Below are 144,179 nucleotides of genomic sequence, written 5' to 3'. Positions count from 1 at the left end.
AAAATTAAGATTAAAGTTAAAGTTTGCCAACATCACCGGCTAATATAGCGTTCTTCAGGGAGTAGCTTTTAAATTACAATCCAAACTTTTCCTGAACCTAGTAGTAGTATAGATTTTTTTATACATAAAGTCTTTAGTAGTGTTTGAGACTGCACGGCACGATGCGGGTGTATGTCCTAGCAAAATCCCGACATGGTGAAACCAAAAATTTTGCGGTTCTCCGCAAAGCGTGCAGTATTTAGGAATTATATCATAGACCGATATATAAGGTCGGAATACTAGGCCAGTCCCGGTTACTTTTGACAGTAATGCATCCAGGGGGAGGGTTCCGGGTTCCCCCCTTTTTTGGACGATCAATGCCTTTGAATGGGGAAATAAAGTTGGAACACCCCCTTTTGTCCTGGGTTGGGAACCCCCTTTTAAAATGGCTGGATCCGCCCGATAGATCGTTACTGGATCCATTAGTCTATTTTAATAACATTCAGTGCTCTGATTCAATTATTTTAGTTTTAATGCTGATATTTCTTTTTTTTTTAATATGAACTCGGTTGACATATTGATAGATACAACAGAAAATTGCAAATCAACAAAATAACAATTCACAAAATAAGTAATAGAAAAGTATCATAAAAATAGAAAACATTGGTCCCGATGTCTTAGATTATAGGACTAAGTCTAGTGTTCCGGAAATCATGGAATTGTGATACGAGAAAAATTATCAGATGATTTTCGTGCAGGTAAACATATCTTTAAATGAAAATGTTAAGTATTAAGTCTGTTAGAAAATTGACATGTTCAAATTTGTTTTGGTATAACTATAATTATCAAAATTTTGCAGTGGAAAAATATATCGCATACTCGGGAATAAACTCCTAAAAATACTTGGAAATAAAGATATTTCAAGTTTTAAATATATTTATGACAGAAACAAACTGTTATAAAACGCCAAACGGATTATATCATGATAACAAACCCGCCCCGATGTTTTAAACCATACTATACGGGCAGAAACATATATACACATATATGTCTCTGATACGGGTCACACGTTTACCTGTTGTTGAAAGCTGTACGATGACATGAAGTTGTTTACATCGCTATCATTTGTTTACAGTTAATCATTGTGTCATTGGCAAAACATTTTCAAAAATAAATATCCACGACATCATTTAATTCAACTGGTATTTAAGTGAATTCAAAATATGGTACGAACGGACCCAAGAGGCGACCGTGTAAGATGAGAATGCGTTTTGGGAGCGAAGCGGCACCAAATACCGTCGACGTCATACATGTTACTTTGTCAGTATTTATATATTCTTTTTTTTAATGTTATGCTTAAATCATGTATATTTTTCTCCTTTTAAACTTTTATGCGAAAAATGAAGAAAGCACTGTGAATTTCTGACCGTTCGTATTTCCTGTTTTGAAGAACGTTTAGCGTCACTTGTTTACATCGTCAAGGGTGCTTTCATACACGCCCGCGTTCCAAGGTCGTCAAAGCTATTTTTGAGAAGACCCCTTAAAGCGACCGTTTCCAAGGCACTCGTCGTAAGAAACATGCGTTAAAATATGCGCATTGGTAAAGGGCCGAGCCACCTTAAATAAGAGCAAAATCTATTCAAAAAGTACATAATGGCCATATTTTTGTTCGTCTTTTTAACTAGGCCTTAGCTATTTGGCATATGGATGTATCATCACAGGGTTAAGTGTCTTGCATCATGATGACCTTTGTATGACCTTCAAAGGTGACCTCAAGGTCAACTTTATGGGTTTTTTCCCCGTGAAAAACACAATTATGTAGGCCATAACTTCTTTGCCTTTTGACCTAGGCCGTACATCTTTGGCATGTGGATGTATCATCATGAGGTGGTGTGCCTTCTTAAATTTTGACCTTCATGTGACCTTGAACTTTGACATCAAGGACAATAATTGTGGTTTTGGGTAAGAAACACTTGTACGGGCCATGACTTTTATGTAGTTATGAATTCATATTTATTTTAAAAAATCATATTACACAAGCTTTAATCGACCATACAACAATATAGACACATTTATGACATGTCAACCCATTCAATGCACACGGAATACATAATGGACATGTAGTCACGTAAAATTGTTTGAAAAGGGAATCGTTTCTATTGAAGCGCAGTGTATGTACTTAACTACTTAACAGACAGCAAAATGAAAACTTCCTAGGAATCAAAGGATAGGAGGAGTTATGCCAAATAACTATATACCAATAATGTAAAGGACGAAAGGACAGACGGACAGGGGTAAAACAATACCCGCCCGACTTTCAGTTGCAGGGGCAAAAAAAGGATGTAACTGATTTTTGATTTTAGAAACGAGCTATTGAAATTAAAAGCATGACACGCCAAAAATACACATGATACATAGGGAAAAGCTTTAAAGTTGGCAGATGCTTTACATGACCAAGATTTTCAATTTATTGGTCTTTTGGCCAGATTCAAAAATATACAATTCAAAACTTAACGACAAAACCATTGGTGCAAAGAACCACGGCTCATGAGAGATGAAATAGAGCTGACTGTGCAAAATCCTTATACTGTTAAATCAAGTTCGTTAAACATAGAATTTTTTTAGTATTTCTGCAGAGGTTATGAAAATTAGATACAACTGGTTTTTAGTTAAAAGCACGGCAGTTACAAGTTTCACATTATTTTTGGGGCCCCTTATTATTATAGAGAATGATTACTCTATTCAGTAATAATCTTGAATTGAGACTTGAGAAGAAACATTTTCCCTTGTCACTTGCAATGACACCACACTTCCTTTTTTATATTTATTTCAAAATTGCATTTGATAAATTCGGAAAGATACACAAGTTAACATAACAAAAGCACAACAAAAGACAATAACAAATTTTGCTATCCCTTCGAAATTTAAATTTGATAAGGCGAAAATGGCATGTTCTATTTATATCATACATGTGTAGTTTCAGTTTCAACTATGATTCTAAATATAGACTTTACTTTCCCTAAAATTGCGGACGGAATAGAAGACACCCGTTAATCTTCTACACCTGTCAGGATAGGTTGGAAAAACATACTAGAAAGATATATTTTTTTTTATTCAGATGAATTAAGAAAGCAAAAATATGTGTAGTGTTTTTTGGACTGAATCGGATGTTTTTTTTTCTTATTTTTGCCTTGTTCCGTGACATGTAAGTGATGCACTGGTGGTTGATTATCCCTATGGGTATCTTCTAACTTTTTACATGAAATATAAATCATGCAATTAAATATTCAATTGCACTTTAAAAAATATGACAGCAATTATAAAATTATGAATTATTCGTAATCTTTTTTACATTACTAACTTACATGTATTTCTAAAGCCATGGCGTATTTCTTTAAAAACTACATGTTTCGTTTAAAAAAAGTATTGTGGAGTCAATTCAGTTTTGATTTAATCAATTTGATAAGAAGATCTACGAACATAAACATTGTGTAATTGTCCAGGGATTCTTATTTATTTGGTTAAAATTTTATTGTCGGATGGAGCTACCATTTGAGAGGGGGTAGGAGGGGTCCTGATCCCGAAAACCCGGCTTAAAAACACGAAATCCCGAGGTCCCGAATTTAAATAAATTTAAATCCCGACATCCCGAGATTCGAAAAAAGAATTTTCGGATCTCGAAAGTGTCAATCCCTAAATCCCTACCTTAAAAACACTATATCCTGGAGTCCCGATTAAGGTTCTATCCACCATCATTTGAGCCTGAGGAAGGGGGCTTGGATGATATTTGAAAAAAAGGCAAGAAAGGCTTTTGAACAAACAAAGGCAGGATCAGTAATTTGGCATAACAAGCAGGATGACAATTTACGAAAACAATTTCAGTAAACTAATGAAAATTGCAGGTCCGTAAAGAATGAAAAATAAAAAATGCAGGACAATAATGATGATATTACAACTATAAAAACAAAATGCAGGACAAAATTTTAAATCTAGACCCCCCCCCCTAAAATCAAATGGAAGCATCCTTAGACTTTTGAATTTTTGTTCTTTATTTCATTTTATTTAAGACCTAGGCATTGCCAAGTAAAAAATGAAAACAGTTATGGTCCTTTCTCTTTCTGTTTCCCTCCCATTCTAACGTCCTGGTTTTCTTTTGGTAAATTTATTTCGCTTTGAAATTTCCCTATTATGTCTCATTGAAGATTCATTTATGGAAAATGAATAACTTTAAATGAATTAAAAGATTAAATGAATAACAAAGGGTGTACAGCTGGTCTTAGCAATAATGTAAACATTCTGATCATGATCTTTTAAAAGCTTGCATATTGCACATAATTTTAAAACGTAGCAATGAATCAGACTATGAGTAAGAGTTATCTTTTCTTAGGTGTTCTGTACCCCCTTAAATAGGGTTGTTGGTGTTAGCGTTTTAATTGCGTCATATTTTGTCTTGTTGCCAACTTGATGGTTTTTAATGCTGACTATATGAGATATTTTGTGATCAAAGTTGAAGGCCGAAGGTTGACATAAATTGAATAAATCTGTATTATTTGAACTGTATGATGTTTGTCTCACAGGCCATCATATCACAGCTTCGGAAATTATCTTAAAAGAAGAGCAATATTCAGTAACGATGGTTGATTGTATCAAACATTTGTTATTGACACATGAATGCTTAATTTAGTATTAAATTACTATTCCAAATTTGGGTTGCCAGCGGGATCTACCTTTCATTAGAAACGCACAAATCAAACATTTGAATGCAAAACAATTATTTATAATTGAATACTTGAATAGGTATACAACAAACATAATTGTGATTGATGCCCAAAAATGACATTTTTGATGAATGCCATCGTTACAAAAAAAACTTATCGATCCTTTGAAGTAACTTGTTCTAAAAGGTTACCAATTCAACACTGTAATTAGATCTTTGAATATTGTTTTTATTGGTATTAATATTGATTTTGTTATCAGTAAATTAAAAACAAACTAAATATTACTATTATATAACATACATCTGAACTTTCATGGCTATCCAATCTGTCGAAAACTGTATCTTGGCATTGCACAAGGTAATGTTTTTCTCTGACTGTTAATGACGTCTTAAGGGCATACGATACAGTTACAGGGGAGGTAATGACGTTGCTAACGTAAAATGTTATTTTCGCGACGTCAAACTGTGACATATCGGGAAAAGATGCATTTTTCGACTGATTTTTATCATTCAAACTGATTTAATTTGAAAACGAGTTCATGGACCCCTATTTTTCAAAACAGCAATTTGTTTCATTTTACAGGGAGATTATGTGACCCAAATTTTATAAAACTGTAAATAGAGGATTTTTTTTAATTTTGATAAACATGCAGCAAAAAATGACGTATTTTCCTCAATTCATGAACATTTGATAAATTTGAGTTATTTCTGAACAAAAAATGCATAATTTTTTAGAATACTCATAAAATACAGAAATTACCGATTATTTAACAAAAAACAATTTGTGTTTATCTTTTATAACAAAAAAGTTATGTCTTTCTTTCGAAAAAGAAATTACGGCCACAAATCTGAATTTTGAGCAAATATACAAAATTTCGACCTCATTTTACCTAAAAAGTAGCACATGAAGGTATATTTTTTTATTACATATTTGATTTAATCAGGTAAAAAATAGCCTATATGCAAATCTCCACGAACTTGTAAATACAGGATCAAAACTGTATCGTATGCCCTTAAGGGCATACGATACAGTTACAGAGAAGGTAATGACGTTGCTAACGTAAAATGTCATTTTCGCGACGTCAAACTATGACATATCGGGAAAAGATGCATTTATCGAATATTTTTTTATCATTCAAACTGATTTAATTTGAAAACGAGTGCATGGACCCCTATTTTGTAAAACGACATTTTGTTTCATTTTGCAGGGAGATTATGTGGACCAAATTTTATAAAACTGTAAATAGAGGATTTTTTTTAATTTTGGTAATATACAGCAAAAAAATGCGATTTTTCATGACCATTTGATAAATATGAGTTATTTCTGAATGAAAAATGCATAATTTTTTAGGATACTTATAAAATACAAAAAATACAAATTATCTAACAAAAAACAATTTGTGTTTATCTTTTAAAACAAAAAAGTTATGACTTTCTTTCGAAAGAGTAAATACGGCCACAAATTCGAATTTTGAGCAAATATACAAAATTTCAACCTCATTTAACTCGAAAAGTAGCATATGAAGGTATATTTTTTATAACATATTTGATTGAAGCAGGCAAAAACTAGCCTATATTGAAATTTTCATCAAACTGTAAATACAGGATCAAAACTGTATCGTATGCCCTTAACACTTAATGCATTGAATGTTGGATATGTACTGATTGATAATTAAGTCTAAGATGCATGATTTATTTTAAATAGTTGTTATTGGTTTGAACTCTCAGATCTGAACTTGGTGTCTTTTTCTTGTAAGGATATACAAGTAACCGTCCACTCTGTAATTTTGTTAGATTTAATTCTGTTTGATGAGTTAAGCCTTTTTTCAACTGATTTTCATAGTTCGTTCTTATGTTGTACTGTAACACCACTGTCACTGGTTAGGTGGAGGTTTTGGGATCCCATAAACATGTTTAACCCCGGTACATTCTGTACGAATGAGACATAAGAAGATCCGGTATGAGAAAACTCTCCACCAAGTCACAATTTATAAAAGTAAACCATTATAGGTCTAAGTAAGGTATTCAACACGGAGACTTGGCTCACACCGAACAGCGAGCTTTAAAGGGTCCCTAAAATTACTAGTGTAAAACCATTCAATGAGCCTGTGTTACATATTTGTTTTTCGTTCATTGTTTTGTACATTAATTAGGACGTTAGTTTTGGACTTTGCTCATTGTTGTAGATTGTACGGTGACCTTTATTATTTTGTTTCATTTTGTCTCTCCTGAAGAGTTGCCTCAAATGATGACGGATGACTTTCAACTCTCAAAACTAGGTGCCACCGTTAAAATGAATTGAAAAATAAGAAAAAGAACCCAAGTATTCTATATTAAAAAATGTGGTCTGACTAAAGTATCTATTAAATGCTGTATCACCAGAAGGTAGGACAAGTGCTTGTATACATACGTTCAAGACTTTGATCATGAAATCATCTTAGGGACCGGTCACTATTTATTGGGGGGTTGGGACCGGTGCAATTCATATTTCTCCCTTAAAAATATCTATGTCCTACCATCTGAATATACAAAAAAAGTTGCTGTCCTATATAAAATATATACTAAATAAGTATATGTCCTATCTAATCTATGAATAAATCAAACACACTTTATCTTCATTTCCATCAGATTAACATAGATCACACAGCCTTTGAATTTGTCTGGAATTTTAACCTATCTTCTCATTGAAGAAGACAAATAAGATTCCTTTTCAATTCCACTTTCACTTTCACTGCCACTACTACTACTTATACTACAAGTATTCATTATTATTATGATCATTGTATTATACACATGTCCAGTTAATCTAGCATTAATTTGACCCTAACCTTTTAGGAATTGCAACAGGAGATTTTAAAGTTTTAATCTTTAGCAGTATACCCTAAATATACACAGAAAAAAGTCCCATAAAATCACACTTAAGGAAGACTAAAAAAATCACAATTTAAAATTCCTATGGAGATTTGCATTGAAAAGGGAGATAACTCTGCAAAAAAGGCAGACATATCAATAAAAATTGATACATAGAGATTAATACATGGCCTTTTCCATATCAGCCTGGGTATCATCCCGAGACACCCATATCAGCCCGAGACGGAGTCGAGGTACTGATATGGGACGAGGGATGATACCCAGGCTGATATGGAAAAGGCCATGTATTAATCGCTTTATCATATACTTCCGACAATAGTGTTATGTAAATAAACTCGTCAAAGATACCAGGACTAAATAAGGCAAATAAACGAATACAATAACTAAAACAGTCAAAAACTTTATAAAGAAGTTAAATTATGAATCAAATATACTATAATTGTCCAACAACAGTATCACTACCTCCATATATATGTATGGTAACATTTCCTATAGAGGCATTTTGAAACATTGAAAATTTGGAAGAGTTTTATGATCATTATTACTCCATGTTTGTTGTACTATAAAATGATTCTTAATTGTCAATGGCATTTGTTAGCAAGTACTAAACTGGGGACAAAAGTTCCCGTAAATTTTGACGTCGTCATAAAAAAAATATGACGTCACAATGGAAAAGTAAACAATCGATACCAGAAACACCGGAAGTAACTTGCACGAGAAGCACTGTTATGGGTTTTTGCACGAGACGCCTCTGATATGGGTTATCAGCCCGGGCTGATATGGGTTATCAGGCCTGGTGGGAAATTATGGCTTGTGTACTTCCGCTCATTACACATATGCAAAAGCTATCATATCAATGCTAAGTATATGATAAAAAACTATAATATAATACTATTATTCAACAGAATGTATTGATTCTTGATATTTTACCCGTCTTTAGAGTATAACAAACAACTCTTAAGGTGTTTTAATATCTTTTAACACTTCAATCTAGATTTTGTAATTTTTTAGTTGACCATTTATTGTATTTTTAAAAATGTCAAGGTAAAGAATCTCAAATTAAAAAAAAATTAATTAAGCATATATTCTTCTTTTTTGGGTTTAAAGTTTCTTTAAATAAGGTCGATGCTGAACAAGTATAATATACAGATATAAAAAATACCAAATATTCACATTATTTTTTTTCAAAAAATGCACACCAAAAATTAAAATACCCATAACACCTCGGTTTTTGTTCATTTCAGGCGCAGAAGATTATAAAATATAGTCGGCTTTGAACTTATAACTCCATCAAAGTATCATACTTTACATAAATTTTAAGAAAATCAACCAAAAACCGACAAAAAAAAGACCCAATTTTGTGGAGTTATCTCCCCTTCCTATGTTAATTTCCAAAGAAAATAAAAAATGCTGATTTTGAGTTTTCCTCAAGTTAGATTTTATGGGACTTTTTTCTCTGTATATGTAGGGCTAAATGCTACATAGATTAGAACTTAAACTTTTTCTGTTGCAATTAGTTTAAGGTTAAAACTTAATTATACTGGACTAGAACTGTCATAGGCTTTTATTACAAGGTCATCTTAATTATCTAGTAAGAATGTTTTATTGTTTAAAGGTTTTCTTATTTTTAAAAGATGCATATTTTATTTAATCCTACCTTTATTAAATGATTTGCATTTGTTTAATTTGTACCACACTGATGGCAGTATAACATACCACTTATTAAAAGCTCCATCAATGTTCTCTTTTTACATTTGTTTATTGTTGTTTTGCTTTGTTTTTTTAATTTTATGTTATTACTTATTTTTTATACATGTATATTTTTTCAACCTTTATAAAATCATTACATGATTTTTCTATCAACATAATATTAATGTCTGAACTTGAAATTGTATTTATATTGTTGTTACTTGTTAGTTCCTTAATTAATCTTGTGTATTTTGGTGTTATTAGATTTGTTTACCCTATTTTCTACATTCATACATATGCCATAAATATATTGCTGTCCTATCAGTGCTGAAAACTAAAAAAGTAGAAGTCCTATAAAAAAATAAGTAAAAAAGATGTGTGTCCTACTGCGTTTTGCACCGTTCCGAACCCCTCAATAAATATTGACCGGTCCCTTAAACATAACATGTACAATATATTTGATTATATCACAATTTTTTTATTTTTTTTTTATTTCTAGTAAACCGTGAAGCACAATCGACTGAAATATATAAATGCATACTTGGGCCACACCAATTTTATTCCTTGTTCGACGGACCCGCCCGCACCAATTTTTAAATATTTTTAAAAATTCTAAATATTTTTTTTTTATTTCCGCATCCCGCATCGGTAATGTAATCATATCCTTTTCCCGAACCGTTTTTTTTCTTTCTTTTAAATAATATGAAAAGATATTGATACTTGTTTTTAAGGTGGCACGGTAGTATTTGCATTCCAGAATTTAGGTTGCTCTTTTGTGTACTCTACCTAAGTCAATGTATCTGAACAGTGTGATTGGACAAAAAATACAGTATCATCTGAAATACTTTCCCAAATTGAGGGATGAATTTGGTGTAGAAAAATATGAAATAATTTTACATACAGATGAAAAGAATTTGTAGGATTTTTAAAAAATCATGTATTCACTGCACGATAAATGACCTAAAACCACTAGTGGCCTTAGGTTTTTAAAAATAGCAAAAAAAAGTAAACGGTCATGATACACATTCAAATTCATTTCTGAATAGTAAAATGAAAGTACTTCAGTTAACTGTGAATGTAGAATTTTTCGCAGTTTGAGAAATGGGTGAAAATTTTAAAAAGGTTATCATTATCCCGGGGACCACTATGGGCCAGGAAATACTACCGTGCCACCTTAAAATTCAGTCTTGACTGTATATAATGTTTTATAACTGATAAGCAGTCCACCATACCGTGTAAATATCTGTGTAAATATTTGATTAAGTATAAATATAAACCATATATCCCAAGTGGGAGTGCTCCGATTTATATATCCTAGAACACACCCGTGATATCGCGGGTCCGTGACCGAATTAAAGTATATAACTATGCGCAAGCCTTATTTTGATATTAGTATTGTCATCTGATAAAGTCATGCCGATTATAAGATACGCAATTTTCTCTGCTTTCAAATCTTTCTGTTTGAATCCGTCGAACTGGAACTTATCAATTATTGGTAGTATTAATTAGTTGGGAAACAAAAGGAATATTTTTTAATCAACAGCATTGTCCTATATTAGTTATAAAGTTGAATTCTTTGATTCGCTGTTTTACGTCATGTCCGCTAACAAATTGAAAACTGTACCTATACGCCTTATTTTAGTCCAGATTTTTAGTATTCGTATTGTTATCTTAGAAAGTTTGAATGAATAAAATGATACAATAGGTAACAATTTCACAATCTAGTAGTGTCAACCCTGTGAATATGACCCGTGTATATAGCATATTAATCCTGAATACATCGTTTGTAGGTGCGCCTGTCAGACGCGGAACGTACAAATAAGGTAATAGGTAACAGGTGAATATACTATTTGTATCGGTATCGGACTCAACCCGGAACTTCTTAATTATTGGCAATATTAATTACGTGGAAAACAAAAGAGCCTGGAGTGGTGTAATTTTTAATCTACACCTTTGTACTATATTAGTTGAATTCTTTGATTCGTCGTTTTTACGTGATGACGGTTGACAAATGGGACCTCGTAATTTTAGTATTATATAGATAACAGAGGAAAATACCTGTACAGAACAGAGCATTGGTTTTCTTCCCCCTTACTTACATTCCCCATCAAAATCATGTTTTTCGTGTTAGAATAAAGTACGCAGATCTTCTGAAGGAGAATAGATTCCTTCAACGGCAATTATATTGTACGTCGGCGGGACAAAACTATCCAAACCCGCTGCATCTTTATCCACCTGTCCCGATTCAGGAGCCTGTTACAGTTTTTCAGTAATTATCGTTTGTGGTTCATAGGTATTTCTCATATAAATAGATTAGATCGTTGTTTTTTCTTTTTGAATTGTTTACGCTAGCACCCTTACATAAATGATGTTATAAATGATCCATTAAACCATCATAGCATAAATGCCATACATTGAACAAAATCACTTGACAACAGATACAAAATTTAAATTTCAAAAGGTGACATCTGAAAAAGTGGAAAAAATCATCAATAAAGTTAACGTGAAAAAAGCAACAGAAGCAGATGGAATACCAGCAAAAATAGTTACAGCAAGTAAATCTGTACTTGCACCTCAGCTGATCAGTCTTCTAAATTTGACGGTAGCATAGGCATATGTCCAGATCGACTCAAAGAAGCCCAAGTTACACCCTTAAAAACATAAAAAGAACGACCCACTACTGAAATCTAACTACAGACCAGTCAGTGTGTTACCTATTTTTTCAAAATTTTATGAAAAGATATTTGAAATACAGTTATACGATTTCTTTGATTCCATTTTTGATCCTTATCTATGTGCTTTCCGTAGGAGACATGGACGTCAAAGTACGCAGCTCAGATTACTGGAAGACTGGTGTAAAGCCTTAGATAAATGTTTTTATATAGCTGCAGTTCTTGGGGGGGGGGGGGTAAATTTACTAGATAAATTTTAAGCATATTGTGTTTATCCACATTCGGTATCTTTATTAAAAATATATCTTTCTAACAGAAAACAGCAAATTAAAATAAATGATGTTCTGAGTAGATGGGCTGACATCCAAAAGGGGCATCACAAGGTTCTATAATGAGGCCAATTTTATTTAATGTCTTCATAAATGATATTTTTTATTTGGTTAACCATAGTACATTTTACAATTATGCTGTCTTTTAGTAGTCCGGATTATGACCATCTCATATCCATATTAGAATCTGAGTCTCAAGTGCTGATTGATTGGTTTAAAGAAAATAAGATGCAGGCAAATCCTGACAAACTTCAAGTTATTGCTGTAGGGAAAAGAACCTTAAGTTTGCAAAAAATCCATCTATACAAATTCAGCAAAATATTTTATCATGTCAAGAAACCGTGAAGTTATCTCTGGAATTGACATTGATTACCAACTAAAATTTAATGCACATATAAGTAACTTGTGTAGAAAGGCATCACAACAGCTAAATGTTCTCAAGAGAATTGGATCCTTTTGAAACAGTTTAAATAAACTTACATTTTTTCATACTTTCATTTTGAGTAATTTTAATTTTTCAATTGGTTTGGCTTGGCATTTTTGTACAGAGAAAAATTCTAAAAAAAACTCGAAAAAATACCAGAGAGAGCGTTAAGATTTGTATATACTACTTATCATCCTCTGAAACTCTTCTTGAGAACGTTAAGGTTCCAACCCTACAAGTAAGACGCATCAGGACAATGACACTTGAGACCTATAAAATTTTTAATAATTTGGCTCCCTTATGTTTACAAAATTAACTCCAAATTAAACACACTAAATATACTTTAGATACAGTAATATTTTGGCAGTACCACAGGTAAGTAAACTACCTCATATGGAAAAAAATCTTTTAGTTTTGCTGCTGCTTCTTTATGGAATAGCTTACCAGACCATTTCAGGACTGTTAACAGCTTCGTACATTTCAGAAGTCTTGTTCAGTCCTGGAGTTGAACAGACTGTTTTTGCTCTGCCTATAGGTAATTTGTGTTACATTATTATTTGTGCTTATTATGCTGCATTAACATCTTGCATTGCAACTGAAGTTTTGTTTCTACATTTTATTAATTACAAGATTTGAAATGTTTACTTTATGAATTATTTAAAAAAATATAAACTGCAATTTTTTTCAAAATTAGTGCTTCATATATATGTTTGGTATTTAGCTAGATACATGTATATGCTAGAGTTAAATTTGGTGCTGCTTTTTTTTTTGCATGCAGCCTTTTTTTTTTATATTAGTGCTTCATATATATGTTTGGTATTTAGCAAGATACATGTATATGCTAGAGTTAAATTTGGTGCTGCTTTTTATTATTTATTAGCATGCCTTGTTTTATTTGTTATTGCATATCTTTTTTATATTCTGTTAAAAGCTCATTAGAGCTTATGTTTGTAGTGTTTGTCAAAATGCCGAAACAAAATAAAGTTTTACTTTATACTTACTAACTTAATTTTGAGGTCCCTTAATTATAGCTTGCTGTTTGGTCTAGGTTAAAGTCGTGCGTAAAATGCCGTACTATGTCTATGACCTGTATTTGTTATTATCAGGTTGGAAACAACCCTCCCTCATGCAAGGGGTCAGTTTACTGTTGTAGAAAAGAAAACCGAAAAACTTAGAATATCTATACTACTAAATCTAAAGGCCGTTTGTTTGTCAACCTAATAAACATATAACAGAAGAAAGCTTATATAAGGGTATATATACTTGATAGGATATACTGAAAATTTTACCCTTTTTCATCGATTTTTGTTTAAACAATAAGCAATTAGACAAATTAATGAGTTCCGGCACTATCCGATGCGATTTTCTTTTAGTCATGTCATTATATGTCACATGTTACCTATAACCTTTTTTTTTAACATCTGTACGTTCCGCATCTGTCAGGCGCACCACCAAAACGGTGTATTTAGGATTTGCTATATAAACAGGTTATAATCACAGGGTTGACACTTCTTAATTCAATCATTTTCACATTGTTTCATATTGTAGTCTTTTAATCAGCATGACTTTGTAAAATGACAATACGAATACTAAAAGTCTAGACTTAAAATAAGGTACAGTTTCCTATTTGTTAGCCAACATGACGTCGAAACGGCAAATCAACTTTATTTATAACTAAAATAGGATAATGCTGTTGATTTAAAATTACTCCATTCCAGGCCCTTTTGTTTTTCAAAAACTTTTTTTTTTCTAACTTTTGACTTTTTTATTTCCAACAATTACAACATATACATGACATACATACAATATAATACATATAAGATAAATGCAATGTCATTTTTATAAATAAATCTTAATTGGAAATATTTTACATTTTCTATTGAAAAGATAAAGAAATAAAAAATTAAAAAAATTAAAAATTAAAAATAAATAAATAAATAAATAACGAAGGAAAACAAAACACAAAAAACAAAAACAAAACACAAAAGGATTATCCAGTTACATCCCTATCTATATTTTAAATATCAAATAATTATGTTGAACAAAAATTGAAAATTTACGAGACATATTTCTTTCGTAACAGCCATCAACACTGATCAAGTACATAACACGACAATAATATTTTCTTTAAAAAAGATTATAATTAAGTAGTCATAATTTATTGTAACAACAACAAAAAAGACATTAGCTGGTATTCAATAACACAAAAACATTCCATACATTGTCAAATTCAGTTATCTTTTTAATTTTTACAGCTATCATACTCTCTAATTTATACATATCTTTCAGTTTTATTATAATTGCTTGCAATGAGAGATTCCTTTTAAAGCATCTAGAATTATACACATATTGTTTAATATAAAGAAAAATCATGTTATATGGGTTGTTGGGAAATATCTTGGATAAGTCTCCAAAAAGAAAGTTTAATTTATTTATTGGAAGACTTATTCCACCGGAAAGGAACCAGTTATCAACATCCTTTAGAAAATCTTGTACAGTATTGCAATTCCAAAATAGGTGTTCTATAGACTCATTATCTGATTTACAAAATGTACATAAAGGATCATCAGTCAATTTTATTTTAACTAAATACTGATTTGTGGCAATAATGCAATGGTTAATCCTATATTGCAACCACTGTAATTTACTATTTTTAGTAACAGCAAAAGGCAGTCTGAAAATCTTTTTCCAGTTCAGATTCTGTTCACCTAAAATTTTAACCCACTTAAGCTGTCCAGTAGGAATAACATTATTTCTTGTCAGTACAGAATACATATCTTTTGATCCTTTACAATGTTTTAAAAATATTTGTAAACATGATGGTATAAAAGGACAAACTAATTTGTAAGATCCTTTAGGGAAAGATTTTGATGCCTCTTTCACTGCCGAAATAACACTGTAAAATTTAAGAAAATCTGTGTTAATGTTATATTTTTGCTTAAATTGGTCAAAAGAAATATACGATCCATTTTCGTCAACTATATCATTTAAAAATCTAATACCACTATTGAACCATTCTTGATAAATTACTGATTTATGACCAATCTTAATATTATTATTCAGCCATAGTGGATTTGATAAAAATAAATCATAAGTAAAATGTCTTTCTTTTTGAATAATCATTTCCCAGGATCTTAGTACATCTTTCCAAAAATGGTTGTTAACTGTCATATACAGTTGTCTAATATAATCAACACCACAACTAAACAACTTTCTTTTATCTATATTTGACATGAAAATATTTTGCCATTTACTATCTCTCTGCAAAAGCCTCCTAATCCATGTTGATTTAAGTGCTGTAATGAACATATTCAAATCAAGCATTTTCAAACCTCCCTCCAAATAATCTTTGATTAGAATATCCTTCTTAACTCTATGTATAGGTGAGTTCCATATGTATGAATAAATAAGTTCATTTATTCTCTTAATAATATCATCTGAAGGATTTGGCAGAGAGATAATGAGATGGTTTCCAATAGGCAAGACTAGAGTTTTAATCACAGTTATTGTACCTATAACAGTTAGATTCCTTTTAGACCATTGATTTAAAGTATTTTTAATCTGTACAATTCTTTCAGAATAATTTATCTTAACAAGTTTTCAAGATCGACATCAAAATTGATTCCTAGTAATTTAAACGAAGTTTCACCCCAGGACAGATTTCTGTTAGGGCATAAAGTATCTGTACTATATTTTTTGCTCCCAAACCAAATAACTTGTGTTTTTGTGAAGTTAATATTCAGTCCAGATATTTTTGCAAACCAGTCTAATTCTAATAATGATTCTTGTAAAGATTTTTCACTCCCATCCAAAATCAAAGAGGTGTCATCAGCAAACTGTGACAATTTATGCTCAACCCGTGTGACCTCTATACCACTAATGTCACTATTTCCCCTTATTTTCAATGCCAGAATCTCAACACATAAAATAAAAAGATATGGAGACAGGGGTCCCCTTGTCTACAACCTCTTCCAATAGTAAAAAAATCTGAAAGGTTCCCCCCCCTGGATGACAGCAGAGTTGATATTATTGTAAAAAACTTTAACCCAATTGATAGAATCGCCAAAATTGAAAAATTTCAAAACATTTATCAAAAAGTCCAATGATATTGAATCGAAAGCTTTTTCGAAATCAATCAAAAGTAATAACCCTGGTATTTCATGTTCCTCTGTGTACTGTAATATATCATAAATGAGTCTTATATTTTCCCCAATATACCTTCCACTAATAAAACCAGTCTGATCAAAATTTATCAATTTATCAAGGACACTCTTAAATCTGTTTGCAATAGCTGCTGATCCAATTTTATACACAGTATTCAGTAAAGATATAGGGCGCCAGTTTTTTAAAAAGTGGCGGGGTTTATTCCCTTTTGGTAAACAAGTAATAATCCCTTGTTTTTGTGTAACAGATAGTTCCCCTGTTTTTGCAACATAATTTAAAGAATTTACAATAAAAATTTGAAGATCCTTCCAAAATTTTTTATAGAACTCTGCTGAAAAACCATCCGTTCCAGGAGTTTTGTTGTTTTTCATTTTTTTCAATGCTTCTCCGGCTTCTTTAACAGTAATTATACCTTCCAAGCTTTCTTTTTCCTGAGACGAAAGTATAGGAACACTTAAATTTTTCAAGTCTTTTTTAAAATCACTTAAAGAATTTTTAGTATCCCTTTTTTTATAAAGATTGTCATAAAAATATTTAACTTCATTCAAAATATCTTTTTGTTTTGTTATAATTTCCCCATTTTCTTTCTCTACTTTGGGAATAATTTTTCTCATAAAATTTCGTGATTCTAAGCCACAGAAATAATTAGTAAGTTTTTCCCCTTCCTGTATCCATTGAACACGGGATCTTACTAATTTCCCTTTTAATTTTTGTGTTCGTAAACTTTCGAGCTCATGCTTTTTTGCTTCTAATGCGTTAATGGAATGTTCGTCAACTCTTTCTTCTAATTGAGTTATTTCATTTCGAAGATTTATTTCCCTTTTTTCGTCTTGCTTTTTTTTTATAGCTTGAATATGAAATTGTCTTCCCCCTAATTTCCATAAGAAGAGTCTCAAGCAAAAGCTGACAGTTTATTCTAAAATGAATGTCTGTATTATCTATTTTGTCAATATTTTCCATATTATAAACTAAAGCACAATATTGTTTTTTCACTTCCTGAATTTTTTGCTTAATAGTATTTATGTAGTCTATATCATATAATAAAGAGTTGTTAAACTTCCACAAACCTTTTCCCCTAATGAAAGGGTTAAATTCTAAATCTAGCAAAATCATAGAGTGATCTGACCGATAGCTTGGAAGCACATTACAATTTTTTAGACTGTTTAAAAAGTTTTCAGTGAGAAGGAAAAAGTCTAATCTAGCCTGTTTAAAAGGATTTCTCTTCCTCCAAGTGTATCGCTGTACATCTGGAAAAAGTTCTCTATACGGGTCTATCAAATTTCTTTCTTCAATAAATTCCAATACTTTTTCCCTAGCTTTCTGATTGTTAATATTCACATAGTTGCTATAATCTATACATGGGTTTTGGACAAGATTGAAATCACCACAAATAACAAAGTATTCATTTTCAAAATCATCAATAACAGACATAATATTAGAAAAAAAATCAGGATTGTCTGTATTTGGTCCGTATAGACATACAAGAGTTATCTTTCTATTTTCTACAAGAATATCTAAAATTAAATAGTTTCCATTTATATCTTTTTTTTTCTTTCAACACTTTGCATTCAAAATTATTATTGAACAAAATAGCTACACCTCTAGAGTTTGAGCTAACAGATGAAAAATAACACTCATAACCCCACATAGATCTCACTATGTTTTCTATATCATTTGCAAAATGAGTATCCTGAATACAATATATATTACAGTTCTTTGACTTCAGCATATCAAATACGTCTCTTCTTTTTAATGTGTTACCAAGGCCTTGACAATTAACAGACAAAATCTTTAATGAACTCATTGATAGTAAAATGTTTGCATCCAAATTACATCAAGTAGTTGAATGAAAGAAATAAAAATAATTTTCCAATAATGATGTAAACAAGGAAAAGTAATTAGAATGGGGATGTCAAACAGGATAATTTCCAAAGGAGTGTTTAAAAATAAATGAAAAAAAATAGAAAAATAAATGAGAAATAGTTTAAAAAAATATTCAATGGATTGAATATGACAATTGGGATAAAGCATTTTCATAATTATGAACAATGTTTCACAATTTTTTAGTTTCTACAGAATAATATCTTTACATTAACATTTGCCATAAGTGTCATTTATAATTGTAATTGTGAGTAGTTTATATTTACATGTTCAATTATAAGAATAATAGAAATTAGTGACTCAAGGGAGATAACAAAAAATACAATTAAGTCACCTTATAAATGTCATGATTGTATATGCTTATAGGTTCTAAGTATACTAATTTTACCATAAAGTTTCTATATAATATAAATTATCATCAATGTTTCTTATTATTATAAAATAGTAATGTATAAACATATTCTACAGCAGAAAAACTTGGACATAATTGATTCAAGGGAGATAATACAAAATTAAAAAACAAAACAAAAAAGCACATTCACATTCAATATAAGTAGTTAAATTATTTCTTATTTCTAGATATAAATTTGTATAATTTTACAGTTACTAATTAAGGTGTCAAAATGAGTACTTGTAAAAACATTTTCTATTAATTTCAGTTAAAACCAAGAATTTTAATACATCTTGTCTATTTTCTTTGTTGTAACCTTGTCCTTATATTATCAAATAAGTTTAACTTCAGTTGTAAACCATCTTCCATTCTACCATATACTCCAGAGTTGTAAAACCATACAGATTCAAAACAGCTCATGTCTCTCAGTTTACTAATAAGCTGCATGTTTCTCCAGGTAACGTCGTCACTAATGCGTACTTTGTTATTCAAGTTTTTTCTCTCTACCATCACTTTTCTTTTAACATCACTATTGAAAAGTTTTACAATCATTGGTTTTGGTCCAGGTTTGTCTGATGGCAAGCGGTGGATTGCAACAACATCCCGTTCTTCAAGGTGAACATTAAGATCCCTCCTCACAGTTTCTATAAAGTCTGATCGCAAATTCTGATCCTCACGTCTGGGAAAGTTCATGACTTTGATGTTGTTTTTCCTAGAGTATTGTTCATTATAGTTGGCACTAGTTAATGCCTCTTGATACATTCTGGTTGAATCCTCTAAGCCTTTTTTGTTTTTAATAACTACATCTCTGGTTTGGTCAATTTGTTTTCTAAGTTCTTCATTTTCTATTGATAAGGCTTCAAACTTGTTTTGCATCTCTTGCATTTCTTTCTGTACTGTTGCTAATTTAGTGTTTAGTTTCTTATCCATAGTTGATTCAAATCTTTGAAATAGTTTGGTCACAATAGAGGTCACAATTATTTCTAAATCATGAGTTCTTACAAGATCTTTTGTTAGTATGTCAAGATCATCTTTTTTGGTTATCCCCTGAAGGTTTGTTTTGATTTCATCAAGGTCCTTTTGTAGACTATTTAATCCTCTAGTGTCCATGCTATTGTCTGACTCACTAGACAACTCTGAATGAGTTATTTTAGGTAATTTAGGTTGTGTTCTAGCTTTGGTTTTATCTAAAGCCTTTCTGGCTGACAATAGTGTTTGAACAGTATTAGTGTTAGTAGATTTCTTTTCCTTAGGATTTTGTCCAGTTTTATTACTTGGTAAAGAATTGCCCCCAGGCATATTGTTGTTAGTCACTATAACTACTCACAACAGAAAAACAATAATTTAACTCTAAAGATCCAAATGGAAATTCTTTAGAAGCTCATAGGTAAGTAATTCCACTTCAAATTTCTTCAAAACATATATATTAAGAATCCAAATTCACTTCTTCATCCTTTGGTATTGGTTTTAATTACTGGCACTTTGAAAAAATAACTAAATTCTGCAAAAACTGAGGAGCTGATTTTTATGGTGTTGACAGCTCGGCGGCCATATTCCAAAAACTTAATATTACCAATATTTGATAAGTTCCAGGTCGACGGGTTCAATTACACAGAACATTTTTGAAAGCAGAGAAAACTGTGCATCTTATGATTAGCATGACTATATCAGATGACAATACCAGTACTAAAAATCTTATTTATAACTAAAATAGGGCAATGCTGTTGATTACAAATTACTCCATTTCAGGCCCATTTGTTTTCCAAATAATTAAAATTACCAATAATTGATAAGTTCCAGGTCGACGGGTTCAAACGGGTGTTGCTAAACGGCGAAAACGGAACGGAAACAGAAACGGAAAGATTGTTTATATATAGACGGAATTTAAGGGAAGGAATAAAGAACTATGAAAATCAAAAGATCTTGTCTTGCTGGTAAGTTTTGCTATTAAAAGTTTCTATATATTTATTATATATATCAATATAACAGGCGAACATGCAAGTGAGAAAATTCGTCATATAAGGTCGAAATAAACGCCTATAAGAAGTCATTTGACCGTTTTGATGTGAATGGACATTAGGTAGAGATCAACATTCTAATAAAATTGAGAATGACAACGAGGAATATGTCAAAGAGGCAACAACCAGACCAAAGAGCAGACTACGTCCGAAGGCCACCAATGGGTCTTCAACGCAGCGAGAAAATACTGCGCCCGAGGTGGTATCAGCTGGCCCCTAAAAAGCTCAGTGAAAATGTCACACTAAACTCCAAAACATATAAATGAGATTAAATTAAAAATATATACAAGACTAACAAAGGCCAGTGGTTCTGACCTGGGACAGGCGCAAAAATGCGGCGGGTTAAACTTGTTTTGTGAGATCCTAACCCTCCCCTATACCTCTAGCCACACATATGAAGCAATACACGCAGTAAAACTCATTTTGAAAGAATGATATCAGATTAGACATGTTTTTCATCATGTTTTCGTTATTCATAGCGTTTTTAATAGACAATACCTGCACTTTATCCCTATGTTTTAATTTTCACCATGTCGGCTAACTTGGCTGACATGCAGGGTTATCCAACACAGTTTTTAAACTAGATACGCTAACATATATATCACATTAAGGTATATAGGAGGAAAACATTCTGAGACAAGTGCCTGTGACATCAACTAAATATGTACCACTAAATAAACCTTTACATCCAAAATCTTCAGTATGGGCGAGAACAAAATTAGAATATGGATTCAATACATTAAATGTACGAGGGCCAGAAGAAATAGACCATAGAATGTAAAACAAAAATAGATCTAAAAAATATATAATGAACGAGCAGCTATCATATTATTATTCACCTATTTTTCAACAGTCATCAATACCAGCTTGATACCTGATGAATGGACAAAAGGAGACTTTGTGCATTCAAAGTCCGCTAATTAAGTATCTCAAACATGCATTCTCTGCAAGATGCTGCAACATATAGGGTGCTCAAACATAATGCGTTACCGTCTATATTATAATAATATCATCAATGCTTCAAATGTACGTCTTAGATGCATGATTTTTTATTAGTTGTTAGTGGCTTTGAACTATCTGTCAGTTAACTGCGAGTCGGAGTGCTCTCAGATCTGTACCAAGTGTCTTTTTGTCGCTTTGATGTACAAGTACCCGGCCACATCTACTTGTATGTGTGTCCATCTGACGAGTTAATCATTTTCAACTGATTTTTATAGTTCGTTCTTATGTTGAAATGTTATACCACTGTCCCAGGTTATGGGGGACCCCGCTAATATGTTTAACCCCGCCTGTATGTATGTGTCTGTCCCAAGCCAGGAGCCTGTAATTCAGTGGTTGTCGTTTGTTTATGTGTTACATATAATTATTTGATTTTGGTTCGTTTTTTGGAACATAAATAAGGCCGTTAGTTTTCTCGTTTGAAATGTTTTACATTGTCATTTCGGGACCTTTCATAGCTGACGATGCGGTATGGGCTTTTGGTCTCTTGTGGAGAGTTGTCTCATTGGCAATCATACCACATCTTCTTTTTATATATTTACGTAAATGTCGCAGTTGCAACTATGTGCTGTCATCAAGGATTGCGCCAAAAAATCTTTAAGGACACCTTACAGATATATTTATTTCATATTTTGAAAAAGCCCCATATAAACTAGGCACTGGCTACGGTTACATGAAAATGTAACAATAATGAAAAATATTATTGTTACATTGGAGACTAATTGCCGGAATGCAAAGTTGGGTAAGGAACCGATTAATTACGAATGTAACAATAAATATTGAGGCTACGGTTACATTGCGTTATTGTTACACGAAAAACAGCAATGTACGCTAGATTTATTAAACTTAAATCTACATAGTTTTGTTGCTTACTTCTTTTCATATGTACTTAATAATACTTGTAATAATGACGTATTAATGGTTTTGATGTTATTAAAGATACTACAATGTACTTCAGATTAGTAGTGCCATTGACCAAAGGCGAAAAATATAGTTCGGAAAAGAGTATCGTCGTCTAAGATGTACAATATACACCAAGACAATAGTCTTGCAGTTAACGATCTTCAGTTATTATAATGTGCATGTTAATGCACGGTATGCGATACGGACGATCACAATGCGGCATCACTGGTGTGTCTGCTTGGAGTGGTTTCATCAAAAATGTGTCGGACTTGAACATGCTCCAAAAACCACTGACTGGATATGTAGAAAATGTCATTGTAAATAAAAAAAAAATTAAAGAAATTGTATGTAATAATTGTGTGTATTGTAAATATAAAATAAATGTCTTTTATTATTTAGTACATATTACTAGTCGCATCGTACATTGCTGTTTTTCGTGTAACAATAACGTAATGTAACCGTAGCCTCAATAATTATTGTTACATTCGTAATTAGTCAGGTCCTTACCCAGCCATGCATTCCGGCATTTAGTCTCCAATGTAACAATAATATTTTTATTATTGTTACATTTCCATGTAACCGTAGCTAGTGCCTATAAACTATTTAATCAAAACTAATCATTACAGGAAACCAGGTAAAACGCAATTTTGGATTTACATGTTCCTTTGCTTCCGCAAAGAGTTGTGGTAAATTGAACAACATCAAACAGGTCCAACAGGCCGTTGATTCTGGGTTATTTCAAGGAACTTTTCTGGATCAGGTGTTAATTAGTAAATGATATATCAGTGATATCTTGGAAAATCGGGTGTCTGGCCAGTAAAAACATCCAAACGATCAGGTGCGTAGTGTAAAATAAAGTATCATTTCCCTCATAAAAAAAAGAACAGAGCAGAATGAGTTTTTAGTTGTCTTGACATAGCACCAAAATCATTAAAGACTACCAATATGAATAAAAGTAACTATCAAATTTCTCAATATTCCTTTTGTACTTTTGGGTGAATGAATATAAATACATGTCTATGTTAACGGGTGTCACATGTGAAGCTGGATCTATGCAGTCCGCCAAAAGTTAAGCACCACCGAAATATAACTTGCAATATTTTTTTAACTATTGCGAAAAAAATATTAATGTTTGGTGTTATGAATTACCTTCAACATACACTAAGAAAATCAATTACGACCAAAAAGATTGAACTCCGATAAAGCAGTCTAGCAACCTCTTATCAAATGTCATCTGCGCGTTTACAAGTACACAGTTTCTCCAGGTGGTCGTGTAAGTGTTCGTTCATTGGTCAGTCGACTTCTCAGAGGCAACTGAAGAGCAAGTCTTGGTGTATAGAGACCTATACTTACAGGAAAGTACTCCACCGTCAGGTATTAATGGGATAATGACTATCTATGCTTGAACAAAAGAAGCTGACAAAACACTCATTGTTCAGATGGTAGTCAGTTTCTTTTACTGCCAGTAGACGCCAAAATACGAATTTCGAGGGGAAACAAAACGGCCTATGACCAAAAACAATGTTTGCACAAGGACTGCATTCAGTGCTGGGGTGATCCAGTACGGGGTTGCTTCTTATACCGTTATAAGCTGGGTGTGCATGTTCTGCAGGGTAGCATAAACGGACAGACAAACAGAGATTTGGAGCCTTAAAACATTGTAGTCCCTCATTTTAATAGTCCCCAACCTGCGTCTACATTGCCAAGACTCTTGTACATGGACGACAACGCTAGAACACACAGAGCAAGGATTTTAACCGAGTCCAAAGAGCATCAAGCCACTTTCACTATGTTTTAGCCTTCCATGTCCCCATACATAAACCCTATCAAACATGTCTGAGATGCCATTGGCGGAAATCTCAATCACAGAGATCCACCTTCACAATATTTTGTAGATTTAAAAGTGGTATTTGTTGTTTAATGCAACAGATTTCCTAAACTAAAGCTTGAAGGCTTATACCGAGAAAGAAACGTCGTGTTTTGAAACTCTACCGGGAATGAGGTTGTTATGCATGCTATTGACTCAATGTTGTCATTGAAATTGCCAAACATACCAAAGCTTATGTGTAGAAAGTTTTAATAATATTGGGTGATTATTTTTTGTAAAAAAATAAAATCAAAGTGAAACTTAAATTCTGTTTCTGAATTCAGTAATTTACACTATTTCTATAATCGGAAAACCTACATGCATAGAACCTTCATAATTGACTAAAATTACATTTCTGGTTTGTTTATGGTATACATTAGCAAAATTGCTATATGATTGTTTTATTTTTTTCGTGGAATAATTGATTTTTTAAATTTGAAAAAAAATCTGTGCAATAAAAACATGTGGTGCTTAACTTTTGGCGGACTGTATATTTACCCTTCCGGAGCAGCTGAGATTACCCCAAGTTTTTGGTGGGGTTCGTGTTGCTCAGCCTTTAGTTTACATGTTGTGTGTGTGTGTTTTTTTTTTTAGTCATGGCGTTGACGGTTTGTTTTCGACTTCTGAGTTTGAATAATCCTTTGATATTTTTCGCCTATCTTTCTATGTGTTCTACTATAGTAAAACAGCATACTGAATGAGTGACACTATTTTCAATTGTAATATTATGAAACAAAATTCACGGCTGCTTAAGAGGAATTGAATTTTCAGAGAAGAATTAAGCGGCATGATATTTAAACCAGCATGGACAATTTGAATTTGAAAACATTAGGACATGACTACGACTAACTGGGTGAGGGCATTGTGCAAATCGTATATATACATGAATTTTTCGCAACTTTTTTCACATCAAATCGTATTTATTGATTTACACTTTATGAGATATAATGCTTTTCCTATGTAAATACCAAACAGCATACTTTACAAAAAGTATTGTAAAAGGGTGGAAAAGGCTGTATCAACTTTACTAAATACTATTTCTAGGCATATCAATAAATACTAAAATACTATATATAGCCGATAGCCCAGCAATACTGGTGGACCCCATATTTTATTAATATAAATATAACAGATATACACAATTACATGAAGCTTAAGTATCAATGCACTCTAAATAAACTTTCATGAGGAATTCTTTAGGAAAATGAGTAAATTGTGTTCAAAAATATGGGCTCTGTCATAAACGATCCCGCCGGTCAGGAAAAACCAATCAAAACGATTTACCTCGGTTCGAACTCCATTTAAACTGCAGTCAAAAGACTACATTTTAAATAAAGTGGAAAATTTTGGAAACCTGTGTCCAAACCTAAATGCTCGGAAGACCGTCTCGAGAGGTACACTTGGACTGTGTATAACTGAATAAATATACTATAAGAAGTAAATAATAAATCAAGTTACTATATAAATCCCTACTAAATACAAATTAGAATAACAATTCAATTGAAAATGAAATTTATTTCACTGTTGTCCAGTCTGATGCTTGGCTAGAAGTGACCAACAAGGGAAAATATTCCCGCTAAATATCAGTATCACGTGATACATGTATGTATATACGTGTACATAAGAAGTACCCGTATTAATAGTATTCACTAGTACCGTTTTTACAATAATTTCCCACTATACTATCGAACCGTTGGAAATAATAAGTATCAACTTTACTAAATACTATTTCTAGGCATATCAATAAATACTAAAATACTATATATAGCCGATAGCCCGGCAATACTAGAACCACAAAGAAAGGGCGGGCAAAGTTCAGTTTACAACCCAAGTGTTTGTGAAACTGACATTCTCTTTTCAAATGTATCATCTATGTACCCGTCCTTACTTGTGTCGGACTTCCACCTCCCGTGTCTCTTAATGCACATTTCGTTCACATCAGACTGGGCAGCAGCGGTAGCACCGCCTGAACGAAGAGAATGTAAACATAGATTAAGATAAGGGGCGACAATTCTAATCCTTTTTACAATATTCTCTTTAGCTTATGTATCAATTTTGCTATACCCTTAGATCTAAATATAGGTCTAAAAACAAATAAATCAGATTTCTCATCTAGACTAGCTAACTTAATATATCTATTGTACATTTTGAGTGGACAAGCTAAAGTGCTACCTTTTGAAATCAAAATTTTATTACCCTGTCGGTATTGATCAGTTTTACTACGTGAAATGTGTATCTCTAAATAATCATCGAAAACTGTGATATCTTTACATATTAAAGAGCTAAGCTCATCGTAACGCAAAAACCCTGAAAAACCTATCAAAATCATGGTCAAATCACGAACTATCAATAAATCTTCTGAACTTTCATACAATGAACATAAATCAATAAGAATATTATTGTTAATTGGATCCTTTTTGACTACTGGTCTACCGTTCAAACGATTTACAGATTCGGTCAGTGATTTAACATACGAATTGTTAGTAGGATCATTGAAGCCATTAAGCTCATGGGCCCATTTTATAGAATATACAGCGGAGTCTATTACACTGGGAGAACAATGTTTGTCAATAAGATATGTCAAATAAAGCGCGACATGAACTGGGTTAGCAGGTAATTCTGACATGTTGTGTTCATTAATAAAAGTTTTCCATCGTTTGAAACCAGAAAAGTACTTTTTACTGGTATTTTCGGCTTTGGATTCGACAATAAAGCTAGACATCTTGTTGGCTAAATTCCTAAGTTTGTTGTCCGGGGATATACCACTGTTGTTTATGGCAGCCTGGACGTTTTGTTCCAATCTTAAACCTGCAAATAATATTGATTACATTAAAATTCTAGTTTGATTGCTAACATATGAAATCTCAGAATACGTTCACCAAATATGCCATTTTTACCACTACCTTTAACGACTGAGTGCTCTTTTGGTAAAAACTTTGTACCTTTAATAAATTTGGTGAGATTGTTCGATGCGAATAGCAACGGCCAAAATGGAGCTGATTTCCATTCCGGTATAACAAGCGTGCTGTTGGCTTAGTCGTTTTCTACTTTGCGTACGACCATGGAAATGATTGATGGTGGTGGAACTAACCAATTTGTTTCTGTTTTTTAGTTTTGACTAAATGCGTCAACTGCTTCCGTACCGGGATACCATATTTTAGAGTCAAATCGTTCACACTGTGTATTATAGTGTGTGGCGAATCTGTCTATTTTATATGGACCCCATAAGCTATTGATTTCATCAAATATATCAGAACGAATAGCCCAATCATCGTGATCAGTGTGTCGACTGAGCTTGTCTGCGTGTGTGTTGTTCTCTCTCGGAACCCATTGTGTAATTATGTTTATATTGCTATCAACACAAGTTTGTTTAATGTCAATAGCTATAGCCTGTAATTTCTGTTTCTTACTTCTTACTCTCAATATGTGAGGTACGTTTTGATTGTCTGTATAAATTTTGACGGTTTTATCACTAAATGTATTATCAAAAGTTTGTACAAAGCTATTAACGCATTATAATTCGCGCCATGTGGAACTTTCGTTCCTTTCTCGTAATGTCCAGTTACCGGACATTTCCTTGCAAACAAGTTTTGCATTCAAATCTGACCACCAAAGCCTACATGTGAGGCGTCACAAAACATTTCTATATCAACAATATCAAGCTGGTCGACTTTACAAATGTCGACTCCAGCATCATTGAGCTTTTGCAATGAAATAGACCAAAAATGTATTTCATTAATTGCCTTTATTGAAAAAAAAAAAAATTGCCTTTTTGCAAATTTTGACTGGTGCATCCCAACTTGCTCTACCAATGATACAATCATAAAGGTATCTAGTGTTCAATCTAACTAAGTCACCAATGACTATCTGCATAGATATCAACTGACCTACAATGCTAGCTAAAACTCTAGATCCAAAAAATTCCACCCCTTTGTTTGTTTCGTCTATTAAAAATCTAATCTTTTTCTCAGTTTTTATAATTCTATCTTCATTAACAAATATTTTACCTATATTTGTATCCCAAGTATACCCTAGCCATTTTAATCTCTGGCTTGGTAAACAAAAACACTTCTCATGTGCTATTAAAAATCCCAAATTTTCTAGTTTAAATTTAACTATTTGACTGCTCTCAATGCATTTTTCAAAATTGCTATCACCACCCAACCCATCGTCTAGAAACATTATTATCCTTTTGTCTTCTGATCGCAAATGCTTAACTACTTCTCTAAGTACTTTTGTAAATATGTACCCTGCAGTTGATATACCGAAAGGAAGAACATTGAAAACGAAATATTTCGTATTTCCATCAAAATTCCAAGCAAAACCTAAGAAAGTTCTGCATGTGTATATCTGAGATTTCCAAATGATGATAAGCAGATCGAATATCGAAACTAAATAAATAATCTCGTTTTTGAAAGAGATCTCTTGCTATCTTAGTATCCTCGTATTTGTACCTAAATTTAAACAGATGTGGATTCAAATGCCCACAATCTAGTACTAATCTTGGTTTATTTTTATTAAATGCCACTGTAAGTGGATTTACTACAGTTGGTTTAGAATAAACCTCAGAAATGCACCTTTTTTGAAGAATTTTGTAAATCTCTTCAACAACAAATTCTGCATTGTTTAAAGATGATCTGTTATTTTTCAAATGTATAACCTCTGGTTCCGTTTTTAACGGTAACTTATACCCGTTTTCAATAACATCAATGATATGTGTACTAGTAGTAATAGCTTTCCATTCATGTAATTTTGACCTCAATTTACCTACAGGTGAGACAGGTATATCAACTTCTAGTAAAAAGTGACCACCAATAACACTTGGTTTCGATTGAGTAATTTTTATCGTATGTTTATCTTCTGCTTTGTTTACATTTGAACTGAATGAATTTTCAGCTTGACCAATATAACATTTGTTCATATTATTATACAAATTAGTCCATTCAAAATTTGTAAATATACTTATCGTATCTTTCTTTTCAGGACAATCATTTGCCCAATGGCCCCTGTTGCCACAATTGAAACATCTCCCTGTTCTCCAAGTAGGGGTTGGATCTCTCTCTTTGGTGGAATAGGGCACTTTCCTGATCGTCTTCGTTGACTTCTTTATCTTATCTGACTTGTTCCTACGTTCAGCTCTATTTTGCGCTCTTATCATCTTCTTTTCATCTTCGGAGTCGTCGGCAATTGGATTGGTTGTGTACTCCTTCACGACTCTCCAACCCAATTCGGATGAATCAGCGAGTTTAATGAGTTTCTGTCTGTCTCTTACAATTGCCATACCTTCAACGATCTTGTCTCTAGCTTGATGAATAGAATCTACGGATAAATCTGGTCCGTCTAACTGTGCTTTTGCTTCCGTTAACTTCGTCAGGACTTTAACCTCATGCTTGTACTGGTTTTCGTTCCCTTTCCGTTGGAAAGTATAGTTCTCCGACAAAGTCTCTTCAATCTTGGACATCTGGGATTGACTGATATCTCGCTAAGACTGCTGGATATTTCCCTGGAATGTGGATAGTCTGTTATCTATCAAAGCTGTGATTTGGTTAAGGGTATCTTGTTGTGAAGCCGATACTGCATTTTGTACTTCTTGGACAATTACTTGCTTTACGGAATTATCTAAACCGGGGTCCGTCATATTTCACTGTTGTCAAGTCTGATGCTTGGCTAGAAGTGACCAACAAGGGAAAATATTCCCGCTAAATATCAGTATCACGTGATACATGTATGTATATACGTGTACATAAGAAGTACCCGTATTAATAGTATTCACTAGTACCGTTATTACAATAATTTCCCACTATACTATCGAACTGTTGGAAATTATAATTATATAGTGAGGGATTTTGTCAATTTTTTTCATTAAAATGAAAAGTATAATATACAGGTTTCTATTCTAGTTCCCTGATTTTCATATGGAATTTTGTCAATACACCATTGTCCTATTAGTTTTCTTTTACGTTTTCTTTCCATTATACAAGAAAAGATACAACGAAAATCACCAATGCAGAACAACGCAACAAGATACACAACATCACTAATCTTGATTCAAGCAATTAAAAAAGAAAAAAAGAAAAACAATGATGCAAAGGATTTCCCCAAAAGTTTATTACTTCACAACCTACTTATAGAACCAGAGACATATTATACAATATTGTAATATATGTCTCTGATAGAATCGAGGCCGGTGTCTTTTTTTTTTTAGGCCTATAGAGATTTTTTGTGTGTTGTTGGGTTGCTATCTTATTGACACTGATCAAACTTTAAAAAAAATTAGAAAATTCGAACAGACTATCCTAAATCGAATGAAAGACGTACACATGACCTTATCAAATATTTCAAAAACATAGTCTCATCTCCTGGTAATTATTTCAATACTTTATGCTTTAAAATCTTTTATTTTAAATTCATTCCCTAGGTTGTTTTTTTTTCTTCTTGTGAACATGTGTAATACTATATCAAACATGCCTATATAGATAAAATAACCAAAAAGAAAATATGTTAATTCTTTCTGTTTCCGTTTTCCGTTTCCGTTCCGTATTCCGTTCCGTTTTCCGTTTCCGCCGTTTAGCAACACCCGAGTTCAAACAGAACAATTTTGAAAGCAGAGAAAACTGTGCATCTTATAATCAGCATGACTTTATCAGATGAAAATTCCAATACTAAAAATTTAGGCTAAAATAAGGCTTACACATAATAAGATACTTTAATTCAGTCACGGAGGACCTGCGATATCGCGGGTGTAATCTTGTTTAACTTAAAAGGGAGAGAAATGCATTATATTTGAAACAACTTTTCTAAAAGAGAGTTCCACTAATTTTGAATAATATAAAAGAAAATAATATATGTTAAAGTCCAGGAATATTACAAAATTCTTGGACATGTTTTCACCATTTTATAATACCAGATAGATATATAGTTCTCTGAAAAACACTTCATAAGTTAAAGAAATGCCAAAGTACAAGTGATAAATCAAGTTTTAATATTATCAAAACCTATTATTTCATATTTACCAAAAAAATTATATTGCTCTCGTTTACTTTTCAAGCTTCCCCTAAAAATTTGCAAATCAAATATTTTTCATAATCATTTTCAAATCGCTCACTCGCCCCAAAGTTTGGAGTCCAAAAATCCGTAGAACAAGATATTAAATTGGTGTGGCCTATAATGATAATTTTTTTTTATTGAGAATGGAAACGGGGGAACATGTCAAAGAGAGAACAACCCGATAAAAGCTAAGGTAATCTCAGTCATTCCCAAAAAATGGGTACAATTCGAATGTAGACACTGTTAAAAAATAAATTTCAACAGAGCAGAGAGAGAGTGTTGTTTTCTTCTGTGTCTATATCTAGTGTGTCATTTTTTTTTTAATTTTTACTAACACCATTTTAGTTGTTTTCTAGTTTTAGCATTTTTTGTAAGACAAGGTAAGTATGAACGTATCGGAGGTTAGTGTTGTATAAAGTCATCTTAGAAATTGCATTAGAGAAAAACACAAGATTTAATTACAGGCTCATGTGAAATGGGTTACATTTACCACCATAGCAAACTGATTTATACGTATTATTCTGTATATATTGAAAGCAAATATCAATTTTAAGGTCTGAACTAATATAGTGTTTAAAAAATAATTCAAATAAGTAGTTTTCACAACTTATTTAGTAATAAATTTAAACTAATGAAATGTTATGCTGTATAATATTTTAGTTTCATAATACAGCTTTCCAGGAAAAACCCTATTATTTATGTTTTGAATCACTTGTATGTATTTTTTATGCTTGTATTAATCCACCCCCCCCCATCTTTGTTATGGGGGTTGATATCAAACCAGTATCTGAATGCTAACACTTAGCTCTTTAATGCTAGCTTTTCTAAACAATTTATTGACATTACAAACTAAAAAACTGTTTTCTATCAAGTTATATGTTTCTTTTAGTCAAATGGACTTGTTCTTGTCAAAATCTCCGTAACGATTCATGAACTTGCACTAAAAAATATGTTTTACCTAAACCGAATACTGTTCAACTTAATTTTATTAGCTCTATACAGATAATGTCATCTTCCTTCACACCATAATGTATGTATTATACTCAACTATGAAGTTTTGGAGTCAAAATAGTTTCATTTCGAAAATTTTTATCCTCCGTAACGACATTTAAAACCTCCAGAACGGACAATTCCAGTTCTTACCAACAGCAAACATATAAATGAATGTAAATATTGGAATTAAATGACAAACAAGACAACAGAATTAAACATTTTTCTTAGTAAATCGTTATCTAAAATGAATAAAGTCCTGTTAGAGAAAAAAAACTTTTTTTTCTTAAATTTCTATCCTCCGTAACGTAAATCAATGATGTCGTCTATGATTGACATCACCTTTTGATTTTTATTAGTGATAATTGATGAACTGATTTGGTATCTATAACAATGTACAAGAATTTCAATTGGTATGATCGTTTTCATTCATCTTTAGATTTTTTTTATTTGCATAACCTCCGTTACATTGATGAGTCCTAAATAATCTTGAAAATGTTTGCCATAAACCGCTGTTAAAGTTATGATTGTCGTCTTAATTACACAAGTTGTGTTGTAGACTATTTTAAATCTAAGAAAATGGCTGATATAACGTTTATTAAACATTATAATGTTGCTCACATAATAGGGAAAAAACAAGTTAACCTACCTTTCTCAAAACAACATTTTTTTTTCTCAAAATCTGTATTTTGTTTGTCTGTTTTCTTTATAATAAATGATGTCTGCTACAAAAATGACTTTCGGCAGTGTCGGCAGCCGCTGATACTGATAAAAAAAGTCTGACAACTTAACTGTAAATAACTGCGTCACGGAGGTTATTTAAACGGAGGTTAGTTTTATTTACATTATACACAGAAATATGTAACAATATTGTTGAGTTGCTTTCTCAAAACTGATTATTGAGAAGCTTTATGGGTGCTTTCAATGAAATAATCATCATTTTGATTTGTTCTTGGTTAGTGCGTTCCAAAATACGCGTTACGTAGGTTGGATTCTTATATGCGACAATCGAAAAAAAGAGAAAGAGAAGATTTTTTTTAATTTTTCGTTTCATTGCAATAAAAGTTAAAGGCAGGCTTTTAAAATTTGATGTATCAACTTGGCTTAAAGTCACTTTGGGCATGATTTCCAATCATATAAATATGTTTTGACTGTACCTAAAGATACGTTACGGTAGGTTATACGTTTATCGGCGACATTGGTTTTTTTAATGGGTAAATCGAAGTGTATATTATAACTTTTGATTCTAAAATATTTTTGTGGATAAAAATCAATATAATGTCAAATAAAAAAGCAAATCTAATCATGATTTAAATGAAATAAAGTATTTTGATTCACACCGATATTTGGAGTTTTTCTTGGCGACATTCGGAATTCGTGTGATTTCCGTATATTGAATAGAAAATCACACAAATATATTTACGATATACATCACAAAAGTATATAATTTTATTTTAGTATACATATTAATCACTTAGAACACGAAAAAGATTATCTGTGACATGTGTTAAGCTTGCATTTTGTGGTTATTTGCCGGCGACACTGAAATTTTGTAATTGTACCCATTTTTTGGGAATGACTGATCTATGTCTGGGATAAGAAAATCATAAGTTTTGTAAACAGGAAATTCATAAAATTGATCATTTAATTGTTATTGATGTCAAAACCGAAGTGCTGACTACTGTGCTGGTGATACAATCGGGGACGAAACGTCCACCAGCAGCGACATCGACCCAGTGGTGTAAATAGTTATCAAAGGTATCAGGATTATAATTTAATACATTAGACGCGCGTTTCGTCTATATAACACTCATCAGTGACGCCCAGATCAAAATATTATAAGGTCAAACAAGTACAAAGTTGAAAAGCATTGAGGACTCAAAATTTCATAAAAGTTGTGCTAAATACGGCTAAGTTAATCTATACCTGGGATAAGAAAATCCTTATTTTTTTAAGTTTTGTAAACAGGAAATTTATAAAAATGACCTTATGATTGATATTCATGTCAACACCGAAGTACTGACTGCTGGGCTGGTGATACCGGTACCCTCGGGGGCGAAACTAAGTAAAGGCATCAGTAGTAAACCGCTGTTCGAAACTCATAAATCGATTGAGAATAAAACGAATCCGGGTTACAAACTAAAACTGAGGGAAACGCATCAAATATAAAAAGGAAAACAACGACTCACATGTTATAGCTGACTTATATATACCCTGAAACCAGTTGCTTTCATGTTAAAGAGCTTATTAAGCTACTTGTTAAAGATATATAAAGATATCAAGATCCAGGAAAGGGCAATGTTCATTATTAGTATTAGCTATATTTAAAGTAAGTTCGGCAGAATAAATATGTTTAAGTCGTCATTATTGAGAGCTAATAATCATCCAAATATCTAAAAAAAAAATATCAGGAACTACAATATAAGGATTTTTGAAATTTGGTTTCAGGGTTTATATAAGTCAGCTATACCATATATGTCAGCCGTTTTTAGATTGATCAATCAACAACTTCCTGTTTACCGGTCCGAAATATTTGGGCGGTATCAATAGTGAGCAGTAGGTCACAGTTTCACTTGTACCATTTTTATTTCGCGTTCTTGATGAAGCTATATCCAGAAAAAAAGGTTGCAGTTGGACTTCATCTGCAAAGTGTCTTTCAAATTACTAGTACTTGAAAAATAACCCTGCAAGTGGAATAATTGTCCTCCGGGGTAGCATCAGCTCAGCCCATAGATACAGTTATTTTTATTAATTCTTATGATTGACCAACGGTTGCAATTAGTCGCGTCGAAGATTATCAACGATCAATAGTTTTGCCAGCGTAATCTAAGATGTACATTTGACATCTAAAATCAATTAAATGATTTTTATGCTCATATGATAGACACATTGCTGCCAAGCTTATATTAACTATAACCATGCTTCGCGTAATCATTCACATAAACTTCTAAACTTTTAGAGTACATACAATCTAACTCTCTTTCATCTTGTAACAGTATTAAAACATTTGACTTCTCTACTCTTTACACAAGTATTCCACATTCCAAACTTAAAGACAAATTAAAAGAGCTGGTATTACTTTGCTTCATAAAAAAGAATGGCCAACGTAGATACAAGTATCTTGTCTTAGGGAGGGATAAATCCTACTTTGTAAAGAATCACTCTGATTCAAACAAAAAATTCTCTGAAACCGATATTATCAAGATGCTTGATTTCTTGATTGACAACATATTTGTTACGTTCGGAGGACGTGTTTTTCAACAGACTGTCGGCATACCAATGGGAACAAACTGTGCCCCTCTACTTGCAGACTTGTTTCTTTATTATTATGAGGCTGACTTCATGCAGGAACTTCTTAGGAAGAAAGATAAGAAGTTAGCAATATCCTTTAACTCTACTTTCCGCTATATAGATGACGTTCTTTCACTAAACAATTCAAAATTTGGTGACTATGTGGAACGCATCTATCCCATCGAATTGGAGATAAAGGATACTACAGATACAGTTAAGTCAGCTTCATATCTTGACTTACATCTAGAAATTGACAATGAGGGTCGGTTGAAGACAAAACTTTACGACAAAAGAGATGATTTCAGCTTTCCAATTGTGAACTTTCCATTTCTAAGTAGCAACATTCCAGCAGCACCTGCATACGGGGTATATATCTCTCAAATGATACGATATTCCCGTGCTTGCATTTCCTATCATGATTTTCTTGATAGAGGGTTACTGCTCACAAGGAAGCTATTAAATCAAGAGTTCCAAATGGTGAAGTTGAAATCATCCCTTCGTAAATTTTACGGACGCCATCACGAGTTGGTTGACCGTTATGGAATAACCATTTCACAAATGATATCGGATATGTTCCTCACGTCGTAACTACAATCCCCTTCCCTTTCATGAATTTGACCTACCGAATTAGACTATTTACCGGATTTGTAATCACATAAGCAACACGACGGGTGCCGCATGTGGAGCAGGATCTGCTTACCCTTCCGGAGCACCTGAGATCACCCCTAGTTTTTGGTGGGGTTCGTGTTGTTTATTCTTTAGTTTTCTATGTTGTGTCATGTGTACTATTGTTTTTCTGTTTGTCTTTTTCATTTTTAGCCATGGCGTTGTCAGTTTGTTTTAGATTTATGAGTTTGACTGTCCCTTTGGTATCTTTCGTCCCTCTTTTAGAAACCACAGAAACATTAAAAACATAAATAAGAAAATGTAATGGGATTGTCGATAAACAACATTTGGTTGATGAACAAGTGAAAGGTACAAAAATGTGAAAACTCACAGTCAGATCACTCTGCGACATCCATCAATGAGCCAAATCAAGAAAGTGTAGTAGTAAGAATGTGGAATGGCTTATTGTAAAATATTCAACAAAAAACAAGGGAAAACTAAAGCCGAATTAATGTTTTTTGTTGTTGGGACATACAAGTACCTGGCCACGTCCACTGTGTGTTTTTGTTATATCTATTTCTATTTGTATCCATCTGATTAGTTAGGCTGTTTTCAACTGATTTACATTGTTGGTCCTTATGTTGTACTGTTACATCACTGTCCCAGGTTTGGGGAGGGTTGAGATCCCGCTAACATGTTTAACCCCGCCACATTATGTATGTGTCTGTCCAAAGTCAGGAGCCTGTATCTCAGTAATTAAGTTTGCTGACGTGTTACATATTTGTTTTTCGTTCAACTTTGCACATAAATTAGGCCGTTAGTTTTCGTTTGAATTGATTTACATTTGTAATTTCGGGGCCTTTTATAGATGACTATGCGATATAGGCTTGATGAAGACCGGATGTGTGACCTATAGCTGTTAATTTCTGTGTCATTAATGATTTTGTCTCTTGTGGAGAGTTGTCTAATTGGCAATAATACGATATCTTCTTTTTTAAAATTTATACTATTAAGGCAACAAATACATATTGATAACAGGTTCTTGAATTCGGACATGCACTGTACTTGAAGAATGTGGCGGAGTTTTAAATATTGGAGAGCTTACCATAAACAGTTGTTTATTAAAATAAAGTGAAGGAAAAGCTGAAACATTCAGTTGGTAATGACTCGTTTATTCGATACTATAACAAAGGCAAGTTTAAATAATTAAGTTCAATAAGACTGAATGTATGACATTAATTAGATATAAGAAGATGTGGTATGAGATCCAATAAGACAACTCTCCATCCAAGTCACAATTTGGAAAAATAAACTACTATAGGTCAAATTACGGTCTTCAACACCGAGCCTTGGCTCACACCAAACAGCAAGCTATAAAATGGCCCCAATAATTACTAGTCTGAGATAATGTTAATGAATAACAAAATAACAATGGTCCTTGAATACATCCCTGTATAGACCAATAATGATGTAAATAGATTTAAAAAAACTAATTATTCAGAAGTGATATAGTTACGATACTGTTGTCAAGTAATAAAAGATGGCCCTTTTAGTGAATTATTATTGGTTTACTCATAGTTTCTTGGCACCAAAAACAAACACATGTATCCTAAACCAATTGTTGACATGATACGGGTTATGTTATTTTCATATGATGAAGACAAAATCTGTCGATCAATATATTGAAGCCTGGAGCTCGCATGTGAGTTACTGCTAGTAGTTCGATGTTAATCTATGTTAATTATTGTCATGTTGCTTATTTTCTTGAGTTCCATATGTTCTAAAATTGGACTCGGACTTCTTTAAACTGAGTTTTACTGTGCTTATTGTCTTGATGAATTTATTCAACATGACCCTTTGCAATTTTACTAAATACAATAAAGGTATGAGGTATATTGTAGTAGGTCAATCTATATCATTGGCACACCTTCGATCTGCTTAAGTTGCAGATAAATAGCTAAATATAGACTATTTCGTATTTTGTTTTATTGTGATAACATATTATACTTGGTACAATGTCATACTGATATAAAGTTATCAAAATGTACTTTCGAATGTTGACTTCTGGCAAATCTGATTCTGATTAACTGTACTGCAATGGGGAAAGTGAATTGAATGAAAATTTTCGTATGAACGACAATGAACTAGTTCTTTTAAAAAGTCATCATTTAAGAATTTCAGGCACCGCCATCGACATTAAGGGACATCTCATGATATCATTTTTTGAAACTTTGATTGTCATAAATCATGAATAAAATGAGATAAAGGGCATGCGCCAATGAGACAGCAAACAGAAATCTAGACATGTTATGTTTACTATCAATCCAGTTTTCTTTTCTCTCTCAGTTTTTTTTAATGCCAATCTTTTGATTTTTTTTTATAATTTTCCTGTTGAAATAAACTGTATATTCAAAAAGGGTCCGGGAGAGAGTTCTGAATGATTATACCATAAAACAACTGCTTTATATAAGTTTTTTCGCTTTAATACTCATGTGTTCCTAAATTCCAAGTTTGAAAAAAATAACTGTTTTTCTCCTTTAAATTTATTCAATTTATACGCAAGACGCTCGTTTCGTCTTCAAAAGACTGACCAGTGACACTCGTATAAAAACAAAAATAGAAAGGCTAAATCAAGTACAAAGTTGAGGAACATTTAGGATCCAAAATTCGGATAGGTTTGTCAAATAAAGTTCATATATATAAAAGTTAAATATATATATTTCATATGATGATCCATTGGAAAATATTTCATCATATCTTTATCAACTGTGTACATATCAAAATCCAATAGTACATCGACCTACACTTTTACAAATAAAAAAACAACACACAAAAATTTCACATGCGTAAATATATCTCGATAAAATATGATTGACACGGTTACAAAGTCCCAAATATGTCAGCATTATTTATTTATCAAAATGCATTAGTTAAATGTCACTTTGTACTCTGGAGTAGTATATAAGTGACTAAACGTCACATTGCTTTAGAAAACTGCGACCGAGAACAATCCGCCAGCTCCATAATGGGGCATACGTTTATCCTACTGCTTGCCTTAGTGGCATCGACATTGGCGGGTAAGTGTTTGTGATATTCATTTTACAGTTTCTTTTTTTATTTAATTACGCAGACGATTTTACTTTTTTTTAATTTGATAACATTTTTATATATGAATGACTTAATATTAATGTGTTTTTAAACAGTGGTACATTTCAAATAGTATATTTTTCATTTTTATTTGTATTGAATTTACAAAAGAAAACTTGTAATAAGATTTATTACTTGCATTTTCTTTAGTGTCACGTGACGTCGGTGTTCTTCTCCATCAATCTTGTGCACAGATGCGTTTAGTTTTGATCGACTAGGCTTTTTTTTAATAATAATTAAAGTATTAAGTTTATTGAATTGTGAATTTAAATTTAATTTTCGAAGGCGCGAAGTTTCTTGAATGAAGGATTCCAAGCAGTATTTTACTTAATGTATTTGCTAGGTTATTTAAAATACTGTATTCATGTAATGCCATTTATGTACGATTCGGACGCAAGAAGACTTAACAGTGGGTTTTCACCCATTTTGCCTTCTCCTGTATATATTCTGTGTAAGATTTTTTTTTATGTTTGTTTGAAATTTTTTAGTCAGTTGTGTGTGTATGTCGGTCATCTATAATTACAAAGTTTTGGCTGCTTGATCCCAAAATTGTGATCTATTTTATTTGTATAAATTTTTCCGCGAAAATATAAACATATTAAATGAGAAGAAATGGAGACTTTGAATAATAACTAGGCAGAGACAGCAGCCTGACAATGCAAGCTCATCAAAAACACATAATGTTTTGTAGTATTTTCATGAATTTTGTCAATAAATTAGCTAAACTTTATGTTTTAATGTATGCTCTTTTTATATTATTAGTATGATCATCAATTGTTAACATTTTAGGTGGTGTCTGGTAGATGTTTCTTTTAATAATTTTTCAAAGTAGATATTTTAATTTTTTCTATTTTCAGGACCAATTATTAACACAGGATCATGTTCAACACGTTGTACAGGTATGTTTTTTTTTTTAATTTTTTTTAATTAAGCATAAAATTTGAGGAGAAAAAAACAGTTTTCCCAGGTTCAAATCCTTTTTTTTTTTGTCTTACTGAAAATTTCTGTTCAAAGTCAGAAATAAGACAGTTGTTTTTCAATCGCTTCATTTGGTTAATACCATTTAATTTAATTATTTCATTTTTTTATGGACATCCCCTTTTGAATTTATCTTTGAGTTTGGTATTTGTTATAATATTCAAATTAAGAAAAGGAAAACTGCAAAAACAGTTAAATTTAACTGTTAATAAAACTTTGAATTTTTGAAATACTAAGGCTTTTCTACCTCAGGAAAAGATTACCTTAGCTGTATTTGGCAAAACTTTTAGGAATTTTTGGTCCTCAATGCTCTTGAACTTCGTAGTTTATTTGGTATTGTTAACTTTTTTTGATTCGAGCGTCACTGATGAGTCTTTTGTAGAAGAAACGCGCGTCTGGCGTAAATATTAAATTTGAATCCTGGTATCTATGATGAGTTTATTTTAAAGCTCGTAGAAATAAAAATAATGTTTCTATTATTAGGTTTGCTAATTATATATCATTCAGACTTTAAGAATCATGCAGATATAGCAAAGATATTTTAAGCATATAATTGATTTATTGCAGAAACAAAGAAATTTGGATACGAAACCGGAAAAACTTACGAATATGACTACACAACCGACGTCGACACAACAGTACAAGGAGCATCCGAGGAAAAAGCCGGAGTTCAGTTGACTGCCAAAGTTTACATCGATGTCGTCTCAAAATGTGAAATGAATCTTCGGGTAAAATACTTTAAGTTATTTTTCTAATGAGAATTGATTTATTTTACGCTCCAAAAAATTACAATGTTATATTACCAACATTAAAAGATATTCATGTATTTATTAACTTTAAAGGTTAGGAAATTCACGAAAATAACACATAAGTTTATCTTTATTAAGAACGATCAAGCCAAACATTTCATACGCAAAGGATATATTAATACGTAAAAACACAAGATCCGTATTACTTAAAACAAATAGCCAAATTCATCTATTTTAAACTTTGCCTAAGTTAACGAGACGCAATTTTCTCGTATCCGAATTCCTAAATTTCTATGTTTATATATCTGTGGTGCTGTTTTGACAAATTAAACATGTTCAATATGGAAATTTCTTTTCTCAAATTTTTAGCTTGACAATGTTAGACTATTGGAATCAGACCCAAAAGCGCCTGAAACACTTATAGATGCCGACAAAAGTGGAGAGTTTAGAACTAACCTTGAGAAATCTCCTTTGGCATTCTCCTTCCAAGATGGCCGCATTGAAGAACTTTGTACATCCATACCTGAGAAAACATGGGTACTCAACATCAAACGTGGTATCCTCTCAGCAGTTCAAAACTCAATGGATGACCTTACACAGGATCAAACAGTCCAAGAGGTAAACAGAATTATATCATAGTTTCACTCAAATAACTTAACAAAGACAAACTTATGTTGTGAGCTAAAGGGTAATTATAGCAAAGGATTGATCTTTATAGATACAGAGAAAAATAGTATATACACAACACCTTTACTATATTCATATTGTTTTGCTTTGTTTAACAGACCGACATCACTGGGGAATGCAAAGCAGCCTATACTGTATCTAGCAACGGATGGTACTCCAGAACAATCAAAAAGAGCAAAGACTTGCTTGGATGTACAGACAGACATGGATACAATACAATGATGCAGGGAACACCATACAAAATTCAATCAGTAAGTTATAATTATTATTTTATCTTTCTACCAATACGTCTTATTCTATAGTCTATTTTAATAACATCATAGCTCTTCATCTTTTATATAAGCTTTGGATTTTACATATTTTGGCCACGAGCATCACTGAAGAGACATGTATTGTCGAAATGCGCATCTGGTGCAGAAAAATTGGTACCGTTAATGTTATTGTCCATCTGTTTCTGCATGGAGGGTCAATTTGGGTACAATTTCTAATAACACGAGTTTCGTTTAAACTGGAATAAAAATTGACTTTGAATAGGACTTCTATTCACCCTTAAAAGACTTTTTTTACACGTTTTCTTTTACAAGTATTTATACAGATATAACTATAAATGAGTTTATATTTTATAACTAACAAAAACTACAAGGAATTAATAATATGTTTACCACAATGGACTTTGATATACAATTTTAGGAAATTCAGTCTCTGCCACTGATAAAAGGCAGCCATGAGTGTTCACAAGACATCAGCAAGGCTGGTATACTACAGAGCAGTGTATGTGAAGAAGAACATGTTCTCCGACCATTCTCAAGGGAATCTAGTGGTGCTATAACAAAGACCAAACAGACATTGAAATATGTAACAGAAAGAGTATCATCTTCTAGCTCAAGTAAGAAAACATTGAAAGATATATCAATGAATCATTTTAATGATAATTGACTCTAATTAAAAATAGAAAATTTTGAAAAATATTTCTCTTATCAAACTATTAAAATTAAACTTTCTTTAATAAAATAAATGTAAACAGAATCTTTACTATGCATTTCAACAGAAATATTTCCAAGTTTTATATAAGAACCAGTGTACTTGTATTACAGTTTCCATTGGACACCGCGTTCCATTGACGTTTGTGCATTCTAACGATGGTAGAGGTACAATCAGGGATGTCATGAGTAAACTGAATGAAATTTGTGCATCCACATCTGACAGTGTGAAACCGGAAACTCCACTTTTGTTTTCTGGACTGGTTAGATTAATGAAGGCTTTAGAAAGTGATGATCTGGAACAGATTTACAGAAAGGTGAAAGGAACCAGGTTCTGTGCATCGAATCAAAAGAGAGTTGAGTAAGTGGCATTTATCAGTTATTCTTGTCAAGTATTAAATACAATTGAAACACTTGCTACTAATTTTGTATCTGAAGCATTATGAATCTAAATACAATTTGAAATGATGAATTGTTTTATTGGTATTGATGAAAAACTAAATATTTTCTTTGTAGAAAATTCTTCCTTGATGCCGTTTCAATGCTTGGAACAAAAGCTTCACTGAGACTGATTACTAACTTGATTAACAAGAAAGAAGTTCGTGGAATCGAAGCTAATATGTGGCTAACAACTTTATCGTTCATCAAAGACCCGACAAAAGAAATGCTGAATGAAGTCAAAGTAGGTCTTATGTTTGTTTGAAAAATATCTGTTACTTCAGATGTGACTTAACGTATTCAATTTTCCTACGTTTAATCAAACTTTGAATGAAGTAGAATTTCATAAACAAAATAATTTGTCAAAATTGAGCACCGTATTGTAATCTTGTAAACGATACGTCTATCATTGAAGGTCAACATTAATAAAATCATCACTTTAAAATCAGAAACTTTGTCTCAAGAACATACTAGTCTGTCGTAATGCTCATAATGGTTTTAGTTACAACAGGTTTTTACTCTGTTTTTATTTTCCTTTATTGACAGCCACTCATATCATCCGAGGACAGTGAAGAGGCTATGCTGGGTGTTTCGTCACTCGTATATGCCTACTGCAAGACAAAAGAATGTGAAAATGATGTGGACATTGCAAGTATTGTTGCTTCTATAGAAGACAAGATTGGTGTTGGATGTTACGTAGACAAAAACAATCTTGGCAAGGTATGTGAAATATAATGGTGACATCTGACATATAATTTACCCAATGGATTTTTTTTTGCTGTGAATTTAAAGTTAATATTTCAATTACTGACTAAAACACAATATACAAGTTTGTTAAATATTTAAGTTTTATATCACTTTATAATTATTATCATTATTTACGATTATCATTAATTTTAAAACTTTTTTTTAGGTGATCAGGAGTCTTAGAGCACTTGATGTAGTTGATTGAATCAGAGGTTTAAAAAAAAATTCTTCTTCTTTTTTTTTTTTTTTTGGTTAAAGAAAGTTAAAGTGTCATTGAATATTCACTTATGAACTTTGTTTTAGGTGATCCGTAGTCTTAGATCACTTGGAAATGCTGGATTCGTTAGTAATGCCATTAGAACCATCTCTAACTGTATGACCAAGAGAGAGAATCCTACTGAAGTCCGCCTTTCTGCTATACAAGCCTTCCGTCGTATGCCATGCGCAATAAGCGTAAGTTTTCAATTTGTAATTTTGTTAAATGTCCATATTGAGTCAATACTAATAGTTATACAGTTTTTATTCTTGTGTATAGCATCATACATTGTGTACTACAATGCCTATAATAATGAATATATAAAGTGTGTTCTCCATTGCAGCGAGACGACGTCATGGCAATCTTCAGGAACAAAGACGAGGATTCCGAATTGAGAATTGCTTCTTACCAGGCTCTTATGACATGCCCTTCAGATAATGTCCTGTCTCGTGTTAGAAATGTACTTGAATCAGAAGAGGTCAACCAAGTTGGTTCTTATGTATGGTCTCATTTAACAAATTTGATGGAGACTTCAAGCCCACTGAAACAAGAAATAAAGAATATCATCAACGACCAGGCGCTGAAGAAAGAATTCGATCTTGAAAAACTGAAATATTCCAGAAACTACGAAGGCTCCTTCTTCCTTGAAAAACTAAATACTGGAGCTTCCATTGACAGCAATATTGTGTGGTCTTCAAAATCTTTCTTACCAAGATCTGCCATGACTAACATAACATTCGACCTTTTTGGACATTCCGTCAACCTGTTAGAAATCGGTGGACGAATGGAGGGCCTTGAATATTTTCTTGAATCTTACTTTGGACCTAACGGATACTTCCAGGAAAATGATGTCAAAGAAGTCACTAAACAGAACATAAAAGGAATCAGTAATACAAAAATGGAAGACATTGACAGACAGGTAAATTTTATCATTAATAATATGTTAGATATCTAGTCTGAAAATGTGCCACAGGTTTAATGTAACTTATTTCAAATATCGTTTTGGCATACAAATTTAAAAACTCTTTTGTAGATAAATAGTGCAAAGTTTATAATCTTTTTAAGCTTGGTTTGTATGATATGACTTGTATCGATTTAATATAAAAAAAAAGAAGATGTGGTATGAAATAACTTTCCATTAGAGATCAAATAAGTTTTGTTTACCTAATTGCTGAACCAAGATATTATCCTTCTTAACAAGATCAATTTGCTATTGTAGTTTGACACAGAATCTGACTCATTGAAAGGAGATCTGTACATGAGAGTTTTTGGAAATGAGCTACTGTTTACAAGATTCACAGGACTAAGTGATATCACTGATGGTAAATCAATCAATATTTTGGACATTCTTACGGCTCTTGCCAAGAAACAAGAATACTCGTTCACACAGAGCTACGTCTTCTTGGATAGCAGCGTCATCATTCCAACAATGGCTGGCTTCCCATTAAATTTGACCATTGATGGATCAGCTACCGTTGATTTACGTGCCTCTGGTAAAATGGATTTGACAAAAATAACAGACAGATCACCAAGTCTGTCTTTGGATGGATATATGAAACCAAGGTTAGTAATGTATGACTAGCATATTAAAAGAATGAAAACTGTCTGCAGACGAAATCAACTCAAATTTCTAGGTTAAAGAAAAAATGAGTTAAATTGGAAAAATTTCGTACCGTTACGAACACATATTGGTCATATGTGTTGGAGCGTGTTACTTGCGGGAACAGTTAATATCAATGTAAACACTTTTAGCCACCAAATATTTAAAAGCAATTAAAAAATAGTTTATTATAACAATAAAAATCTACTAAAGTTTACCTCCAATATAGTGTTTGTTGTGATTATGTATACGTTTTTCTAAATTTTAATATTTTCAATGTTTCTACAGCGGCGCTGTCCAGATCAACAGTATGATGAGCGTAGATGCATTTGTAACAAAAAGTGGAATGAAGATGGTTTCCACTATGCATTCCTCCTCCTCTCTAGAAGGACACGTAGAACTGAAAAACGGCAAAGTACTAAGTGCACAGATCAAAACACCATTTGACAAAATGGAAGTTTTCAATATCAAGTATGCAAAATATTTAATATTTTACAATAACTTACGGTTTTGAAAACTTTTTATTATTATTTTGCTTATTCCTTTATAGAACAATGAAAATTTAATTCGTAGTTAAAACAAACGATCTTTAGGTTATTCATCATGGAATTCTAAATAAGTAATAGAGTGATTGTCTTAAATTTATATAAATAGTCATCAAAGATACCTGACGTATAATTTGGTTTCCGGTGCACGTTTTGTCAGCATGTCGTAGGTATAAGTCGGGAATGCAACTAAGAATATAATAATTTTATATAATAATAATTGACTATTATCAACAGGACTGCTTTCTTCACTGTCCATCGTGAATCCGAGAGAGAACAGAAAATGATTACTGCTAACAGACAGACTAAAAAAGTATGTTCTGGAGACAAACTTGCCAAGATTACCGGACTGGAACTCTGTGCTGAACTTCAGTATCCAAATGCATCATTGATAGCAGATGCTCCATACTTTCCAATGACAGGACCAGTTAGTGCTGGACTCACTCTTCTGAAACGTGACACACATGCAAGTTACAACATGGAATACAAATTCGTAAAGGTAATGCCATATCAATACTTAAAAAAGACCCGAGTTTTTAAAAACTGAGCTCTCTCTTTAATTTAATTAATAAAAATTAGGAAATTTTACCTGATAAAACAGTATCAAACGAGGAAAAAAAACAAATTAAAGAATTTCGGCGAATAAAGAAACAATTGAAAATCTCTCAAAATAAGTTTGCAAACTATCCTTAATCGATTCAATTTTCCCAATATGTTAAAATACTTTTCCTTTATTAATGTTTTTTTTTATATAACCTCAGATTTATGTTCGCAAACATTCTTCGACAAAGCTTGAACGACATTGAGCAAAGAATTTCTTCCATGGCGATGGTCTGTCTCAGACATTTACTTAAAGTGTTAGCATTTTAATACTGCATGTCTGACTCAAACTTTTAAATGAACAATACTTGAATCAAAACCCAAATATTTAGCTTTTAGTTGTGTCAAGTGCAGAAATGGAACGGATGTACTGAATAAATACAATATATAACTTCTTTGTTTGATTACAGGATAAACAAGAGGCCAGAGCTAGAGTAGCCTTCAGCACCCCAGGCTCTAATGTAGACCGTGAATTGAGTTTTGATTGTCTTGTTCGATCTGACCCTCTGTTGGAAATAAGCATGATCTCACCATGGAAGAGAGTTTCAGTTAGAGGTAAATAAATGTCATTATAGGAAAGACATAAACCGTTTGAATTTATGCTGAAATTTTGTTAATGTAAGAACTGATTACTATATTTTTTTGTTAAAGATATATATGAAATGATTTGCACTATGTAGTCATAACTCGCTTTCATTCGTATAACGTGACAAGACAGCTCACAATTTTATAAATTCAACTAGACGTTTCATACTATTATAATGTACGTATAATTGTGGACCATTGTGATAAGAATAAAAAAAATATGTGTCTGCTTTTCTATGTATTTTCAGTAATATAAATATCGACGAAATATTCTTAAATGTAATTATTTTTTACACAAAATATTTACGAAATCTAACCAAATAGTTAATAAGATTGAAATGTTTAGGAGCATTGGTTGGTGACAATCAACAGAAACAAGTGGCTGGAAGAATTGTTATCGACGATAGAGATGAATACTCTGTGACTGGAGAATGGATCAGAACAAGGAAAGGACAGCTTTATACTTACAATCCATACATTGAAATCATCATACCAAATATGGAAAATATCAGACTCAGCAGTTCTGTTGAGTATGTTGTCGGCAAAAGTTTCAACGGTGAATTGACCGTAAAGGGGCTATCTAAGCAACCCATTCAGTCAAAAGGTAGGTTATACCGTTTACCGTAAATATTTATTTTGCCCAAAAATGTGTGTGCAGTTATAGTTCAACTGTTGTAATCTTATATCTTATTATTTAATGCAATATTCAAAATCTTCAAGTAAACCATTCAAAAATGATCCTGATATTAGTTAAAAGTATGATGGGATATTTCTCAAAGTAGACATAACGATTTGGTCAGTTTATTGTCTATAATTGTTCAACAAAAATTGTACCGAGCTCGGTTTAAAGAAGGTAGCCCATTATCACTTACTAAAAATAAAAATGGATCATTATAACATAGAAAAGTACTAATATTTTCAATATTATTTTTCAACGTTATATTAGAATAAATTGTCATGTGATTTTCAGTAAACCTGATTTCCAAGAAAGCAATGTCTTCTATGAAAACATCCATCTCCTTTGAACCTGGGAAGGATTACAGTTTTGAAAGCAGATTGCAGAATACACAAACAAAGAAAGCAACAAAGTTAATGCCTTATTTGTCCATCCGTACACCAAAGGAGGAAGTCACAGCCCTGGGAGGATCCATGGAATATAAAAGTGGTTCTCTTATTCTAGTGGACATTACACTTGACAGGTTATTGGACAAAACCGTTAAAGTGTTTAGTAAGTTTTATACAATTTATTTAAGTCAAAATTTAAATGAATATAAATTAAGTCTCAATTACATCAAGCATATATCTTCTTTAATTTTTAGTCAATCTTTTAAAATACTATGTTTACTGCAATACAAGAATCCCAGATATCGTACAAATAACTATTGAAAATAGTGTACCTGTCTCATAGAGTAGTAGCTAAAATAGAATTTTCTTCATGTCTGTTTTAGCAAAACTAACGAGAACCTTAAGGAAATCAAATGCCCGGTATCAGTCAAAAGTTGACATCAGAACTCCACTTCTAAGAGCAAAAGGAACTTCAAACATTGTACTTCAGAAAACTGCTGTAATCACCAGAGTTAATCTAGATTATGTTATTCCAAGAATCAGCAGGGACAAAATAACAGTAAATAGTAAAATCAATTATGGTTTCACCAAGAGTGTCTGGTCATTGGCTGGCAAAGGGTATGTATACATATATGAATGTTATTAAATTTTACATTTTTAGTGATACATTTTATTTAGCCTCCATGTAACAGATTCTATCCGAATTAGAATTCTCTAATATTGCTGGATATTCAGATAATGCAGTGTGTATAGTCTGTGTGTCCGAAATGTTTGTTACATTTTTGATAATTATCAATTAGATATGCTTCACCGTAATATCAAAATGTGTAATTGAAATACAAATTATTCAACAAACTATATATGTCTTGTAAATTCCTGCAACAAATGAACAGACTGACAGACAGACTGAGTACAAACCTAAAGCCCCCTTCGACTATAATTTAAGTTTGGAGATACGCAATTTTATGTTTTACATCAAAACTGCAATTAGTATATAATGTCTAGTCAGTGGTACTCTTAACCCGATTCTAGGAATGCAATTTTTGAATTGAAAGAAGCAAATTAAATTAAATTGTTCTCTATACTTACAGATCTTTAACTTTCAAGAAGAATGGTGACTACAATGTTGTTATCAACACAGACATGAACAACAAAGCGAGATTGACAAAAGTGAACTTTGACCTTAGATATGGTGCAAAACCAAAGGATGAAAACAAGCGTATCTTTGTTACATCATTAGTACGTCACGAACTGGGATGGAAGAAATCTGAATTAGATATAACTGGTGATATTCGACATCTGGCTCTGGTAAGATAGTCGTAACATAGAATACCATTACATGCTGGTCTAAAAATAAAGAAGGCAATGCCATATGGAAAACATTATATCAATATAAAATAAGGAGATGCGGTATGATTACAAATGAGACAACTATTCATCAGAGTCTGTATCAAATGAATTTAAGCAACTGACATGACAAAATGTGAAAAAAAAAGAAAACTGTCTGATTTAAGAAAGAAAAATAAAAACTACAAAAAAACTGTTATCACAGACATTTACAAATGACAACCACTGAATTACAGGCTTCTGACACTTTTAAAGTACACTTTTATTTTTGAGTTACCGGTAAACACATCAGAGTCATGCCTCACTGATAGCGGTTATGTAAATAGTTCTGTATTGATAAAGCGCAGGACCTCCAAGACCAAAAGGACCATACTTCTAAATGCGAGTTACTTATTATATGTGAGTTTACTCGATTGAAATTATTTGATAATCGATATGTTACATAACATTTTAAAACTCTGATAAGGGTGGAATTGTAGAAAGCCACGTGCTTTCAACATTTAAACAGTCTGTGAAAGTTTAGAAATAATTACATAATCATATTGCTACTTTCAGGGATTAGATCTTAAACTGAAAGGAAAGCATTCTCACAATCCAAAGAGTATTAATTCTAATTTTGGGTTATCATACGGCAAGAAGCAATCAGTATCCGCTGCATTGGTAATGAAGAACAAGTCCAAAAAATTTACATCCTTAACTGGGGATGTAAGTCTGAAATGGAACGACAAAGACTTTTCTATTGCGAACAATTTTGAACAGAAGAACAAAAGAAGATACACAAATGAGTTGATCTCAAACATTGCTGGACACAAAACAAAAGTTGTAAGTGATCTGAAACTTTCTAATGAAGAGTATGACGTCAGCACTGATATAAGTATGTCCGGACAGAAGCCAGTCCATCTTGAAGCACTGCTCAACCTAGATCCTAGAAACTTTCGTGTCAAATCTCGACTTAATAATGACTATTCGGTAGAATTTGGTTCTCAATACAAAAAAGCAGCACTTCTACGACTTTCTGCTGATGTGTCTGTGCCTTCAAGAAGAGTCAAAGGTGAATTTGAAGCAAAGAAGAAGGGACCGATATATGTTGGACATTTGGACATTCAATGGGATGCTAATGCAGACAAGGACAAACACATATTTGTTGACACTCAACTCACATACAACACCATTAAAGATATTGATGCAATCCTTGTATTCAAAAGTCCACTGCAAAATAACAAAATCAACATAAATCGCAAAAACGAAAATGCACATTTTGACATAAAATCTGACGGAAAAGAACAACTATCTGTTGACGCAACTTTGAAACAGGAGAATGGTAACGAACAAGTCAAAATCGAGGGCAGCTTAATAGTACATACTGCAGCGAAAGGATTAAGATATGTTAAACTCGGCATGAACCATTTGTCAGACAGAAGCGAATATAAAACTAACTTTGATGTCAACTGGAAACCAGATAACCAAATATCAGCTGCCTTTGACCTGAAAAAACCATTGAGCCTTCGTCAATTCCAAGGATCTCTAAACATCAAGACACCATTTAGTGGATTTAAAACCTCGTCCCTAGAAATTTTCCATGATGCTAAAGACTCCCTGAAGTCCCTTGTAACTGTTCAGGTAAACAAGAATTCTATACGGGTTGATGCATCTGCAAAGAAAGAAAACAACATATACTTGGGACATGCTGGTGTCAAATCTAACATTCGATCCATCCAAACCGTATCTTTAGATCTTAGTCATCAGAGTAAGGATACAACTAACGAAAACAGCCTCGTTCTAAATATCAATGGAAATGAATACAGATACAAAGGTAAACTCACACATGATAGAGCAGGTCTTATGATCCAGCAGAGCGGTAAAATAGCTCTTTCTTCACCAACAAGCCGATACGATTCTACATGGCAACACAGTAATACACTCAATGATATAACAACAGAGATCACAACCAATATTAATGGAGAGCATTATGATTTTAACATTAAGGGCAAACATAATATTGCATGGAAAGAAGCATCCGTTCAGTATACATTGACCTCCACAACTCCATTTGGAAAAGGACAACTTATGGTTAGTCATTTACATAGAGACAGTTCCATGGACACCATTCTCTCGATGAGCCACAATAGCAAAAACCTATTTACAAGTGAAGGTCATCTTAAAACTGAAAATGGGGAACTCATTGCTACCGGGAACCTCTTACTCAAAGGTGAACAAATGGTTGTAATAGAAGGACGATTGAAAACCGGATCTCAGAAATATGTTTTGGTTACTTTATCTACACCATTTGAATCATTCAGAAGACTTAGAACAGAGATGGAATTTAAAGGAAATATGAAGTCAATGACCTCCTATGTCAGCTTTGAACTACAACCAATTGTAAGAAAAATTCGACTCTCGTCTACATTTAACAGAATTGGTGGTGTGTCTGGTAATGTAAGACTTGAAACTCAATACCAACAACTTCCATCCAGTGAAATACTCAGGAACTTCCAATAATTTTGCCTCACGATTAGAAACTCTTCTCCAGAAGAAAAGAAGTCAATTGGACGTTTTATTCTCTAGTCTTGGTCCAATTGAAGGAAAATTTACCCTTCTTACTCCAAAATATGAACCTGTAAGGATGTCGTTATCGCATAGTTTTGAGTCATCCCTCAACAACCAAGTTTCATTAACATATGGAAGAAAAGATATTTTTAAATTACAACATTTAACAGCCGGTATTACACACGACCCTTCCGTCAAAGGATGCATTACGAAAGTTGTGATGGAGTATCCAGAGGGAAAATCTTACTATGCTGAGCTTGCTGTTGAATACAACGAAAACTATCAAGCTTCAGTCACAATACGTCTTCCTAATTACCATCCAATAACCGCTACTTTGAGCCACAAAGGAACATGGAATCAATTCTTATCTGGGGCTTACTTACAGTATGACAAAAATGGTAAACATCAACTTGATATCAGTTTCCATAATGGAAAGCGTCTCCAAGGTTCCTTCACTATGAAGTCGTCTCTTGTTGAAGATACCATTGCTTCCTTCTCTCACAGTGGAAATAGAAAAAGCATTAATTCAAACATTCTAATAAAATACGGGAAGAATAAGCCAATAAATGTAGACATAGTAATGACAAATGCCAAAAGAATGAAAGGAACATTAAAGGTTGCATCTCCCATCATGGATGATATCACAGTTCTCTTTGTACACAAAGGCAAAAATACAAGCTTCAAGACAAAAGCAAAGATTGGATGGGGAAAGAAGGAAGAAATTGAAGGAGACCTGACATTCAACTTTATAAAAAATCTGAAGGCAGACGTTTCAATATCCACACCATTCAAGAGCATCAGAAAAATGTCCGCTTTTGTAACACACGACGGGAATTTACGCGACTTCAAATGTCAGTCGGAATTAAAAATCGGGAAAAATGTTTGGGGTGCTAATGTTAAATTAACGGTTGATCCAAAATTAGTAACAGAGCTTACTGTCAACACACCTCATGAAGGATATGAAAAGATGAGAGCCTCCTATACACACAACGGTCAACTTTCTAACTTTAAATGTCATCTGGAAGTTTCAAAGAACAAAAAAGACATTATTGGTGATTTGCAATTTACATCTCAACCATTGATCCTTTCTGCAACTCTTCAAACACCGGTAAAAAGTTATGGCAATCTAAAGGCGTTACTCAGTCATGCAGGCCCACTAAATAACTTCCGAACTCAAGCTGAAATAATTTATTCTGATTCTAAAACTATAACACTAGATACATCAGTCAGCACAAATGACCGATTAACTGTTTCTGTTGATATCAAGACGCCATTCCAGGAATATGAAGAAATGACAGGCAAACTTTCACACTCAGGAACTTCCAATAATTTTGCCTCACGATTAGAAACTCTTCTCCAGAAGAAAAGAAGTCAATTGGACGTTTCATTCTCTAGTCTTGGTCCAATTGAAGGAAAATTTACCCTTCTTACTCCAAAATATGAACCTGTAAGGATGTCGTTATCGCATAGTTTTGAGTCATCCCTCAACAACCAAGTTTCATTAACATATGGAAGAAAAGATATTTTAAACAGCAGAATTTCATATCAAAGGGAACCAAAAATGAACGGAGAAGCTAACTTTATATCCTCATTTACACCTGACATGTCAGCATCATTTGAACACAGCGGGAACCTTCGACGATGCGTTTCAAACATCAAAGGTGCATATGGAAAAAAATCAGCTCAAGCAGATCTTAATCTTAGTACTGACGATGACCTTTCAGTTCGACTGAACATGAAAACACCATTCGATATTTTAAGGTCAGGAGAACTCAATATTAACCATAAAGGACAACTAAATGACTTCGAGAGCACAGCAGATATAGACATAAATTCTCAAAAGATCAATGGAATAGTCAAATTTTCAAGCAACAATGGAATAATTCAAGGAAGAGCCACACTTACTACTCCATATGAAATTATCCGTAGTGCAGAAATGTCATTTAAACATTCTGGACAGTTGAGAGATTTTGAATGTTCAGGTGAATATGTACAAGATGGAAAAAGATCAGAAGGACAGCTAACACTGAGAACTTCTAGAGGTATAAATGCAAGGGCATTTCTGAAAACGCCATACTCTAAAGATATCACTCTTAAGGTAAATCATGAAGGAGAAATTAAACGGTTTTTATCTAATGGTGAATTGAGTTACGGTTACAAGACAGGGTCTGCCCAGGTATCAGTGGATGTGGTAAGAGATATAAGAATAAGCGGCTTTTTGAAATCTCCATTTTCAAGTGATGTAGTCATTAGTACTGAGACCTCAGGACAACTGATGGACTTTACATCCGTATCCCAGCTTACTTACAGTGGGCAGAAACAACACGAACTTGAAATTTCTTTCAATGCTGAAGGATCATTCAAGACATGGAGAACAAATTTTGACGGTGCATACAATAAGAAAAAAATTACTGGAAAATTCTCGTTCAGCGCACCAAAAGGAATACAAGAAAGGACTGAAGCAACTGGACAAATTGAAACGCCAATAAGTGAACCAGTATCGTTTTCATTTATGTTCAGCAGTGACAAAGAACAAAGAAACACATATGGCTTCCAAACAAAAGCTGAATTAACATACAGTGGTCGCAAACAACATACAGTTCTTGCTAATTTTGAACACGCTGGCACACTGAAAGCATTTACAACCTCTACTGATGTGACATATAACACAGGGAAATCAGCTGTTCAAGTTAGTTTCGAGTCAAATTTGAACATTGAAGGAAAAGCAACACTAAAGACGCCTTTCATGAACGACATTATTCTGTCTTTCGGTCACACTGGACATCCTTTGAACTTTAAAACTCAGGCTGAGCTTACACATAGTGGTCGCAAACAACATGCAGTTCTTGTTAACTTCAAACATACTGGTGCTCTGAAAGCATTTACAACCTCTGCTGATATCACATACAACACAAAGACAGCATCTGTCCAAGTCAGTCTTGAATCTGAATTAACAATTGAAGGAAGAGCAACAGTAAAGACACCTTTCACAGATGATATCATTCTTTCTATCGGCCACAACGGACAACCTTTGAACTTTAAAACGCAGGCTGATCTTACATACAGTGGTCGCAAACAACATGACATTTCTGTTACCTTTAGTCACGATGGATTACTTAAGAAATTTTCCACCAGCTCCAATATTGTTTACAATACAGAGAGAGTAACTGGATCAGTATCATTTGATAGTACAAATGGAGTCCAATCCACAGTTTCATTGAACACTCCTCTGACCAAAGACCTTCGTGTATCATTTTCACACAATGGTAAATTGATCGATTTTAACAATCAATTTGATGTGACTTATGGAGGATCTAAAATGTATGAAGTTACTACAGATTTCAAATTTGAAGGCGAATTAAAAAAATTCCAGTCGTCGGGATCAGCTACTTACAACGGAAAAACAATTTCGAGTGATGTGAATTTGGATATCTTGAACGATCCAGAGGGAACAGTAACTTTAAGAACACCTTTTACTGATGATATAACAGTTTCTGTCTCTCACCAAGGGACTCTACATAATTTCATCAGTCATGGAGAGATCGGTTACAACGGTAGAAAACAGCATGAAGCCAATATTGTACTCCAGAACGGTGACAAGAGAGTATTTGTAGAATTGTCATACAATACTAAGGTAGCATCAGTAGAAGCAACATTAGAAAAATCTACAGGAATAAAAGGCAGAATTGAAATAAAAAGTCCATACACAAAAGATATCGAATTGGAAGTAGACCATAGAGGGGAAATGTTGAACTTTAAAACGAAGGGAGAAATAACCATCAGCGGAAAGAAACAACATGAAGTTTATGCTGCATTTGAGCATAATGGAGACATGACAAATTTCAGAACTTCCGGCGAAGCATCTTATAATACCAAGAGAGTGTCATCAGAACTACAATTCGACTCCACAGACGGTATTAAGACAAAAGGTACTTTGAAAACTCCATTTACCAACGACATAGAAATTATAATTGACCATAAGGGCTCTGTTAATAATTTCAAGTCACAAGCTGACATTTCATATAGTGGATCCAAACATCATGAAGCCGTCATAACATTTGGATGGTCTGGTAAACTACAAAAATTCCAGTTATCGGGAGATGCTACATATAACGGAAAGAAATTCACCACTTCAGCTAAAACCGACTTTACTAGTGGAATTGAATTAGAGGCACGTATGTCAACACCATTCACTGATGATATGGAAATCTTCCTTGACCATCAAGGCACTTCATCTGAGCTCATATCACAAGCTAGTGCAACCTACAGCGGAAGTAGACAACACGAAATTATTTCGACACTTAAGCGTACTGGTACATTGAAACAATTCCACGTATCTAGTGAAGTTCGATACAATGATAAAAGATCTGCTTTAACTGTCGATATGGACACTACCTCAAAATTATCTGCAAATGTGGCTCTTCAATCGCCAATATCTAAGAATATTCAGCTAGAAGTTTCATTCGATGGAGAAATTGAAAACTTCAAAACCAAGGCTTTGCTTGAATATGGTGAAGAAAAACATGAACTTTTATCAAATTTCTATCTAGATTTACCAAATGGTTTAGAAATAGATATTGACATACGATCACCTATCAAAAACATAAAAGCATCAGTTTCACATGAACTCAAAGGTACTTTGAAAAACTTCCGTTCAAACATCAAACTGACTCTAAATGACAAAGAAATCAACGCAAAAACAAATTTTGATATTTCTAGTGAACTAACATTTACGTTGGAGACACCTTTCTCTGGATATGAAAGAAATACGGCTCTACTAACATTATCAAATGTACAGTCTCTCATTTCTGGAAAGGCAGTTGCGAAAATAGGAAAACATAAAACTCAACTTAATGGCAAAATTGATACATCAACTGGTTTAAAAATCGAACTGTGTATAAAAACACCACTAACTAAAGACTTTGAGGTGATTATAAACGGAAATGGAGGTCTGCATGCATTCAGATACGAATCGTCTGTTAGCTACGGAAAAGAAAAAATTAGAGGAGAAGTCAACCATGATTGGTCCTCAGAAGCAATCAAAGGGAACATGCTGCTATCAACACCTATTCTAGAAGACATCAAAATAGAATATGACGTAAATGGAAATCCAAATTCATTCGGAACAACAGTAAAGGCATCCATTGGTAAATTGAATGGAATTGAAGAAATTACCACCGTCAGACTAGGAGTAAAGTCGATAGACTTCGTCACAGCACTTAAAACCACTTTATCTGGAAATGTAAAATCGTCTCAACTTAGATTTTTACATGATGGTTACATTTCAAATTTTAAAACAAGCATTGAGGCAACACATGCCGACAAGACAATCAAAGCCGATGCATCCTTTAAACACCTTCCATCTATCGAGGGTTCACTAAGCTTACAAACACCATTTGAGAAGCTAAGAGATGTAAATATCAAGATTGAACATACTGGATCTGTGAAGTCTTTCACAACAATCGGAAGTTTTCAATATGCACCCGACAAAAAGATTGAAGGAAATGCTAGATTCACAATGTATCGACCAGAAAGTATGTACTTAAATGTGGAACTCCAAACTCCATTCAATGTAATTCCTCATTTGAACGGTAGATATCGGCATGATTTCAAAACAGACAGTCTCACTTCATCTGCATATTTGGCGCTCAGTAGAAATATGCCTCTTATTAACGGAAATCTCAAGATAACACAAGAAATTGTCGATATTTCATTGAATACACCACAAAACAAATATTCCGTCAATGCAGACATGAAAATGAAAGATGACACCTACTCACTATCCGGAAATGCTGCAATTGGAGAGAAAAAGATAACTATTGCCATGAAAAAAACTCCATCCTCAATTAACATAAATCTTGATACACCAATCAAAGGATATGAGAGAACACAAATTAAAGCATCTGCCTCAAGAGAACCATACCATGCTGCACTTAATATACAGACATCATACTTATTTGATATTGAATTTGATGCACGCCTTACTGGTAAAAGATTCGATGAATTAGATGGATCCCTTACGCTTAAAACTGGATTATATAATTTGCGAAATATACGGATATCCATGAAAAATGACAAAATTTTTGGAGAATTGAAATCTCACGTTGAAGGATTTTGGACTGACCGCAACGGAATAACAATAGATGCATCTCTCACGAAGACAGACTGTTCACTAACAGTGTCTACTCCTTGGGAATCACTCCGAACAGCTAATGGATATGTAAAATTCGACTGGAGTAGCAAAACAAATCATTTGGTAGTAGCAACAAATATGAAAATCAACAAACAAACATTGTACGATGTTGATTTTGAAATGGATGCTGAGAAAAGAAAGGAAATAACATTGATAATTAATGTCAACGAACCAAGACAGATGAGGTTTGAATTAAATAAACTGCTTTCCTCAGAAACATACATGCTTGTAAATTGGAACAAGCAAGATAGAGACAGCAGTTGCAGAATGGATGTGAAATTCAATTCTGATTGGTCTGACAAAAAACAGATTGCAAGCTATCGAGGTATATGTGGGTCAAAATCTTACAGCATAGGAGCATCGTATCTTCGTCCTGATGAATCGTCCAAAATTGTTCTATTTATAGAAAAAGATGATATCCGAACACATGGAATTGAAACAATACACGATAAAAACGGACAAGCAACATACACTCTACAGCTACCATCTAGGACAGTTGTATTGTCAACTGTATCATCAGGTTATGATAAGTCAAGTCAAATATTTGATTTGTCGTGGGATGCAGAGAGAGACCAAAACAAAAGAATAGTATTTAAGACCAGATATTATGGAGATGAACTATCATTGGGTTTAGAAATGCCAAGTCTCGGAAAGGTAATTAAAATATACTTATTATTAGGATATAGAAATTTATTAATTAAAATTATCAAAATACATGTTTTTCAATTAGGTAAATGTCTTTTGAAATACAAGTGATTGATAGAGAATATTCTCGTTTGTTTAAACTAAAGATTTCATCTCAGTATATATTGCACTGCAGTAAATTTAATGCTATAAGTAATTAAATTATCTGTATGATAAGTTATATGAATATTTCCTATTTATACAATAGTCTTATAGCACAAATATTCTAGGTACAAACCAACATTAAATATTTTCCAAGGCACAGAAAAATCTTTTAAAAACATTTACAGTTTAATTTATTTTATTCTCTCATGCATACAGTTTAAAAGAAGTGCCCTTATTATTTTATAGGACCTTCAACTTGATTACAAAATGTTAATTGGAAGTGGAAACGTTATTTATGATGGCCGTACTGCATTCAGATACTCAAAAGATTCTCGTAAAACTTTTACCTTGAGTTCAAAATTAGAAGATGTATCAGGTCGTGGGGAGAATTACAAGTTCTTACTTGGTATCAGTCATCCATATACTACAGTGGACATCCAAACTAAAGCAATGTTCGGAAAATCTAACGACAAACTCTCCGCTGATTTTGATATCCAATATCTGACAGCAAGACGTCAAACAAAGAACATCGCCTTAATAACCGAGATTGATAAACTCAAACGTCAACTCAATATACAGGTATTGACTTACTAAGACTTAAGAAACATATTATTGTGTGAATATTTTTCTGTTCATTTTTTTCCATACTGGTTGAATAATGGAAGAAACAAAATTAATATATATTTTTTTATGTTTGTATATTAATTTGTTCATAAATATTTTTTGGCTTAATTGAAGTGTTAATCAATAAAAATAACGTTTTTTCTAATGAATATATGTTTCCGTATATAGAGTGAAATACCTGACTGAAAGTCTATTGGTATATACTATAAACGAATGGTCAAAGTAAAAAGTTGACAAGAATTTTTAACGTTTCTTTATGTTTGACTTTTATTCCGCAGGTTCGTTCTCCAATCAAAACAATGAAAATAGATGCTCGTGTTGAGACATCACCTTTCAAACTGACGATCAAAAATCTTTATGATGATACCAAGCCAATCAATACAGAGCTGACAGTTGATCCTAATGATGGGAGTCTGGATTTTAACATGAACTACGATATCAGTAAGTCATCCTTATCAAATACCAATACCATACTAAAGGAAAAAATAAAAAAAACAAGCGTTACAAAATGGATAGATACTAGAAGAAAATTCTGTATTAAGTTGAACTTTTAAACGTAATATCTTATATTCGTTTAAACAGAAAATTCATTTAATCCTATTATCTTTTCTATTTTCAGAAAACCCAGATAAAACACTTCATGTGAATGCTAAATTCTCAGACGAGAAAGGAATATCTGCAGAACTGTTCAGAAATGTAAATCAGAAGAAAACAGTAGACAGCTTGCTAAATCTGCGATTAAAATCTTCTAAGATTCTTCATACACGTGTTCACTGGCGTCCATCAATTATCAGTGATCTCAAGGTATATTTGTAACTTTTTCAACAATTTTGAGATTTATCAGTCATATACAGATAGCGAAAAGGAATAAAAGAAAAATCTCTATAAGAGCAAATGTCTTATAAATCATCCCACAGAGTAGTTTATATCTGATAGAAATAAGACCAAATAAATACCAAGGGTAGACCTAAAACATAAGATTAAAAAGACATTGAACAATACAAGAAAAAGACGATCAACCTAGGACAAAGACAGATAAAAATTCCATGATGTCGAACAAAAAAGAAATAGCAACCCAAACCATGCCAGATTGAAAATAGAAATAGTTTGTTTTACAAAGGTGATTTTTTTAAGCATTAAGTTTCATTCACATACACATTCGTTTCGGTTTGCTTTCTGTTAATGCTGTTATCATCATATGACCAAAACAAGTATAAATGTTCTTTAATCTTTCAGGCTGAACTAACAAAAAGAATTGAAGAATATGGAATACGATCTGCTATGGCCGTTGAAGAGTCTTCTGATGGAATTAACAAAGAAATATCATATAAGAGACGATTATTTCAAGCTGCCTATACAGAAGAAATCAAGTCCTATGCTGAAGCCATTAATGACAAACTGTCTGAACTCAGAACATTGAAAGCAGGAAATACCTTTTATCTTCAAGACATTTGTAATTCAGTTGATACTACCATGAACAGAATCGGGTACGTTTCTTTTAAAAACTTTCCACTGAAATTTTAATTTTTCACTTGAAAAAAATTTAATATTTTTTTTCAATTTTGTGCCAAAACTTTTAAGACTGAACAGCAGTGAGAGTATAATAGAAAACATATGAACCTAATATGCTAAAAGACTTACACATGTGTAACGATATCTTTATTTATATTTTTTTCAGTGAATATGCAGAAGACTTAAATGAAGCTTGGAGGAGATGCCAAGTCAAACACACAATTGATGAATATATGACCAGTCTTGAACAACTACAAAAGGTTATTATTATTTTTAACGGTATCAAATTTACTGCACGGCAATTTCTCTTCAATGATGCTCGTGTTTAAGCTACTAGTATTTAAAAAAAATCCAAAACCGTGTTTAAACGATAAAGAGACGATAACATATTTGTAGTTAGTTTCAATTGTTAATTTCTTGGCTAATCACAATTAAGAATAAATACTTTAAAATCTGTTCGTACTACAGATGTTTCCTTCCTGTGTTTAAGAATAATCAGCAATAATCAACATATGTATTACGTGATCTCTCAATTGTTCGGAGCAGCTGCGAGTGTACAGTGTTATCAGTGTACTTTCCTTCGTATTATTAATGGGGATGTGTCACTAACTTTTATATAACTTTATATAACACAGTATCTACGTACGACTGATATTCAATTTTTTATTACTCGAAAATGTCGCCAAAACACCTTTTTTATGAAAACTATTTTGTTTACCTGCAGAATGTCGGAAGTTTTATTTTACACTGTTATTTGTATGTTTCAGAGACTGGATGCCTACTCAGAAGATACTTATATCAACATGGGTGACCAGTTGAACAGCATTTCAACAAATTCTTATCAGAGATTACTTGGTAAATGTTATCCTTTGAATATCTCTGTTCGTTAAAATAAATCCAGGACAACTTACAAACTAAATTAAAAAAAAAACGGAAATTGTATAAGGTATTGCTGTATATAGAAGTTTAAATCATTTACACAATAGCCAAAACGGCATGAATTCCATTGCATCAGATGCACAGGTCGACAATTTATGTCTCTTTAGTGAGACTTGATGACAAAAATTAAATATTCGGAAATTTCAAGTTTATTACACACGTAAAGGGCCTTAAGTAAAGCCGAATTCGCACAAGGAATGACGACTTTCACGAGAGATTAGTTCCTTCATGTAAAATAATTTCAAAATTTTACAACAGATAATTTGATCAAGGCAGACGAAATCTGGGAGTGGCGTTCTGCTATATTAGCCTTGTTTCTTTGATCATAAACACTTCACATTGTTTAGACGTAGATGATAATCAACAACAAAATGTATTGATATAAGTTCCCCTTAAAAAAAAATTTTACAACGAAAGTATAGAAATTCTTCAAAATCTCTTTTTGTTATACATTTATATCTATATAAAATCTAATAATTTCAGATTACAGAAACTCTGTTGGAAATCACCAAACTGTTGTCAATTTAAAATCAAAATATAACTCTTATATGGATCAGCTTAAAAACATGAAATTAAATGAGCAATGGTCTAACGTTGCCAACCAGTACACATCAAGCATATATAACATCAGAGAGGGTATCAACCAAAGACTTGTAAACTCGTTACCAACACCAATGTACAACATGGTAGGTATAAACTTGTGTTGATCGATTTGTAAGGCTGATTTTAAAAATATGTTTCAAAAGATATATACATGTTTGGAGTAGACCCTATATGAAATCAAACGGAAACTGTATTAGCATCAATGTTATGAATTGCTAAAACAAAAATGAAAAAAATGAAAAAAGATATGTAATATAAAAACATATGTTAAAGTTACAACATTTATGTATATGATATTTAAAGTGAAATAAGATTTACATATTCTTTTCAAGGGATCATCTGCATACAAATACTGGGAATTTGAAGAGAATGTAAATGCTTTAGTTGACAAAATATTTGATGAATTGAAAAAAGATGCTACAAAGGAGGTGTCTGTTTTAAAAGAGATTTTCGGAAATGTACTCAAATCCAAAGTTATTAAATACGACATACTAAATGGAGATATTGAAGTCGATTTGTACCTGCCTGTTGATGTACACACTCTCAGCTCACTAAAAGACATTTCTTTGAGACAATACATTCCAGATATGAGCTTTCCAACTCCAAAACTAAATTTCCTTGGATCTGTGGAGGATTACATACCACACATGTCCTGGACAGGTTTGTAAACATAAATTTTTCTTTATGTTTTCTACTTATAATGTTATAGTTTATATATTCATCATACTCGTGGCCAAAAAGTTATAGCAGAAAACTACAATTATATGTGTTTTTTTTATTTTATTTTATTGTATGTTTCCTTAATGATATAAATAAAGAATAATTTGATGTTTGATTTCATTTCCACAGCAAGTGCAAAAGTACATGGCCGACACTTTACAACTTTCGATGGTCAAGAATTTGATTTCAGTGGTCGATGTAGCTACGTTCTTGCACGAGACTATGTAGACGGCAACTTCAGTATCATCATGAATTATTTGGGCAGACAAAAGAAGAAGTTAATCTTGACTTCTCACCAACAAAATGTTCAATTATCACCAAATGGAAAGGTAAATATAGTTCTCTACAGGAATATTTACATAGTTCTATATGTACATAAATATGAAACATTATGTGTATATCTACAAATACATATCACGGATATGCTTTGCAAGACTCCATTGCGAATGTTAAACATGTGATTCATGTATAAAAGTGAAAAGATAATAAAATGGCTTTAAGGTTAACTTTGCATGTCTGTATTACTCAATAAGACTTTGCTCTTTGCATGTACATTAATGTATTTTGTAACATGATAAGAAAAGAATTCACCGTATCATACATTCTCTCTTGTAGGTCAGTGTCGACGGTGTAGTTATGGATCTACCTTACAGATCATCAGAATTTGCAGTTTTCTCTGAAGATGGTAAGGTGTTCATTGAAGGACGTGGGTTCCAAGTCAAATCCGACCCAACTGTCAATATGGTCGACATTGATTTGAGCAAGTGGTACTTTGGTAAAACAGGAGGACTTCTTGGTACTCTGAACCATGAACGTTACGATGATATGATCATGCCAAATAAACAAATTACATCCGACGCTTTCGCTCTAGGAAACGCATGGCAGGTTCAAGATAGATGTTGAATGAACATTTCAAACTCTGAAATACCATGAAAAAGCAAACTGTGATTACTAACTTTTAATTTATATTTTGGATATTGTTGTGAAACTTATAATGAAATAAAACAATTTTAAGCATTGATAAAGTATCTTGTATAATCTTTTAAAATTAACATGGATCTAGGTATGACAAAACAAATATTGTTATGGATTGTAGATGGAGATTGTATATTAATTTCTAATTGTCTTGTTGGTTTTTATTGTGCTTTTAGGGTGTCGTCTTCTAGGCGTAGAATTTTAGATTGTTTGAATAATCATAGAAACATGAACTCGTCAAATAATATCGGGGAAAAAAAACCAAAAAAAGATATGTAAAAAAAAAATTGAAAACATTAAGAACATTTTTACACGGCTAAAAAAAGGATTCAATCTATTATCAATGTTTTGGTAAGTTAGGTATTTCAGTAACACAAAATTTGGAAGAAACCTATACTTAATTCCTTCGTAGATACAAAGATTTGGTTTGGAGGTTTGGCTATACCTTAAAACTTTATTCTAACGGGATATTGTTGGTCCTTAGTTATCATCCGATTGTTTAAATAAAAACAGAAATAATATCTTATATGAAACCAAAATTGGGCAACTATCAATGCTTCACTAGAATTGGTTCAAAGAATTTGTTGTCTCCAGTAGCAAATAAAACTTTTGCATTAAAAATGGACCAATTTTGAAAAATATTTTTCTGAAAACTCAAATCAAAGTCGACGAAAGTATCCTACAATAATTCAATTTTTGACAAGCTGTTATATAAAAAAAATTAAAAAATTCATACCCGGACATCTTATTCTCAATCAAAGTAACCTGATCTTTCCCTTTTTTTTAATGTAGCATGCTTACCGAAAAAGCACTTTATTCATGCAATACTGGCGTCTTTTCATTCTTCATGAAAAGCTCTTGTATGAAGTCTTCCTTATAGGAATAAAAGAACAAGTCGACAAATAAAAGAGTATAGTTGATATCCATTGAAAATCTGATTGTTGGACAACACAACCTTCAAACGTAACAAATAGTTTGTCAATAAAAATTAAGCATCTTGATAATCAGATGGTGTGCTAATGAGACATATATCCATCAGAGACAACATGACGTAGATAAAGTAATTTAAGTCTTATGTAGACGAAACGCGCGTCTGGCGTACTAAATTATAATCCTGGTACCTTTGATAACTATTAAGGTCACCATACGGCCTTCAATATCACTTTCACAGATGTTTTGTTTGAATCAATAGTAGGCATTATTTCTTTTACAAAATATGATTCATTCATTCCTTACATACAATACTTGTACATATGTTGAGTATTCTTCATATATGAAACAAAGTGAGACTGACTCTGTCAATCTATATTTAAAAAAAAACCACAAGGTAAGACGAAGAGAAGATTACAATATAATGAAGAAAAAAAAAAGACGACAAACAATTTTACCAAACTCTGCATAGAAAAACACAAAATGTACAGCACAAAAATTTGACGAAAAATTCATTTAGATATTTTTCAATTATTCTGAGAAAAACTAATTATCAAAGAATTTTGGTTATGATTGTATATTACTGACGAGATTTTTTTAAGAATAATTGTGGTGATTAACCCTTTACGGCTTCAACCATTACAAAATGAAAACAACTCTTAATGAAGTTCGTACACTAAAAGCACTCTTCTTGATTTAACTTCATCAGGAACGGAACTCTAGAATGACGGATTTATAAATCCGTAAAAAAGTTATATAACCATATGGCAGAGATGAACGCTCACAAACAAACTTAACCCCTCCACATTCTATATGTTTCTGTCTGGAGCCTATAATTCAGTGATTGTTATTGGCTTCTGTCTATCATTGTGATTCCGTTTATTACTTTTTTTTAAATAGGGTTGTTGGTGTTAGCGTTTTAATTGCGTCATATTTTGTCTTGCTGCCAACTTGATGGTTTTTAATGCTGACTATATGAGATATTTTGTGATCAAAGTTGAAGGCCGAAGGTTGACATACAATTGAATAAATATGTATTATTTGAACTGTATGATGTTTGTCTCACAGGCCATCATATCACAGCTTCTGAAATTATCTTAAAAGAAGAGCAATATTCAGTAACGCTGGTTGATTGTATCAAACATTTGTTATTGACACAGGAATGCTTAATTTAGTATTAAATTACTATTCCAAATTTGGGTTTCCAGCGGGATCTACCTTTCATTAAAAACGCACAAATCAAACATTTGAATGCAAAACATTTATTTATAATTGAATACTTGAATAGGTATACAACAAACATAATTGTGATTGATGCCCAAAAAATGACATTTTTGATGAATGCCATCGTTACAAAAAAAACTTATCGATCCTTTGAAGTAACTTGTTCTAAAAGGTTACCAATTAAACACTGTAATTAGATCTTTAAATATTGTTTTTATTGGTATTAATATTGATTTTGTTATCAGTTAATTAAAAACCAACTAAATATTATTGTAACATACATCTGAACTTTCATGGTTATTCAATCTGTCGAAAACTGTATCTTGGCATTGCACAAGGTCATGTTTTTCTCTGACTGTTAATGACGTCTTAACACTTTATGCATTGGATGTTGGATATGTACTGATTGATAATTAAGTCTAAGATGCATGATATATTTTAAATAGTTGTTATTGGTTTGAACTCTCAGATCTGAACTTAGTGTCTTTTTCTTGTATGAATATAAAAGTAACCGTCCACTCTGTAATTTTGTTAGATGTAATTCTGTCTTTATCCGTCTGATGAGTTAAGCCTTTTTTCAACTGATTTTCATAGTTCGTTCTTATGTTGTACTGTTACACCACTGTCACTGGTTAGGTGGAGGTGTTGGGATCCCATAAACATGTTTAACCCCGCTTCATTCTGTACGAATGAGACATAAGAAGATACGGTATGAGTTTTAATGAGAAAACTCTCCACCCAAGTCACAATTTATAATAGTAAACCATTATAGGTCTAAGTAAGGTATTCAACACGGAACCTTGGCTCACACCGAACAGCGAGCTTTAAAGGGTCCCTAAAATTACTAGTGTAAAACCATTCAATGAGCCTGTGTTACATGTTTGTTTTTCGTTCATTGTTTTGTACATTAATTAGGCCGTTAGTTTTGGACTTTGCTCATTGTTGTAGATTGTACGGTGACCTTTATTTTTTTGTTTTATTTTGTCTCTCGTGAAGAGTTGCCTCAATGATGTGGGCTAAAAAGGTTTATGACCCCTTTTGTAGCCATTTTTGTACGATTTTTTCAAACTTCAATTGTATCAAAACTACAGATATAATGAATAATAGAGATAGGCCATTTAGTACATGTACCAAGGGGAAACTTGATTGAAAGCATTATTATTTACTGTTTCATTGCATTTACTAGAAAAAGAGTACTTTATGGCAAATAAATCAAGATTTTTTTAGAAAATCCACAGCCTTTAATACAGAGATTTTCGTTATAAAATTTGAAATATAGATTACTCACTTGCTTTTCTATGATGTGCTAGTGTTCATTTTCTACAAAATGTTCTAACAAATCTGAAAATTCGTGTTGAGTCACTAAAGTCGAGCGCACACCTTAAGGTGTACTTGATTTGGTCAATATTTTTATTTGTTTTAACCAATAAGTACATTAATAAACTTGTTTTAAGGAAATCAATGCTAGCACTGCATGCAATAATCCTATATCTATCAGTAATCAAATTGCCAAATGTGAGAGTACAAGGATAAAGGCTGTGGATTTTCTATAAAATTTCCATATGTTTAGCATTGAATCAACAGAAGGGTACATAATCCTTAAGGTTCATCATAAGGAATTGAAAAATATGGCCGTTTTTACACCTCCAAAATTACTATGAGTACAGACAAACTGGTACATCCAGGAAAGTTTTAAGGCATGGCAGGAACTAGATACATAAAAGTTATATGAAGTCTACGTTTCAGAAAATTAAAAACTTACCTGGATTTTGATGTTCATTTTTTTCCAGTCTGCAGAAGATAGCAAAATAAACAAACACCCGAGTTTCATTTGATACGGTCCACTCAGTTCCACAGTTTAAACCTGTTAAATCACCTATTGTTTACAGGTGTCTATTGTCCATCTATTGTCCATTTAAATCAATACTACTCACAACATTGATTATGTGAGGGGAGCTTCTCAATCGTTTTCACTACTTAGTTAATTTTTGCATCTTCTGCAGGAACGAAAAAAAATGGATAGCAAAATCTAGAAAAGTTTATAAATTTCTGAAACATAAAATGCATTTAAAATTTATATATCTAGTTCCTGCCATCCCTTAAAACTGTTGCAGGTGTATAAGTTAGTCTGTACTCAGAGTAAAATTTGGGGTGTAAATACGGCCATTTTAGCCAAAAGGTTATGATGAACCTTAAGACGGATGACATTCAACTCTCAAAACTAGGTGCCACCGTTAAAACGAATTGAAAAATAAGACTAGAGGCTCTTATGAGCCTGTGTCGCTCACCTTGGTCTATGTGAATATTAAACAAAGGACACAGATGGATTCAAGACAAAATTGTAGTTTGGTGATGGTGATGTGTTTATAGATCTTACTTTACTGAACATTCTTCACGGCCGACACTCGGCTAACCGAGAGATTGGTCGGTTAATCTATATTGAGTATGCGGCTATATGGGCGATTGGTCTGTTAATCGGGTTGGTTATACGTCTGTTAAGAGTAAAACGCTTAATTTAATGTTAAACTCTATTAAATATACAGATTTTTGGCATGTTATAAGAGCCAAATCAAAAAAAGAAAAGTGTCTGACAAAATGATATCTATCATAGAACATTTTGCACTTGTAAAAAGCATTTCTTAGTCTGCGCAGTTTTCAGTAAAACTAAAAGGCGTCGCGCAGGTATGTAGTATTTTTGCTTATACGCATAGCAATTTTTTTAATAAAAGGCGAAACAAACAAATTTAGATATCATTTAAAGGACAAAAAATAGTACTGTGGTTCTAAAAAATAAATTGACATTAGTAAATATTTCATAATTGTAAAATAACGTGAATAATACCACGTTTTAGTGAAAATTATGGGAATAAAGTCTGTTAATGGGTTGGACAATTGAAATTGTGTCAGTTAAGAGTTATTTAGCCACCACAATAATTTTGCTACCTTTATATTTTCCCCTTTAAAAATTTAACAATGAGATGTTCCTAAGTAAACAAAAATGACAATACGGTGCCACAGTATCCTAGAAAGAGCATTTTTATTTTGATTTTTTTTGCATTTTATTGAAGGATGTGTCACTTTAATATAGCGTGATATGGATTGGCCTCTGGAATATGCATTAATTTTTTATTGACGTTTTCAATCAGCCTTAATTTATGTGTCTGTTCGAAGTAGCACGGTCTCACTTCCGAAAGTGTCTTTCTAATACAACACAGGGTACATATAACGTGTTCTCGTTCACATATGAATATGATATTTGTCACTGGACGTTAAACCCTAATTCGTCAGCATCATCCAATTGGTTCTTTTCTTCTATTACTTAATCATATGTTGTTTACAAATCACTCTAAAGAAGTAAACGAAAAGGAGCGAATGCAGCTACATTCAGTTATTTTAAGTTTTAATTCATTTTATTCCGTTTAGTTCCTTTCTACATAAGTGCAGAGTCTATGGTGGCCGGTGAAGTCCATTTCGCGATTTCGCCTTTCATATTCTATAGGGCGAAAACGCGAAATCGCGAAAAGGCGCAATCGCAACGTCAAAAACGCGAAGTCGAAAACGAGAAATCGGTTTCGCGTTTTCGCGTTTTCGACTTCGCAATTTCGCGTTTTCGCCCTATAGGATATGTAAGGCGAAAACGATACAGCGCTAAAACGCTAAAGCGCTATTTAAAACACAATGGCATTTATCTTCCACCATAGTTGTCCGCATGTAAACCTCTAGAATTTGTCACAAATGTAAGTACATCGCAATCCGTTACTGTTTCAACAGCCACCGGTGTTTCATATGTGTATTCTTAAACAAGTATTTTTTTCTCTCGTTTTTAGCAATGTATCACTCTCTACTGTCCTTATATATTCTTCTATATTCTGTGTTTCCATCCAGATTATCGTGTATACCATGAGGGTCCGGATTGGGGGTATTGTTTATTTCTGTATTCTTTAAATTGTTATGTCATTTTTTTCTACATTTTATTTATCTTACTCATTATTCTTTCTTTATTTTTCATATTTTGTCATCCCAATATATTTTACTTACTGATGTTTAGTTACATTACGACGTTTATCTCCGATTTATATACTGGTTACCAATGTAGATGACAAATTTGTGTCATTCATGACAATTAAACAGAATCAACATGATATATGCGATCATTCTTGGATGAAATTAATATTACTTTAATATTACACTTTTTGAAAGCATTTTTATCAATTTTCAATTTCATGTGTTGTTTCCGTATATATGTTATGTTTCATTGCTCATGTGTTGTTTTCGTATATTTAAGCCGCTCGTCCTGAGCCTATTCATTTGATCCGATAACACCCCATACAGCAATAAAATTATACTTTTATTGCCATTCATAACTCTTAACAGACCATTTAACAGACCGGGTTTTATACATCCGACCCATTAACAGACCAGGTTTTAAATAAAGATTGTTTTATGTAACCAAAATACAGATTTTCGTGTGGATTTTTGACACAATGATATCAATATGGTTAACAAACATAATGCCTTTCTTTTTTCGATGTTCAAAATATTGAATGCAAGTAAATTTAACAAATGTGTCATTTTGTGTACATTTTATGTGTGTAAAATGTGTATAAATTTATTGATGAGTAACCCGCCTTTTCATTTTAAAGATCGTACATCGTAGCTAGAAAAATAATAACTACACCACTGAATTCAGTACATTGAATTGTTTTGTTAGACATGAATACTTTTTATGATGAAAATATATTTAAAAAGTTATACAATGAAACATACTGAACTTTCAGTGATTTTCTCGATAACACCTGATTAACAGACTTTAGCCAACCCGATTAACAGACCAACCGCCGATATAGCCGCATACTCAATATAGATTAACCGACCAATCTCTCGGTTAGCCGAGTGTCGGCCGTGTTCTTGCTGCTCACAATTATCTCTATCTATAACGAACTTGGCCCAGTAGTTACAGTGGAAAACGTTAGTAAATTTTTACAAATTTTGTGAAAATTGTTAAAAAATGACTTTATGAAGGACAATAACTCCTTAGGGGGTCAATTGACCATTTTGGTCATATTGATTTCTTTTTAGGTCTTAATTTGCTGTACATTATTGCTGTTTACAGTTTATCTCTATCTATAATAATATTCAAGATAATAACCAAAAACAGCAAAATGTCCTTAACATTACCAATTCAGGGGCAGCAACCCAACAAATGGTTGTCCAATTGGTCTGCAAATTTCAGAGCAGATAGATCTTGACTTGATTAACAATTTTACACCATGTCAGATTTGCTCTTAATGCTTTGGTTTTTGAGTTATAACCCAAAAACTGCATTTTACCCCTTTGTTTTATTTTTAGCCGTGGCGGCCATCTTGGTTGATTGGACGGGTCGCTGGACATATTTTTTAAACTAGATACCCCAATGATGATTGTGGGCGAGTTTGGTTTAATTTGGCCCAGTAGTTTCAGAGGAGAAGATTTTTGTAAAAGTTAACGACGACGGACGACGGACAACAGACGACGGACGCAAAGTGATGGGAAAAGCTCACTTGGCCCTTTGGGCCAGGTGAGCTAAAAAAGAACCGAAGTATTCTTTATTCAAAAATGTTGTCTGACTAAAGTATCTATTAAATGCTGTGTTACCAGAAGGTAGGACAAGTGCTTGTATACATATGTTCAAGACTTCAGTGAAATAGGGGCAGTCTATTGTTTCGAAAATATAGCATAGATCATGAAATCATCTTAGGGACCGGTCAATATTTATTTGGGGGTTGGGACCGGTGCAATTCATACTTCTCCCTTAAAAATATCTATGTCCTACCATCTGAATATACAAAAAAAGTTGCTGTCCTATATAGAATATTTACTAAATAAGTATATGTCCTATCTAATCTATGAATACATCAAACACACTTTATCTTCATTTCCATCAGATTAACATAGATCACACAGTCTTTGAATTTGTCTGGAATTTTAACTTATCTCCTCCTTGAAGAAGACAAATAAGATTCCTTTTCAATTTCACTTTCACTTTCACTGCGACTACTACTACTTATACTACAAGTATTCATTATTATTATGATCATTGTATTATACACATGTCCAGTTAATCTAGCATTGATTTGACCCTAACCTTTTAGGAATTGCAACAGGAGATTTTAAAGTTTTAATCCATAGCATTATACCCTAAATATACACAGAAAAAAAGTCCCATAAAATCATACTTAAGGCAGACAAAAAAAAAAATTATAATTCCTATGGAGATTTGCATTGAAACGGGAGATAACTCTGCAAAAAAGGCAGAAATATCAATAAAAATTGATATAAAACTTTAATATTACTATTATTCAACAGAATGTATTGATTCTTGATATTTTACCCGTCTTTAGAGTATAACAAACAACTCTTAAGGTGTTTTAATATCTTTTAACGCTTCAATCTAGATTTTGTAATTTTTTAGTTGACCATTTATTGAATTTTTCAACATGTCAAGGTAAAGAATCTCAAATAAAAAAAATAATAATTAAGCATATATTCTTCTTTTTTGGGTTTAAAGTTTCTTTAAATAAGGTTGATGCTGAACAAGTATAATATACAGATATACAATACCAAATTTTCACATTATTTTTTTTCAAAAAATGCACACCAAAAATTAAAATACCCATAACATCTCGGTTTTTGTTCATTTCAGGCGCAGAAGATTATAAAATATAGTCGGCTTTGAACTTCTAACTACATCAAAGTATCATACTTTACATAAATTTTAAGAAAATCAACCAAAAACAGACAAAAAAAAAGACTCAATTTTGTGGAGTTATCTCCCCTTCCAATGTTAATTTCCAAAGAAAATTAAAAATGCTCCCCTTCCAATGTTAATTTCCAAAGAAAATTAAAAATGCTGATTTTGAGTTTTCCTCAAGTTAGAATTTGTGGGACTTTTTTCTCTGTTTATTTAGGGCTTAATGCCCTATAGATTAGAACTTAAACTTTTTCTGTTCAATTAGTTTAAGGTTAAAAATTAATTTGACTGGACTAGAACTGTCATAGGCTTTTATTACAAGGTCATCTGTGACTTTGTTTTTTTTTCTTAATTATCTAGTCAGAATGTTTTATTGTTTATTTAATCCTACCTTTATTTAATGATTTGCATTTGTTTAATTTATACCACACTGATGGCAGTATATCATACCACTTATTAAAAGCTCCATCAATGTTCTCTTTTTACATTTGTTTATTATTGTTTTGTTTTGTTTTTATTAATTTTATGTCATTACTTATTTTTTATACATGTATATTTTTTAAACCTTTATAAAATCATTACGTGATTTTTCTATCAACATACTATTAATGTCTGAACTTGAAATTGTATTTATATTGTTGTTACTTGTTTGTTCCTTAATTAATCTTGTTTATTTTGGTGTAATTAGATTTGTTTAGCCTATTTTCTACATTCATACATATGCCATAAAAATATTGCTGTCCTATCAGTGCTGAAAACTAAAAAAGTAGAAGTTCTATAATATATTAGGTAAAAAAATAATTAATGTGTGTCCTACTGCGTTTTGCACCGTTCCCAACCCCCCAATGAATATTGACCGGTCCCTTAAACATAACATGTACAATATATTTGATTATATCACAATTTTTTATTTTGTTTATTTCTAGTAAACCGTGAAGCACAATCGACTGAAATATATAAATGCATACTTGGGCCACACCAATTTTATTAGTTGTTTGACGGACCCGCCCGCACCAATTTTTTTCTAAATATTTTTTTTCTATATTCTCGCTTCCCGCATCGGTAATGTAATCATATCCTTTTCCCGAACTGGTTTTTTTTTAAATAATATTAAAAGATATTGATACTTGTTTTTAAGGTGGCACGGTAGTATTTGCATTCCAGAATTTAGGTTGCTCTTTTGTGTACTCTACATAAGTCAATGTATCTGAACAGTGTGATTGGACAAAAAATACAGTATCATCTGAAATACTTTCCCAAATTGAGGGATGAATTTGATGTAGAAAAATATGAAAGAATTTTACATACAAATGAAAATGAATTTCTAGGATTTTTTTAAAAATTATGTATTCACTGCACGATAAATGACCTAAAACCACTAGTGGCCTTTAGTAGGTTTTTAAAAATAGCCAAAAAAGTAAACGGTCATGATACACATTCAAATTCATTTCTGAATAGTAAAATGAAAGTACTTCAGTTAACTGTGAATGTAGAATTTTTCGCAGTGTGAGAAATGGGTGAAAATTCTAAAAAGGCTATCATTATCCCGGGGACCCCTTTGGGCCAGGAAATACTACCGTGCCACCTTAAAATTCAGTCTTGACTGTATATAATGTTTGATAACTGATAAGCAGTCCACCATACCGTGTACATATCTGTGTAAATATTTGATTAAGTATTAAACCATATATCCCAAGTTGGAGTGCTCCGATATATATATATATATATATATATATATATATAACAGAGGAAAATACCTGTACAGAACAGAGCATTGGTTTTCTTCCCCATTACTTACATTCCCCATCAAAATCATGTTTTTCCGTGTTAGAATGAAGTACGCAGATCTTCTGAAGGGGAATAGATTCCTTCAACGGCAATTACATTGTATGTCGGCGGAACAAAACTATCCAAACCCGCTGCATCTGTATCCACCTGTCCCGATTCAGGAGCCTGTTACAGTTTTTCAGTAGTTATCGTTTGTGGTTCATAGGTATTTCTCATATAAATAGATTAGATCGTTGTTTTTTTCTGTTTGAATTGTTTACGCTAGCACCCTTACATAAATGATGTTATATATGATCCATTAAACCATCATAGCATAAATGCCATACATTGAACAAAATCACTTGACAACAGATACAAAATTTAAATTTCAAAAGGTGACATCTGAAAAAGTGGAAAAAATCATCAATAAAGTTAACGTGAAAAAAGCAACAGAAGCAGATGGAATACCAGCAAAAATAGTTAAAGCAAGTAAATCTGTAGTTGCACCTCAGCTGATCAGTCGTATAAATTTGACTGTAGCATAGGCATATGTCCAGATCGACTCAAAGAAGCCCAAGTTACACCCTTAAAAGCATAAAAAGAACGACCCACTACTGAAATCTAACTACATACCAGTCAGTGTGTTACCTATTTTTTCAAAATTTTATGAAAAGATATTTGAAATACAGTTATACGATTTCTTTGATTCCATTTTTGATCCTTATCTATGTGCTTTCCGTAGAAGACATGGATGTCAAACTACGCAGCTCAGATTACTGGAAGACTGGTGTAAAGCCTTAGATAAATGTTTTTTTTATAGCTGCAGTTCTTGGGGGGGGGGGGGTAAATTTACTAGATAAATTCTAAGCATATTGTGTTTATCCACATTCGGTATCTTTATTAAAAATATATCTTTCTGACAGAAAACAGCAAATTAAAATAAATGGTGTTCTGAGTAGATGGGCTGACATCCAAAAGGGGTATCACAAGGTTCTATAATGAGGCCAACTTTATTTGATGTCTTCATAAATGATATTTTTTATTTGGTTAACCATAGTACATTTTACAATTATGCTGACGACAATACTCTGTCTTTTAGTAGTCCGGATTATGACCATCTCATATCCATATTAGAATCTGAGTCTCAAGTGCTGATTGATTGGTTGGCAAATCCTGACAAACTTCAAGTTATTGCTGTAGGGAAAAGAACCTTAAGTTTGCAAAAAATCCATTATACAAATTCAGCAAAATATGTTATCATGTCAAGAAACCGTTATCTCTGGAATTGACATTGATTACCAACTAAAATTTGATGCACATATAAGTAACTTGTGTAGAAAGGCATCACAACAGGTAAATGTTCTCAAGAGAATTGGATCCTTTTGAAACAGTTTAAATAAACTTACATTTTTTCATACTTTCATTTTGAGTAATTTTAATTTTTCAATTGGTTTGGCTTGGCATTTTTGTACAGAGAAAAATTCTAAAAAAAACTCGAAAAAATACCAGAGAGAGCGTTAAGATTTGTATATACTACTTATCATCCTCTGAAACTCTTCTTGAGAACGTTAAGGTTCCAACCCTACAAGTAAGACGCATTAGGACAATGGCACTTGAGACCTATAAAATTTTTAATAATTTGGCTCCCTTATGTTTACAAAATTAACTCCAAATTAAACACACTAAATATACTTTTAGATACAGTAATATTTTGGAAGTACCACAGGTAAGAACTACCTCATATGGAAAAAAAATCTTTTAGTTTTGCTGCTGCTTCTTTATGGAATAGCTTACCAGACCATTTCAGGACTGTTAACAGCTTCACACCTTTCAGAAGTCTTGTTCAGTCCTGGAGTTGAACAGACCGTTTTTGCTCTGCCTATAGGTAATTTGTGTTACATTATTTATGCTTATTATGCTGCATTAACATCTTGCATTGCAACTGAAATTTTGTTTCTACATTTTATTAATTACAAGATTTGAAATGTTTACTTTATGAATTTTTTAAAAAAATTTAAACTGCAATTTTTTCAAAATTAGTGCTTCATATATATGTTTGGTATTTAGCTAGATACATGTATATGCTCGAGTTAAATTTGATGCTGCTTTTTTTTTTGCATGCTGCATGTCTTTTTTTTTTTAATTAGTGCTTCATATATATGTTTGGTATTTAGCAAGATACATGTATATGCTAGAGTTAAATTTGGTGCTGCTTTTTATTATTTATAAGCATGCCTTGTTTTATTTGTTATTGCATATCTTTTTTATATTCGGTTAATAATCTTGCAGTTAACGATCTTCAGTTATTATAATGTGTATGTTAATGCACGGTATGCGATACGGACGATCACAATGCGGCATCACAGGTGTGTGATGTCTGCTTGAAGTGGTTTCATCAAAAATGTGTCGGACTTAAACATGCTCGAAAAACCACTTACTGGATATGTAGAAAATGTCATTGTAAATAAAAAAAAATTAAAGAAATTGTATGTAATAATTGTGTGTATTGTAAATATAAAATAAATGTCTTTTATTATTTAGTGCATATTACTAGTCGCATCGTACAGTGCTGTTTTTCATGTAACAATAACGTAATGTAACCGTAGCCTCAATAATTATTGTTACATTCGTAATTAATCAGGTCCTTACCCAGCCATACCTTCCGGCATTTAGTCTCCAATGTAACAATACTATTTTTTTTATTATTGTTACATTTCCGTGTAACCGTAGGCAGTGCCTATAAACTATTTAATCAAAACTAATCATTACATGAAACTAGGTAAAACGCAATGTTGGATTTACATGTTCCTATGCTTCCGCAAGCAAAGAGTTATGGTAAATTGAACAACATCAAACAGGTCCAACAGGCCGTTGATTCTGGGGTGTTTGAAGGAACTTTTCTGGATCAGGTGTTAATTAGTAAATGATATATCAGTGATATCTTGGAAAATCGGGTGTCTGGCCAGTAGAAACATCCAAACGATCAGGTGCGTAGTGTAAAATAAAGTATCATTTCCCTCATAAAAAAGAACAGAGCAGAATGAGTTTTCAGTTGTCTTGACATAGCACCAAAATCATTAAAGACTACCAATATGAATAAAAGTAACTATCAAATTTCAATATTCCTTTTGTACTTTTGGGTGAATGAATATAAATACATGTCTATGTTAACGGGTGTCACATGTGAAGCTGGATCTTTTTACCCTTCCGGAGCAGCTGATATCACCCCAAGTTTTTGGTGGGGTTCGTGTTGCTCAGCCTTTAGTTTACATGTTTTGTGTGTGGTTTATTTTTAGTCATGGCATTGACGGTTTGTTTTCGACTTTTGAGTTTGAATAATCCTTTGATATTTTTGATTCGCCTATCTTTCTATGTGTTCTACTATAGTAAAGCAGCATACTGAATGAGTGACACTATTTTCAATTGTAATATTATGAAACAAAATTCATGGCTGCTTAAGAGGAATTGAATTTTCAGAGAAGAAATAAGCGGCATGATATTTAAAGCAGCGTGGACAATTTGAATTTGAAAACATTAGGACATGACTACGACTAACTGGGTGAGGGCATTGTGCAAATCGTATATATACATGTAGGCTACTAATTTTTTGCCACTTTTTTCACATCAAATCGTATTTATTGATTTAAACTTTATGAGATATAATGCTTTTCCTATGTAAATACCAAACAGCATACTATACAAAAAGTATTGTAAAAGGGTGGAAAAGGCTTTATATAGTGAGAGATTTTGTCAATTTTTTTCATTAGAATAAAGTGTAATATACAGGTTTCTATTCTAGGTCCCTGATTTTCATATGGAATTTTGTCAATTATACACCATTGTCCTATTAGGTTTCTTTTACGTTTTCTTTCCATTATACAAGAAAAGATACAACGAAAATCACCAATGCAGAACAACGCAACAAAATATACAACATCACTAATCATGATTCAAGGCAATTAAAAAAGAAAAAAAGAAAAACAATGATGCAAAGGATTTCCCCAAAAGTGTATTACTTCACAACCTACTTATAGAACCAGAGACATATAATACAATATTGTAATATATGTCTCTGATAGAATCGAGGCCGATGTCTTTCTTTTTTTTAGGCCTATAGAGATTTTTTTTGTGTTGTTGGGTTGCTATCTTATTGACACTGATCAAACTTTAAAAAAAATAGAAAATTCGAACAGACTATCCTAAATCGAATGAGGACGTACACATGACCTTATCAAATATTTCAAAAACATAGTCTCATCTCCTGGTAATTATTTCAATACTTTATGCTTTAAAATCTTTTATTTTAAATTCATTCCCTAGGTTGTTTTTTTTTCTTGTGAACATGTGTAATACTACATAAAACATGCCTATATAGATAAAATAACCAAAAAGAAAAGATGTTAATTCTTTCTGTTTCCGTTTTCCGTTTCCGTTCCGTATTCCGTTTCCGCCGTTTAGCAACACCCGGGTTCAAACAGAACGATTTTGAAAGCAGAGAAAACTGTGCATCTTATAATCAGCATGACTTTATCAGATGAAAATTCCAATACTAAAAATTTAGGCTAAAATAGGGCTTACACATAATAAGATACTTTAATTCAGTCACGGAGGACCCGCGATATCGCGGGTGTAATCTTGTTTAACTTAAAAGGGAGAGAAATGCATTATATTTGAAACAACTTTTCTAAAAGAGAGTTCCACTAATTTTGAATAATATAAAAGAAAATAATATATGTTAAAGTCCAGGAATATTACAAAATTCTTGGACATGTTTTCACCATTTAATACCAATATATAGTTCTCTGAAAAACACTTCATAAATTAAAGAAATGCCAAAGTACAAGTGATAAATCAAGTTTTAATATTATCAAAATCTATTGTTTCATATTTACAAAAAAAAAATATATTGCTCGCGTTTACTTTTCAAGCTTCCCCTAAAAATGTGCAAATCAAATATTTTTTATAATCATTTTCAAATCGCTCACTCGCCCCAAATTTTGGAGTCCAACAATCCGTAGAACAAGATATTAAATTGGTGTGCCCTATAATGATAAACAAAATATTGAGAATGGAAACGGGGGAACATGTCAAAGAGAGAACAACCCGATAAAAGCTAAGGTAATCTATGTCTGGGATAAGAAAATCATTAGTTTTTTCGAAAAAATTCTAAGTTTTGTAAACAGGAAATTTATAAAATTGACCATTTAATTGTTATTGATGTCAACACCGAAGTACTGACTACTGTGCTGGTGATACAATCGGGGACGAAACATCCACCAGCAGCGGCATCGACCCAGTGGTGTAAATAGTTATCAAAGGTATCAGGATTATAATTTAATACATTAGACGCGCGTTTCGTCTATATAACACTCATCAGTGACGCCCAGATCAAAATATTATAAGGCCAAACAAGGACAAAGTTGAAAAGCATTGAGGACTCAAAATTTCATAAAAGTTGTGCTAAATACGGCTAAGTTAATCTATGCCTGGGATAAGAAAATCCTTAGTTTTTTCGAAAAATTCAAAGTTTTGTAAACAGGAAATTTGTAAAAATGACCTTATGATTGATATTCATGTCAACACCGAAGTACTGACTGCTGGGCTGGTGATACCGGTACCCTCGGGGACGAAACTAAATAAAGGCAACAGTAGTCAACCGCTGTTTGAAACTCATAAATCGATTGAGAAAAAAAAAATCCGGGTTACAAACTAAAACTGAGGGAAACGCATCAAATATAAGAGGAAAACAACGACTCACATGTTATAGCTGACTTATATATACCCTGAAACCAGTTGCTTTCATGTTAAAGAGCTTATTAAGCTACTCGTTAAATATATATATAGAGATCAAGATCCAGGAAAAGGCAATGTTCATTATTAGTATTAGCTATATTCAAAGTAAGTTCGGCAGAATAAATATTTTTAAGTCGTCATTATTGAGAGCTAATAATCATCCAAATATCTAAAAAAAATAAAAATATCAGGAACTACAATATAAGGATTTTTGAAATTTGGTTTCAGGGTTTATATAAGTCAGCTATACCATGTCAGCCGTTTTTAGATTGATCAATCAACAACTTCCTGTTTACCGGTTCGAAATATTTGGGCGGGGTATCAATAGTGAGCAGTAGGTCACAGTTTCACTTGTTCTTTTTTTATTTCGCGTTCTTGATGAAGCTATATCCAGAAAAAAAAGGTTGCAGTTGGACTTCATCTGCAAAGTGTCTTTCAAATTACTAGTACTTGAAAAATAACCCTGCAAGTGGAATAATTGTCCTCCGGGTAGAATCAGCTCAGCCCATATATACAGTTATTTTTATTAATTCTTATGATTGACCAACGGTTGCAATTAGTCGCGTCGAAGATTATCAACGATCAACAGTTTTGCCAGCGTAATCTAAGATGTACATTTGACATCCAAAATCAATTAAATAATTTTTAAACTCATATGATAGACACATTGCTGCCAAGCTTATATTAACTATAACCATGCTGAGCGTAATCATTCGCATAAACTTCTAAATAGAAACCACAGAAACATTAAAAACGTAAATAAGAAAATGTAATGGGATTGTTGATAAACAACATTTGGTTGATGAACAAGTGAAAGGTACACAAATGTGAAAACTAACAGTCAGATCACTCTGCGACAGCCATCAATGAGCCAAATCAAGACAGTGTAGTAGTAAGAATGTGGAATGGCTTATTGTAAAATATTCAACAAAAAAACAAAGGAAAACTAAAGCCGAATTAATGTTTTTTGTTGTTGGGACATACAAGTACCTGGCCACGTCCTCTGTTTGTTTTTGTTATATCTATTTCTATTTGTATCCATCTGATTAGTTAGGCTATTTTCAACTGATTTACATTGTTGGTCCTTATGTTGTACTGTTACACCACTGTCCCAGGTTTGGGGAGGGTTGGGATCCCGCTTACATGATTAACCCCTCCACATTCTCTATGTATGTGTCTGTCCCAAGCCAGGAGCCTGTAATTCAGTAATTGTCGTTTGCTGACGTGTTACATATTTGTTTTTCGTTCAACTTTGTACATAAATTAGGCCGTTAGTTTTCTCGTTTGAATTGATGTACATTTGTCATTTCGGGGCCTTTTATAGATGACTATGCGGTATAGGCTTGTTGAAGACCGGATGTGTGACCTATAGCTGTTAATTTCTGTGTCATTTTGTCTCTTGTGGAGAGTTGTCTCATTGGCAATAATACGATATCTTCTTTTTTTTATTTATACAATTAAGGCAACAAAAACATAATTATAACAGGTTCCTGAATTCGGACATGCACTGTACTTTAACTGGCCCCAATAATTACTTGTCTGAGATAATGTTAATGAATAAGAAAATAACAATGGTCCTTGAATACTTCCCTGTATAGACCAATAATGATGTAAATAGATTTAAAAAACTAATTATTCAGAAGTGATATAGTTACGATACTGTTGTCAAGTAATAAAAGATGGCCCTTTTAGTGAATTATTATTGGTTTACTCATAGTTTCTTGGCACCAAAAACAAACACATGTATCCTAACCAATTGTTGACATGATACGGGTTATGTTATTTTCATATGATGAAGACAAAATCTGTCGATCAATACATTGAAGCCTGGAGCTCGCATGTGAGTTACTGCTAGTAGTTCGATGTTAATCTATAATGATTAGTGTCATGTTGCTTATTTTCTTGAGTTCTAAAATTGGACTCGGACTTCTTTAAACTGAGTTTTACTGTGCTTATTGCCTTGACGAATTTATACAACATGACTCTTTTGCAATTTTACTAAATACAATAAAGGTATGAGGTATATTGTAGTAGGTCAATCTATATCATTGGCACACCTTCGATCTGCTTAAGTTGCAGATACATAGCTAAATATAGACTATTTCGTATTTTGTTTTATTGTGATAACATATTATACTCGGTACAATGTCATACTGATATAAAGTTATCAAAATGTACTTTCGAATGTTGACTTCTGGCAAATCTGATTCTGATTAACTGTACTGCAATGGGGAAAGTGAATTGAATGAAAATTTTCGTATAAACGACAATGAAATAGTTCTTTTAAAAAGTCATCATTTAAGAACTTCAGGCACCGCCATCGACATTAAGGGACATCTCATGATATCATTTTTTGAAACTTTGATTGTCATAAATCATGAATAAAATGAGATAAAGGGCATGCGCCAATGAGACAGCGAACAGAAATCTAGACATGTTATGTTTCCTATCAATCCAGTTTTCTTTTCTCTCTCAGTTTTTTTAATGCCAATCTTTTGATTTCTTTTTTTATAATTTTCCTGTTGAAATAAACTGTATTTTCAGAAAGGGTCCGGGAGAGAGTTCTGAATGATTATACCATAAAACAACTGCTTTATTTAAGTTTTTTCGCTTTAAGATTCATATGTTCCTAAATTCCAAGTTTGAAAAAAATAATTGTTTTTCTCCTTTAAATATATTCAATTTATACGCAAGACGCTCGTTTCGTCTTCAAAAGACTGACCAGTGACACTCGTATAAAAATAAAAATAGAAAGGCTAAATCAAGTACGAAGTTGAGGAACATTTAGGATCCAAAATTCGGATAGGTTTGTCAAATAAAGCTCATATATATGAAAGTTAAATATATATATATTTCCTATGATGATCCATTGTAAAATATTTCATCATATCTATATCAACTGTGTACATATCAAAATCCAATAGTACATCGACCTACACTTTTACAAATAAAAAAAACAACACACACAAATTTCACATGCGTAAATATATCTCGATAAAATATGATTGACACGGATACAAAGTCCCAAATATGTCAGCATTATTTATTTATCAAAATGCATTAGTTAAATGTCACTTTGTACTCTGGAGTAGTATATAAGTGACTAAACATCACATTGCTTTAGAAAACTGCGACCAAGTACAATCCGCCAGCTCCATAATGGGGCATACGTTTATCCTACTGCTTGCCTTAGTGGCATCGACATTGGCGGGTAAGTGTTTGTGATATTCATTTTACAGTTTCTTTTTTTTATTTAATTACGCAGACGATTTTTTTTTTTATTTGATAACATTTTTTATATATGAATGACTTAATATTAATGTGTTTTTAAATAGTCGTACATTTCAAATAGTATATTTTTCATTTTTATTTGTATTGAATTTACAAAAGAAAACTTGTAATAAGATTTATTACTTGCATTTTCTTTAGTGTCAAATCGGTGTTCTTCTCCATCAATCTTGTGAACAGATGCGTTTAGTTTTGATCGACTAGGCTTTTTTTTTATAACAATTAAAGTATTAAGTTTATTGAATTGTGAATTTAAATTAAATTTTCGAAGGCGCGAAGTTTCTTGAATGAAGGATTCCAAGCAGTATTTTACTTAATGTATTTGCTAGGTTATTTAAAATACTGTATTCATGTAATGCCATTTATGTACGATTCGGACGCAAGAAGACTTAACAGTGGGTTTTCACCCATTTTGCCTTCTCCTGTATATATTCTGTGTAAGATTTTTTTTTATGTTTGTTTGAAATTTTTTAGTCAGATGTGTGTGAATGTCGGTCATCTATAATTACAAAGTTTTGGCTGCTTGATCCCAAAATTGTGATCTATTTTATTTGTATAAATTTTTCCGCGAAAATATAAACATATTAAATGAGAAGAAATGGAGACTTTGAATAATAACTAGGCAGAGACAGCAGCCTGACAATGCAAGCTCATCAAAAACACATAATGTTTTGTAGTATTTTCATGAATTTTGTCAATAAATTAGCTAAACTTTATGTTTTAATGTATGCTCTTTTTATATTATTAGTATGATCATCAATTGTTAACATTTTAGGTGGTGTCTGGTAGATGTTTCTTTTAATAATTTTTCAAAGTAGATATTTTTTCTATTTTCAGGACCAATTATTAACTCAGGATCATGTTCAACACGTTGTACAGGTATGTTTTTTTTTTAATTTTTTTTAATTAAGCATAAAATTTGAGGAGAAAAAAACAGTTTTCCCAGGTTCAAATCCTTTTTTTTTTTGTCTTACTGAAAATTTCTGTTCAAAGTCAGAAATAAGACAGTTGTTTTTCAATCGCTTCATTTGGTTAATACCATTTAATTTAAATATTTCATTTTTTTATGGACATCCCCTTTTGAATTTATCTTTGAGTTTGGTATTTGTTATAATATTCAAATTAAGAAAAGGAAAACTGCAAAAACAGTTAAATTTAACTGTTAATAAAACTTTGAATTTTTGAAATACTAAGGCTTTTCTACCTCAGGAAAAGATTACCTTAGCTGTATTTGGCAAAACTTTTAGGAATTTTTGGTCCTCAATGCTCTTGAACTTCGTAGTTTATTTGGTATTGTTAACTTTTTTTTATTCGAGCGTCACTGATGAGTCTTTTGTAGACGAAACGCGCGTCTGGCGTAAATATTAAATTTGAATCCTGGTATCTATGATGAGTTTATTTTAAAGCTCGTAGAAATAAAAATAATGTTTCTTTTATTAGGTTTGCTAATTATATATCATTCAGACTTTAAGAATCATGCAGATATAGCAAAGATATTTTAAGCATATAATTGATTTATTGCAGAAACAAAGAAATTTGGATACGAAACCGGAAAAACTTACGAATATGACTACACAACCGACGTCGACACAACAGTACAAGGAGCATCCGAGGAAAAAGCCGGAGTTCAGTTGACTGCCAAAGTTTACATCGATGTCGTCTCAAAATGTGAAATGAATCTTCGGGTAAAATACTTTAAGTTATTTTTCTAATGAGAATTGATTTATTTTACGCTCCAAAAAATTACAATGTTATATTACCAACATTAAAAGATATTCATGTATTTATTAACTTTAAAGGTTAGGAAATTCACGAAAATAACACATAAGTTTATCTTTATTAAGAACGATCAAGCCAAACATTTCATACGCAAAGGATATATTAATACGTAAAAACACAAGATCCGTATTACTTAAAACAAATAGCCAAATTCATCTATTTTAAACTTTGCCTAAGTTAACGAGACGCAATTTTCTCGTATCCGAATTCCTAAATTTCTATGTTTATATATCTGTGGTGCTGTTTTGACAAATTAAACATGTTCAATATGGAAATTTCTTTTCTCAAATTTTTAGCTTGACAATGTTAGACTATTGGAATCAGACCCAAAAGCGCCTGAAACACTTATAGATGCCGACAAAAGTGGAGAGTTTAGAACTAACCTTGAGAAATCTCCTTTGGCATTCTCCTTCCAAGATGGCCGCATTGAAGAACTTTGTACATCCATACCTGAGAAAACATGGGTACTCAACATCAAACGTGGTATCCTCTCAGCAGTTCAAAACTCAATGGATGACCTTACACAGGATCAAACAGTCCAAGAGGTAAACAGAATTATATCATAGTTTCACTCAAATAACTTAACAAAGACAAACTTATGTTGTGAGCTAAAGGGTAATTATAGCAAAGGATTGATCTTTATAGATACAGAGAAAAATAGTATATACACAACACCTTTACTATATTCATATTGTTTTGCTTTGTTTAACAGACCGACATCACTGGGGAATGCAAAGCAGCCTATACTGTATCTAGCAACGGATGGTACTCCAGAACAATCAAAAAGAGCAAAGACTTGCTTGGATGTACAGACAGACATGGATACAATACAATGATGCAGGGAACACCATACAAAATTCAATCAGTAAGTTATAATTATTATTTTATCTTTCTACCAATACGTCTTATTCTATAGTCTATTTTAATAACATCATAGCTCTTCATCTTTTATATAAGCTTTGGATTTTACATATTTTGGCCACGAGCATCACTGAAGAGACATGTATTGTCGAAATGCGCATCTGGTGCAGAAAAATTGGTACCGTTAATGTTATTGTCCATCTGTTTCTGCATGGAGGGTCAATTTGGGTACAATTTCTAACAACACGAGTTTCGTTTAAACTGGAATAAAAATTGACTTTGAATAGGACTTCTATTCACCCTTAAAAGACTTTTTTTACACGTTTTCTTTTACAAGTATTTATACAGATATAACTATAAATGAGTTTATATTTTATAACTAACAAAAACTACAAGGAATTAATAATATGTTTACCACAATGGACTTTGATATACAATTTTAGGAAATTCAGTCTCTGCCACTGATAAAAGGCAGCCATGAGTGTTCACAAGACATCAGCAAGGCTGGTATACTACAGAGCAGTGTATGTGAAGAAGAACATGTTCTCCGACCATTCTCAAGGGAATCTAGTGGTGCTATAACAAAGACCAAACAGACATTGAAATATGTAACAGAAAGAGTATCATCTTCTAGCTCAAGTAAGAAAACATTGAAAGATATATCAATGAATCATTTTAATGATAATTGACTCTAATTAAAAATAGAAAATTTTGAAAAATATTTCTCTTATCAAACTATTAAAATTAAACTTTCTTTAATAAAATAAATGTAAACAGAATCTTTACTATGCATTTCAACAGAAATATTTCCAAGTTTTATATAAGAACCAGTGTACTTGTATTACAGTTTCCATTGGACACCGCGTTCCATTGACGTTTGTGCATTCTAACGATGGTAGAGGTACAATCAGGGATGTCATGAGTAAACTGAATGAAATTTGTGCATCCACATCTGACAGTGTGAAACCGGAAACTCCACTTTTGTTTTCTGGACTGGTTAGATTAATGAAGGCTTTAGAAAGTGATGATCTGGAACAGATTTACAGAAAGGTGAAAGGAACCAGGTTCTGTGCATCGAATCAAAAGAGAGTTGAGTAAGTGGCATTTATCAGTTATTCTTGTCAAGTATTAAATACAATTGAAACACTTGCTACTAAGTTTGTATCTGAAGCATTATGAATCTAAATACAATTTGAAATGATGAATTGTTTTATTGGTATTGATGAAAAACTAAATATTTTCTTTGTAGAAAATTCTTCCTTGATGCCGTTCCAATGCTTGGAACAAAAGCTTCACTGAGACTGATTACTAACTTGATTAACAAGAAAGAAGTTCGTGGAATCGAAGCTAATATGTGGCTAACAACTTTATCGTTCATCAAAGACCCGACAAAAGAAATGCTGAATGAAGTCAAAGTAGGTCTTATGTTTGTTTGAAAAATATCTGTTACTTCAGATGTGACTTAACGTATTCAATTTTCCTACGTTTAATCAAACTTTGAATGAAGTAGAATTTCATAAACAAAATAATTTGTCAAAATTGAGCACCGTATTGTAATCTTGTAAACGATACGTCTATCATTGAAGGTCAACATTAATAAAATCATCACTTTAAAATCAGAAACTTTGTCTCAAGAACATACTAGTCTGTCGTAATGCTCATAATGGTTTTAGTTACAACAGGTTTTTACTCTGTTTTTATTTTCCTTTATTGACAGCCACTCATATCATCCGAGGACAGTGAAGAGGCTATGCTGGGTGTTTCGTCACTCGTATATGCCTACTGCAAGACAAAAGAATGTGAAAATGATGTGGACATTGCAAGTATTGTTGCTTCTATAGAAGACAAGATTGGTGTTGGATGTTACGTAGACAAAAACAATCTTGGCAAGGTATGTGAAATATAATGGTGACATCTGACATATAATTTACCCAATGGAACTTTTTTTGCTGTGAATTTAAAGTTAATATTTCAATTACTGACTAAAACACAATATACAAGTTTGTTAAATATTTAAGTTTTATATCACTTTATAATTATTATCATTATTTACGATTATCATTAATTTTAAAACTTTTTTTTAGGTGATCAGGAGTCTTAGAGCACTTGATGTAGTTGATTGAATCAGAGGTTTAAAAAAAAATTCTTCTTCTTTTTTTTTTTTTTTGGTTAAAGAAAGTTAAAGTGTCATTGAATATTCACTTATGAACTTTGTTTTAGGTGATCCGTAGTCTTAGATCACTTGGAAATGCTGGATTCGTTAGTAATGCCATTAGAACCATCTCTAACTGTATGACCAAGAGAGAGAATCCTACTGAAGTCCGCCTTTCTGCTATACAAGCCTTCCGTCGTATGCCATGCGCAATAAGCGTAAGTTTTCAATTTGTAATTTTGTTAAATGTCCATATTGAGTCAATACTAATAGTTATACAGTTTTTATTCTTGTGTATAGCATCATACATTGTGTACTACAATGCCTATAATAATGAATATATAAAGTGTGTTCTCCATTGCAGCGAGACGACGTCATGGCAATCTTCAGGAACAAAGACGAGGATTCCGAATTGAGAATTGCTTCTTACCAGGCTCTTATGACATGCCCTTCAGATAATGTTCTGTCTCGTGTTAGAAATGTACTTGAATCAGAAGAGGTCAACCAAGTTGGTTCTTATGTATGGTCTCATTTAACAAATTTGATGGAGACTTCAAGCCCACTGAAACAAGAAATAAAGAATATCATCAACGACCAGGCGCTGAAGAAAGAATTCGATCTTGAAAAACTGAAATATTCCAGAAACTACGAAGGCTCCTTCTTCCTTGAAAAACTAAATACTGGAGCTTCCATTGACAGCAATGTTGTGTGGTCTTCAAAATCTTTCTTACCAAGATCTGCCATGACTAACATAACATTCGACCTTTTTGGACATTCCGTCAACCTGTTAGAAATCGGTGGACGAATGGAGGGCCTTGAATATTTTCTTGAATCTTACTTTGGACCTAACGGATACTTCCAGGAAAATGATGTCAAAGAAGTCACTAAACAGAACATAAAGGGAATCAGTAATACAAAAATGGAAGACATTGACAGACAGGTATATTTTATCATTAATAATATGTTAGATATCTAGTCTGAAAATGTGCCACAGGTTTAATGTAACTTATTTCAAATATCATTTTGGCATACAAATTTAAAAACTCTTTTGTAGATAAATAGTGCAAAGTTTATAATCTTTTTAAGCGTGGTTTGTATGATATGACTTGTAACGATTTAAGAGCCTGTCCATGAGAAAACCATGCAAAATAGTCCGGAATCAATATTTGCCAATCTTTATGAAATCTTGTTTGTAGGTAAACCTTACCATAACTACTGTAAATAAATATAATGTTTTGATCTGATTTATATATCTTGGCCGTAGGGGGCGCCACCTGTAATTTGGAAATTTATGGATGAAAACCAATAGAAAATACACAAAATAAGCATATTTTGAAACAATATTTAATGTATTTATAAACATATCATCAACGAAAGTGGCATCAATTGTAAAACATCATACAAAGACCTTTTCATAGCCATATCTGCCATAAAAAAAAATTGAAGTTACCCAAGGGCAGATAACTGTAAATTTTGCAATTTTCCAAATTTCCTATTTTCTAAAAAATGCCAAAGTTCATAGGGTTGTATATACTAAGATAACACTTTTATTTCTTTATTTTTGCTTTTTTTACAATAATTCAAGTCTTACTTGCTACCATATAACAGGTTTTGCTTTGCATTTGAATATTAAAAAAAATATTTCCAATCTACTATCCCCCCCCCTTTTTTTAAACCTGAAAAATTGATAAAATTCCAGATTCAATAAAGCAAACAGTGACTTATTAAAAATGAACACTGGAAGTGAGGTTTTACTCAGATTATACAAGAGACTACATTAAATTAAATAATTCGTTTAAAATATCTCGGTGGGTATGGACAATTGAAAATCATGGTGTTATTGGTTGGCAACAAATTTGAGCAAAGGCAAAATAAATAAATGACACACTTTTTAAAAAATAATTATTCTACCAGATATTAAAATTTGGTCTACATGAAAATTAATAAAAAGCAGACTACATAGAAATAATATACACACAGTATTTAGAAAATGAAGTTTGGTTGCTTGAAGATGATTGGAGAGGGGGTGGCTAAACACCTTTTTTTGCCTGTTAAAAACAAATTATTTTCTGTGAAAGTACTTTATCAAATATTGCTGAATTATAAATAGAACATAAAAAGGTTGATATGATAAGATTCTAATACAAACCTATTGTGATAATGTATTTACAGATTTTAGAACAGTCCTATTAAAAAGGGAGATAACTTATCATATGGAGGTTAAATAGACCAAAAACACAATTTTCAGAAATAAAGTAACCCCCTTTGTTTCAAAATATTTTGAAAAGAATTCATGAATAGTTAGTTTTTCATTGCTAAAAGTTATAGCCAACTTGTTTTTACTAAAGCAGAAAAAGCTGTTTCTATAAAAAAAAAAATAACATTAATTAACAACTACATGTCTATCTGATATCACTCGCCCCTCTTCTACAGAAAGTATGATTTTTTTAACATGAAAAACATAAGTGACCCCAAAACTTTATTATCAGTTTTTGTATTTCCCTTAATGAAGCATTGGTCCATTTGATGGATTTATTAATTGTCCTGGAAATGTTAGTGTTGCATGTCTTCGGGCAGCACCAATTTTAAAAACACTAAGTCCTGGTACAAGTTTCATTAATCTTTCCTTTGTATGTTTATTTGCAAATAGGGATAAAATTTGCATCTAACTTAATCTGATGTTCTGCTGTTGATAGGATGCAATCAACGCCTCAGTCATTGTGTCAGGTTTGTCTTCTTTTAATGATATCCACTTCTTGCAAACATCCGTCAAAAGATTATTTTCCTGACCTGGTGCAACATACTGTGCAATCAGCTGGATAGCTTCTGTAATAATTTTGGTATAATATGAGGATGAACTTTTTGAGAGGCTAGTCCATGGCAACAGTAGCTGTGAATTTAGTGCTGGAAAATTTCTGGAAAGCATTTTCATTGCAGCATTGAAAATCTCTCTTGGAGCCATGTTTTCTTCTTCCCAATCAGAGGTTGTGGTCTGGGAAAACGTCTGAGTGGACTGTGATGATAGTGGAAAGTCACATTCTGAATCTGAAGAAAAACAAAAAAATTTTAATGTTTTTTTAGAATTTTGGTACACTTTGAAATCTAACAAAGTTTAATTTTGGACCCCAATTTGGACCAACTTGAAACTTGGGCCCATTATCAAAAATTCAAAATACATGTATAGTTTAAGCATATCAAAGAACCCCATATATTCAATTTTTGTTAAAATCAAATTAAGTTTAATTTTTGGACCATTTGGACCATAATGTAGACCAATTTGAAAACGAGACCCAAAATTAAAAATCTAAATACACAGTAAGGTTCGGCATATCAAAGAACCCCAATAATTCAATTTTTGATGAATTCAAACAAAATTTAATTTTGGACCCTTTTGACCTCAATGTGGACCAATTTGATAAAGGGCCAAAAATCAAAACTCTAAATGCATGGTTAGATTTGCATATTAAAGAATTCAAGAATAAAACCCCCATTGAAATTGGTCAAGAAGTAAACAATTTATACGAAGTATTATAAAAGTATTGATTTTCAACTTTTTGGCCCCTTTTTAGCCCCTATTTCCTAAACAGTTTGGACCATAACCCAGAAAATCAATCCCAACCTTCCTTTTTTTTGCTATGGAACCTTGTGGTATAATTTCTAAAAGATCCATTCACTTACACAAAAGTTGTTGTCTGGATACTAGAAAAATGATTATTTGGACCTCTTTTTAGCCCCTTAATTCCTAAATTGTTAGAACCATATGTAACCCCCAATATCAATCCCAACCTTCCTTTTTTGGTTTCAAACTTTGTGTTTAGATTTTATAGATATCCATTCACTAAAACTAAGATTATTGTCCAGAAAATAAGTATCTTCAGACTTCTCTGACGACGGCAACGTGATACCATTAAAGGAATTAAAATTTTGTTAACTGTGCATTTGCATTCAGGTATCGCAGATCAAAATTATTCGTTCATAGTGTGTTAATTTACGTTTTTTGATTGAGTTAAGCCTTCCAATTGATATTTTATCGTGTGGTTTTCTATGTTGTGATGTTATGGTATTGTGTCATAAAAAGGGAGAAGGTTTGGTACCATTAAAACGTTTAATCCTGCTGCAAATGTTTGCACCTGTCCTAAGTCAGGAATCTGATGTACAGTACCGGTAGTTGTCGTTTATTTGTGTAATTTATACATGTTTCTCGTTTCTCGTTTTTTATTTAGATTAGACCGTTGGTTTTCCCGTTTGAATGGTTTTACACTAGTAATTTTGGGGCCCTTTATAGCTTTTTGTTCAGTGTGAGCCAAGGCTCCGTGTTGAAGGCCGTACATTGACCTATAATGGTTTAGTTTTATAAATTGTTATTTGAATGGAGAGTTGTATCATTCATGATTGGCACTCAAACCACATCTTCCTATATCTATATACATTAGAAAGATCATATAATAGGGAATATGTGTACTAATTTTCAAGTTTTTTATACTTCAACTTCATCAAAAACTTTAAACTTAGCAGGACAGACAGAATACGGACAACGGAAGCATAGACTGAAAAACATAATGAATATAGGTGGTAAAAAAAAAAAATTAATGATGTACATGTATAGAGCAGACACTTGTTATATGCCATAAACATATGAGATCTGATTGCTTTGATAAACTTATTGAAATGGGATATAGAGATAGAGGATGTTTTTTTATAACTGAACTGAAGAAAGTACATGTATAAAAAATTAATGATGTAAAGGGCAGACACTTGTTATATGCCATAAACATATGAGATCTGATTGCTTTGATAAACTTATTGAAATGGGATATAGAGATAGAGGATGTTTTTTTTATAACTGAACTGAAGAAAGTACATGTATATTCTGACCGGAGAGAAGGAAATCATAGATTTTTTGTTGAAGGATTCTTGCCCTAAAATGAGAGTTTCAATGTTACCCCCATTGCACATTGTCCCAGGTCGATAACTAAAAAATATTGTTTTTCTGTTAATATTTTATAAATTGATATCTTAGCAAAATGGAGGCTAATAAATAGGAGCAAAACCAATGCTTTTTTCCAAAATAGCAAAATAACAGAGTATCAATGTCTCCTGCTTGCACTTTAAAGAATCCATTGTCCACCATTATAGAACTTGTCTGAGATATTGCTGATATTAATTAGTACCTAACTCACTCCAAGAAAACTCAAGTTAGCATGGTTATGGTTCATTATTTGTTGAAATTTTACTAATAATCCGTTTATCTGGGAGGTTTTTTTGTACATTGTTGGTTCATGTCTGTCATATTTGTTGTTCGTTAATTGATATGTTGTAAATATGGGCCATTTGTTTTCATTCTTTTTTACTGTTTAAAATTTTACAGCCGACTATACTACTTAAATGTTGTGGATAATTGTCTCTTTGGCAATCAAACCACATATCCTCATTCTTTTTATATATACATATTTCTTATATACATATATAGATATATGTATATATATGAAATAAGTAAATAAGGCAATCAGTTTTCTCGTTAGCCGACTATGCAGTATGGGCTTTGCTCATTGTTGAAGGCTGTATGGTGACCTATAGTTGTTAATTTCTGTGTCATTTTCGTCTCTTGAGGACAGTTGTCTCATTGGCTATCATACCACATCTTCTTTTTTATATGTACATGTATACACCCAAAGGCTTTTGTCAATGTTGATTTTCAATCCAGGATAGGAACTGTAAATCCACCACCACCCCAAAAAATTGTCTCAGAATATCTCCCAAATATTTTTTTTATGCATGACATTTAATGTTTTGTAAGAATTTTATTAAATTGAGTATTTCGCATGAAATGCATTTACAATTACATGTATAACCACCCCTCCCCCTTTTCCATACAAAGTTTTATCTAAATAAATTTTATCACACTTTTAAATCATACTAGAAATTTGTACCTGAACAAACTGGCAGAGGTTTTCTCTTTGTCATCCGTAGCTCTTGGCATACTGATGCTGGTATGCCTCTACTTGGTTTTGCAACACTCTTGTCTGGATGTGTAGGTGACTGGAACTTTCTTGTTTGACGCCTCCACTATATTCCAAAATCATCCCTGTGTTTCGGCATATGTAAATGTCACATGATGAACAGTCTATTGAAAATATCCCACTTCTGTACAGTATTAAAACCCCTTCTGGTAGTTCATAGTCCGTGGAGTTACACACAAGACTACGTAAATGGGTACTAGTGGGTTTGTCACATAAATTTTGGTTATAGGGATACACAGGACATTTGAAGCATAATGTAATGATTGTCCACATTCAGATTTATAAGCAAATGTACATTTCATTTCATTCTTTTTCTCATACTGCATAGTTATGCATTAATTACATAATTACAGATTGTCCATGTAATAATACAGAAGATGTGGTTCCATTTTGTCTCCAATGTAAACATTAAAGAGTACAATCAGGGGAGGTAAATCAATTTTTTACTGGGGCACCATGAAGGTTTTGTCTTAATTTTTCTGTACAGACAGAAATTTAAGATTAAATTTGAAATTATTAAATCAAATATATCTACCAAATAAATATTTGAAATTAGAACTGTTATGTCCTGATGAATACTATAGGATATGAATATTGGATTAAGATAGGAAAAATATTTTGATAATCAAATTTATCTAAAACCCTTGAATTTCTCAATTTTGATGTTAAAAAAATAATATTGTGTTTATAATTTTTCTCTTTAATTATTTTCTATATATACCAGTAAATTTTAGATAAATTGAGGAGTTTGTTTACAAGTAAATAGTATATTCTGCCTGAAATTCTTCTTTTTTTTTCGTTAAAATTTTAGATTTTTTGACATGCTCAAAATGTCATTAAAACTTATTTGCAAAGCAAAAGCTTACAGATTCTGAATATATCAACCTTATGAAACATAAAAAGCACAACAGAAACAAAATTCAGGTGTTATCTTTCAAATTATTAACTTTTGAAAACAGTAAGCAGCATCAACCTCTCTGTACCAATCATTTTTCAAAAGTTGGCATGATGCCAATTCATAACATTTGACGGTAAAAACTGTTTTATGCAGTTTAAAGCATGTTTAACTTGCATTCTGTCAAAAAAATTTACTACATTTGCTATAAAAATGACAAAAAAAACAATTACAAAGATGGCCATTTCTTCATAAGAAAATGCTTGTGCCAATGCTGGGATGTGTTCTAAAAATAGAATTGTTCATTTCTAAAAATAGAATCAAATATTTGCACTTTTGATGGTGTACACAGAGTCCCTACATGGTAGCCTTCCAGATACATGTCACATAACATTATATTTCGAAACTAGCTTCCGGACGATTTTTGGCATATTGCATGGTTTTCTCATAGACAAGCTCTTAATATAAAAAAAAAAGATGTGGTATGAAATAACTTTCCATTAGAGACCAAATAAGTTTTGTTTACCTAATTGCTGAACCAAAATATTATCCTTCTTAACAAGATCAATTTGCTATTGTAGTTTGACACAGAATCTGACTCATTGAAAGGAGATCTGTACATGAGAGTTTTTGGAAATGAGCTACTGTTTACAAGATTCACAGGACTAAGTGATATCACTGATGGTAAATCAATCAATATTTTGGACATTCTTACGGCTCTTGCCAAGAAACAAGAATACTCGTTCACACAGAGCTACGTTTTCTTGGATAGCAGCGTCATCATTCCAACAATGGCTGGCTTCCCATTAAATTTGACCATTGATGGATCAGCTACCGTTGATTTACGTGCCTCTGGTAAAATGGATTTGACAAAAATAACAGACAGATCACCAAGTCTGTCTTTGGATGGATATATGAAACCAAGGTTAGTAATGTATGACTAGCATATTAAAAGAATGAAAACTGTCTGCAGACGAAATCAACTCAAATTTCTAGGTTAAAGAAAAATGAGTTAAATTGGAAAAATTTCGTACCGTAACGAACACATATTGGTCATATGTGTTGGAGCGTGTTACTTGCGGGAACAGTTAATATCAATGTAAACACTTTTAGCCACCAAATATTTAAAAGCAATTAAAAAATAGTTTATTATAACAATAAAAATCTACTACAGTTTACCTCCAATATAGTGTTTGTTGTGATTATGTATACGTTTTTCTAAATTTTAATATTTTCAATGTTTCTACAGCGGCGCTGTCCAGATCAACAGTATGATGAGCGTAGATGCATTTGTAACAAAAAGTGGAATGAAGATGGTTTCCACTTTGCATTCCTCCTCCTCTCTAGAAGGACACGTAGAACTGAAAAACGGCAAAGTACTAAGTGCACAGATCAAAACACCATTTGACAAAATGGAAGTTTTCAATATCAAGTATGCAAAATTTTTAATATTTTACAATAACTTACGGTTTTGAAAACTTTTTATTATTATTTTGCTTATTCCTTTATAGAACAATGAAAATTTAATTCGTAGTTAAAACAAACAATCTTTAGGTTGTTCAGCATGAAATTCTAAATAAGTAATAGAGTGATTGTCTTAAATTTATATAAATAGTCATCAAAGATACCTGACGTATAATTTGGTTTCCAGTGCACGTTTTGTCAGCATGTCGTAGGTATAAGTCGGGAATGCAACTAAGAATATAATAATTTTATATAATAATAATTGACTATTATCAACAGGACTGCTTTCTTCACTGTCCATCGTGAATCCGAGAGAGAACAGAAAATGATTACTGCTAACAAACAGACTAAAAAAGTATGTTCTGGAGACAAACTTGCCAAGATTACCGGACTGGAACTCTGTGCTGAACTTCAGTATCCAAATGCATCATTGATAGCAGATGCTCCATACTTTCCAATGACAGGACCAGTTAGTGCTGGACTCACTCTTCTGAAACGTGACACACATGCAAGTTACAACATGGAATACAAATTCGTAAAGGTAATGCCATATCAATACTTAAAAAAGACCCGAGTTTTTAAAAACTGAGCTCTCTCTTTAATTTAATTAATAAAAATTAGGAAATTTTACCTGATAAAACAGTATCAAACGAGGAAAAAAAACAAATTAAAGAATTTCGGCGAATAAAGAAACAATCGAAAAGCTCTCAAAATAAGTTTGCAAACTATCCTTAATCGATTCAATTTTCCCCAATATGTTAAAATACTTTTCCTTTATTAATGTTTTTTTTTTTATATAACCTCAGATTTATGTTCACAAACATTCTTCGACAAAGCATGAACGACATTGAGCAAAGAATTTCTTCCATGGCGATGGTCTGTCTCAGACATTTACTTAAAGTGTTAGCATTTTAATACTGCATGTCTGACTCAAACTTTTAAATGAACAATACAGGAATCAAAACCCAAATATTTAGCTTTTAGTTGTGTCAAGTGCAGAAATGGAACGGATGTACTGAATAAATACAATATATAACTTCTTTGTTTGATTACAGGATAAACAAGAGGCTAGAGCTAGAGTAGCCTTCAGCACCCCAGGCTCTAATGTAGACCGTGAATTGAGTTTTGATTGTCTTGTTCGATCTGACCCTCTGTTGGAAATAAGCATGATCTCACCATGGAAGAGAGTTTCAGTTAGAGGTAAATAAATGTCATTATAGGAAAGACATAAACCGTTTGAATTTATGCTGATATTTTGTTAATGTAAGAACTGATTATTGTATTTTTTTGTTAAAGATATATATGAAATGATTTGCACTTTGTAGTCATAACTCGCTTTCATTCGCATAACGTGAAAAGACAGCTCACAATTTTATAAATTATACTAGACGTTTCATACTATTATAATGTACGTATAATTGTGGACCATTGGGAAAAGAATAAAAGCATATGTGTCTGCTTTTCTATGTATTTTCAGTAATATAAATATCGACGAAATATTCTTAAATGTAATTATTTTTTACACAAAATATTTACGAAATCTAACCAAATAGTTAATAAGATTGAAATGTTTAGGAGCATTGGTTGGTGACAATCAACAGAAACAAGTGGCTGGAAGAATTGTTATCGACGACAAAGATGAATACTCTGTGACTGGAGAATGGATCAGAACAAGGAAAGGACAGCTTTATACTTACAATCCATACATTGAAATCATCATACCAAATAAGGAAAATATCAGACTCAGCAGTTCTGTAGAGTATGTTGTCGGCAAAAGTTTCAATGGTGAATTGACCGTAAAGGGGCTATCTAAGGAACCCATTCAGTCAAAAGGTAGGTTATACCGTTTACCGTAAATATTTATTTTGCCCAAAAATGTGTGTGCAGTTATAGTTCAACTGTTGTAATCTTATATCTTATTATTTAATGCAATATTCAAAATCTTCAAGTAAACCATTCAAAAATGATCCTGATATTAGTTAAAAGTATGATGGGATATTTCTCAAAGTAGACATAACGATTTGGTCAGTTTATTGTCTATAATTGTTCAACAAAAATTGTACCGAGCTCGGTTTAAAGAAGGTAGCCCATTATCACTTACTAAAAATAAAAATGGATCATTATAACATAGAAAAGTACTAATATTTTCAATATTATTTTTCAACGTTATATTAGAATAAATTGTCATGTGATTTTCAGTAAACCTGATTTCCAAGAAAGCAATGTCTTCTATGAAAACATCCATCTCCTTTGAACCTGGGAAGGATTACAGTTTTGAAAGCAGATTGCAGAATACACAAACAAAGAAAGCAACAAAGTTAATGCCTTATTTGTCCATCCGTACACCAAAGGAGGAAGTCACAGCCCTGGGAGGATCCATGGAATATAAAAGTGGTTCTCTTATTCTAGTGGACATTACACTTGACAGGTTATTGGACAAAACCGTTAAAGTGTTTAGTAAGTTTTATACAATTTATTTAAGTCAAAATTTAAATGAATATAAATTAAGTCTCAATTACATCAAGCATATATCTTCTTTAATTTTTAGTCAATCTTTTAAAATAGTATGTTTAGTGCAATACAAGAATCCCAGATATCGTACAAATAACTATTGAAAATAGTGTAGCTGTCTCATAGAGTAGTAGCTAAAATAGAATCTGTTTTAGCAAAACTAACGAGAACCTTAAGGAAATCAAATGCCCGGTATCAGTCAAAAGTTGACATCAGAACTCCACTTCTAAGAGCAAAAGGAACTTCAAACATTGTACTTCAGAAAACTGCTGTAATCACCAGAGTTAATCTAGATTACGTTATTCCAAGAATCAGCAGGGACAAAATAACAGTAAATAGTAAAATCAATTATGGTTTCACCAAGAGTGTCTGGTCATTGGCTGGCAAAGGGTATGTATACATATATGAATGTTATTAAATTTTACATTTTTAGTGATACATTTTATTTAGCCTCCATGTAACAGATTCTATCCGAATTAGAATTCTCTAATATTGCTGGATATTCAGATAATGCAGTGTGTATAGTCTGTGTGTCCGAAATGTTTGTTACATTTTTGATAATTATCAATTAGATATGCTTCACCGTAATATCAAAATGTGTAATTGAAATACAAATTATTCAACAAACTATATATGTCTTGTAAATTCCTGCAACAAATGAACAGACTGACAGACAGACTGAGTACAAACCTAAAGCCCCCTTCGACTATAATTTAAGTTTGGAGATACGCAATTTTATGTTTTACATCAAAACTGCAATTAGTATATAATGTCTAGTCAGTGGTACTCTTAACCCGATTCTAGGAATGCAATTTTTGAATTGAAAGAAACAAATTAAATTAAATTGTTCTCTATACTTACAGATCTTTAACTTTCAAGAAGAATGGTGACTACAATGTTGTTATCAACACAGACATGAACAACAAAGCGAGATTGACAAAAGTGAACTTTGACCTTAGATATGGTGCAAAACCAAAGGATGAAAACAAGCGTATCTTTGTTACATCATTAGTACGTCACGAACTGGGATGGAAGAAATCTGAATTAGATATAACTGGTGATATTCGACATCTGGCTCTGGTAAGATAGTCGTAACATAGAATACCATTACATGCTGGTCTAAAAATAAAGAAGGCAATGCCATATGGAAAACATTATATCAATATAAAATAAGGAGATGCGGTATGATTACAAATGAGACAACTATTCATCAGAGTCTATATCAAATGAATTTAAGCAACTGACATGACAAAATGTGAAAAAAAAGAAAACTGTCTGATTTAAGAAAGAAAAATAAAAACTACAAAAAAACTGTTATCACAGACATTTACAAATGACAACCACTGAATTACAGGCTTCTGACACTTTTAAAGTACACTTTTATTTTTGAGTTACCGGTAAACACATCAGAGTCATGCCTCACTGATAGCGGTTATGTAAATAGTTCTGTATTGATAAAGCGCAGGACCTCCAAGACCAAAAGGACCATACTTCTAAATGCGAGTTTCTTATTATATGTGAGTTTACTCGATTGAAATTATTTGATAATCGATATGTTACATAACATTTTAAAACTCTGATAAGGGTGGAATTGTAGAAAGCCACGTGCTTTCAACATTTAAACAGTCTGTGAAAGTTTAGAAATAATTACATAATCATATTGCTACTTTCAGGGATTAGATCTTAAACTGAAAGGAAAGCATTCTCACAATCCAAAGAGTATTAATTCTAATTTTGGGTTTTCATACGGCAAGAAGCAATCAGTATCCGCTGCATTGGTAATGAAGAACAAGTCCAAAAAATTTACATCCTTAACTGGGGATGTAAGTCTGAAATGGAATGACAAAGACTTTTCTATTGCGAACAATTTTGAACAGAAGAACAAAAGAAGATACACAAATGAGTTGATCTCAAACATTGCTGGACACAAAACAAAAGTTGTAAGTGATCTGAAACTTTCTAATGAAGAGTATGACGTCAGCACTGATATAAGTATGTCCGGACAGAAGCCAGTCCATCTTGAAGCACTGCTCAACCTAGATCCTAGAAACTTTCGTGTCAAATCTCGACTTAATAATGACTATTCGGTAGAATTTGGTTCTCAATACAAAAAAGCAGCACTTCTACGACTTTCTGCTGATGTGTCTGTGCCTTCAAGAAGAGTCAAAGGTGAATTTGAAGCAAAGAAGAAGGGACCGATATATGTTGGACATTTGGACATTCAATGGGATGCTAATGCAGACAAGGACAAACACATATTTGTTGACACTCAACTCTCATACAACACCATTAAAGATATTGATGCAATCCTTGTATTCAAAAGTCCACTGCAAAATAACAAAATCAACATAAATCGCAAAAACGAAAATGCACATTTTGACATAAAATCTGACGGAAAAGAACAACTATCTGTTGACGCAACTTTGAAACAGGAGAATGGTAACGAACAAGTCAAAATCGAGGGCAGCTTAACAGTACATACTGCAGCGAAAGGATTAAGATATGTTAAACTCGGCATGAACCATTTGTCAGACAGAAGCGAATATAAAACTAACTTTGATGTCAACTGGAAACCAGATAACCAAATATCAGCTGCCTTTGACCTGAAAAAACCATTGAGCCTTCGTCAATTCCAAGGATCTCTAAACATCAAGACACCATTTAGTGGATTTAAAACCTCGTCCCTAGAAATTTTCCATGATGCTAAAGACTCCCTGAAGTCCCTTGTAACTGTTCAGGTAAACAAGAATTCTATACGGGTTGATGCATCTGCAAAGAAAGAAAACAACATATACTTGGGACATGCTGGTGTCAAATCTAACATTCGATCCATCCAAACCGTATCTTTAGATCTTAGTCATCAGAGTAAGGATACAACTAACGAAAACAGCCTCGTTCTAAATATCAATGGAAATGAATACAGATACAAAGGTAAACTTTCACATGATAGAGCAGGTCTTATGATCCAGCAGAGCGGTAAAATAGCTCTTTCTTCACCAACAAGCCGATACGATTCTACATGGCAACACAGTAATACACTCAATGATATAACAACAGAGATCACAACCAATATTAATGGAGAGCATTATGATTTTAACATTAAGGGCAAACATAATATTGCATGGAAAGAAGCATCCGTTCAGTATACATTGACCTCCACAACTCCATTTGGAAAAGGACAACTTATGGTTAGTCATTTACATAGAGACAGTTCCATGGACACCATTCTCTCGATGAGCCACAATAGCAAAAACCTATTTACAAGTGAAGGTCATCTTAAAACTGAAAATGGGGAACTCATTGCTACCGGGAACCTCTTACTCAAAGGTAAACAAATGGTTGTAATAGAAGGACGATTGAAAACCGGATCTCAGAAATATGTTTTGGTTACTTTATCTACACCATTTGAATCATTCAGAAGACTTAGAACAGAGATGGAATTTAAAGGAAATATGAAGTCAATGACCTCCTCTGTCAGCTTTGAACTACAACCAATTGTAAGAAAAATTCGACTCTCGTCTACATTTAACAGAATTGGTGGTGTGTCTGGTAATGTAAGACTTGAAACTCAATACCAACAACTTCCATCCAGTGAAATAACATTCTCTAACCGCCCTGAGAATGAAAAATCGAGAACCGATATAAAGGTTGAATACTTACCAGGAAAGATCGTATCATTGACATCAAGAACTCTTTTAGATGGACAAAGGCTAAGCGCGGATGTCAGTATTGCAACTCCTTTTGAAAAATTACAACGTTTAACAGCCGGTATTACACACAACCCTTCCGTCAAAGGATGCATTACGAAAGTTGTGATGGAGTATCCAGAGGGAAAATCTTACTCTGCTGAGCTTGCTGTTGAATACAACGAAAACTATCAAGCTTCAGTCACAATACGTCTTCCTAATTACCATCCAGTAACCGCTACTTTGAGCCACAAAGGAACATGGAATCAATTCTTATCTGGGGCTTACTTACAGTATGACAAAAATGGCAAACATCAACTTGATATCAGTTTCCATAATGGAAAGAGTCTCCAAGGTTCCTTCACTATGAAGTCGTCTCTTGTTGAAGATACCATTGCTTCCTTCTCTCACAGTGGAAATAGAAAAAGCATTAATTCTAACATTTTACTGAAATACGGGAAGAATAAGCCAATCAATGTAGATATAGAAATGACAAATGCCAAAAGAATGAAAGGACTATTAAAGGTTGCATCTCCCATCATGGATGATATCACAGTTCTCTTAGTACACAAAGGAAAAAGTACAAGCTTCAAGACAAAAGCAAAGATTGGATGGGGAAAGAAGGAGGAAATTGAAGGAGACCTGACATTCAACTTTATAAAAAATCTGAAGGCAGACGTTTCAATATCCACACCATTCAAGAGCATCAGAAAAATGTCCGCTTTTGTAACACACGACGGGAATTTACGCGACTTCAAATGTCAGTCGGAATTGAAAATCGGGAAAAATGTTTGGGGCGCTAATGTTAAATCAACGGTTGATCCAAAATTAGTAACAGAGCTTACTGTCAACACACCTCATGAAGGATATGAAAAGATGAGAGTCTCCTATACACACAACGGTCAACTTTCTAACTTTAAATGTCATCTGGAAGTTTCAAAGAACAAAAAAGACATTATTGGTGATTTGCAATTTACATCTCAACCATTGATCCTTTCTGCAACTCTTCAAACACCGGTAAAAAGTTATGGCAATCTAAAGGCGTTACTCAGTCATGCAGGCCCACTAAATAACTTCCGAACTCAAGCTGAAATAACTTACTCTGATTCTAAAACTATAACACTAGATACATCAGTCAGCACAAATGACCGATTAACTGTTTCTGTTGATATCAAGACGCCATTCCAGGAATATGAAGAAATGACAGGCAAACTTTCACACTCAGGAACTTCCAATAATTTTGCCTCACGATTAGAAACTCTTCTCCAGAAGAAAAGAAGTCAATTGGACGTTTCATTCTCTAGTCTTGGTCCAATTGAAGGAAAATTTACCCTTCTTACTCCAAAATATGAACCTGTAAGGATGTCGTTATCGCATAGTTTTGAGTCATCCCTCAACAACCAAGTTTCATTAACATATGGAAGAAAAGATATTTTAAACAGCAGAATTTCATATCAAAGGGAACCAAAAATGAACGGAGAAGCTAACTTTATATCCTCATTTACACCTGACATGTCAGCATCATTTGAACACAGCGGGAACCTTCGACGATGCGTTTCAAACATCAAAGGTGCATATGGAAAAAAATCAGCTCAAGCAGATCTTAATCTTAGTACTGACGATGACCTTTCAGTTCGACTGAACATGAAAACACCATTCGATATTTTAAGGTCAGGTGAACTCAATATTAACCATAAAGGACAACTAAATGACTTCGAGAGCACAGCAGATATAGACATAAATTCTCAAAAGATCAATGGGATAGTCAAATTTTCAAGCAACAATGGAATTCAAGGAAGAGCCACACTTACTACTCCATATGAAATTATCCGTAGTGCAGAAATGTCATTTAAACATTCTGGACAGTTGAGAGATTTTGAATGTTCAGGTGAATATGTACAAGATGGAAAGAGATCAGAAGGACAGCTAACACTGAGAACTTCTAGAGGTATAAATGCAAGGGCATTCCTGAAAACGCCATACTCTAAAGATATCACTCTTAAGGTAAATCATGAAGGAGAAATTAAACGGTTTTTATCTAATGGTGAATTGAGTTACGGTTACAAGACAGGGTCTGCCCAGGTATCAGTGGATGTGGTAAGAGATATAAGAATAAGCGGCTTTTTGAAATCTCCATTTTCAAGTGATGTAGTCATTAGTACTGAGACCTCAGGACAACTGATGGACTTTACATCCGTATCCCAGCTTACTTACAGTGGGCAGAAACAACACGAACTTGAAATTTCTTTCAATGCTGAAGGATCAATCAAGACATGGAGAACAAATTTTGACGGTGCATACAATAAGAAAAAAATTACTGGAAAATTCTCGTTCAGCGCACCAAAAGGAATACAAGAAAGGACTGAAGCAACTGGACAAATTGAAACGCCAATAAGTGAACCAGTATCGTTTTCATTTATGTTCAGCAGTGACAAAGAACAAAGAAACACATATGGCTTCCAAACAAAAGCTGAATTAACATACAGTGGTCGCAAACAACATACAGTTCTTGCTAATTTTGAACACGCTGGGACACTGAAAGCATTTACAACCTCTACTGATGTGACTTATAACACAGGGAAATCAGCTGTTCAAGTTAGTTTCGAGTCAAATTTGAACATTGAAGGAAAAGCAACACTAAAGACGCCTTTCATGGACGACATTATTCTGTCTTTCGGTCATACTGGACATCCTTTGAACTTTAAAACTCAGGCTGAGCTTACACATAGTGGTCGCAAACAACATGAAGTTCTTGTTAACTTCAAACATACTGGTGCACTGAAAGCATTTACAACCTCTGCTGATATCACATACAACACAAAGACCGCATCTGTCCAAGTCAGTCTTGAATCTGAATTAACAATTGAAGGAAGAGCAACAGTAAAGACACCTTTCACAGATGATATCATTCTTTCTATCGGCCACAACGGACAACCTTTGAACTTTAAAACGCAGGCTGATCTTACATACAGTGGTCGCAAACAACATGACATTTCTGTTACCTTTAGTCACGATGGATTACTTAAGAAATTTTCCACCAGCTCCAATATTGTTTACAATACAGAGAGAGTAACTGGATCAGTATCATTTGATAGTACAAATGGAGTCCAATCCACAGTTTCATTGAACACTCCTCTGACCAAAGACCTTCGTGTATCATTTTCACACAATGGTAAATTGATCGATTTTAACAATCAATTTGATGTGACTTATGGAGGATCTAAAATGTATGAAGTTACTACAGATTTCAAATTTGAAGGCGAATTAAAAAAATTCCAGTCGTCGGGATCAGCTACTTACAACGGAAAAACAATTTCGAGTGATGTGAATTTGGATATCTTGAACGATCCAGAGGGAACAGTAACTTTAAGAACACCTTTTACTGATGATATAACAGTTTCTGTCTCTCACCAAGGGACTCTACATAATTTCATCAGTCATGGAGAGATCGGTTACAACGGTAGAAAACAGCATGAAGCCAATATTGTACTCCAGAACGGTGACAAGAGAGTATTTGTAGAATTGTCATACAATACTAAGGTAGCATCAGTAGAAGCAACATTAGAAAAATCTACAGGAATAAAAGGCAGAATTGAAATAAAAAGTCCATACACAAAAGATATCGAATTGGAAGTAGACCATAGAGGGGAAATGTTGAACTTTAAAACGAAGGGAGAAATAACCATCAGCGGAAAGAAACAACATGAAGTGTATGCTGCATTTGAGCATAATGGAGACATGACAAATTTCAGAACTTCCGGCGAAGCATCTTATAATACCAAGAGAGTGTCATCAGAACTACAATTCGACTCCACAGACGGTATTAAGACAAAAGGTACTTTGAAAACTCCATTTACCAACGACATAGAAATTATAATTGACCATAAGGGCTCTGTTAATAATTTCAAGTCACAAGCTGACATTTCATATAGTGGATCCAAACATCATGAAGCCGTCATAACATTTGGATGGTCTGGTAAACTACAAAAATTCCAGTTATCGGGAGATGCTACATATAACGGAAAGAAATTCATCACTTCAGCTAAAACCGACTTTACTAGTGGAATTGAATTAGAGGCACGTATGTCAACACCATTCACTGATGATATGGAAATCTTCCTTGACCATCAAGGCACTTCATCTGAGCTCATATCACAAGCTAGTGCAACCTACAGCGGAAGTAAACAACACGAAATTATTTCGACACTTAAGCGTACTGGTACATTGAAACAATTCCACGTATCTGGTGAAGTTCGATACAATGATAAAAGATCTGCTTTAACTGTCGATATGGACACTACCTCAAAATTATCTGCAAATGTGGCTCTTCAATCGCCAATATCTAAGAATATTCAGCTAGAAGTTTCATTCGATGGAGAAATTGAAAACTTCAAAACCAAGGCTTTGCTTGAATATGGTGAAGAAAAACATGAACTTTTATCAAATTTCTATCTAGATTTACCAAATGGTTTAGAAATAGATATTGACATACGATCACCTATCAAAAACATAAAAGCATCAGTTTCACATGAACTCAAAGGTACTTTGAAAAACTTCCGTTCAAACATCAAACTGACTCTAAATGACAAAGAAATCAACGCAAAAACAAATTTTGATAGTTCTAGTGAACTAACATTTACGTTGGAGACACCTTTCTCTGGATATGAAAGAAATACGGCTCTACTAACATTATCAAATGTACAGTCTCTCATTTCTGGAAAGGCAGTTGCGAAAATAGGAAAACATAAAACTCAACTTAATGGCAAAATTGATACATCAACTGGTTTAAAAATCGAACTGTGTATAAAAACACCACTAACTGAAGACTTTGAGGTGATTATAAACGGAAATGGAGGTCTGCATGCATTCAGATACGAATCGTCTGTTAGCTACGGAAAAGAAAAAATTAGAGGAGAAGTCAACCATGATTGGTCCTCAGAAGCAATCAAAGGGAACATGCTGCTATCAACACCTATTCTAGAAGACATCAAAATAGAATATGACGTAAATGGAAATCCAAATTCATTCGGAACAACAGTAAAGGCATCCATTGGTAAATTGAATGGAATTGAAGAAATTACCACCGTCAGACTAGGAGTAAAGTCGATAGACTTCGTCACAGCACTTAAAACCACTTTATCTGGAAATGTAAAATCGTCTCAACTTAGATTTTTACATGATGGTTACATTTCAAATTTTAAAACAAGCATTGAGGCAACACATGCCGACAAGACAATCAAAGCCGATGCATCCTTTAAACACCTTCCATCTATCGAGGGTTCACTAAGCTTACAAACACCATTTGAGAAGCTAAGAGATGTAAATATCAAGATTGAACATACTGGATCTGTGAAGTCTTTCACAACAATCGGAAGTTTTCAATATGCACCCGACAAAAAGATTGAAGGAAATGCTAGATTCACAATGTATCGACCAGAAAGTATGTACTTAAATGTGGAACTCCAAACTCCATTCAATGTAATTCCTCATTTGAACGGTAGATATCGGCATGATTTCAAAACAGACAGTCTCACTTCATCTGCATATTTGGCGCTCAGTAGAAATATGCCTCTTATTAACGGAAATCTCAAGATAACACAAGAAATTGTCGATATTTCATTGAATACACCACAAAACAAATATTCCGTCAATGCAGACATGAAAATGAAAGATGACACCTACTCACTATCCGGAAATGCTGCAATTGGAGAGAAAAAGATAACTATTGCCATGGAAAAAACTCCATCCTCAATCAACATAAATCTTAATACACCACAAAACAGATATTCCGTCAATGCAGACATGAAAATGAAAGATGACACCTACTCACTATCCGGAAATGCTGCAATTGGAGAGAAAAAGATAACTATTGCCATGGAAAAAACTCCATCCTCAATCAACATAAATCTTGATACACCAATCAAAGGATATGAAAGAACACAAATTAAAGCATCTGCCTCAAGAAAACCATACCATGCTGCACTTAATATACAGACATCATACTTATTTGATATTGAATTTGATGCACGCCTTACTGGTCAAAGATTCGATGAATTAGATGGATCCCTTACGCTTAAAACTGGATTATATAATTTGCGAAATATACGGATATCCATGAAAAATGACAAAATTTTTGGAGAATTGAAATCTCACGTTGAAGGATTTTGGGCTGACCGCAACGGAATAACAATAGATGCATCTCTCACGAAGACAGACTGTTCACTAACAGTGTCTACTCCTTGGGAATCACTCCGAACAGCTAATGGATATGTAAAATTCGACTGGAGTAGCAAAACAAATCATTTGGTAGTAGCAACAAATATGAAAATCAACAAACAAACATTGTACGATGTTGATTTTGAAATGGATGCTGAGAAAAGAAAGGAAATAACATTGATAATTAATGTCAACGAACCAAGACAGATGAGGTTTGAATTAAATAAACTGCTTTCCTCAGAAACATACATGCTTGTAAATTGGAACAAGCAAGATAGAGACAGCAGTTGCAGAATGGATGTGAAATTCAATTCTGATTGGTCTGACAAAAAACAGATTGCAAGCTATCGAGGTATATGTGGGTCAAAATCTTACAGCATAGGAGCATCGTATCTTCGTCCTGATGAATCGTCCAAAATTGTTCTATTTATAGAAAAAGATGATATCCGAACACATGGAATTGAAACAATACACGATAAAAACGGACAAGCAAAATACACTCTACAGCTACCATCTAGGACAGTTGTATTGTCAACTGTATCATCAGGTTATGATAAGTCAAGTCAAATATTTGATTTGTCGTGGGATGCAGAGAGAGACCAAAACAAAAGAATAGTATTTAAGACCAGATATTATGGAGATGAACTATCATTGGGTTTAGAAATGCCAAGTCTCGGAAAGGTAATTAAAATATACTTATTATTAGGATATAGAAATTTATTAATTAAAATTATCAAAATACATGTTTTTCAATTAGGTAAATGTCTTTTGAAATACAAGTGATTGATAGAGAATATTCTCGTTTGTTTAAACTAAAGATTTCATCTCAGTATATATTGCACTGCAGTAAATATAATGCTATAAGTAATTAAATTATCTGTATTATAAGTTATATGAATATTTCCTATTTATACAATAGTCTTATAGCACAAATATTCTAGGTACAAACCAACATTAAATATTTTCCAAGGCACAGAAAAATCTTTTAAAAACATTTACAGTTTAATTTATTTTATTCTCTCATGCATACAGTTTAAAAGAAGTGCCCTTATTATTTTAAAGGATCTTCAACTTGATTACAAAATGTTAATTGGAAGTGGAAACGTTATTTATGATGGCCGTACTGCATTCAGATACTCAAAAGATTCTCGTAAAACTTTTACCTTGAGTTCAAAATTAGAAGATGTATCAGGTCGTGGGGAGAATTACAAGTTCTTACTTGGTATCAGTCATCCATATACTACAGTGGACATCCAAACTAAAGCAATGTTCGGAAAATCTAACGACAAACTCTCAGCTGATTTTGATATCCAATACATGACAGCAAGACGTCAAACAAAGAACATCGCCTTAATAACCGAGATTGATAAACTCAAACGTCAACTCAATATACAGGTATTGACTTACTAAGACTTAAGAAACATATTATTGTGTGAATATTTTTCTGTTCATTTTTTTCCATACTGGTTGAATAATGGAAGAAACAAAATTAATATATTTTTTTTTATATTTGTATATTAATTTGTTCATAATTTTTTTTTGGCTTAATTGAAGTGTTAATCAATAAAAATAACGTTTTTTCTAATGAATATATGTTTCCGTATATAGAGTGAAATACCTGACTGAAAGTCTATTGGTATATACTATAAACGAATGGTCAAAGTAAAAAGTTGACAAGAATTTTTAACGTTTCTTTATGTTTGACTTTTATTCCGCAGGTTCGTTCTCCAATCAAAACAATGAAAATAGATGCTCGTGTTGAGACATCGCCTTTCAAACTGACGATCAAAAATCTTTATGATGATACCAAGCCAATCAATACAGAGCTGACAGTTGATCCTAATGATGGGAGTCTGGATTTTAACATGAACTACGATATCAGTAAGTCATCCTTATCAAATACCAATACCATACTAAAGGAAAAAATAAAAAAAACAAGCGTTACAAAATGGATAGATACTAGAAGAAAATTCTGTATTAAGTTGAACTTTTAAACGTGATATCTTATATTCGTTTAAACAGAAAATTCATTTAATCCTATTATCTTTTCTATTTTCAGAAAACCCAGATAAAACACTTCATGTGAATGCTAAATTCTCAGACGAGAAAGGAATATCTGCAGAACTGTTCAGAAATGTAAATCAGAAGAAAACAGTAGACAGCTTGCTAAATCTGCGATTAAAATCTTCTAAGATTCTTCATACACGTGTTCACTGGCGTCCATCAATTATCAGTGATCTCAAGGTATATTTGTAACTTTTTCAACAATTTTGAGATTTATCAGTCATATACAGATAGCGAAAAGGAATAAAAGAAAAATCTCTATAAGAGCAAATGTCTTATAAATCATCCCACAGAGTAGTTTATATCTGATAGAAATAAGACCAAATAAATACCAAGGGTTGACCTAAAACATAAGATTAAAAAGACATTGAACAATACAAGAAAAAGACGATCAACCTAGGACAAAGACAGATAAAAATTCCATGATGTCGAACAAAAAAGAAATAGCAACCCAAACCATGCCAGATTGAAAATAGAAATAGTTTGTTTTACAAAGGTGATTTTTTTAAGCATTAAGTTTCAGCCGAAACCTAAGTTTCATTCACATACACATTCGTTTCGGTTTGCTTTCTGTTAATGCTGTTATCATCATATGACCAAAACAAGTATAAATGTTCTTTAATCTTTCAGGCTGAACTAACAAAAAGAATTGAAGAATATGGAATACGATCTGCTATGGCCGTTGAAGAGTCTTCTGATGGAATTAACAAAGAAATATCATATAAGAGACGATTATTCCAAGCTGCCTATACAGAAGAAATCAAGTCCTATGCTGATGCCATTAATGACAAACTGTCTGAACTCAGAACATTGAAAGCAGAAAATACCTTTTATCTTCAAGACATTTGTAATTCAGTTGATACTACCATGAACAGAATCGGGTACGTTTCTTTTAAAATCTTTCCACTGAAATTTTAATTTTTCACTTGAAAAAAATTTAATATTTTTTTTTAATTTTGTGCCAAAACTTTTAATAGATAAAGGCAGATGTGGTGTGAGTGCCAATGAGACAACTCTCCATCCAAATAACAATTTAAAAAAGTAAACCATTATAGGTTAAAGTACGGCCTTCAACACGGAGCCTTGGCTCACACCGAACAACAAGCTATAAAGGGCCCCAAAATTACTAGTATAAAACCATTCAAACGGGAAAACCAACGGTCTAATCTATATAAACAAAACGAGAAACGAGAAACACGTATATATTACATAAAGAAACGACAACTACTGTACATCAGATTCCTGACTTAGGACAGGTGCAAACATTTGCAGCGGGATTAAACGTTTTAATGGATCCAAACCTTCTCCCTTTTTTTAAAGACTGAACAGCAGTGAGAGTATAATAGAAAACATATGAACCTAATATGCTAAAAGACTCACACATGTGTAACGATATCTTTATTTATATTTTTTTCAGTGAATATGCAGAAGACTTAAATGAAGCTTGGAGGAGATGCCAAGTCAAACACACAATTGATGAATATATGACCAGTCTTGAACAACTACAAAAGGTTATTATTATTTTTAACGGTATCAAATTTACTGCACGGCAATTTCTCTTAAATGATGCTCGTGTTTAAGCTACTAGTATTTAAAAAAAATCCAAAACCTTGTATAAACGATAAAGAGACGATAACATATTTGTAGTTAGTTTCAATTGTTAATTTCTTGGCTAATCAAAATTAAGAATAAATACTTTAAAATCTGTTCGTACTACAGGGGTCTGTTGTTCGACTTGTCGTTAAGCTAATCAAATGATTTACTCTAACGCATCGTTAAATACTTAATCATTTGATTAGCTAACGCAATGATTAAAATCTGTTGCTGAGTATATTTTAATCATTGCATTAACTAATCACTGCATTAACTTTTAATCACTTGATTAAGCTAAGATTAACTCCCATAATGCAAATTTGCCCTAAATGCACTTGAGCAAGCACCTAAACTTCCTGCCAACTGCTGATACAAAATGGAGAATGCAAACCCAAAGAAACTGCCAAGACTGAGGAAAACTAACTTTTCTCAGTTGGAGGAAAACATCCTGCAAACAGAGGTGGAAAAACATTATGCTGTTATAAAAGAAAAACATAGTACCAGTACCACAAACCTGGAAAAAAACAGAGTATGGAATAACATCACCAACAAAATTAATGCTCTTGGTGTTGCCAACAGGACTCAGAAGGAGGTGAGGGACAAGTGGAGAAACTTGACAGTAAAAGCCAAGTCAGTCTTCACAGACCATAGGAGGGAAATCAACAAAACTGGTGGAGGCCCAGCCCTCAAGAAACCATCCTCAAGTGTAGAAAGGGTTGTAAACATGCTGCAGGATACAACAAGTTTTTCCGGTATTCATGGAGGAATTGAAACTGCAAGCTTTGAATGCTATCCTGCAGGTATATTTGTGTTCCTATTTTATTTATTATATTCAAAGCAACCTCTGATATCTTTTTAAGTTTACATTTCCTCGTAAAAATGTATGATACCGACTTGCTCCGACTATCGTCTGCTCTCCCTTTCTGGGAATTTCCCTTTGATACGTTGCTAAAAATAGCATCTAATAATAGATATGTACTACAGCGCTAATGACTTGTGTGTGCTGGAAAGAATGCACACAAAAATAAAACAGCTCAGTAAAAATTTTAACCTTTACTATCCACATTTTGATAATCTATATAGGCTATATATTAACGATTCAATGAAACAAAAATCGGAATGATTGATGGAAGTTGACCTAAATATGCGGCAATGACGTATATCAGTTCAGATACGTTTTTCAAATTAACTACGGAGGGAAGTATACCACATTGACATAAGATAAAGCTCATGAAAATTTACCATTTATTCATTTATTCATTCAGCGTGAACTTTTCTATCTTCATCTAATTATTTAACAAAACCCTCAACCATGTGTCTTTGCCTGGTAACTAAATTCTGCGAACGTGAGGCAACCAGTCGGTTATAGTGGGTTTACGACAACTCGTACCTCAGTCAAATCGTACCCAATGCCAAAACAGTTTAAGTCTGTTAATAGGAGTAAACATCATTTCCTTTGGAAGATGACATTCGAAAAACAAACTGAGATTGAAAAAACAATGACATTGAAAAAAGTTAGAAAAAAAAACAATTGCATAGATATAGGAAGATGTGGTGTGAGTGCCAACAAGGATTTGTATATACAAATCCTTGGTGCCAATGAGACAACTCTCCATCCAAATAACAATTCTCAGTTTGTTTCTTATTTCAGTGAAAAAAAAATGATTATATCTATTGAAAACTTTGGAAAAATCAATCTTTCTTGAAAATGAATGTTTTTTTTATAAATGCTAACTTTTTTATATAACATTCTGGGGACAAAAATGTACAACTCATTTATATTTTCAGCAAATGAGGAATCTGACGATGATGCTGAGATTGAAAATGCTATTGTTGAACAACCAGATGTGAATGCTGTAACACCTACAAGAGTACCTTTATCTCCACGGATATTGGTAACGAACATCCTGCCTTTAAATACTAATGTTGAGCTACCGGCCAGTAGACCTGTAACTGCAAGGAGTGAGTCGACAGCAGAAAATATATCTGTTCACAGTGTTAATAATATTAGGAAAAGAAGACGTGTAACACAAGAAGATGTTTTCCAAATGCAGGTCAAAGTGTGTAAAGAGCAGATGGAACTTTACTCAGAACAGCGCCGGCTAGTAAAAGAGCAGACAGAAAAGGAGAAAAAACAGTCACAAAAGGTTGCTCTTCAAATACAACTGCTCAGAAAATTGAATGAAGATGATAACATTCCACCAACACTTACTGGTTCTCAGGTTGCATACCTTGCCGCCATGTCATCTTGTTTTGAAGATTCTTAAAAAAACGCTTTTTGTTTTAATGTTGTTATTTTTTAATTGTTACTGTTCTGTGTACTTTAAAAACATGTTTATCACTTAAAAGATTTCCAGAAAGGACAATGACTGTCCCCCTTAATAAATACATTCAATAATTTCAGAATTTACAGTATATGTATGTACAACTGAAGGGTGATTACTAGTATCATGATAAGGAAAGTTTAAAACAAAATTTGTATGAAAGTTATTCTCAACTAATTTTTTTATTATGAGAAAAAATTTGTTGCATAGTGGTTCCTTATTCCTCGACCATCTTGTTGTCCAATGTATGGTTGTATCATTGGTTGTTCCTCTGGAATATCATCATTAGCTATAATCGGTTCTTTCAGCATCATGGCTATATTGTGTAGAATCGCACACGCTACAATAAATTTACATGCTCGGTCTGGTCTCATTCTAATCTGTAATTAAAACATGTTAAGTATTAGAATAGAGACATGGAAATTGAATGGTTTGAAACCTTTCTTAAAAATTGTAGTCTCATGAATTCAATAGAATGTGGAACATTCATCAAGAAGCTCATGGTTCTTATATACTTAATGATATGTGAAACGTATAGGTCATCTGCCCAGTATTTACATGCCTTTGACTCCTTGAAAGTGTTTCTAATCCGTATAATTTTAAACCCAATCCTTTGCTCATATATAGATATAGGAAGATGTGGTGTGAGTGCCAATGAGACAACTCTCCATCCAAATAACAATTTAAAAAGTAAACCATTATAGGTTAAAGTACGGCCTTCAACACGGAGCCGTGGCTCACACCGAACAACAAGCTATAAAGGGCCCCAAAATTACTAATGTAAAATCATTCAAACAGGAAAACGAACGGTCTAATGTCTAAATGTCATGTTTTCTTATTTCAAACTGTTAGCACAGAGATAGGAATGACTCAAATGAGAACCTCTAAGAATAACCCCAAAATGCAAAAATTGTACATGCGTTTTGAGCATTTTTTTTTGTAGTGATTTAAAGTTCTTGAATTTGGTAGCCAAAACCTCACAATCCTTCCATTCAATATGTGAAAATACAACTTGGTAAATGTACTTCTCAACACTATATAATCCACTCCATGATGGTACATCTATCAACGGAGGAAAGAACAGAACGTTTGCTTAACATAAAAAAAAAAACTGGATGACAAGAGTTTATGGGACGGTAGAATTAACCCTGAAACAAACAAAAAAACATTCTTATATACTTTGCAATAATAAAACAAGAAGTATTCCTGATATACTTTCGTAAATAATTGAGATGAATATGCATGTTGTATAGAAATAAGAAGGTATGAGGACAACAAGGGAGACACACGACACAGAATTAGAATACCTAAATATCTAGGAAATGTTTGCTTATGTACTTTCAGCAAACAAACAGTCATATAAATAATGACGTGAAAATTGTTGGAGTTGCTTATAAAGAGTAAATTTAATAAAAGAAGCTTTCTAAATTTTGCTGGTTGAATCTCCATCCATTTTATTAATTTGCAAAACATGTATTCATGTCCTCTATACTTAATTGAAATAATAACTTATATGAACAGTATTTGTTCGTTATGCTTACACCAGTTTTTAGAAGTCGAAATCTTTGTTTCCAAATTCCAAATGTTCTCTCAATTGTGCATCTTGTTGATATATGAGCTTTATTAAAGTTTTGTTCTTTCTGTTCTATTGGTTGCCTAAATGGTGTTAGCAGAAATGGACGACATGGGTAACCACTGTCTCCTAATACAGCACCTTGCTCTATACTGGTATACTGATTCTGCAGATGAATTCCAACTGCAGATGTTTTAAATACATGGGCGTCATGACATGACCCTGGCCAGTTTGCACTTACATTTGTAAAGAGACCTAAAATTTGAAATATGAATGATATAAATGTACTTATTATATATCTAAACAACAATTCATAGACCATTCTTGATGGTTTTTGATCCAAATAAGTACTTATTATATTCTTATGATTTGATTTGATTTTTCTTTCACAATTTGTCCTGTCGATTCATTGATATATATGTTCTTGCCTCAATGGCAACTGTACCACATCTCCGAAATTTCATATTCATCAATTGATATCAAAAATTATTTTTGAAAAATATAGCGGCCAGATCTGGACAAGTCTTCAAAGTTTGGTTACTTGTGGAGAGTTGTCTCATTTGCAAATGGCCATCATACCACATCTTCTTTTTTTGTATGAATCATTGGAACAGAAGAAAGGGGGACTTGGAAATTTATTCTTAGATGCAATTTTTTTTTTATAATTAATTGATAGTGGCTTTGAACAAGATGTCGGTAACTGCGAGTAATCTCATAATTGTACTTGGTGTCTTTTTGTTGTTGGGATGTATACGTAACTGGCTACGTCCAGTTGTACTGCTACGGTGACCTATATAGTTTTTGTCGAGCCTGCAACTTTTGTTGCAGAAAGCTCGACATAGGGATAGTGATCCGGCGGCGGCGGCGGCTACGGCGGCTACGGCGGCGGTGTTAGCTCACTTCTTAAAAGCTTTATATTTCAGAAGGTGGAAGACCTGGATGCTTCATACTTTGTATATAGATGCTTCATGTTACGAAGTTTCCGTCCGTCACATGTCTAATGTCCTTGACCTCATTTTCATGGTTCAGTGACCACTTGAAAAAAAAGTTCAAATTTTTTGTAATATTGAATTCTCTCTTATTATAAGTAATAGGATAATTATATTTGATATGTGCGTACCTTGCAAGGTCCTCATGTCTGTCAGACAGTTTTCACTTGACCTCGACCTCATTTCATGGATCAGTGATCAAGGTTAAGTTTTGGTGGTCAAGTCCATATCTTAGATACTATAAGCAATAGGGCTAGTATATTCGGTGTATGGAAGGACTGTAAGGTGTACATGTCCAACTGGCAGGTGTCGTCTGACCTTGACCTCATTTTCATGGTTCAGTGGTTATAGTTAAATTTTTGTGTTTTGGTCTGTTTTTCTCATACTATATGCAACAGGTCTACTATATTTGTTGTATGGAATGATGGTAGGGTGTACATGTCTAGCGGGCAGATGTCATGTGACCTTGACCTCATTTTCATGGTTCAGTGGTCAAAGTTAAGTTTTGGAGTTTTGGTCTTTTTATCTTATACTGTATGCCATAGGTCAACTATGTTTGGTGTATGGAAATATTTTATGATCTTTATGTCAGTCGCGCAGGTTTTATTTGACGGTGACCTCATTTTCACGGTTCGTTGCACAGTGTTAAGTTTTTGTGTTTTGGTCTATTTTTTTTAAACTATAAGTAATGGGTCAACTATATATGTTGTATAGAAGCATTGTTAGCTGTACATGTCTGCCTGGCATGGTTCATCTGACCTTGACCTCATTTTCAAGGTTCATTGGTCTTTGTTTAGTTATCTTGGTTAATGTTAAGTTTATGAGACAGTTGTAATAAAACTAAGCTTTATACTTAGGACTATCAACATAATATCAATGATTAGTATAGAAGGCGAGACATTTCAGTGTGTGCACTCTTGTTAATTTTTGTGTCATTTCGGTCTCTCGTGGATAATGATTGTCTCATTTGCAGTCATACCACATCGTCTTTTTTTTTATAGCTTTCAGTAACTGCGAGTATTCTAATATATGGACTTAGTCAGAGCCGTAACTAGGTTCTTTTAATAGTGAGGCAAATATATTTTGGCGAGGGGTCAGGGAGCCACTCAAGACCCCCAGAAACTCTGTGAAAAATACGCAAAATCATGCAGTATGAGCGTTTCTCTGACTCTTTCTTGCACTGACATGCAATTAACTTTTACCTATTTTTTTAAGAATATTCGTGTCTCAAAACAAAAACATAGATTCATTGTAATTTTAGACTTTTAGATTTTACGGAGACAACATTAAAAGTAGTCCGGTATGTAGGATAAAGCAAACATCGTACATATAAATCTCATAATCAGTAAAACTGGATATGTCTGTCTGTTCTTGTCATGTCATGTTCGTAGACTTTGGTGATGTTTTTATGACTAGATGTAAATATAGTGACAGTGCAGTTTTATAATGTAAGTACAAGTACTTCTAAGTCGACACTAAGGACCATCTTAACATTGCTTTACGGTATTTAAGTGATTCTGTTAATGTTGAAGGCCTCCAGCAACTATCAAGACGAAGAACAGGAATTAAAAATTTATCCATTGATTATTGGTGTTTTTCTATGTAGTGACTTTGTGTGAAATAAGGCCCTGTGCACTTTTACTCCATATTCCTTATATTGTGAATAATTGTATGGCAATTCATTGATGTTGTTTTGTAGATGATTTGATACCGGGAAATTGGTGGTCTTACTTTAATTTAAACCATGTCAGCTATCTAATTTCATCTTTACAAAAAAATGCGAGTTTTGTATTCTTTGATATCAAGTTCATCAGGCTCAATTATGCATACAGAAACGACCGTTTCTGACTGTTCTGTGTCCAGTAGCATCATATATTTCAAATGTACATACGTTATGTTGATTTTTTTTATTTTGTTATTTTTGATTTTTTGTTGCTAAATTAGTGTAAATTATAAATGTTATAGTCGACGCCCGGCGAATAATCTTCAATAATTGAAGGATCACTAGAAACCTAAAGAAGAAGAAGAAGATATTCCAAAAATATTTTCTCGCACCATGTCTGGATATCGGTGGACATGCAACATTGCAAAACTTGGCCACACGTTTACATATGAAAATGAACACTTAGACTATAGTCATTAAGGGAGGCGGCGCTGACTGACGTAAGGGGTGGGCCCGCTCAAGTCATGCTTTAATGATTCCCTATATAATCAACCAAATTTTTTTTCCATGAAAGGGGTGCACCCCCCTCCCCCCTCCCAATCCGCCTATGGGTCATTGGTAACTAGAAGAATTAGAGAAACTGGCTTGATTATCATTTCTCTGTAGTTGGTTAAAGAAATCATTGAACATAGTTTACTATGTTACGTTATTTTGGTGTATGTTTAACTGGTAGAGTAATTGGCAGGTACTTGTTACCAAGTAAAATCTTATACTTATTTTAGTGTCTTTAAAAGGGGGTCTAGGATTTATTTGCCCTCATTGGTCATGAAAAAAACCCAGAATAATTCCACTGTTTCCTCCCATCCAATCCCCGAACCCAAATTGAAAGAAAATGACCAGTCCCTAAGATAAAAACGAATCTGCTCCGATCGCTGTTAGCCATAAAGCAAGTTAGAGTTACCTCGCTTTTAACTGATAACAAGAAACGACGAGGGGGGCTTTAAACGACCTTGACTACATAAATGACTCCTATAAATAGAAAAGTGAAGCACCGGATGTGTTCAAACAAGACAAAGTTCACTGAGGAAGATAGACGGAACGCAGTTCAATTCCTGTAAATACTTACAATTATGGTCACAAATCCCTTGCACATTCACACTGTGAAAGCCTTTGCGATTAACAAAGCTTGGTTCATCATCTGCGGGGGCTTGAATTCGTACATGTGTTCCATCTACACAGCCAATAACATTGGGGAAGCCTGCTTTTTCAAAGAAACCATTTTTAGCTTCACTCAACTTATCCGGCGTACATGGCCATTTGATGAACTGGTCCCTCTTTGCAATTAATGCATCCGTAAATTTAGTTAACACCCGGGACACGGTAGCTTTGTCATGGCCCATAGTGTCACCTATAACGTGAAGATGTGAACCACTGGCAAAAAAACGAAGAGACATCATAACCTGCTCCTCAACACTCAGTGCTGTGCACCTTGCAGTTGCACTTTGTAGGTCATCTCTAAGCAAGTCTGAAATGAACTCTATGCTTTCCCTTCCAAACCTAAATCTTTGGCGTAACTGCTCATCAGAAAAATTCATTTGTAGAGGGTCTTGGCCCCTAAAAACTCTTTCTTTTCTAGGCAAAGGTCCTAAATTCCATTGGACAACATCCACCATTTTGAATTTAATTTGATGATTAATATTTAACGCAGCAATTATAGGTGTTTTAGTTTAATTACAATTTAATCAAGTGATTAAAGTTAATCACAAGTTGAACAACAAACTAATCACTTGATTAAATTTAATCACATGATTAGGCAAATTTAACGCAGTGTTAGTGCTAACGACAAGTCGAACAACAGACCCCAGATGTTTCCTTCCTGTGTTTAAGAACAATAATCAACATATGTATTACGTGATCTCTCAATTGTTCGGAGCAGCTGCGAGTGTACAGTGTTATCAGTGTACTTTCCTTCGTATTATTAATGGGGATGTGTCACTAACTTTTATATAACTTTATATAACACAGTATCTACGTACGACTGATATTCAATTTTTTATTACTCGAAAATGTCGCCAAAACACCTTTTTTATGAAAACTATTTTGTTTACCTGCAGAATGTCGGAAGTTTTATTTTACACTGTTATTTGTATGTTTCAGAGACTAGATGCCTACTCAGAAGATACTTATATCAACATGGGTGACCAGTTGAACAGCATTTCAACAAATTCTTATCAGAGATTACTTGGTAAATGTTATCCTTTGAATATCTCTGTTCGTTTAAGTAAATCCAGGACAACTTACAAACTAAATTAAAAAAAGAGGAAATTGTATAAGGTATTGCTGTATATAGAAGTTTAAATCATTTACACAATAGCCAAAACGGCATGAATTCCATTGCATCAGATGCACAGGTCGACAATTTATGTCTCTTTAGTGAGACTTGATGACAAAAATTAAATATTCGGAAATTTCAAGTTTATTACACACGTAAAGGGCCTTAAGTAAAGCCGAATTCGCACAAGGAATGACGACTTTCATGAGAGATTAGTTCCTTCATGTAAAATAATTTCAAAATTTTACAACAGATAATTTGATCAAGGCAGACGAAATCTGGGAGTGGCGTTCTGCTATATCAGTCTTGTTTCTTTGATCATAAACACTCCACATTGTTTAGACGTAGATGATAATCAACAACAAAATGTATTGATATAAGTTCCCCTAAAAATCAATTTTACAACGAAAGTATAGAAATTCTTCAAAATCTCTTTTTGTTATACATTTATATCTATATAAAATCTAATAATTTCAGATTACAGAAACTCCGTTGGAAATCACCAAACTGTTGTCAATTTAAAATCAAAATATAACTCTTATATGGATCAGCTTAAAAACATGAAATTAAATGAGCAATGGTCTAACGTTGCCAACCAGTACACATCAAGCATATACAACATCAGAGAGGGTATCAACCAAAGACTTGTCAACTCTTTACCAACACCAATGTACAACATGGTAGGTATAAACTTGTGTTGATCGATTTGTAAGGCTGATTTTAAAAATATGTTTCAAATGATATATACATGTTTGGAGTAGACCCGATATGAAATCAAACGGAAAATGTATTAGCATCAATGTTATGAATTGTTAAAACAAAAATGAAAAAATGAAAAAAGATATGTAATATACAAACATATGTTAAAGTTACAACATTTATGTATATGATATTTAAAGTGAAATAAGATTTACATATTCTTTTCAAGGGATCATCTGCATACAAATACTGGGAATTTGAAGAGAATGTAAATGCTTTAGTTGACAAAATATTTGATGAATTGAAAAAAGATGCTACAAAGGAGATGTCTGTTTTAAAAGAGATTTTCGGAAATGTACTCAAATCCAAAGTTATTAAATACGACATACTAAATGGAGATATTGAAGTAGATTTGTACCTGCCTGTTGACGTACACACTCTCAGCTCACTAAAAGACATTTCTTTGAGACAATACATTCCAGATATGAGCTTTCCAACTCCAAAACTAAATTTCCTTGGATCTGTGGAGGATTACATACCACACATGTCCTGGACAGGTTTGTAAACACAAATTTTTCTAAGTTTTGTACTCAGAATCACGATTGATTTGTTGCAAGTACAATGAAGGGAAACAAGGATGTAACGATAATGCATGAAAGTAGATGTACTTTAAATTTGGGTGAGCAGCGTTTTGTGAACAGAGTTTGTATTTTCGTATTTTGTTCATGATGTGTTATGTTTTCTACTTAGAATGTTATATTTTATATATTCATCTTACTCATGTCCAAAAAATTTTAGCAGAAAACTACAATTACATGTGTGTTTTTTTTAAATTTTATTGTATGTTTCCTTAATGATATAAATAAAGAATAATTTGATGTTTGATTTCATTTCTACAGCAAGTGCAAAAGTACATGGCCGACACTTTACAACTTTCGATGGTCAAGAATTTGACTTCAGTGGTCGATGTAGCTACGTTCTTGCACGAGACTATGTAGACGGCAACTTCAGTATCATCATGAATTATTTGGGCAGACAGAAGAAGAAGTTAATCTTGACTTCTCACCAACAAAATGTTCAATTATCACCTAATGGAAAGGTAAATATAGTTCTCTACAGGAATATTTTCATAGTTCTATGTGTACATAAATATGAAACATTATGAGTATATCTACAAATATATATCGTGGATATGCTCCGCAAGACTCCATTGCGAATGTTAAACATGTGATTCATGTATAAAAAGTGAAAAGATAATAAAATGGCTTTAAGGTTAACTTTGCATGTCTGTATTACTCAATTAGACATTTACTATTTGCATGTACATTAATGTATTTCGTAACATAAGAAAAAAATTCACCGTATCATACATTCTCTCTTGTAGGTCAGTGTCGACGGTGTAGTTATGGATCTACCTTACAGATCATCAGAATTTGCAGTTTTCTCTGAAGATGGTAAGGTGTTCATTGAAGGACGTGGGTTCCAAGTTAAATCCGACCCAACTGTCAATATGGTCGACATTGATTTGAGCAAGTGGTACTTTGGTAAAACAGGAGGACTTCTTGGTACTCTGAACCATGAACGTTACGATGATATGATCATGCCAAATAAACAAATTACATCCGACGCTTTCGCTCTAGGAAACGCATGGCAGGTTCAAGATAGATGTTGAATGAACATTTCAAACTCTGAAATACCATGAAAAAGCAAACTGTGATTACTAACTTTTAATTTATATTTTGGATATTGTTGTGAAACTTATAATGAAATAAAACAATTTTAAGCATTGATAATGTATCTGTTTACTCATTTAAAATTAACATGGATCTAGGTATGACAAACAAATTATTGTTATGGATTGTAGATGGAGATTGTATATTAATTTCTAATTGTCTTGTTGGTTTTTATTGTGCTTTTAGGGTGTCGTCTTCTAGGCGTAGAATTTAAGATTGTTTGAATAATTATAGAAACATGAACTCGTCAAATAATATCGGGGGAAAAAAACCAAAAAAAGATATGTAAAAAAAAAAATTGAAAACATTAAGAACATTTTTACACGGCTAAAAAAAGGATTCAATCTATTATCAATGTTTTGGTAAGTTAGGTATTTCAGTAACACAAAATTTGGAAGAAACCTATACTTAATTCCTTCGTAGATACAAAGATTTGGTTTGGAGGTTTGGCTATACCTTAAAACTTTATTCTAACGGGATATTGTTGGTCCTTAGTTATCATCCGATTGTTTAAATAAAAACAGAAATAATATCTTATATGAAACCAAAATTGGGCAACTATCAATGCTTCACTAGAATTGGTTCAAAGAATTTGTTGTCTCCAGTAGCAAATAAAACTTTTGCATTAAATGGGACCAATTTTGAAAAATATTTTTCTGAAAACTCAAATCAAAGTCGACGAAAGTATCCTACAATAATTCAATTTTTGACAAGCTGTTATATAAAAAAAATTAAAAAATTCATACCCGGACATCTTATTCTCAATCAAAGTAACCTGATCTTTCCCTTTTTTTTAATGTAGCATGCTTACCGAAAAAGCACTTTATTCATGCAATACTGGCGTCTTTTCATTCTTCATGAAAACCTCTTGTATGAAGTCTTCCTTATGGGAATAAAAGAACAAGCCGACAAATAAAAGAGTATAGTTGGTATTCATTGAAAATCTGATTGTTGGACAACACAACCTTCAAACGTAACAAATAGTTTGTCAATAAAAATTAAGCATTTTGATAATCAGATGCTGTGCTAATGAGACATATATCCATCAGAGACAACATGACGTAGATAATGTAATTTAAGTCTTAGGTAGACAAAACGCGCGTCTGGCGTACTAAATTATAATCCTGGTACCTTTGATAACTATTAAGGTCACCATACGGCCTTCAATATCACTTTCACAGATATTTTGTTTGAATCAATAGTAGGCATTAATTTTTTTTTACAAAATACGATTCATTCATTCCTTACATACAATACTTGTACATATGTTGAGTATTCTTCATATATGAAACAAACCGAGACTGACTCTGTCAATCTATATTTACAAAAACCCACAAAGTAAGACGAAGAGAAGATTACAATATAATGAAGAAAAAAATACGCCAAACAATTTTACAAAACTCTGCATAGAAAAACACAAAATGTACAGCACGAAAATTTGACGAAAAATTAATTTAGATATTTTTCAATTATTCTGAGAAAAACTAATTATCAAATAATTTTGGTTATAATTTTATATTACTGACGATTTTTTTAAGAATAATTGTGGTGATTAACCCTTTACGGCTTCAACCATTACAAAATGAAGACAACTCTTTATGAAGTTCGTACACTAAAAGCATTCTTCTTGATTTAACTTCATCAGGAACGGAACTCTAGAATGACGGATTTATAAATCCGTAAAACAGTTATATAACCATAGGGCAGAGATGAACGCTCACAAACAAACTTAACCCCTCTATATGTTTCTGTCTAGAGCCTATAATTCAGTGATTGTTATTGGCTTCTGTCTATCATTGTGATTCCGTTTATTACTTTTTTTTTAAAATAGGGTTGTTGGTGTTAGCGTTTTAATTGCGTCATATTTTGTCTTGTTGCCAACTTGATGGTTTTTAATGCTGACTATATGAGATATTTTGTGATCAAAGTTGAAGGCCGAAGGTTGACATACAATTAAATAAATCTGTATTATTTGAACTGTATGATGTTTGTCTCACAGGCCATCATATCACAGCTTCAGAAATTATCTTAAAAGAAGAGCAATATTCAGTAACGATGGTTGATTGTATCAAACATTTGTTATTGACACAGGAATGCTTAATTTAGTATTAAATTACTATTCCAAATTTGGGTTGCCAGCGGGATCTACCTTTCATTATAAACGCACAAATCAAACATTTGAATGCAAAACATTTATTTATAATTGAATACTTGAATAGGTATACAACAAACATGATTGTGATTGATGCCCTAAAAATGACATTTTTGATGAATGCCATCGTTACAAAAAAACCTTATCGATCCTTTGAAGTAACTTGTTCTAAAAGGTAACCAATTCAACACTGTAATTAGATCTTTGAATATTGTTTTAATTGATATTAATATTGATTTTGTTATCAGTTAATTAAAAACCAACTAAATATTATTGTAACATACATCTGAACTTTCATGGTTATTCAATCTGTCGAAAACTGTATCTTGGCATTGCCCAAGGTCATGTTTTTCTCTGACTGTTAATGACGTCTTAACACTTAATGCATTGGATGTTGGATATGTACTGATTGATATTTAAGTCTAAGATGCATGATATATTTTAAATAGTTGTTATTGGTTTGAACTCTTAGATCTGAACTTAGTGTCATTTTCTTGTATGAATATAAAAGTAACCGTCCACTCTGTAATTTTGTTAGATGTAATTCTGTCTTTATCCGTCTGATGAGTTAAGCCTTTTTTCAACTGATTTTCATAGTTCGTTCTTATGTTGTACTGTTACACCACTGTCACTGGTTAGGTGGAGGTGTTGGGGTCCCATAAACATGTTTAACCCCGCTACATTCTGTACGAATGAGACATGAGAAGATCCGGTATGAGTTTTAATGAGAAAACTCTCCACCCAAGTCACAATTTATAAAAGTAAACCATTATAGGTCTTAGTAAGGTATTCAACACGGAGCCTTGGCTCACACCGAAAAGCGAGCTTTAAAGGGTCCCTAAAATTACTAGTGTAAAACCATTCAATGAGCCTGTGTTACATGTTTGTTTTTCGTTCATTGTTTTGTACATTAATTAGGCCGTTAGTTTTGGACTTTGCTCATTGTTGTATAGATTGCACGGTGACCTTTATTTTTTTTGTTTCATTTTGTCTCTCGTGAAGAGTTGCCTCAAATGATGCGGGCTAAAAAGTTTTATGACCCTTTCTGTAGCCATTTTTGTACGATTTTTTCAAACTTCAATTGTATCAAAACTACAGATATAATGAATAATAGAGATAGGCCATTTAGTACATGTACTAAGGGGAAACTTGATTGAAAGCATTATTATTTACTGTTTCATTGCATTTACTAGAAAAAGAGTACTTTATGGCAAATAAATCAAGATTTTTTTAGAAAATCCACAGCCTTTAATACAGAGATTTTCGTTATAAAATTTGAAACATAGATTACTCACTTGCTTTTCTATGATGTGCTAGTGTTTTCTACACAATGTTCTAACAAATCTGAAAATTCGTGTTGAGTCACTAAAGTCGAGCGCACACCTTAAGGTGTACTTGATTTGGTGAATATTTTTATTTGTTTTAACCAATAACTACATTAATAAACTTGTTTTTAGGAAACCAATGCTAGCACTGCATACAATAATCCTATATCTATCAGTAATCAAATTGCCAAATGTGAGAGTACAAGGATAAAGGCTGTGGATTTTCTATAAAATTTCCATATATTTAGCATTGAATCAACAGAAGGGTACATAATCCTTTAGACGGATGACTTTCAACTCTCAAAACTAGGTGCCACCGTTAAAATGAATTGAAAAATAAGACTAGAGGCTCTTAAGAGCCTGTGTCGCTCACCTTGGTCTATGTGAATATTAAACAAAGGACACAGATGGATTCAAGACAAAATAGTGGTTTGGTGATGGTGATGTGTTTATAGATCTTACTTTACTGAACATTCTTGCTGCTTACAATTATCTCTATCTATAACGAACTTGGCCCAGTAGTTACAGTGGAAAACGTTAGTAAATTTTTAAAAATTTTGTGAAAATTGTTAAAAAATGACTTTATGAAGGACAATAACTCCTTAGGGGGTCAATTGACCATTTTGGTCAAATTGATTTCTATTTAGGTCTTCATTTGCTGTACATTATTGCTGTTTACAGTTTATCTCTATCTATAATAATATTCAAGATAATAACCAAAAACAGCAAAATGTCCTTAACATTACCAATTCAGGGGCAGCAACCCAACAAAGGGTTGTCCAATTGGTGTGTAAATTTCAGAGCAGATAGAGCTCTTGACCTGATTAACAATTTTACACCATGTCAGATTTGCTCTTAATGCTTTGGTTTTTGAGTTATAACCTAAAAACTGCATTTTACCCCTTTGTTCTATTTTTAGCCGTGGCGGCCATCTTGGTTGGTAGGCCGAGTCACCGGACACATTTTTTAAACTAAATACCCCAAAGATGATTGTGGCCAAGTTTGGATTAATTTGGCTCAGTAGTTCCAGAGGAGAAGATTTTTGTAAAAGATTACTAAGATTTACGAAAAATGGTTAAAAATTTACTATAAAGGGCAATAACTCCTAAAGGGGTCAACTGACAATTTCGATCATGTTGACTTATTTGTAAATCTTACTTTGCTGAACATTATTGCTGTTTACAGTTTATCTCTATCTATAATAATGTTCAAGATAATAACCAAAAACAGCAAAATTTCCTTAAAATTACCAATTCAGAGGCAGCAACCTAACAACGGGTTGTCCGATTCATCTGAAAATTTCAGGACAGATAGATACTGACCTGATAAATAATTTTACCCTGTCAGATTTTCTCTAAGTGCTTTGGTTTTTGAGTTATAAGCCAAAAACTGCATTTTACCCCTATGTTCTATTTTTAGCCATGGCGGCCATCTTGGTTGATTGGACGGGTCGCCGGACATATTTTTTAAACTAAATACCCCAATGATGATTGTGACCGAGTTTGGTTTAATTTGGCCCAGTAGTTTCAGAGGAGAAGATTTTTGTAAAAGTTAACGACGACGGACGACGGACAACAGACGACGGACACAAAGTGATGGGAAAAGCTCACTTGGCCCTTTGGGCCAGGTGAGCTAAAAAAGAACCGAAGTATTCTTTATTCAAAAAATGTTGTCTGACTAAAGTATCTATTAAATGCTGTGTTACCAGAAGGTAGGACAAGTGCTTGTATACATACGTTCAAGACTTCAGTGAAGAAGGGGCAGTCTATTGTTTCGAAAATATAGCATAGATCATGAAATCATCTTAGGGACCGGTCAATATTTATTGGGGGGTTGGGACCGGTGCAATTCATATTTCTCCCTTAAAAATATCTATGTCCTACCATCTGAATATACAAAAAAAAGTTGCTGTCCTATATAAAATATTTATTAAATAAGTATATGTCCTATCTAATCTATGAATACATCAAACACACTTTATCTTCATTTCCATCAGATAAACATAGATCACACAGTCTTTGAATTTTTCTGGAATTTTAACTTATCTCCTCCTTGAAGAAGACAAATAAGATTCCTTTTCAATTTCACTTTCACTTTCACTGCCACTACTACTACTTGTACTACAAGTATTCATTATTATTATGAGCATTGTATTATACACATGTCCAGTTAATCTGACCCTAACCTTTTAGGAATTGCAACAGGAGATTTTAAAGTTTTAATCTTTAGCATTATACCCTAAATAGACACAGAAAAAAGGCCCATAAAATCATACTTAAGGCAGACTAAAAAATCACAATTTAAAATTCCTTTGGAGATTTGCATTGAAACGGGAGATAACTCTGCAAAAAAGGCAGAAATATCAATAAAAATTGATATAAAACTATAATATTACTATTATTCAACAGAATGTATTGATTCTTGATATTTTACCCGTCTTTAGAGTATAACAAACAACTGTGTTTTAATATCTTTTAACGCTTCAATCTAGACTTTGTAATTTTTTAGTTGACCATTTATTGAATTTTTCAACATGTCAAGGTAAAGAATCTCAAATAAAAAAAATAATAATTAAGCATATATTCTTCTTTTTTGGGTTTAAAGTTTCTTTAAATATGGTCGATGCTGAACAAGTATAATATACAGATATACAATACCAAATTTTCACATTATTTTTTTTCAAAAAATGCACACCCAAAATTAAAATACCCATAACACCTCGGTTTTTGTTCATTTCAGGCGCAGAAGATTATAAAATATAGTCGGCTTTGAACTTATAACTCCATCAAAGTATCATACTTTACATAAATTTTAAGAAAATCAACCAAAAACCGACAAAAAAAAAGACTCAATTTTGTGGAGTTATCTCCCATTCCAATGTTAATTTCCAAAGAAAATTAAAAATGCTCCCCTTCAAATGTTAATTTCCAAAGAAAATTAAAAATGCTGATTTTGAGTTTTCCTCAAGTTAGATTTTATGGGACTTTTTTCTCTGTATATTTAGGGCTTAATGCCACATAGATTAGAACTTAAACTTTTTCTGTTGCAATTAGTTTAAGGTTAAAACTTAATTTGACTGGACTAGAACTGTCATAGGCTTTTATTACAAGGTCATCTTTGACTTTGGTTTTTTTTTCTTAATTATCTAGTCAGAATGTTTTATTGTTTAATAGTTTTTCTTATTTTTAAAAGATGTATATTTTATTTAATCCTACCTTTATTTAATGATTTGCATTTGTTTAATTTGTACCACACTGATGGCAGTATATCATACCACTTATTAAAAGCTCCATCAATGTTCTCTTTTTACATTTGTTTATTATTGTTTTGTTTTGTTTTTATTAATTTTTTGTTATTACTTATTTTTTATACATGTATATGTTTCCAACCTTTATAAAATCATTACGTGATTTTTCTATCAACATACTATTAATGTCTGAACTTGAAATTGTATTTATATTGTTGTTACTTGTTTGTTCCTTAATTAATCTTGTTTATTTTGGTGTAATTAGATTTGTTTAGCATATTTTCTACATTCATACATATGCCATAAAAATATTGCTGTCCTATCAGTGCTGAAAACTAAAAAAGTAGTAGTCCTATAATAAATTAGGTAAAAAAAAATGTGTGTCCTACTGCGTTTTGCACCGTTCCCAACCCCCCAATAAATATTGACCGGTCCCTTAAACATAACATGTACAATATATTTGATTATATTTTGTTTATTTCTAGTAAACCGTGAAGCACAATCGACTGAAATATATAAATGCATACTTGGGCCACACCAATTTTATTACTTGTTTGACGGACCCTCCCGCACCAATTTTTTTCTAAATATTTTTTTTTTATATTCTCGCTTCCCGCATCGGTAATGTAATCATATCCTTTTCCCGAACCGGTGTTTTTTTGAAATAATATTAAAAGATATTGATACTTGTTTTTAAGGTGGCGCGGTAGTATTTGCATTCCAGAATTTAGGTTGCTCTTTTGTGTACTCTACATAAGTCAATGTATCTGAACAGTGTGATTGGACAAAAAATACAGTATCATCTGAAATACTTTCCCAAATTGAGGGATGAATTTGGTGTAGAAAAATATGAAAGAATTTTACATACAAATGAAAATGAATTTCTAGGATTTTTTTTAAAATTATGTATTCACTGCACGATAAATGACCTAAAACCACTAGTGGCCTTTAGTAGGTTTTTAAAAATAGCCAAAAAAGTAAACGGTCATGATACACATTCAAATTCATTTCTGAATAGTAAAATGAAAGTACTTCAGTTAACTGTGAATGTAGAATTTTTCGCAGTGTGAGAAATGGGTGAAAATTCTAAAAAGGCTATCATTATCCCGGGGACCCCTTTAGGCCAGGAAATACTACCGTGCCACCTTAAAATTCAGTCTTGACTGTATATAATGTTTGATAACTGATAAGCAGTCCACCATACCGTGTAAATATCTGTGTAAATATTTGATTAAGTATTAAACCATATATCCCAAGCGGGAGTGCTCCGATATAGTATATATATATAACAGAGGAAAATACCTGTACAGAACAGAGCATTGGTTTTCTTCCCCCTTACTTACATTCCCCATCAAAATCGTGTTTTTTCGTGTTAGAATAAAGTACGCAGATCTTCTGAAGGAGAATAGATTTCTTCAACGGCAATTATATTGTATGTCGGCGGAACAAAACTATCCAAACCCGCTGCATATGTATCCCCCTGTCCCGATTCAGGAGCCTTTTACAGTTTTTCAGTAGTTATCGTTTGTGGTTCATAGGTATTTCTCATATAAATAGATTAGATCGTTGGTTTTTCTGTTTGAATTGTTTACGCTAGCACCCTTACATAAATGATGTTATATATGATCCATTAAACCATCATAGCATAAATGCCATACATGAACAAAATCACTTGACAACAGATACAAAATTTAAATTTCAAAAGGTGACATCTGAAAAAGTGGAAAAAATCATCAATAAAGTTAACGTGAAAAAGCAACAGAATCAGATGGGATACCAGCAAAAATGGTTAAAGCAAGTAAATCTGTAGTTGCACCTCAGCTGACCAGTCTTATAAATTTGACTGTAGCATAGGCATATATGTCCAGATCGACTCAAAGAAGCCCAAGTTACACCCTTAAAACCATAAAAAGAACGACCCACTACTGAAATCTAACTACAGACCAGTCAGTGTACGTGTTACCTATTTTTTCTAAATTTTATGAAAAGATATTTGAAATACAGTTATACGATTTCTTTGATTCCATTTTTGATCCTTATCTATGTGCTTCCGTAGAAGACATGGATGTCAAACTACGCAGCTCAGATTACTGGAAGACTGGTGTAAAGCCTTAAATAAATGTTTTTATACAGCTGCAGTTCTGGGGGGAGGGGGGGGGGGGGGGTCAGTTCTTATGGATTTATCAAAAGCTTGCCTCATGAAATTTTACTAGATAAATTTTAAGCATATTGTGTTTATCCACATTCGGTTTCTTTATTAAAAATATATCTTTCTGACAGAAAACAGCAAATTAAAATAAATGGTGTTCTGAGTAGATGGGCTGACATCCAAAAGGGGTATCAGAAGGTTCTATAATGAGGCCAATTTGATTTAATGTCTTCATAAATGATATTTTTTATTTTGTTAAACATACTAGTACATTTTACAATTATGCTGACGACAATACTCTGTCTTTTAGTAGTCCGGATTATGACCATCTCATATCCATATTAGAATCTGAGTCTCAAGTGCTGATTGATTGGTTTAAAGAAAATAAGATGCAGGCAAATCCTGACAAACTTCAAGTTATTGCTGTAGGGAAAAGAACCTTTGCAAAAAATCCATCTATACAAATTCAGCAAAATATTTTATCATGTCAAGAAACCGTGAAGTTGTCTGGAATTGACATTGATTAACAACTAAAATTTGATCATCACATATAAGTAACTTGTGTAGAAAGGCATCACAACAGCTAAATGTTCTCAAGAGAATTGGATCCTTTTGAAACAGTTTAAATAAACTTACATTTTTTCATACTTTCATTTTAAGTAATTATAATTTTTGGTTTGGCTTGGCATTTTTGTACAGAGAAAAATTCTAAAAAAAAACCTCGAAAAAATACAAGAGAGAGCGTTAAGATTTGTATATAACGACTACTTATCATCCTCTTAAACTCTTCTTGAGAACGTTAAGGTTCCAACCCTACAAGTAAGACACATCAGGACAATGACACCTGAGACCTATATTTTTTTTTCAATAATTTGGCTCCCTTATGTTTACAAAATTAACTCCAAATTAAACACACTAAATATACTTTTAGATACAGTAATATTTTGGACGTACCACAGGTAAGAACTACCTCACATGGAAAAAAATCTTTTAGTTTTGCTGCTGCTTCTTTATGGAATAGCTTACCAGACCATTTCAGGACTGTTTAAAACAGCTTCACACATTTCAGAAGTCTTGTTCAGTCCTGGAGTTGAACAGACTGTTTTTGCTCTGCCTAATTTGTGGTAATTTGTGTTACATTATTATTTATGCTTATTATGCTGCATTAACATCTTGCATTGCAACTGAAGTTTTGTTTCTACATTTTATTAATTACAAGATTTGAAATGTTTACTTTATGAATTATTTAAAAAAAAAATAAACTGCAATTTTTTTCAAAATTAGTGCTTCATATATATGTTTGGTATTTAGCTAGATACATGTATATGCTAGAGTTAAATTTGGTGCTGCTTTTTTTTTTGCATGCAGCCTTTTTTTTTAAAAATTAGTGCTTCATATATATGTTTGGTATTTAGCAAGATACATGTATATGCTAGAGTTAAATTTGGTGCTGCTTTTTATTATTTATTAGCATGCCTTGTTTTATTTGTTATTGCATATCTTTTTTATATTCTGTTAAAAGCTCATTAGAGCTTATGTTTGTAGTGTTTGTCAAAATGCCGAAACAAAATAAAGTTTTACTTTATACTTACTAACTTAATTTTGAGGTCCCCTATAGCTTGCTGTTTGGTCTGGGTTAAAGTCGTGCGTAAAATGCCGTACTATGTCTATGACCTGTATTTGTTATTATCAGGTTGGAAACAACCCTCCCTCATGCAAGGGATCAGTTTACTGTTGTAGAAAAAAACCCAGAAAAACTTAGAATATCTGTACTACTAAATCTAAAGGCCGTTTGTTTGTTCATCTAATAAACATATAACAGAAGAAAGCTTATATAAGGGTATATATACTTGATAGGGTATACTGAAAATTTTACCCTTTTACATCGATTACTGTTTAAACAATAAGCAATTAGACAAATCAATGAGTTCCGGCACTATCCGATGCGATTTTCTTTTAGTCATGTCATTATATGTCACATGTTACCTATAACCTTATCTGTACGTTCCGCATCTGTCAGGCGCACCACCAAAACGGTGTATTTAGGATTTGCTATATAAACAGGTTATAATCACAGGGTTGACACTACTTAATTCAATCATTTTCACATTGTTTCATATTGTAGTATTTTAATCAGCATGACTTTACAGTTTCCTATTTGTTAGCCAACATGACGTTGAAACGGCAAATCAACTTTATTTATATATACTAAAATAGGATAATGCTGTTGATTTAAAGTTACTCCATTCCAGGCCCTTTTGTTTTCCAAAAACTTAATATTACCAATATTTGATAAGTTCCAGGTCGACGGGTTCAATTACACAGAACATTTTTGAAAGCAGAGAAAACTGTGCATCTTATGATTAGCATGACTATATCAGATGACAATACCAATACTAAAATCTTATTTATAACTGAAATAGGGCAATGCTGTTGATTACAAATTACTCCATTTCAGGCCCATTTGTTTTCCAAATAATTAAAATTACCAATAATTGATAAGTTCCAGGTCGACGGGTTCAAACGGGTGTTGCTAAACGGCGGAAACGGAAAACGGAACGGAAACGGAAACGGAAAGATTGTTTATATATAGACGGAATTTAAGGGGAGGAATAAAGAACTATGAAAATCAATAGATCTTGTCTTGCTGGTAAGTTTTGCTATTAAAAGTTTCTATATATTTATTATATATATCAATATAACAGGCGAACATGCAAGTGAGAAAATTCGTCATATAAGGTCGATATAAACTCATATAAGAAGTCATTTGACCGTTTTGATGTGAATGGACATTAGGTAGAGATCAACATTCTAATAAAATTGAGAATGAAAACGAGGAATATGTCAAAGAGGCAACAACCAGACCAAAGAGCAGACTACGTCCGAAGGCCACCAATGGGTCTTCAACGCAGCGAGAAAATACTGCGCCCGAGGTGGTATCAGCTGGCCCCTAAAAAGCTCAGTGAAAATGTCACACTAAACTCCAAAACATATAAATGAGATTAAATTTAAAATATATACAAGACTAACAAAGGCCAGTGGTTCTGACCTGGGACAGGCGCAAAAATGCGGCGGGTTAAACTTGTTTGGTGAGATCCCAACCCTCCCCTATACCTCTAGCCACACATATGAAGCAATACACGCAGTAAAACTCATTTTGAAAGAAGTCCGAGTCTGATGTCAGATTAAACATGTTTTTCATCATGTTTTTGTTATTCATAGCGTTTTTAATAGACAATACCTGCACTTTATCCCTATGTTTTAATTTTCACCATGTCGGCTAACTTGGATGACAGACACGGTTCTCCAACACAGTTTTTAAACTAGATACGCTAACATATATATAACATTAAGGTATATAGGAGGAAAACATTCTGAGACAAGTGCCTGTGACATCAACTAAATATGTACCACTAAATAAACCTTTAAATCCAAAATGGAAAGACATAATAACTCCAGTATGGGCGAGAACAAAATTAGAATATGGATTCAATAACTAAAATGTACGAGGGCCAGAAGAAATAGACCATAGAATGTAAAACAAAAATAGATCTAAAAAATATATAATGAACGAGCAGCTATCATATTATTATTCACCTATTTTTCAACAGTCATCAATACCAGCTTGATACCTGATGAATGGACAAAAGGAGACTTTGTGCATTCAAAGTCCGCTAATTAAGTATCTCAAACATGCATTCTCTGCAAGATGCTGCATTATATAGGGTGCTCCAACATAATGCGTTACCGTCTATATTATAATAATATCATCAATGCTTCAAATTTACGTCTTAGATGCATGATTTTTTATTAGTTGTTAGTGGCTTTGAACTATCTGTCAGTTAACTGCTCTCAGATCTGTACCAAGTGTCTTTTTGTTGCTGGGATGTAAAAGTACCCGGCCACATCCACTTGTGTTTGTGTCCATCTGATGAGTTAATCCTTTTCAACTGATTTTTATAGTTCGTTCTTATGTTGTAATGTTATACCACTGTCCCAGGTTATGGGGAGGGTTGGGATCCCGCTAATATGTTTAACCCCGCCTGTATGTATGTGCCTGTCCCAAGCCAGGCGCCTGTAATTCAGTGGTTGTTGTTTGTTTATGTGTTACATATAATTATTTGTTTTTTGTTCGTTTTTTGGAACATAAATAAGGCTGTTAGTTTTCTCGTTTGAAATGTTTTACCGATTAATTACGAATGTAACAATAATTATTGAGGCTACGGTTACATTGCGTTATTGTTACACGAAAAACAGCAATGTACGCTAGATTTATTAAATTTAAATCTACATAGTTTTGTTGCTTACTTCTTTTCATATGTACTTAATAATACTTGTAATAATGACGTATTAATGGTTTTGATGTTCTTAAAGATACTACAATGCACTTCAGATTAGTAGTGCTATTGCCCAAAGGCGAAAAATATAGTTCGGAAAAGAGTATCGTCGTCCAAGATGTACAATGTACACCAAGACAATAGTCTTGCAGTTAACGATCTTCAGTTATTATAATGTGTATGTTAATGCACGGTATGCGATACGGACGATCACAATGCAGCATCACTGGTGTGTGATATCTGCTTGGAGTGGTTTCATCAAAAATGTGTCGGACTTAAACATGCTCCAAAAACCACTTACTGGATATGTAGAAAATGTCATTGTAAATAAAACAAATAAAGAAATTGTATGTAATAATTGTGTGTATTGTAAATATTAAATAAATGTCTTTTATTATTTAGTACATATTACTAGTCGCATCGTACATTGCTGTTTTTCAGGTAACAATAACGTAATGTAACCGTAGCCTCAATAATTATTGTTACATTCGTAATTAATCAGGTTCTTACCCAGCCGTGCATTCCGGCATTTAGTCTCCAATGTAACAATAATATTTTTATTATTGTTACATTTCCATGTAACCGTAGCCAGTGCCTATAAACTATTTAATCAAAACTAATCATTACAGGAAACCAGGTAAAACGCAATGTTGGATTTACATGTTCCTATGCTTCCGCAAGCAAAGAGTTGTGGTAAATTGAACAACATCAAACAGGCCGTTGATTCTGGGGTATTTCAAGGAACAGTTACTTTTCTGGATCAGGTGTTAATTAGTAAATGATATATCAGTGATGTCTTGGAAAATCGGGTGTCTGGCCAGTATAAACATCCAAACGATCAGGTGCGTAGTGTAAAATAAAGTATCATTTCCCTCATAAAAAAGAACAGAGCAGAATGAGTTTTCAGTTGTTTTGACATAGCACCAAAATCATTAAAGACTACCAATATGAATAAAAGTAACTATCAAATTTCTCAATATTCCTTTCTTTACTTTTGGGTGAATGAAAATAAATACATGTCTATGTTAACGGGTGTCACATGTGAAGCTGGATCTTTTTACCCTTCCGGAGCAGCTGAGATCACCCCAAGTTTTTGGTGGGGTTCGTGTTGCTCAGCCTTTAGTTTACATGTTGTGTGTGTGGTTTTGTTTTAGTCATGGCGTTGACGGTTTGTTTTCGACTTCTGAGTTTGAATAATCCTTTGATATTTTTCGCCTATCTTTCTATGTGTTCTACTATAGTAAAGCAGCATACTGAATGAGTGACACTATTTTCAATTGAAATACTATGAAACAAAATTCACGGCTGCTTAAGAGGAATTGAATTTTCAGAGAAGAATTAAGCGGCATGATATTTAAAGCAGCATGGACAATTTGAATTTAAAAACATTAAGACATGACTACGACTAACTGGGTGAGGGCATTGTGCAGATCGTAAGTGTCAATTTTACTGTATTATCAGAACTGGGACGTTTCCCCTTACATTATGATATTGTAAAGTCAATTGTAAAATACTGGTATAGATTTGAAAATCTTACAACTGAATTCAGTCTATTGAAAGATGCTTATAAATGCAGCCAAGAGCTTCACAAATCTAACATAACTTTTTGGTTTTCATTTGTTAAAAAAGTATTAGAAGTTTTTGAAATTAAACAAGAAGTAAAACATTTCGGACAATATACATTTTTGAACATATCTTGCAAATTAATTCACACTAAATATATAAGCAATTGGTATGCTAGCCAAAATAAAGCTTCTGATGGAAAACTGTTTAATTATGTGAAATTTAAGCAGAATTATGGTTATGAAAATTATCTTTCTTTAATTAAGAACTTTGATTTTAGAAGATCTATATGCAAATTACATATTTCTGCTCATAAGCTTCAAATTGAAGTTGGTCGTTTTTCAAATATTCCACGAAATGAAAGAATTTGTAAAAAATGCTCCTCTGGCTGTGTTGAAGATGAAATCCATTTTTTAACTAACTGTGAAAATTTTAAATCAGATAGAGATGCTCTCTTTGACTTTGTTTGCCAAAGAATTCCAAATTTTTCTATACTTGATAATCAGCATAAATTTATTTATTTATTAAACTGTGAAGACAATCAGGTCCTGAATGCTGTTGGTAAATTTATTAAAGTGAATATGAGTTAGTAATTGTATTGTAACTGTATGTAAAAAAATTGTTTGTATCTATGTATCTATGCAAATCAATATTCTTTTGCCTTATTCATGTATGCACTGCATGCCCCTTGTGGGCCCTTAATTGGAAATAAAATATGTTCTGTTCTATATATATGTTCCGGACCATATGAGTATCTGGACCATACGCGTATGGTCATGACCATATGGGTATACTCATATGGTCGGACCATATGAGTATATACTCGTTTGGTTATAAACGGGCCGGACCATATGAGTATTTGGACCATATAGGTATTTTACAAATATGTACAAGAAACGTTGAAATTATACAATAAACTTTACCATAAAAAAACACAACCTTGGTAACATGAAAATAGATTAATTTTATAATTCAAAGGTTACATGATTATACATAAACACTACATATTGAAGCCACAGTTACACGAGTTAGTTATCATCACTTATTGTGTTCTTGCAAATAGTTTTAGGATGGCATTTGCTACCACACGGTACCATTGCTTTTCTGCATTTGCACGTTCTAGTGGTGCATGAACCTTTGCAATTACACCGTTTGCTAGCAAGGGAAAAGCTAGCCTTTTTAGCAGCTGCGTGCAGAGATATTGAGGTTGTCGACCACTCTGATGTGTCTACGGTGTTATGCAGAAGTTCTAGATCACCAATATCATAATAAGATTGCAATATACCATATTGACAGGACAACTTAAATAAAGTTTGGTCTTTGCCGGTGACGTCATCTACTTTGCATAATAAACGTCTGTAAGTCTATGTCGGTCTGTGAGTCAATGTCGGTCTGTGAATCGTTGTCCGTCTGTGAGTCTATGTCGGTCTGTGAATCGTTGTCTGTCTGTGAGTCAATGTCGGTCTGTGAACCGTTGTCCGTCTGTGAGTCTATGTCTGTTGGTATATCCTCGCTTATAAACATTTCAATTGCTTCTTCGTTGATAAATTCGTCAGTTGCGTTAGTTCCTACAAATACCCCATCGTTTGCCTTTTGACCAAAGACCGCCTCATATGGGGTTACCTTTATACTTGAATGATGTTGCGTGTTCAAAGAGTACTGCACTTCGTACAAATGTTCAAGCCAGCCAGAACCAGGGGTTTCAGATCGTTTTGCGGCAAGTAATCTATGTAATGAATTATGCACTTGCTCTACAAGACCTTGAGTACGAGGATGTCTAGGCCTACCAGTTATAATCTTGACATTTCCTCCGGGCCAAATCTTTATTGTTTCTATTATAATATCATTGCAGAATTCACGACCATTGTCATGTTGTAAAATGAACGGAAGGCCAATGACAGAAAATACGTGTACCTTTAGATTATGTGCAACTTCAATGGCGGATTGGAAAAAGAAAAAGTTAAATTTGGAAAAGTGATCTATGTAATGTCCAATCCAGCAAAATGGACCGTCAGGATCTGCACGCTTATCAACTAATTAAGTTTATCATATAAGGATAAACTGTTTTAATAAAAGTTTAACTCCATTTTCCGGAATCAATCCTAATTGATTCTTAATTTAACCACATCAATAATACGTCATTTCGTGACGTCATTCATGCGTTATTCAAACAAGTGCAAAACTGCCAACATAGCTAACGAAAATTATTTATCTAAATAATTTACAAGGAGCACTTGAACAGTTCATGAGATCCGGCGGACCAGCTGTTTTTCCTCAGTGAAATTGATATTATTATGAGAATTGTCTTAAATTTAGATTAGTTTAATAACAAGTGAAACTCGGTCGGGATTTTAAAGGGGCACCAATCAGTTTAATTTGGGGTTGTTTCAGGGGTAATTTCTTTGGCAGTGAGTGGGTATGCCCCACTCATTTGGCGGGATATGGCAAGATGAAAATGGAACATGTCCCCACATTGTACGTTAGCTTTTATTTGGGGTTATATTCTTCTGTGTTCCCACAGAGATTAGATTGGGTCTTCTTTGAATGTACCAAAGAGACCGGTTCCTGAATTGGTCCCAGTTTGGAACTTAAGGTGTTCTCTTTGAATTTAATAATTAATAAGCTGCAATGGAAACCAAAGAGTTCTTGGGGGGAATATTTGCTACGTATCGGGGTTCATTTTTCATACGATCTCTCTATTTAGCATTTAACGTAGAGGATTGTAGCTTTCATTGCCTACCAGTGAAGCACAGGCTTGCCAAAAATAATGGTTCGGCGGTTTGTACGTTCATCTTGCCTTATCTTGTCTGCGCAAAAAATTTAATACTGTAGCCATATCATTCCACATTCTTTGTTGATTATTATATTTATCTTTGAAAACAAAAGGAGCCGGTTTTACATTTCACACATACTACTATGGTAAAGAAAGGGTTTGATTGCACATGAGACATAATTAAGAAGAAAGCAAAAAATTGGTTGATCGCCCATGAGACATGTATTTAATATGAAGCAGTTCGGATCTTTGATTAATTAAGTTTATCATATAAGGATAAACTGTTTTAATAAAAGTTTAACTCCATTTTCCGGAATCAATCCTAATTGATTCTTAATTTAACCACATCAATAATACGTCATTTCGTGACGTCATTCATGCGTTATTCAAACAAGTGCAAAACTGCCAACATAGCTAACGAAAATTCCTACCTCCCTCCCCATCCACCACCAAAAATAAAGATAAGAAAAATTCTGCTGCTGTGTTTGTATTGTTTCAGGTTTTGTTGTGAAAGATGCAGCTATGCAGAGGAGTTGTGCAAAGGATATACTTGCCACTGGACTATAAACAGCTCAGCTTGAAAAGACAGTGCCTTATTGTCCGTGGATGAGAAACCAGTTTATCCGCATAGAATACTTGTTTAATGGACTTATTTTCAAGATTATTGACATTTGATATTTAACTATTTCTACAAGAAATTAACTTTTAATTCAGTATTTTATCATTTAAAATTTATTGTAAATTTAAAATAAATAGTCGTTACAGTATAGCTGGCGGGATATGGCAAGATGAAAATGGAACATGTCCCCACATTGTACGTTAGCTTTTATTTGGGGTTATATTCTTCTGTGTTCCCACAGAGATTAGATTGGGTCTTCTTTGA

General features: G+C 32.8%; 6 protein-coding genes and 1 pseudogene across 6 annotated transcripts; 4 read left to right on the top strand and 3 right to left on the bottom strand.

Moving 5' to 3' along the window:
- Nucleotides 1–26,927: 26,927 nt before the first annotated feature.
- Nucleotides 26,928–30,548, bottom strand: LOC139515269 (uncharacterized; annotated as a pseudogene).
- Nucleotides 30,549–39,794: 9,246 nt separating this feature from the next.
- Nucleotides 39,795–53,061, top strand: LOC139515268 (apolipophorins-like). The gene is made up of 20 exons (XM_071304833.1): nt 39,795–39,915; nt 40,843–40,884; nt 41,531–41,691; nt 42,082–42,330; nt 42,498–42,650; nt 43,090–43,285; nt 43,494–43,740; nt 43,896–44,061; nt 44,364–44,537; nt 44,868–45,017; nt 45,164–45,739; nt 46,040–46,383; nt 46,709–46,891; nt 47,203–47,464; nt 47,976–48,120; nt 48,497–48,754; nt 49,121–49,378; nt 49,599–49,833; nt 50,307–50,523; nt 51,118–53,061. Exons 1-20 carry the CDS (start codon nt 39,864–39,866, stop codon nt 53,059–53,061), a joined length of 6,012 nt encoding a protein of 2,003 aa, XP_071160934.1. The 5' UTR covers nt 39,795–39,863.
- A 253-nt stretch (nt 53,062–53,314) lies between these two features.
- LOC139516575 (uncharacterized) lies at nt 53,315–65,514 on the top strand. Its single transcript, XM_071306753.1, has 11 exons — nt 53,315–59,956; nt 60,338–60,670; nt 60,994–61,156; nt 61,335–61,519; nt 61,952–62,202; nt 62,394–62,487; nt 62,995–63,082; nt 63,650–63,852; nt 64,102–64,429; nt 64,619–64,818; nt 65,105–65,514. The coding sequence occupies exons 1-11, from the start codon at nt 53,330–53,332 to the stop codon at nt 65,390–65,392; spliced, it is 8,760 nt and encodes a 2,919-aa protein (XP_071162854.1). The 5' UTR covers nt 53,315–53,329; the 3' UTR covers nt 65,393–65,514.
- Nucleotides 65,515–85,045: 19,531 nt separating this feature from the next.
- LOC139516571 (uncharacterized) lies at nt 85,046–125,807 on the top strand. Its single transcript, XM_071306750.1, has 30 exons — nt 85,046–85,119; nt 86,034–86,075; nt 86,721–86,881; nt 87,272–87,520; nt 87,688–87,840; nt 88,280–88,475; nt 88,684–88,930; nt 89,086–89,251; nt 89,554–89,727; nt 90,057–90,206; nt 90,353–90,928; nt 97,485–97,828; nt 98,153–98,335; nt 98,647–98,908; nt 99,423–99,567; nt 99,943–100,200; nt 100,567–100,824; nt 101,034–101,268; nt 101,742–101,958; nt 102,552–111,461; nt 111,843–112,175; nt 112,499–112,661; nt 112,840–113,024; nt 113,475–113,725; nt 114,262–114,355; nt 123,144–123,231; nt 123,796–123,998; nt 124,247–124,574; nt 124,917–125,116; nt 125,402–125,807. The coding sequence occupies exons 1-30, from the start codon at nt 85,068–85,070 to the stop codon at nt 125,687–125,689; spliced, it is 15,111 nt and encodes a 5,036-aa protein (XP_071162851.1). The 5' UTR covers nt 85,046–85,067; the 3' UTR covers nt 125,690–125,807.
- Nucleotides 91,534–96,378, bottom strand: LOC139516569 (uncharacterized). The gene is made up of 2 exons (XM_071306749.1): nt 95,919–96,378; nt 91,534–93,033 (listed from the first exon to the last, which is right to left on the bottom strand). The coding sequence occupies exons 1-2, from the start codon at nt 95,950–95,952 to the stop codon at nt 92,654–92,656; spliced, it is 414 nt and encodes a 137-aa protein (XP_071162850.1). The 5' UTR covers nt 95,953–96,378; the 3' UTR covers nt 91,534–92,653.
- LOC139516574 (myb/SANT-like DNA-binding domain-containing protein 4) lies at nt 114,562–116,704 on the top strand. The gene is made up of 2 exons (XM_071306752.1): nt 114,562–115,237; nt 116,226–116,704. The coding sequence occupies exons 1-2, from the start codon at nt 114,814–114,816 to the stop codon at nt 116,702–116,704; spliced, it is 903 nt and encodes a 300-aa protein (XP_071162853.1). The 5' UTR covers nt 114,562–114,813.
- LOC139516572 (putative nuclease HARBI1) lies at nt 116,496–122,596 on the bottom strand. Its single transcript, XM_071306751.1, has 3 exons — nt 122,113–122,596; nt 118,303–118,589; nt 116,496–117,141 (listed from the first exon to the last, which is right to left on the bottom strand). Exons 1-3 carry the CDS (start codon nt 122,579–122,581, stop codon nt 116,947–116,949), a joined length of 951 nt encoding a protein of 316 aa, XP_071162852.1. The 5' UTR covers nt 122,582–122,596; the 3' UTR covers nt 116,496–116,946.
- Nucleotides 125,808–144,179: the final 18,372 nt, after the last annotated feature.

This window comes from Mytilus edulis, chromosome 3 (genome assembly GCF_963676685.1).
Source record: "Mytilus edulis chromosome 3, xbMytEdul2.2, whole genome shotgun sequence".
Classification (NCBI taxonomy): Eukaryota; Metazoa; Mollusca; class Bivalvia; order Mytilida; family Mytilidae; genus Mytilus; species Mytilus edulis.
This window is presented reverse-complemented; position numbering and strand designations above follow the sequence as displayed.

Coding starts and splice junctions, on each gene's coding strand:
- LOC139516571 (XM_071306750.1), top strand. CDS start 85,068: ATGGGGCATACGTTTATCCTACTGCTTGCCTTAGTGGCATCGACATTG. Junction 90,929..97,484: donor TGGAAGACATTGACAGACAG/GTATATTTTATC, acceptor TTGCTATTGTAG/TTTGACACAGAATCTGACTC. Junction 124,575..124,916: donor ACCACACATGTCCTGGACAG/GTTTGTAAACAC, acceptor TCATTTCTACAG/CAAGTGCAAAAGTACATGGC.
- LOC139516572 (XM_071306751.1), bottom strand. CDS start 122,581: ATGAATTTTTCTGATGAGCAGTTACGCCAAAGATTTAGGTTTGGAAGG. Junction 118,590..122,112: donor AGGGATTTGTGACCATAATT/GTAAGTATTTAC, acceptor TTCAAATTTTAG/GTCTCTTTACAAATGTAAGT. Junction 117,142..118,302: donor TTCGACTTCTAAAAACTGGT/GTAAGCATAACG, acceptor TTTTAATTACAG/ATTAGAATGAGACCAGACCG.
- LOC139516575 (XM_071306753.1), top strand. CDS start 53,330: ATGGAGTATCCAGAGGGAAAATCTTACTATGCTGAGCTTGCTGTTGAA. Junction 61,157..61,334: donor TAACATGAACTACGATATCA/GTAAGTCATCCT, acceptor TTCTATTTTCAG/AAAACCCAGATAAAACACTT. Junction 62,203..62,393: donor ACTACCATGAACAGAATCGG/GTACGTTTCTTT, acceptor TATTTTTTTCAG/TGAATATGCAGAAGACTTAA.
- LOC139516574 (XM_071306752.1), top strand. CDS start 114,814: ATGGAGAATGCAAACCCAAAGAAACTGCCAAGACTGAGGAAAACTAAC. Junction 115,238..116,225: donor CTTTGAATGCTATCCTGCAG/GTATATTTGTGT, acceptor TTATATTTTCAG/CAAATGAGGAATCTGACGAT.
- LOC139515268 (XM_071304833.1), top strand. CDS start 39,864: ATGGGGCATACGTTTATCCTACTGCTTGCCTTAGTGGCATCGACATTG. Junction 46,384..46,708: donor GATGGATATATGAAACCAAG/GTTAGTAATGTA, acceptor ATGTTTCTACAG/CGGCGCTGTCCAGATCAACA. Junction 47,465..47,975: donor TGGAATACAAATTCGTAAAG/GTAATGCCATAT, acceptor GTTTGATTACAG/GATAAACAAGAGGCCAGAGC.
- LOC139516569 (XM_071306749.1), bottom strand. CDS start 95,952: ATGACAAAGAGAAAACCTCTGCCAGTTTGTTCAG. Junction 93,034..95,918: donor ACCTCTGCCAGTTTGTTCAG/GTACAAATTTCT, acceptor GTTTTTCTTCAG/ATTCAGAATGTGACTTTCCA.